The sequence below is a fragment of the Clavelina lepadiformis genome, chromosome 7 (genome assembly GCF_947623445.1).
Source record: "Clavelina lepadiformis chromosome 7, kaClaLepa1.1, whole genome shotgun sequence".
Taxonomy (NCBI): Eukaryota; Metazoa; Chordata; class Ascidiacea; order Aplousobranchia; family Clavelinidae; genus Clavelina; species Clavelina lepadiformis.
In genome coordinates this window covers 18,139,877-18,281,557 of record NC_135246.1, presented here as the reverse complement: position 1 = coordinate 18,281,557, position 141,681 = coordinate 18,139,877, and the positions used below count along the sequence as shown (strand labels likewise).

The 141,681-nt window shown below is 37.7% G+C and overlaps 13 protein-coding genes across 18 annotated transcripts in view; 9 read left to right on the top strand and 4 right to left on the bottom strand.

Annotated features, from left to right (window-relative positions):
* Positions 1-1,697, top strand: part of LOC143465961 (carbohydrate sulfotransferase 8-like) — a 4,115-nt gene extending 2,418 nt beyond the window's left edge. Inside the window, exon 4 of the mRNA XM_076964507.1 lies at positions 292-1,697. Coding sequence (XP_076820622.1) covers positions 292-798 — 507 coding nt within the window. The 3' untranslated portion in view covers positions 799-1,697. The remainder of the gene's footprint in view (positions 1-291) is intronic.
* Positions 1,698-6,003: 4,306 nt separating this feature from the next.
* Positions 6,004-20,780, top strand: LOC143464927 (uncharacterized). Of its 2 annotated transcripts, none has more exons than XM_076962985.1 (4): positions 6,004-6,194; positions 9,158-9,325; positions 16,543-16,931; positions 18,445-20,780. In XM_076962985.1, the coding sequence occupies exons 3-4, from the start codon at positions 16,638-16,640 to the stop codon at positions 19,384-19,386; spliced, it is 1,236 nt and encodes a 411-aa protein (XP_076819100.1). In that variant the 5' UTR covers positions 6,004-6,194; positions 9,158-9,325; positions 16,543-16,637; the 3' UTR covers positions 19,387-20,780. The 2 variants fall into 2 exon arrangements, with proteins under 2 accessions (XP_076819100.1, XP_076819099.1); XM_076962984.1 differs by having other exon boundaries at positions 6,004-6,257.
* Positions 20,781-32,521: 11,741 nt separating this feature from the next.
* On the bottom strand, positions 32,522-43,360 carry LOC143465830 (mannose-P-dolichol utilization defect 1 protein-like). The gene is made up of 7 exons (XM_076964327.1): positions 43,008-43,360; positions 41,400-41,465; positions 41,127-41,259; positions 40,892-40,952; positions 40,654-40,797; positions 33,253-33,435; positions 32,522-33,050 (listed from the first exon to the last, which is right to left on the bottom strand). The coding sequence occupies exons 1-7, from the start codon at positions 43,087-43,089 to the stop codon at positions 33,006-33,008; spliced, it is 714 nt and encodes a 237-aa protein (XP_076820442.1). The 5' UTR covers positions 43,090-43,360; the 3' UTR covers positions 32,522-33,005.
* Positions 43,361-50,081: 6,721 nt separating this feature from the next.
* LOC143465829 (zinc transporter ZIP6-like) lies at positions 50,082-62,291 on the top strand. 2 transcript variants are annotated; one of them, XM_076964324.1, is made up of 17 exons: positions 50,082-50,238; positions 53,972-54,017; positions 54,696-54,775; positions 54,927-55,069; positions 55,224-55,586; positions 57,176-57,320; positions 57,399-57,449; positions 57,608-57,780; positions 58,019-58,174; positions 58,354-58,438; positions 58,552-58,643; positions 59,106-59,172; positions 59,311-59,382; positions 59,476-59,661; positions 60,744-60,923; positions 61,066-61,157; positions 61,397-62,291. In XM_076964324.1, the coding sequence occupies exons 1-17, from the start codon at positions 50,232-50,234 to the stop codon at positions 61,541-61,543; spliced, it is 2,085 nt and encodes a 694-aa protein (XP_076820439.1). In that variant the 5' UTR covers positions 50,082-50,231; the 3' UTR covers positions 61,544-62,291. The 2 variants fall into 2 exon arrangements, with proteins under 2 accessions (XP_076820439.1, XP_076820440.1); XM_076964325.1 differs by lacking the exon at positions 50,082-50,238 and adding an exon at positions 50,281-50,337.
* A 2,288-nt stretch (positions 62,292-64,579) lies between these two features.
* On the top strand, positions 64,580-71,943 carry LOC143465828 (putative ATP-dependent RNA helicase DDX23). Its single transcript, XM_076964323.1, has 17 exons — positions 64,580-64,799; positions 65,463-65,568; positions 65,790-65,855; positions 66,055-66,193; positions 66,351-66,466; positions 66,730-66,851; positions 67,151-67,294; positions 67,432-67,542; positions 68,060-68,177; positions 68,470-68,615; positions 68,775-68,952; positions 69,369-69,510; positions 69,722-69,819; positions 70,010-70,161; positions 70,551-70,659; positions 70,821-70,995; positions 71,228-71,943. Exons 1-17 carry the CDS (start codon positions 64,651-64,653, stop codon positions 71,449-71,451), a joined length of 2,295 nt encoding a protein of 764 aa, XP_076820438.1. The 5' UTR covers positions 64,580-64,650; the 3' UTR covers positions 71,452-71,943.
* A 1,516-nt stretch (positions 71,944-73,459) lies between these two features.
* LOC143466211 (alkaline phosphatase, tissue-nonspecific isozyme-like) lies at positions 73,460-76,180 on the bottom strand. Its single transcript, XM_076964847.1, has 7 exons — positions 76,161-76,180; positions 75,269-75,419; positions 74,932-75,066; positions 74,590-74,698; positions 74,170-74,313; positions 73,695-73,856; positions 73,460-73,527 (listed from the first exon to the last, which is right to left on the bottom strand). The coding sequence occupies exons 1-7, from the start codon at positions 76,178-76,180 to the stop codon at positions 73,460-73,462; spliced, it is 789 nt and encodes a 262-aa protein (XP_076820962.1).
* Positions 76,181-79,111: 2,931 nt separating this feature from the next.
* On the top strand, positions 79,112-86,483 carry LOC143465814 (putative ATP-dependent RNA helicase DDX23). Its single transcript, XM_076964299.1, is given in 18 exon segments — positions 79,112-79,331; positions 79,995-80,040; positions 80,043-80,093; positions 80,315-80,380; positions 80,580-80,718; positions 80,884-80,999; positions 81,262-81,383; positions 81,683-81,826; positions 81,986-82,096; positions 82,614-82,731; positions 83,025-83,170; positions 83,330-83,507; positions 83,924-84,065; positions 84,277-84,374; positions 84,546-84,697; positions 85,089-85,197; positions 85,359-85,533; positions 85,766-86,483. Coding segments are annotated over 18 exon segments (2,286 nt in total). The 5' UTR covers positions 79,112-79,182; the 3' UTR covers positions 85,990-86,483.
* A 1,475-nt stretch (positions 86,484-87,958) lies between these two features.
* On the bottom strand, positions 87,959-92,617 carry LOC143466210 (alkaline phosphatase-like). The gene is made up of 12 exons (XM_076964846.1): positions 92,501-92,617; positions 92,051-92,308; positions 91,638-91,796; positions 91,376-91,415; positions 91,090-91,180; positions 90,738-90,877; positions 89,863-90,013; positions 89,523-89,657; positions 89,181-89,289; positions 88,761-88,904; positions 88,281-88,442; positions 87,959-88,065 (listed from the first exon to the last, which is right to left on the bottom strand). The coding sequence occupies exons 1-12, from the start codon at positions 92,556-92,558 to the stop codon at positions 87,959-87,961; spliced, it is 1,554 nt and encodes a 517-aa protein (XP_076820961.1). The 5' UTR covers positions 92,559-92,617.
* A 2,381-nt stretch (positions 92,618-94,998) lies between these two features.
* On the bottom strand, positions 94,999-100,362 carry LOC143466070 (uncharacterized). Of its 2 annotated transcripts, XM_076964672.1 has the most exons (11): positions 100,143-100,362; positions 99,743-99,945; positions 99,174-99,414; positions 98,622-99,009; positions 97,847-97,959; positions 97,386-97,702; positions 96,891-97,016; positions 96,374-96,577; positions 96,079-96,280; positions 95,773-95,950; positions 94,999-95,532 (listed from the first exon to the last, which is right to left on the bottom strand). In XM_076964672.1, the coding sequence occupies exons 1-11, from the start codon at positions 100,162-100,164 to the stop codon at positions 95,340-95,342; spliced, it is 2,187 nt and encodes a 728-aa protein (XP_076820787.1). In that variant the 5' UTR covers positions 100,165-100,362; the 3' UTR covers positions 94,999-95,339. The 2 variants fall into 2 exon arrangements, with proteins under 2 accessions (XP_076820787.1, XP_076820788.1); XM_076964673.1 differs by lacking the exon at positions 96,891-97,016.
* Positions 100,363-104,683: 4,321 nt separating this feature from the next.
* LOC143465505 (ceramide synthase 6-like) lies at positions 104,684-111,061 on the top strand. Of its 2 annotated transcripts, XM_076963836.1 has the most exons (9): positions 104,684-105,993; positions 106,286-106,484; positions 106,638-106,768; positions 107,012-107,117; positions 108,177-108,381; positions 108,638-108,766; positions 108,915-109,021; positions 109,203-109,362; positions 109,926-111,061. In XM_076963836.1, exons 2-9 carry the CDS (start codon positions 106,312-106,314, stop codon positions 110,055-110,057), a joined length of 1,143 nt encoding a protein of 380 aa, XP_076819951.1. In that variant the 5' UTR covers positions 104,684-105,993; positions 106,286-106,311; the 3' UTR covers positions 110,058-111,061. The 2 variants fall into 2 exon arrangements, with proteins under 2 accessions (XP_076819951.1, XP_076819950.1); XM_076963835.1 differs by lacking the exon at positions 104,684-105,993 and having other exon boundaries at positions 106,063-106,484.
* A 3,342-nt stretch (positions 111,062-114,403) lies between these two features.
* LOC143465574 (alkaline phosphatase-like) lies at positions 114,404-119,209 on the top strand. Its single transcript, XM_076963946.1, has 12 exons — positions 114,404-114,633; positions 114,853-115,110; positions 115,343-115,501; positions 115,678-115,756; positions 115,952-116,042; positions 116,180-116,316; positions 116,540-116,690; positions 117,026-117,160; positions 117,511-117,619; positions 117,754-117,897; positions 118,080-118,241; positions 118,458-119,209. The coding sequence occupies exons 1-12, from the start codon at positions 114,537-114,539 to the stop codon at positions 118,550-118,552; spliced, it is 1,617 nt and encodes a 538-aa protein (XP_076820061.1). The 5' UTR covers positions 114,404-114,536; the 3' UTR covers positions 118,553-119,209.
* Positions 119,210-123,823: 4,614 nt separating this feature from the next.
* Positions 123,824-136,911, top strand: LOC143465573 (alkaline phosphatase-like). 2 transcript variants are annotated; one of them, XM_076963945.1, is made up of 12 exons: positions 123,824-124,042; positions 131,455-131,712; positions 131,987-132,145; positions 132,330-132,408; positions 132,582-132,672; positions 132,851-132,987; positions 133,126-133,276; positions 133,457-133,591; positions 133,828-133,936; positions 134,296-134,439; positions 135,528-135,689; positions 135,876-136,911. In XM_076963945.1, exons 1-12 carry the CDS (start codon positions 123,985-123,987, stop codon positions 136,022-136,024), a joined length of 1,632 nt encoding a protein of 543 aa, XP_076820060.1. In that variant the 5' UTR covers positions 123,824-123,984; the 3' UTR covers positions 136,025-136,911. The 2 variants fall into 2 exon arrangements, with proteins under 2 accessions (XP_076820060.1, XP_076820059.1); XM_076963944.1 differs by lacking the exon at positions 123,824-124,042 and adding an exon at positions 131,103-131,287.
* A 940-nt stretch (positions 136,912-137,851) lies between these two features.
* On the top strand, positions 137,852-140,390 carry LOC143464856 (2-oxoisovalerate dehydrogenase subunit beta, mitochondrial-like). The gene is made up of 9 exons (XM_076962884.1): positions 137,852-138,198; positions 138,571-138,657; positions 138,756-138,949; positions 139,039-139,208; positions 139,285-139,379; positions 139,457-139,554; positions 139,662-139,772; positions 139,893-139,979; positions 140,085-140,390. The coding sequence occupies exons 1-9, from the start codon at positions 138,042-138,044 to the stop codon at positions 140,223-140,225; spliced, it is 1,140 nt and encodes a 379-aa protein (XP_076818999.1). The 5' UTR covers positions 137,852-138,041; the 3' UTR covers positions 140,226-140,390.
* Positions 140,391-141,681: the final 1,291 nt, after the last annotated feature.

Here is a 141,681-nt window from a genome sequence, read left to right as displayed (position 1 = left end):
GGTAGATTTAATAATAAACTTTCTAAACCAACACGACTACACCTCAATAAATCTGTTTCAAGGAGCCGCTTAATATATGTGACAGCTTGTATACGTTGCTACGTCAATCATAGTGTGACGTTACTAATATTTCTGACATCATGCAGGGCAGCTTAAACTTGTACCAAAAGTCGCTGACAACAAACATTTTTAACAAAGCAGGTCCGCAAAAGTCTATAAATTACGTACCTTGTTTCAGCAAAAGATATAAGAATATGTACAAAACATTAATTCTTTGCATTACAAACACAGGTGGTTCTTGTTCGCCATCCTTTTCACAGATTAGTTTCAGCCTACAACGACAAGATGCTGGGTCCTTCTGAATACTATGCTCCTCTGTCCAAGGAGATAAATCGACGATACCGGTCTCTACGTCATAAAGTATCCGAACGCACAGCGCCCGACAGCGGACGCGCGACATTTGAAGACTTTGTCAACTTTCTGGTAAATTCTTCGAACAAGGACATGCATTGGGAAAGGTTCGAAGTCATCTGCGGTCCTTGCTTTCACCATTATGACGTCATAGCGAAATTCGAGACGCTGGAGCAGGATGTGACGTACCTGGAAAATGTTCTGAAGATTTCCGATGAGCACAAGACAATATTTTTTCCATCACGGGAAAGACGAACAAACGATGAAAAGGTGGAGGGATATTTCAGTGACTTGTCAAAGGAATTGCAAATGAAAATATACGAAAAGTATAAACGCGATTTCGAAATCTTTGGATACGAAAAACCATCTTGGCTTTGTTCCGTTTAATTCATTTCAGGCAGTTTTGTGCAAGCATGTAACTTATTTATCGCATTTACTTGCCAACATTCTCTCTAAACGCAAAGAGCATCATAGAATATTAGCCTATCTAGGCTGGCAGATATAGGCTAGTTTCTGCGAGACGAATGCAGTCATACTTGTTTGTACAGTAGACAATGCAATGTGTAGTATACACTCACCATAAATCATCACCTCAAAGCATCTTTTTGCCACGTTTTTGTTAGATAAAATTTATCGTATTACTAACATTACTGTAACTTAGCCAATGTTTTATATACGTCAATCAGTTTGCGTTATTCTTAAATGTGGCTGATAAATAAAATAATTTACCATAAAAATAATTAGAGCTAATAAAAACAGCTCTTGCCTTTTAAGCAGCACCTTCAAACAAAAACAAACATTAATCACCGAAAATACATGCAAGCAACCATGCCATAAGTACAATATACTTTAAGTAAATGTTATTGTAAAAACAAAGTAAGATGGTAACGATGGGAAGAATAAGAGAGACATTAATATTTTACGCTTCTCTACTCTATGTATAATCTGGCGGTTTCTGTGATAAACGCAAAGTTGTTTTAAACATTGTTCATGAATCGTTTTGCTCAAGAAATATCACCAAAAGGCGTTTTCAGGCTTTTCGATCGTTTTTTTTTTAAAGCACCATATTTTTCGTATTGTATTGCAACAAAGGACATTTGTTGGTTGGGATTCGCGACAATGAAATCGTTTAAAATGCGCTATTTTCCCTTCATTGTGCGCCAACAAAAAGACAAGCGCAATTGCATTGTGAAGGACATATTGTTCAGGACAACGTTATTTCAGCAGATCCTTTTTGCTGAAACTGTGTCAGCAGGGTTACATAATAAAAGCGATTGTGAACGTCACACAGCTGCTGAAATCGCTAAAAATGTTCTGAAGCGATGAGAATGTCCTTTAAGACAAGTGCAAAAGGTTGTTACATGAGTATACGCCAGATGAAAGGCTGTTAAGCTATAAGATAATATATATAAGATATAAGCTTCGTGTGTACGGATGCATCTTGATCTTGAACCTTACCCATGATTCGTACAGCATCCACATTCTGTGTCGGCTGAAAGGTAATTGATGCAGAAGGCCATTTGCTAGTAAAAAGTTCGTAGCACAAAGGCTGATTATTCATGCAGTTCTATCGAACGTGATTTCTTTCAGTCACAAATTATTGAATATGTTGCAAACTCCAACTATTACTTTCATAAAAGTGTAAAAGGGCTGTACTTAACCAAACAGGTGCTTTGGTGTCTTTAAAATGAAAAACTTCATTAAAATGGCACATGGCGGTAGTCGATAGAAATACTGAAGGTGAGATCAGCAACTATAACATTTGTTTTACCTCACCAAGTAAAGGAAGAGCGAAGAAGAAAAACAATTCCAACATCACGACAACACAATGCTTGAGGCTACGTGCTGTCATGTGTATTCGATTCAACTTAGTCTACTTGGTGTAAGCGACTTGACTTGGATAATGCAGCATATACAAATGCATGTTGTGTGCGGCCAAGTAATTGACTGAAGTTAATGGCAATTTTTTAACGGTTAATAACGTTATTACTATTTGACTTACGGCATTGCCGATTTGGTAAAACAGAAAAACCTGACTTGCAAACAAAAAAACAAACATGAAAGTCAACAAGTATCTTCATTCACGAACCAGAGCATCGAACTCAGTGACTTAAAAATATCTCTGGCGAAATTTGCTAAAATGGTCAAGATTGCGACTTCACTGGTTCATCGACAGAGAAAAAGACTGAAGCATACAGACAGAATGAACTACCGCAATTAACTGCCGGTATATGGATTAGTAAAAATGTTGGATTACAAAAGATGACTGAAAAACAATCCTCCGAAGAAAACGGCAAATATATGCTGATGTATTTATTTTTAAGAGGAACAATGACTTGAGGTAACTTAGCAATTAGAGATTTCTTTAGTTTGGACAAAATTATTGCAGTAAAAGTTTCGCACAATGTTTTAAGTAACCATGATTTTCGTAGCTTTCAACCACTGCTTAGCATTAAAGGGCGTAAGTGAAGTGGCACTCTTTCTGGGGCAGGAATAACTTAAGTTTTCTGAAATCAAACTTTAAAACTTTATGGATGTCATATTTCAAATATAGTGTGCAAGAATCAATTGAAAATTGCCTTCTTAGTTATTATGGTAATTCTGATTACCATAATCCCCATTTACTCTATTATTTCGTCGTTATTCCATCCAAATTCCGTTCAGCGATACGCCGCGTAGTGGTAAGCTAGCGAATTCAATATTCCGCTAAATGTCGTACTAGAACAACTGGACAAGATGAAGTTATTTTTGTCAAAGTTTGGTTTCAGTTACAAAGAAGTGCAAAGTGCAACTAAAACGTATATTTGCAATAAACAGCTCCAGTTGCAGAAAATAAACTGATCCAGAAGTAGCTGTAGTTAAATTCAAAGAATTGTATTTCGTAAACGTGTTGCTATGCAAAAACTATCAGAGCATTGATTTAAAAACGCATGCAACCTTTTAACATGCACTTTTGCCAAATAACTAACTTTTGGAGGGGTTTAAAGATAGTTTGTTTGTATCATGATGTCAATATCAATTGATTTCGCTTGTTTTTTTCTTCAAACTTTCTTCTAATATCTTTCTTTACTTTTCTGTTTCAAGTTTTACTGCATTTTATTTTAAAACTCTGTTGATGCCACTACAATAGAATTTAAAGTTTTCGAAAAGAGCAACCAATTGTTTAAGTTGGGAAAAGTTGGAAAAAAATGTTTCAAATGTGAGCAAGTTTTGACGAGTACATGGGGTAAGATAATTTAGGGCCCAAGGCAAAAGATTAAAAAAGAACACCACAAGGTTAGATAAAAAGTTCACAACGACGACGTAGCAAACCTCTCCATGACGTAAAAAAAACTCGTTATAAAACCATCCAATTACGTTGGGGAGACCAGAGGAGTCTTCGGCGCCGAATTTATTGGCCACACGCTGTTTCTGGCTTAGACCCGAGCCATCAAAATCTGGCCTAGATGGTATCGACGATAAAAAACAAACATGAAAAGTTTCTGTTGTACAGAAAACAAGAAATTCGTCCTTTCAAAATGTTTAAGATTAAGTTTTAAGAGATAATGGATACTTGCAGGGTCTAATAAGTTCCTTCTTTTATGCTCAAATATTGAACAACGTGGATTGATAACGTTCAAATAAAACTATCGATTTCATGCTGTATGCAATCGAAATTACGTGATATCAAGCACAAAAGAAACAGAAACCGCCTGTTGCCTTAACACAGTGGAGCGTCTTAATTTAGCTCTGTATTTCTCGAAATACAACGAGAGCAGCTCTAAGTTCATTCCCAGCCAATATCATACCATCAGGAGTAATCAAAACAAGGGTGACGTAGTTATGAGGCAAAGTAACAGAATCCACATTGTCTCGGTAGGCCGCAAAAATAACACTCCAGGCTCCACGTTCACCGATGCAGACGTTTGGATTGGCATGGCGTGGACCTAATGACAATAAACTCGACGCCGTCAGGTCGTTTGAAGTTCGAATCATTTAAACTTTTATGATTTCAAACCAGGGAAATATACCTCAAGGCTTAAGTGAAACTAGAAGGGTTTTTACGGTATAGACAGTGCTTTAAAATTCAACATTTCCTGCTCTTCTTAAAATGCTTCCTGTATATTTTTCTGCTTTCAATTTCAACGGGTGTTCTCATTAGGCCAACGCAGAATTCAAGCATTGACCGAACATTTTAACAAAATATATTACTTGGTAAGTCGTAAAATGAGCTTTGGCAAAATAACTTTGGTTCAACACAGCGCATTACGAGTGTCTAAGATGCGCGGTAATGTATAAGTTTACATGGAAAAAACTTTGCACTTTCCCTTTTTGGGCAATGCTAGGGACCAAACGATATATCGGCAACTATGTCATAAAAATTTAAACATAATTGTACATTTTGGCATCTGTGGTAGCTTTAATATCTATATTCGGAAAAAAAACGAAGACCATTGCGCTGTTTAAACAAGAAATTAAAACATTTTTATGAAAAGACGACAGTTAGCTTTCGTACACGGATAAATATTATCATTAGTGCTCAACACAATGGCTTCTGTTCGACCTATCAACGGCATAATAGCAGTGGAGGGCTTTCTGACAGCGGTGCCGGGGATAGCAATTTATATTCTAACCAACACGCCTAATTCTATGTTTATTTAAAGCGCAGAGCCCCTATTAAACATTCGAATAATAAATGGGAACGCCCTAACCCAACCATTCGCAATGAAGCGTGACCGTTTCAACGTATATGAGCCTTTGTGGTCATGGCAACGGTGTCAAGCGAAATGAGGTGTAATCAAGGAGGTCGATAAAAGTAACCCTCGAAAACAGCAGCTAAATTTCAAGTGAAAAATGTGGAAAACCGTAGCTCACAGTTTTTCATAATCAAAGCCTTTTGAAGTAGATTTTTGTCAAAGACAAAGACATTACTTACGCAAAAATGGGGCCGTCATGTTACGTCACCCTTGGCTTCATGCCAGTTATAACATGGATCGCGGAAATGAATTGACCGAACTTAATTGAAGTTAAAAGGAACCGACCAAACCAAAATCAACCCTGTACGAAATGGGGTAAAGTTAGGTTGATGAAACGCGTTTGATAAACCGGAAACTCCACCTTCCCAATAAACATATAACTTACGCCGTGTATACGTGGCAATGCCTGTCTTGCGATGAAACGCATTTTATTGCAAATAAATTCTGTATACATCATAGACGTTTAGCTATTCTTTGTAGTTACGGTCTATCGTAAATAAAATTGTTTGAGGGAATTTTGACCCAAGATCCTAACCTTTGTGTAAATCTTTATACCCGGTCACACTTACCGTCTTTTTATCAGATACAAAGTGCTTTGTCGCGCACTTTATTCATCAGGGAGGGCGCATTGAAATTATGAATACCCTTTTAATAGCGCATGAATTGTGTGCGCTCTTTAAGGCAAGTATTGGCGATAAACAAAAATTTACAAGGTCCGAATAAAAAGGCAATTGTTTGACAAGAATAACGTTTGTTAAGACATAAAGGACCAACATCTTTTCATGTCTATACAACCACCTTAAAGAAGCAATTCGGAAAAACTACAAGGCATTATAGCTTCGACAAGACAGGCGTACACTTGTACCAGTTTTGGAAAAGCTTCATCGAGTCTGTGGATTAAAAATTTTCATAAAATGTTACACCAGTGCACTAAGGGCAAGTACCGGCGTCAATTTGATGCGAGCTTGGCTTGGATACTCCCGGGAATGTACGGCAGCAGAAAAAAAGGTGTTTACAGCCTATAAGGTGACCGAAAGTTTGACGAAGGTACGCGAAAATGAGCGTGTTATGCTGACACAGCGTTTCCCTATCATTCGATTCGTGATTCAAGTAAGTAAAGTTCGTCTGTTATTTTCGTTCAACATCTCGTGCAACTTAAATGTTAACTCTCCGGTTGAACTCGTACTTTGAGTGTCGTTTCATGGAGTAATTACTTTCTACGTGCTTTCCAATTAAGGACCTCGTGTAAAAATTTTCCAACCGATTCCCAACCACGTGATTCTTGAATTTTCCACGCTTGACTGCGCTTGTGAAAAAACTGACTCGTGGCTTGAAACATTAAAAGCAAAGCGGTCTGAATTAAAACAGGATGTGGACCCATAATAAACAGACGGGTTGACGTCGCCCATAACGCCGTGTTTGTTGTTTTAGGGGGCATGACGCCCGCGAGCGCGCGACCCTGATTGGATATTTCTGCGTGGGGTCGTCATGCCAGGGTGAAAGCGTAAACATGGAAATCTAAAATAAAACAAAACCGCTTCAAAAAATATTATCACAGCGAGAGTTCCACAAACACAATGATGGGCGAAAAGTATGCGGAGTATAATTCAAAATATTGTTGAATTCCAACGAGTCATAGCATCTTCCAGTCTTGTACGAACGCTTTAGAAATGTTCCCCTAGAAGAAAAAGATACTTTTACAACGTTTGTCTTATGCCGTTCAAGAGACATTTGAATTAAGGGTAAAATTAAATCTGTCCTGGAGCACACATTCGCTTCCTTTGTCTCATTAATTTACAAGTCGTCTCTATTTCACAAGCGCCTGGGACCTTTAATGTGGTAGGCGAGGTGTAATAGAGTATGTGAATAAAGAATATACCCGCTCTCGCTAACCAGTTAATGGATTGGTTGCCAGTTTTCCCACAAAACACGTTTTATTCATTAACCGAGCCACTAAGTTACCAACAGGTAGGAGCTCCTTGTTCCCGCATGACGTTATAAACATAAATACAACGGCTATCAGGTTGCTGGAAGAACTCCATGTAACGCGATCTATCTTTAGCCAGCTAGCCGCAACCGCCGCAAAATTCAGGCTCTCGATCAAACGCTTGGTTGAGATAGGTGAATATTGAGTTCCTGACCAATGCCACATGGCCATCTTCGGTTTAAATAGAAACCTATATATAGCCTATCCCAATATTTGTAAAATTGAAATTAAAGCAAGAGATATCAGTAACTTGACTTATGTTAAGAGCTGCAAATTAAATTGTTTGTATACGTCATGATAGCTATAATTTGGGATTGTAACTTTCGCTTGCTAAAATGCATTTTGTGAAGAAAGTGTTTATCTTTCTATCAAAATGAACTTTACAAACTCATGGCAGGGAGCGCTAAACGCAGGTTAGACGTCATGAATTATGACGCAAATTGCAAAAAGTCCACCAATAAAAGTATTCCAGCGGGCGAGGTAAAATCTGTAGCAATTCACGTGATCGCAACTCTACCCAGCTGTAGATTTCGTCGCAATTAATCTTCAGTAGCGGGGTCGGGGCCTTTGAGACAAAGCCTGGTCTGAAAGCGTCATTCTTATGTCGGTTAGGTAACCCGAGCACTGAAAAGTTACCTGGACGTTAATAAAGCCGGTAAGGCTAAACCGGGCGATCAAAAAGCGTTGGAAATTGGACCTGGCGTCTTGTTGTTGATTAGATCGGAAAACAAAGCAAATTGAAATGTGCTTTAATCAAAAGCCATGTACTCTCTTGTTTTCATCTCGATCTCACGACAAAATGTATGGGAAACGAAGTTTGAAACACGACCCGACATAGCACTAAATGTCGCGATCTTCGACAACAAAAGCGGCCGGCGCGTGAAACTTTCTCGGGATTTGGAATGAGATACCGCGGAGCTGTTTGTAAACTCGATCCTTAGTCATGGAAAAGTTTGCAAACACAGGAACGGTGGCAAAGAACGGACGTTCCGCGATCACGGTTTTAATTACACTTCGAATCTTTCCGAAACGATTTAAAAGTCGAGGAATCCCATTGACAGATCCGGCGAAAACATGGCTCTAAACCGCGCAACTAATGCTCTACAAATTGATGCGATTTAATCCCATTTAGGGATGGAGGCGAGAGTACACAACGACGTCCCGACTCCACGGCCCAAGCTTGACGCGAATTTTGCTTAAAAACGTCATTTCCAAAGCAACACCTGCACAATATAATTGCGAATTATTAAGACATGTGCATTGTGATGGCTTATATGACGGGTCAAGCGAAATGTAAATGAGCATGTTTAATTAAAACGTCGTTAGTAATGACAACTCTTGAATCTAAAACGTCCCGCCTTCAAAATTGACTTTTCCGATAAATTGTCTTAGATAACCGTGCGCATTCATGAAACAGCAAACATCACGTTGATCGCGTGCTCTGGCCCCACAATCGAGAAGGGTTCCCCTCTGCAAGGACAAGACCCAAGCGTGGGCACCTGGATACGCGCTTCACGACATGACGTCACTTTTATTGAAAATTGAAACGTCATTAAGAGGGATTAAGGTCAAAGGGACGTCAATAGAATTTATGTGCGTTTAGCTGCACAACAGTTAAATCCATTGCACAAGTCGACCAGATGAACATCAGACAGACTCCACGTGATATCAATTTATTATAAAAAGGAATTTAGGACAACCAACAAAGAAACATGTTTTATTCTTTAGCTTTCAGGCTTGATATGTTTCAAGTTTTCGTTTTTTTTTAAAGTTTAAATGATATTATTTAATAACGGAAGCTGGTATACGAACTGTTAAAATACTTAAAACAAAAAATGCGTTCAACAATTTTAAAACCTTTCACGAAAATAGTTTTACTTTTCAAAGCTTATTACACCACAGGTCAAACTTCCTAATAAGGTCATCGAACCGTTCTTGTTTCGTTGTGCTGGTGTAATCACATCGCCAGATATGACAGAAACTCAATGAAAATTCGAACATACGATCTTTATGTATTACATAGGTTCTGATTGCGAAATTGCTTGCTGTATCGAATCACGCTCGCCAACGGTCCAACAAACGTCGGCATCAACTGATCGACAAAGGCCTATCTTGTGACGTCAATAGTTGAAGTGACGGATCGGAGGAAGGGCTTGGGATGGCTTCGCGTCTGGAGAAGTGGTGCTGTGAGGTAGGTGGGTGCAAAAAGGATCTTGTTTCATGCAACCCGGCGCACGAACTAAACCGGGTCGTTTGATGAAGTTTCAAGACGTTAGCTCGAAATAAAGCAACGTAAACGCGATCACTGAATACTTTTATTTATCGATTGGGGAAATGCGGACACACAGCGACTCTTTTGAGGATTCCAATTAACAGAAACGGCAAACTTAACGCTTCATTAGAGGGGGTTTAATCCGCCATTTTTTGCGCCAGATCGACTGCCACCAGCTTATTTTGAAGAAGCGTTTTGTCCGCATTATGTCTTAATGACTGCATAACAGTCGCACGCGAAATACATGGGCACTTGCGCAATATTTTACGCAATCGATTGCGTAATTTTCCCACATTTAGAGGTAGCGGCGACGACAATGGAATTAGCCCGGCGAGATTTGGCTTCATTCTACGAGTCGGTAAATCGAATCCCGAGCGCGAATTCGGACGGAAAACGGAGACGTGACCCGAATTTGAACGAGGAGTTTTACTACAATCGCCACCATAAAACAGTGAACCTAACAGCAGGATATCGGGAACGGTTCTAACTCGCCGAACGCAAAGTTTCCAAACATTGGAAAAATTGAAATTACGTTCTTGTCTTTGGCGCCCTGCTGGTAGCGGCCTAAGCTACTTCGAAGAGGCCGGCTACAAATCTTCAAATAAATATTCTTTGAATGACTTGAGCAGAAGCATAAATGTCTTTAGGATCATGATCTTACACAGAACGCGCGGCGGAGATCTCGGCTTCATTGGAAGCAGTTATGATCAAAACGTAGTATCTTGAAGAGCGATTGAATCCCTTTCCTTTATTGAGAGAAGCCGTAAGTGCGCCGGTCGTTATATTGTTAGAACTTCCCTAACAATGAGCATATTGTTGTCTCTATTGTAATGCGCCACCCGTTCCATTATGACGAAATAATAAGTGCCGTCTTATGAACTTACGAACACGATTTTTATTTAAAAATCCTATTGACAGTGGCTAAGTACGCTCTTCAAAAGTTACAACACTTTTATGTAGAAAGTAAATAAACAAGGCTTTGTTACATATTTCAACGAGGGGATTCACCCGTCTTCTGCAAGAAACAATTGAAATTGTTTGCTTTCAAAACGTCATAAACAATCACAAACGAAAGACCTTTGATAACCAAAAGTTCTTCAGGGTTTTCTTAGTATTACTTCCATCGATAGGTAGCGCACTTTGTTAGTGTTAAAAGTAACGAAATTACCTGACATTGCTGTCAACATGAAAAAAGGTAAAGGTATTTGCGTGTTAACACATGCATACAATTTACATTCTTTCAACGTCCAATGAACAAGCACCCAAGTTAACAAAAAAAACCACCAAGAATGGTAGTTGCTGGTTTAGACCTTGGTAGCACTTGCACGGACAAATTATGGCATTCCAATTCGCGTCACATCCAACTTTCAAACAGGTTCAGAGCTACCAATTAGACGAGACAGTTTTCCAAGCTAATATCGCGTATGCCAATGGAGGAAAACATGACCGATATTAAAGAGTCGTCAAGTGTGGTTGTTATTCTAGAACAGCGTATCGCGTTATAATAACTCGATTCGTCATAACATTGCGTGCGACGAAGCGACCTGACAGGACTTGCCATCGAATCGGCTTAAAACTAAATTCCATGTTTCTCCAGCGCCTGTTGCGCTGGAAACACAACAAATTGCGACACGACGTGATCACTGCGGATATTTTCTTTCTTTGATGACGTAATATTTTTAAGATATACAAAGATTCTCAAAACGTATCTAGCGCTGCTATTTTTATTGCTTTTAACCAAACATGTCAAGTTTTTTTCAAAGTCTTTGCTTTTTAAGGAGATAAAGGTTTGTTTATTATGGAACGATAAGACCATTTAATGGTTTAATAGGATTACAACTCAATAGAGGAAGCAATTGTGATGTGCAAGATTGAAAGTAAACCCTGTCTTTGCGCGGGCATGTAGCGATTTTGTGGCGAATTGAAATAACATAGTGAAGGAATCAAAATGCCAAAGCGCATCAAATTTCCAAACTGTAAGTAGTATTGTTTCAGGCGCGCTAATCAAGTGATCAAATCAAGATGATAACGGGTTGTTTCGAAATTTAAAAGCTTACTATTGTCAAGGTTCGACAACTATGCGCGCCGAATTTCCATAACACCTCCGCGTATTTTAAGACATCAACCTGCAGCGAAGTTGTTACTGCAAAATCGCTTTCTTGCCCCCCTTTCATGCCTTGAAAAATGTCAACACTGGATTTGTTTTCTGAGAAGACAATGCCTGTCAAACTGTCAATGTAGAACAGTTGATAAGAGTTACAGGTTAAGACGGAAAGAAAGAAAAACAACAAATAAAATTGTGAACTATCAGCGACTTAAAACAAACTGGTAGTGATGACAATTCGCAAAAGACGTGCAAGGCAAATCACTTTGCTTGTGTGCTTAAAAGCTTTACAATCATCAGGAGACACTAACACGGTACAGAGGCTGTGGTACAAAGTAGTTTGCAAATTTACATTACCTCTTGCACTTGTCTTCATGCGATAAACTTTAAAACCTAGACACTAGCCATGGTTAAAAAAATTCTTTTTCCAATCGAGGAAAACGCACTTTTATTGCGAAACATACGTTTTCAAGTTACAGACTTTTATCAAGTGAAGAACGTACAATTTGATACCGGTTGTGTGATGCAAACCGTCGACAAATCCAGCATGGTTTGTCATAGAAGAAATAGTGTGTACACTACACAGGTTTAGCGAAGTCTATTAGAAAAAATAATTTAGACGATATAATTACAATGTCCAGTTGAAAGATTATACTGAAAAATTTCTTTCGGAAATTCGTAGCAAATTGCGACTCGTTAAAATCACACAAAGGTAGCTATGAAAACAGAACAAAGTCAGAATAAATAGCAACTGAAGGTTTCATGATAAACAGCACTTAGCAAGGCGCCGACATATTTGATACGTATTTTCATTCCTTTCTATCCAGGCTAATTTATGCAAGTACGAAAGAATTGCTTTCTAAATAATGAGCTTTTTATTACTACTGGTAATAATTATTAACTGGTTGTGTATGATTTTAATAAACTAATTTTTTATTGGTTCGGTGTCAGTTAATTTGTTATACACTTTAAAGTTTCAATAAGCACAACCGAGTTTTAGCCGAATCCGAACCTGAATCCAATTTAGCTTTATGTAACCCGCATAGATGTGGCCTATATAGTCATGTCATTATGAATGGATAGAGGTAGTAAATTATTAAATTAGTCGCTTCATTGTGACATCACAAAGCGACGTTACGCTTGGAAGAAACCGGGATTTTGTCTCGTTTAATTCGTCTGATACAAAACGTGGCCTAAACCTCATGTTTTATTTAAAATTATTCCATAATTTGATGTCCTTGAGACCGATTATTTTGTCCTAATCACCAGCATCAAGCAAGCTCTAGATACATAACTAGTCGATAGGCTTTAAGCCCGCCTAAAAATCCTTTGAAAGCGGGACAAAAAATGTTTAAAAAAGCATAAAACTACTTGCTACTGGCAACATTTTTTTCCAATTTGTGCATCATTCAAACCCTCAATGAAAACTGACAGTCGACCCACAACGTTCTTTATAGGAATATTCTCAATGAATATGTAGACGCGTGGGACATGTTACAATACTTTGCCGCACAATTGCCACCGAAAGTGAGTCAGATATTGAAATGCACAAAAACGTTTCTTTCAAGGATGTCCTGTTACCACATAAAACCTGTTTGTGATGTCACACATGCCTTGATATCGGAGTAGCGGTTAGGTAGCAATATACGACACTTCAAAAGCCCACGCACTTTGTAAAGCACCGAATTCTGTCCCATTCGGGACGTAGCATCTGACTTGATGATTTGTTTTTGGTACTTGAAAAAAATTGCTGCTACACGAGTTTGTGATCGCTTGATAAAATTTGACACCCTGCTACATGGAAGACCCCGTGGGTTTCGTTGGGATATTTAAATTACCCTGGGTTCCAGTTTCCTTTCATTTTTGAATCACGAAAGGGGTTCGCACGATACCGGGGTACGTAACACGTGCGGCGTGGGCCCGCGCGAACAAAGACGAAATGCCCTTTTTCGGAAAAGTAAGGCTTTAGGGAACTTCTCCAAAACGTTCAGACTGTTTTGGTAAATTGGCAAATAGTTACAAACCAAAATTTATTTATCTAATTTTGTAAGACGTCTAAAATTTAACTTCAACTTAGGAACTTTGTGTCATAACATTTTTGAAAATAACCAACACGGTATACAAGGCTGCACATGGTGGAGTGTTTAAACTTATGATAATGATACGCTTTGTTGAAAAATGTAGGTTTACAGCCCTCCGCTGTGTTGTTGAAGCGACCCAAAAACGCGCGATGTTAGTGGGGTATAACAAACGGCAGAGAATTTGTCCAAAACGCGGTGACGACACGAAATGGAATCGTATCATTCGTCGCCACGGATTTAATATCTTCAAAATTGACTTTGCTAGACGATCGGATCGGAAGTTGTTTTCGCCGGCCAGCCGATGACAGGTGGCCGGAGGTAGACGAAAAAACAAGCCGATGTGCGGTTGTAATGAAGCAATACAGCGGGGATTAATCAAATATTATCAGGTAAAAATTACCGCAAAACAAATGAAAAACTAATCCCCAGTAGTAAGGGAAGCATTAGTTTTGCCGAAACCTTCTTAGTTCTTCCCAAACAAATGACGACTTGAAATCCCCGACCCATCTACCGGACACAACACAGCGCCCAGTTTCATAAAAAAGACGCGATAAAATTAGTCTAATACTACCGAGGCGGAGTAGGCGGGGTGTGTGGCGTAACACAGGTGGAACGGATGACCTGCAAGCAAGTATTTTGCAATTCGTGACGACACGTCGATATTTTTAAAAGGCGGTTATGATACGCTTGGTCGAAAATTACAAAAAAAAACATTTTCTCCCGAAATACGACCGCAAATTATCAGCACTGGAAAACTTACAGAAGTGTTTTCGCCATGTTGGTCAAACCAAGCATCCATTTTTTCTTGTGCAGTGTTAGGATGAGATGTACCTCATGATAACGGCAACTACCCACATTAAGTGGACCATGCATCTAGATTTGACAAAGAATCGACAAATTTTTCTGTTGCAAAAACATCACCATTCATGCTATAAGGTTACGCTGACTTTGAGGTTTTACGAAAGCGTTCTTAAACTTAAGTCCGATGTTACGCCGTTTTATGTGAACCATAGAAGGAAAGCGTCAGCAAGAAGCACTCTTCTCGGGGGCTGCGGCCGCGTTAGTCGAGAAGAGAAGGTTTAATAAGTTTGCCTGATCGCGTGTTTAGCTGGAGGTGAAGTGGCCGTAAGAAGTTGTTAAGTAAAGTGCTATGTTCTGGGTTTCGAACCGTTGATGCTCAACAAACTTTGATTAACGTACAGGGAACGAGAAATTAAATCGAAAAATTTTGGCTTGGATTAAAACTTCAAGATATTGACAGATATCTGCAAGTCTGAAAATCGTAGGCTTTGTGACTACGTTTCTCTACTACTGCACAAGTCCTGTGCATTTATGTTTTAAAATGTTGCCAATACAATTGTAGTAGTTAAGTAAAATGAAGTCACAAATAAGATTAGGTACAACAAAGCGTATTCCATGGTTTCTGCTGTCGAATACGAAGGTGAATTACTTATAGTGAATGTTTTTCGTTTATTTTAGAATTACCATAATTTATCTCAACGATTTTGGATTTCTGCTAATGTGCAAACTCACGTGGTTGCGTTTTGGGGGATTCTACCGTGATATAACAATCGACAACAAATTTGAATGAACAATTATCAATTGTGTGGTCGACAAAAGTTGATTCTTTCGCCAATTGACTAGTGTATGCCCATTCATTTCGGGCATTCATTCTCCCCGCGAAGTGCTTGTAAATGGCTCCCATCAATGAAAGCCAAAGCGAAAGAGGCATTGTGGATCCTCATTGTGCATTTGTGATGTCATAATCTACATTGTTAGCGTAGTAAGCGTGCTGTAGTGATTATGATGGATATTCTGTTTTAGGTTTCCCAGCTTTAAATGCGCCAGAATCGAAGGCAGTTAAAATTTCTCTACACCGTTAATCTAAATGGAAAGTTTACTCTGTTTTACAATGTGGGCTTGAAACTCTCTATGAGCTTCGTTTCGCGAAACGCTGAAATCTCGTATAAAAATTTTATTGCAAGAGAAATGCGTCATCGTTTTGCACGTTGGAAGAAAAACTACTAAACGCGACAAAAATTGAAACGAATGTTATCAGTAGCGGCCAAACTAAAACTCCGACCGAAAATCGCAGTCGACTTGGAATGCTTTCCAGCGACTGCACACATGGTCGTCTGCGCTTGTACAGTTGACTGGATTGTAAATAAGACAAGGTGCGCTACTGTTTATCATAGCATTAGAAATCGCATTATGCATTTAAGTTATCTGTTGTTATTCCAAAATGAGTTTGGTTATCTGCGACATTTATCGTGGTGCGAGATTTTCTCATTTTAGAAGGTCTGGTTTGGTAGGCGAGCGGGCGGGCGAACGCACGAGAAAAACGCAGCAACAGCGCTCGAGCGTCGGTTAGATAAAGTTTTTTTTACAAATCGGCTATGGCCAGTCAAATAAAGCCAGCGCTGAGAGAGAGAGAGGCTCATTCAGTTTGCTCGTCATTGTTCGAATCTTTTGAGTGCAGCCAACATTATTGTTCTCGAATTATGAGTGCGCAAACGCTTCTAGATAATTGTTAATAGTGGACAATCAATTGACAATTGTTAAGGCACAATGTTACAGCTATTGTCAAGCAGAACATCTTTAAACGAACGAAAGTTGTCGTAGTAAATAGAGATATTTGCAGAGTCTTAACAAACGCTTTAACAATAATTTAGAGAGAACTTCCTGGTTTAAGTTAATAATTATTTTGTTTGGATAATTTCTTGTAAAATATCAAATAAAAAAAGTAAATGTTGCCTTGTGTGAGAAGTTCTGCGCCTAAATTTGTTACAGGTTGGCGATCAAGCGACCTAAGATAAATTAATGAACAAACGCTGTGTCGTTGAATGACCGAGGTTGTTAATTCTTAAACGGCCATATTGTGTTTAGGTTTATATAACACAGTAGCCTAATTTGACGTCGTTATATTTAACAAGACGTATTTTTCTCTTCAGGTTTCGATATTTCAAACGCTTAAGAAAAAAACTTAAATTGCTGTTCAACAAAATCCCGACGAGTTTTGTTAAACATTTCTACCACAGTTAAGAAGATGTTAGCTGTGGATTCCTCAAACTGGATGCAGATCCCTTACCCCTCTTCTGTCGTTCCGCCAAACTCGCATCTTCCACCCCCACCGACGATGGCAGCTCCATCCGCGACCACTGCTTCCATGCCTCGCGAAGATATGAAATCCTACATCGGGGACGTCTCTACTGGCGGCGGGCAAATGACGCACTTGAGTTCGTCGATGATGAATCACGGCTCGGGCCCTATCCAAAACAACGCGTCCGCCAACTCGAAAGCGGCCCAAGAGCGAGTGAAAAGACCAATGAATGCTTTCATGGTAAGAAGATAATTTTTACAGTTTCTATTCAGTACGAATATAAAGTTAAAACCTAAAACGTTTTAAATTTAAATTAATAGCTAAAGATGTTACACCACGTCCAACGATATAGGCTAATTTAACACAAGTGGCATCAGTATATGTTGCTAGCAAAACATTGATAAAAGTATTATAGTGTTTGGCGATGGCGTTTCATTGAAACGTATTAAAATCGACATTTAAACGCAATCGTCTGATAAAATGTTAAAGTGAGTCGAATATGCGACGAAGGCAACATGGCACAAACGTCATTAAAAATCACATAAAATGGTTTAACGGCGCTGGTGCTAACCCTAACCATGCGTCAATGCTTTAAACCGGTCAAAATAATTTGCCTGCGCACAGCATTCGTCGCTAACAATACATCAATATTATAATTACCGTATCAAGTTTATATTTATGCTGCTTTCTTTAAAGCACGCTCGATATCGTGAAAAAACGAACCGATAATTTTGCGAGAAGACTGCTTCGGTTTGAGATAATATTTTTTTATTAGAACTTACTGATGGCCGAACTTATCATATTTGAAGTGGAGTATAGCAAACTATATGTAATAGTAAAATGTTAAAAACGTGTGCTTTAAGTTCAATTGGCAAACAGATCTATCGCTCGAACACTCGTTCGCCACTACGAATTTACGTAAATCCTGTCGTAAAAGTTCTGTCAGCTAGAAATACTGCGTACATCAAAACTTGGCAATGTCAACATGTTTAACGGGTTCGAAAAACTTCGCAAAACGTTCCAGACAAGTATTTCGAAAACTTGCATCGTTTGTGACGTTTACCAAGCAACTTCATTAATCCAACTCCTTGTTTTAAGCGAAATTCTGTCGCTGGTAATCGGCGGACAGGTGCACGCGAAGACACGGTGTGTGAGCCCGTATTTTCACCTGGAACGTTGGCTTTTGTTTTATTTACGAGGGGCGAAGGAGCATGTTTAATCTAACACGGATGAAAGTGTATGCCGCGATTATTTTAACAAAGTGTTCCATAATAACACAGAATGCGCTTTCGAAAATCGGGCCAAAAAGCGAAAAAATGGAAGGCGCTCAAATAGTATGGTTTTATCGAAAACTTATTAAACATTTCTCAAGCATGTAGCGAAAGGTAGTTGTGTCGTTTGCCAAGTCCAGATTTGGATTTTTCCGTTGTACCGGCCATTTTGTTTGCATTGTGGCGATGGTAGTTCCTTGACTTGATTTTATCGCGAAGTAAACGACTCCATATGATCGTTAGCACCTTAAGAGAATTCTATGAATCGAGATGGTTAGTTGTCGATTAATCGGTGCCTTCAGCTGAACACTAGATCCTCATAGGGGAGTTGCACTAGCAGAAAGCTTCTTCCACTTAACGCCTAGAGACATTACAACGTCATTGTGGACAATTAATCCGTAACTATTTCAAAACAAACAAAGGGGAAATTTAACCGGTCATCATTAACATGGTAGGCTAATTTATGCTACGTTTGTCTTCAGGTTTGGTCTCGCGGTCAACGTCGCAAAATGGCCCAGGAAAACCCCAAGATGCATAACTCGGAAATCTCGAAGCGACTTGGGGCGGAATGGAAGACACTTTCTGACGCCGACAAACGCCCTTTCATAGACGAGGCAAAACGGCTACGCGCTCTCCACATGAAGGAACATCCGGACTACAAATACAGGCCAAGGCGAAAGAAGCCTGTCCCCATGAAGAAGGACAACAAATTCATGGGAGTCCACGCCCCTGGGCCGGTAAACATGATGCAAGGATCTCCTGTTGCCGGACTTCCTGGAGGATCAAGCCGCAGTCACATCGACTACTCACACATAAACAGCTACTACGGTCACCAAATGCCGGACCAGATAAATTCGTACGGTAGTGCTGCAGGATTTGCTCATCCCGGCATGGCGAACTCCGGCGCACCCCAGAGGTATGATGTACCCATGTATTATCCAGGATACACTGCCCCCACCACACTACCCAGTATGAGTCAACTGGGCGCGCAACACGCAAATGGATACGCGCAGGCACCGTACTCTGTTGGATCGAACCCGGCATACAGCCTAGCCCAGGCCCATACGCCAGCTAATTCCATACAGAACATGTCGGCTGGACCCGGCAGCGCTGGTGTCCATTCTCCAGGAAACACAAGTCCAGGTGCTTCTTCCGCCACCTCTGCGGTCGCGTCTTCAGGAGGGAGTCCGCTGCACCAGATCTCCTCCATGCTACCGATCCACAGCACGGCTCATCTCCACACCGCGTCCCAGATTCCGCTCAACCAGATGTACCTTCCTCTTGGTGAGCAGCAGTCGTCTGCGCAGGTGACCCATGAGCCAGCGCACAGTCCGAACCTCTCACGCTTAAACGGGATGCAAGCGTCGCCCAATTACGCATCGCCTAGCGTACAAACAATGTCGATGCAATTACCGCCAATGTAACTCTGTAACGTCGAGGCGTAATAATGACTTTCACCGGTTGCGCCGTGGCCCCAACCAAAGCTGCTGGGTAGAGGCGTGGCGTTGATAGGCTGCACGCCCAAGACAATACATGGTTGTGATGACGCAACCTAGATTTACTGAGGTGTCCACATACTGAGTCTGTCTTACGATATCTATCTTTATTAGGTCATAATCGTATGTTTTATATGAAACAATTGAAGGACGGAGAGATATGTTTTTTGGTTGATGTAATATATTTAACAGCATTTTACTAACAAATCGTTAGATGTTACTAATACTATTCGACTGTGATTGTACATACAGCAGATGAAATAAGCAAGCAAGTCTATATGAAACGGCTCAGCAGTGCTGGCCACGTTTAACGAATTTCTATGATTTTCTTCTCACCTCGTTCCCTAAACACGGTTCAGCAACAAGCAGGCTAATGTGATTGTAACCGTTTGATTGTTTTGTTTCATTTTGTGTCTTTACGAGCCCAATCGCTACGCAGTGAGCGAGCATTGCTTTATATTTTTGCAAGCGGCACGTTTTTCTGGTATTTATTTCGTGACCTTGTTTGTAGTGATTATTATTAGTTGTACTTGAACTTAATAACGCGTGTTCACAGCACCCAAATATTGCAGTTAGGATACTTGTTGTACATACGATGCACAATTGGCGGTGGCCCGGTTTACATTTGGACGCAGAATGATTTGACTACATTATGATAACGATTTAGAAAAGTTCCAAAAATCTGATGGGTAATTTCATTCAGCTGCACTGGATTTAATTATATCTAAACCAAATTTCTCGAAATCTTCCAGGTCAATTTCCAACTGTTAGTTAAATTGCACGCCTTAGTACACCATTGGTCTCGCGAGTCTGATGTTTTTTTTTTACGTTTTATGAGTTCTAGTGTAAATACTCTACCCCCATTTACTCTTCATATAGAGCCAATGGCCCACTGTAGTTGATATCGATAACTGCGTTTGATCATTAGGTATTAAACGCTCATTCCATTATGTTGCTTGAGTTTATCTATTGGCAAACTCTTTAACGAACGTTTTAATTTTTATCGAGCAACCGGATTTGAATATTTTAAACACCACTGCATAACGTTTACATTTACAATTCCAGCTCATATTGCAACCACTTTATAATATTTATTCATTTGTCACTGTATTTTCTCATGTTAAAACGTACTGTATATTATAATATCAAGCGCCGGCAGTCTTGTATGTATACTTACTGTTTTGCACTCACACTGTTTGGAGTTCAAGCTTTGGCGCGCCGCGAAAACACAGGCGCATCCGTGTGAATATTGCAAGCGTTTTATTTGCTGTTGAACGGCCATTTCTAGCAAAACGTAGCGAAATAAAACCAAAGTGAGGAAACATTATTGTCATATTTTATCGCTGAGTGGCAATCAAGTACTGTACTTTAATTAAGGCGAGCCTCTTTCAGACGATGACAAGCATCTACGTCGAAATGGACCGTAAGCTTTGTTACATAAATTATCCACTAACATAAAAAGACAAAGAGGCATGTCTGTGAATTTGTCCACATTCTTGGTCCAAATTTGTTTATTGTAAGTATAAGACAATCTATCTTGGTCAAAGCTATAGAAACAGCGATTATTGGCTCAAAAAGGATTGTGACGACACAAGTAGCACGTAATTGCAAGCAGCTAACAACATTGATCGGTGGTGAATGATTTCCCATCGCAAGCTCGCATTTCCACAAAACATCAACAGAGTTGTCTAAACGACGAGGTCTAGCGTAGGTCAGACGAAAGGTGTCAAACGTAAGCATGTCTATAACGTAAAGACTTAACTCCTACTACAGAGTGATTTTATTATAGTTTTGTAACTAATTTCCGAGAAATGCGCAGTTTTTCACGCCACAAACGTTTGTAACGCATGCAAAAACAAAACTGTAAAAAAGAAGATTTAAGATTTGGGCCGGTGAACTTTTCGGGTGGATATGCCGGTATTTTTATCGAACAATCCCGTCGAAGCACGAATAAAAAAGGCAACCCACGGAATGGACACCGAGCAGTCTATTGCCGACAACATTGCGTTTGTTCCTTCCTTTCTTATTCAGTTAGCCGTGAAATCAAATTTGGTTTTACAGAAGAAACTTCCTACATCGAATCGATAGAGCGGATAACCAATATTCAAAAAACAAAGACACGTAGAGTTACAAAACTTAATACGCTCAAAACTACAGACGTTTCGTCAGGTAAAGCACAGACAAGCATATGCATAAGCTGCTTGCTATTCCTTGGAGTAATAAGCTAAAACAATAAGTAACTTGTTAAAAACCAATGGTGTGTTGTAATTCAAATTTAATCCGAACAATACAAAAGTCTCGGTTACTCCCAAAGGGGCCAAAATACCTGAAAATCAATTTTGGTTTTTGTCCAGCATTTGTACATTTCTATTGTTCCGTTCAAATTCCATTTCGCGTTGAATTGGGTGAGCCGCACCCTTGTCGGTGCTCCTGTCAGGAAAAAAAAGATTTTGTTGCCATCTCATCAACAGAATGTCAACCTTGTAATGCTTTGTTATTACGTGGAAAGTTAGATGCAAATCATTCACCGATAAACTTGTATACGCAGAGGTATAAAAAATTAAAATATTGGTCACCCAAAGCTACCGAAAAAGCGAATCTTGTGAAGTAAAATATGTGGTAGCGCTGTGTGCGCATGCAGGACGTTATTAAGTCCTACATCACGAGCTTTAGAGTGTCTTCAAATACTCGAACACGCGAATTGCTCTACACGCCGTAGCTGCCCCTACTCTCATGACGATACAAGTGTTCTTGAATGAGAAACTACGGCAGTTTTTGCTTAAATCACGACTTTAAACCCTTGTATGTTCGTGTCGTTTAGGGTCCTTGTGGCGCTGTAAGCAGTAAACGCACTAATGTAAAAGTAGTGGGTTGCCTATGACTCTTAATAAGGAAGAGCCTTAAAATGTACGCAAAGTGTCACGTCCTAAACGGTTATAAATTAGAAGGAAAAACATTCCGCGCCAATCCACGTGTTTGTCCAGCTTTGCCGAACGCCGATACCGACCACTAAGACATGGGGTAAAAACGGGTCACGTGATCAGGCCAACCAGAAATAGGCGCAACAAAAATCTACTGTCAGCCTACACAATTTTCGTGTTGGTCGAGCGTCGGTGAACATAAAAGAAATTATGAAACAGGCTACTTTTGTAAACATCGCTCTTAAACATTTGACGTGCTTACCGCGTGTTTCGTGAGGTCAAGGCACAAAGCACGAGTCCGGCAGTGAAAAATGTGACGAGGTGAACCCAGTAAGCCTTCCCAGGAAGTTGATGTCTCCCAAATCACTTTGATAGCTCCGTTACAACAAAGACCTTTGCTAAGATCCGTGATGCATCCAGATAAATTATAGTCTTTTGTCTTTCTCCCAGGGCCTATTTCACGCTCATTAAATTTCCGGGCCGTGCGAAAGCGCTGGCCGCATAACCACTCAAGCGGAACAGCGGGATCGGCAATCATCAAAATTGCCCGCTATTCGCAAGACAAACAACATGACATCCGACGACAACAAAAGCAACAAAATTTTCGCTGTCATCTCTATGATAGACAGTGGACGTGAAGGCCAAGTTCCATGTCGTATCATAATACAAGCACAAAAAACGAACAACGAAGAATGTCGAAAGATACTTTTTCTACCAGTAAGCTGCTAGTGCTCCACAAACAAGACACATAATCTTCATCGCCTACGCATCATGGTACCTTAAGCCAATTGAGCATCGGGTTTAGCCCCATTGCTATTCCATATCGAAACGAGGTATTAAATTTTCCTTCTGCCATCCCAAAAAAGACGAACAAAGTTTTCCCAGGGCAAGAATTCATCAGCATAAGCTTTTTAAGTGTCGTCTAGAGCGCTCATTCCCACCACGTACAGTTTCGTTCAAACTTTATCAATGTCGTTTGGCAAAGCTGACTTTCACACGCCGCTGTACCGGCCTGCACTATCGCATAACCCTGACTTAGTCATACTGGGTACTTGTATGCGGTTTCTGCTTGGATATTCAATATCTCACAAGTTACAATCCCTTTGAAACAATTAGGACTAAGTGGCTTGCGGGTATAAATTTCTAGTTTTACTCAAGTTTTAAACCAAAGGTAAATAATAACACGCCCCCAGCCTTTAGGGGTTATCTATGTAATACCTAACATGGTAAAGTATACGAGAACAATACCAAACGACCATGCGAAATGGAAACAATAGTGATTTTAAGAAACAAAACTTTTCACAAATGTTAGGCGTCAAAGCTATCAAAATTATGAAGTGGCTAATGAAAATAAGCTTTTTGTCACAGTAACTGCATAAGTCAATAATAACTGTCACATCTAATCAGTAGGCTATGCTACCCAGCAAGTAATTTTACAACACAATTGGTTAGCCTATGGTGAAAGTTGGAATTAAGCTACTTACGACTACATACAATTTTCCAGCATATTTCACTAGTGTGGTAAGCTTCAACTTCGGGCAATGTGAAGACGTTTAGACTTCTGTAAGAGAGCTATCTTTTCAAATAGCTTATAGCAATATATACAAAAATGTTGCACCTATACTTGGAGACATCCATTAATTATATTATCAGTAAACCAGTCACCACTGAAGAAAGAAAAGCAAAAAATTCTGGAACATACAAGTTTGGATTATTACGTCACACGTAAGGTTTTGAAAAAAATTTTGTTCTAAAAGTTTAAGATTTTTGTTTGGGTAACCAAAATGACTGAAAACTTGTGTGTTGACCCGAAAAGAGAAAACGTAAAGGATTGGAGATACTGACATCTACGGAAATGGTGAGTGACCGTAGCATGGTTAGTCTATAAAACATTATATTTGTGTAGATCACTATGCAAGTAAACTTCAATGCATTACTGTGTACCGTACCGTAGCATATAACCTTAGCCATACGCCTTAGTTGTCTAGTTATTGCATGGTATTTCCAACTGTTGTTGTGAAAAATTGCACCATATTAGTTGTTAAATTGGTTTGTCATTGCGAATGCTCTTCTGTTGAATTAACCTGTGCAGTGTTATAACGTCGTACCCCAATGGACCGTTGTAGTCAGGTAACTTAATGTTTAGGCTTTCTATGCTTGAAATGTATTTGTATGGTGCCTGGTGTCTCAGATGGAAATGATTCTTCGCATATTAGTCAGAATCAGCCGAAGTCTAGTTAAACAAGGGTTATGATGTGTTTGCTGTCACAAGTGGTGTAGATGCTATCTGATGACTGATGGATCGGGCATTGCACTTTGGATGACCTATATGATATCCAATCACGGCGATATCCGTCTTGCCCAAACGATTTAATCAAATACGTCTTTTAACTCAGAACACAGTTTTTTAAAATATTTTTGCATCAAATGACTTTGCTAAACCGATTGAACCAAAATCCAAAATTGTTTTCTTTTATTTATTTTAGTTGGTATCTGGTGTACAAAAACTACCGTTTTTTGAATAGTAGAGACCCAAAAATGCTTGTAGCAAGTAGTGGGATTAAATTTTCGGAATGCTGCCACATTTTAATGCTGAATAATATTGTTCCCTTCCATCACAAACGTTCGTCAAGGTCTTCACGCAATTCGTCATAAAATATCGCAGCAGTTCCCCGGTTCCCGTATGCGTTTAGTAAGCATGCGAATGACAACTTAACTGTAAAACTTGACTTCGTTCCACAGCGATAGCACAGCATTGGGAAGTTGACTTTGCGCGCCCCGTGAATGACGGAAACGGGATCAACTCATCCGTATGACATGCCCCAAAGCAAACATAGCTGAGCCCCATGCGGGTTAAAATAATGGACAGGCTAAGCCAGGTATTACTTCTAGTGAAAGCTTATTCCTCCGTAAAAAAGTAGAAGGATCTTTTGAGCCGGAGTGTGACGGCTTGCCAACAAGCCATGTATTTGTTGTGTTACGCAGTTCTGCTGTTCAGAAATAACATACAGTGCGTGGTAGATTCCATGCATTTCTTTTCGAACAGTTTATGCCCATGGCAAATGGCATATACAGTAGTCCTATAATATACAGCGTTACATGGTCATGTGGTTGTACTTCAGCATGTTGCTGAAACACTAGCATCCTAGGCTACAATTTAATCTTTTAAAACTCTTAGCCAATAAATGACAAACATTTTGCTACAAGTCCAGCACGAGCATGATTAGTTGTAAGAACGAGAATGAAAGCTTACTTGGAGAAAATATAAAATTGTTTAAATAATATTTGCTTCAGTATACAACCTGTTTGAGGGCTGGGAAGCGAGTAGTTTGCAACTTAAAAACTAAACAGGACGTACGTCACAGAATGTTTAAGTTCCAATATTAGTAATATTTGAAAAGCTCTTACGCGGGTGACTTTCTCCTAACCAGGACTCCTCCGGCCTGTGTGCGGCGGCACGGGCTGTGAGTGAGCGGGTCGTCACGGACCCTTGCAACTTTGAGTTATTTTGAGTTGAGCGAGATACCATCATACACCGCCTGGCTATATATTTTTGGGAAGCCTCGTTCATCCTGCTGTAGCCCGTTTTTGTGATAGTTTATTTAAAGGAGATTTTATGCTGAGTGAACAATGATGCAGTTGTTCCTAAAAAGGAACGGATGTAGACTTCTGGTGGTTGCTTTCATTCCGTAACTAAACAACGCTCCATGGAGGAGAAATAACTTTCAAAAACGTAACAAAAAATTCACCTAATATTATGGCAACAATTTAGCAAATTATGCATTGCCATTGGACTCAAAAATCCCGCATGTCTGAGCTCGGGCTTTAGGTTTTGTGGGATGATATCATATGCGTTGCGTTGTTGAATGTGCAAGAGGCATGCATAGCAAGTGATAAGGTGCGAAAACCGTTATAGGCTTGAACCCAGGGTATCATGTTAAGGCATACCACCCGGGGTTATCCCAAGCATGTTAGTGGGTCGAGTTAGGTCGAAAAACACACAACAATCATAAAGTTAATCACCCGCGAAAACGTTCGTAGAAAAAATTCCCACGCAAATCATCGACGTCATCATAAGCTATACTCACGGGACACTGCAAGGTATAGTGACGTAAATTAGTGAGCTCGGAAACTGATAGATTTTAGTGTAAAACAATAATACTTATATAGCGACAAGTGCTTTGAGTCAACACTATCTTATTTAATGAATGTCACGCTGTATGTACAAAAATGTGTATGAGTTGGTGCAGCTGTCGAAATCTGTTTGCTCGTAAAAAGTTACTTCATCCGTTTGTGCGGAGGAAATCTCTTTTATCTTTCAACTCGTAAAAGTTTAATGCGTTTAAATTACACGTTGTATCATTTGCATCGAAATATTATGATCATGCTTAATAGACGAATTAACGTTTACAGCCGATGCACATTTGTGTAAGTATGTTACGCTACTGGTAGAGAAATTCGTATAAAACTACTCCAATTGAAAGACTGGAATGCCTGAAATGCCGTTAATGTTTTGTAATAGTTTGATATAAACTATTTATTACAAAAATATTTCTTTTACATTGCTAAAACAAAATATCCATATAAATGTTACCCCTAATGCATCACAATAAAACATCAAAGCACGCTGCATCGACGAACATCTCATAAAAAGCAGCGTTTTTGATATTAAAAAAAAAAGATAAAATAAAGAAAAAATTAAATGTTATTTACTTTATTATCTAATGTGTTTGAGGTGTCACGTGATGCGTCACATGAAGCCAGAAGTAAAAGATTGTTGCAAAAGTTACGCAATAGTTTATAACTAATATCAACAAAGGATTCACAAAAATTGACCCAATTTGGATAAAACTTCAATAAAACAGGAAAACTTGGCAGCAAATACTGGAAAATAAGAATAACTTATTTCAATAATTTATACGAAAAAATAGTATTAGTGAAGTTAAGTTTTTGACCTCTGTAAATAACTTACAACTACAGCTACAGTAACAAATAAACTGTTTTCTTAAAACGCTGGTTAGTAGCGACATCATCAATAATACGGTAATTCTGCCGAAGACCCATGCAAAGGCTGGTTGTTGTTGGTGGAAATCTCATTAAAGTTTAATTCAATTAGTGAATAAATTTGTCATTTATACAGTTGCTAGGAATTTGAGGTTACAAAAAGACCAGGCCAGCCTGTTGATGCTTCTAGGCCCAAAGGATCTAACCTTGTTGTTTCACTAATGTTGAGAATTAAAAAGTCTATTTTGTTGGGAAAATAATAATGTATCATTTTAATTATTATCAAAACAAGTATTTTTTCTCAGCCAATTTAGCGTTTATGTTTGTCGTTTAGGCCGTATTTATTGCTTTCGTGACCTGATTCTTTTGTCTTTCTTGTAAAAACAGCTTTCAGTCCGTCGTTTTATTTTCATTGCTTATGTACTGGCCAAAACGTACAGCAAGAAATTAAGAGAAAGAACGCCGAACATTTATCGTTCAAACAACCGGACATTTGGAAAACACGTTGAAGAGAAATTTCCAAAGCGACACTCGGATGACAGATGTTAAACTTCAATCAAAGTGAACAGTGCATTAATCTGATCAAACAAAACGCACATTTTAAGTGGTGATTAAACGGCCCGTTCGTCGGTCTATCAAAACCTAATAACTAATCATAAATATCACGACGTCAAGGCGTCGGGTACACAAAGACCGCGCACACGGAAAACCATCAGAACGATGGAGATTAAACCGAAAGGTATTTGTTTTATGTACAGGTGCTTTGTTCATATTAATGGTTTTCAATTCAAATTGGCTTATGTAGTATATAGCAAAGGCCTCAAGATATTGACACTATAGCACTTGTAAATTTTCCATTGAATTTGTTTTAGTAATTTTTGTGCGTTCGGATGGAATTTCAACAAAATTGATGATAAATGGTTTTTCGTTTGGGATAGCTTCAATCTGCCTCTCGGACATCGCGCATGTCAGAACAGTTGTTGCCGGGCTGACAGCGAACCTAAACCTGCTATTCCAGCTGCACTTCTTCCTCGACTGCATAATTGCGCCACTCCTTAGCACCGAGAGCTGTTAGATTTCATTGTCCTGACCCTCGGGCCGAACAAAGCCCTCTGTTGACAATTGAGTTGTATAATCCTGGTAAAACAAAGTCGGGACCACGTAACGTTCGCTCAAGGTTGTCGGAGCAAATAATCCCGACAAATGGAATTCGATTTATGTCGGAATAGCGTAGTAAAACCTGTTGAAATCGCCAGTTAACCAGACTATTAATGTTGTTCGACGTTTTGCTTGGAAAAATCGTTGCATGTTTAGTGTGACGCAGACCAACATAACGCCCTGACCGTATAGGGCAGGCAATGAGGATATTCGTTGGCCATTTGGGGCCGCTTTATTGTTTTTAAACATTTGTACAAGACGGGTCCAGGCGTCGGAAAACAATGGCTGCATGACTCAATAATAGAGGAAATTCGGGAATAACTACCTGGATGCGGGCATGACGTTTAGCTAATATTTTCCTAATCAGATCAAATAACATCAATCAAATCGCGCCTGTGGCGAAATCGATGACCTTAACCTGACCCGAGTGCAGTTTGTTAGAAAATTGAAGAAAAGGGGCGGCGATAATTTTCTCGTGAAATGGCAAATTTTAATTCGTCGAACGAAAACCTTTCCATGATGTCGATCATGAGAATTACAATTTCATCCTGCGCACATTGACTGCAAATTCTCCGTCACATTATGTGCCTTACTGTGTCTCTACACTATTTTTGGCGATGCACTTTACTGAAGTGTACAAAAAGATTTAAATTTGATTTGTAAATTAGTTAGCTGCCGCAGCAACGTTTGCGTAAAAGTGTTAAAATGCAATCTTTTTGAAAATATTGTCACCCAAGATATATCTAAAGTAGGTGATGTATCTAAGCATGGGCAAACAAGTACAGACAGTACAGCTCACCACACGAATCCATAATTATAGCGAACTCCCGAAATCTGGGCGTTCCATGGTGATGGGCTGGTATTTTGGTAAGCAAGTAATGCCGCGAATGTGTACTTATTCTATATCACACGTAACACAATTCTTAATGTCGCTCCTATTTCGATATTATTTGTACGTTAGCGCGAAATGCAAAGCAAACACGGCACGTTGCCAGTCTTTGATCTTCAATCCATCTTACGATAGATCCTCGCCCGCCAGTGCAAACACACAAGCCTTAATTTCCGGCACCCCCCGTCATATTCTACATCGTTGCGCACACAATGCGGGGCCCGAAATGCAATCACATACATTTTTCCTGCTTAAATTTTGCCATGTTTCAGAGAGATTAGCATCATAAGACAACAGAATTATTAATCCATTCTGCCGTTCAAATTTGAACAAACATCACCCGCGAGATTTTGTCGTGTCGGCGAATGTCTATGATGATATTTGCAGTGAAGTTTTTCACAGACAAAACAGCTCTAAATTAACTGGTAACTTTCAAGATTTCTGTTGACCCCTTGTCCTGTTGCCAGATTTGCTTTTAATTAGGATTACGATTTTTGGACAAATTTCTTCTTGAATCGAGCTAAATATTTCGTGTTTACCTACCTCAGCACCAGGTGCGTTGTGCTGATTTTATTTGCTGTTCCGTTCCCTACCTTAGCTGATCGTTCTGTGACGTCACGAAAGCACATACGGCCGCCACTCGATCATAACTATGACGACACAAGGCAAACGACAAATGAAGGAATGATGAGGCTTAAAACGATTAATTAAGAAGAAAACTGTAAGGAACCGACATCAATCATCACCTATAGTTTATATACCCACCCGGGAGCAAGTCTGTCTTGGGTTAAAACCTTCGCAGTATATATTCAGGTATACCGTTGCCACCTTGGCCGTTTTACTTTAATATTTACGCGCATCTACATTTGTTTTTATGTACGCCAGAATTCAAAATAACTTCGTACCGAAAACACATCGCTCTTTTCCGAACAAAATATATGAGGTTTTGTTGTTCTTTACGGCCAGAAATTGATTATCGAAAAACCACTGTTCGATTTTTGTGATGTCACAATAGACGATTTGTCACCTGCGCGACTCGACAAGGATGGAGGTCAACTGAGATGGGTGGATATTATGACGCTTCCTCACACTGCAGTATCAGCCATGCACCTGCCTTCAGCAAGCTTACAATTCATCTTCCTGTTACAACAATTTCAAATAGAAATGTTCTCCAAAAGGCATTTCGAACACAATCTTCCGTCGTTTTGGGTTGGGTATAGATTTTAATCCAAGTCAAAATCTTTTCGATGTTTGCAAAGGTAAAAGTGTGCTTTTTTAAACAAGGTCTACCTACATAAACGAGAATATATATGTAGTCAAATACATAGAAAAGGTATAGCATTAAGAAATATAGTCATGGTGTGGGCTCTTACAGTTTGGTTTAAAATAAGCAAAATACCATTTAAAACCAAGGGCTTTAGTTTATAACATGTTAAAACGGTAAAATCTTCAAAAATACAGTATTTAGCAAAATAGCATTTGGTTTTGTGAGTGTTATCTGGCGCGTAGTTCAAGTAAGCACAGTTTTTGTGGGATGGAGTTTAGACCACGAAAAGACACCCGCTGTTTCAGACACTTTAATTTGTCTTGAAACTTCTTGGCAAAGAGCGCGACCCGTAGAACAAAAGGACACCCGCCGAGACGTGATCCTTCCAAAAACTGTCTTGCTATTTGACCAAGCATTCTGCTGACGAACCGCACACGGTCGCCTAGCAACAGACACGTGATAGTAATTCGTCAGGATTCCAATGTTAATGTAAATTTGCCGTGAGATCAGAATTTTGAAATCGATTCAATCTGAGACAATTTAATCTTAAGAATACCGAAATGTGACTTATGACCGAATGGTATAAAACACGGACCATTGGCAGAAACGGCCTTGAAGAAAGTTAAAAGCTTTTTTCATTTTTATGTTTATCCAGTCACTACTGTATGCAGAAAGCGTTGCTTCGTTGGTTATTTACGATTTTTTACAGAGCATAGCTGAAAACCGCAATTCGCAAGTAAGATAGCTCAAAACTCGTACACAAAATCAGCTAGAAATGTGAAAATGACTACAGTGAACACATGGCCAGCGCACAAACCACCATTCCTTCTAAAAAATCGTTCAAGGCCGATAGATCTTCGTTTTAATAAACACCCTGTGTCAGAAATGTCTTTCACAGCCTGGAAGGAATGATTGCAGGTCTTGGTATGGCTGCTTGCGCTTATGCGGGCCAATGCTAGCAGGCACGCAGCAATAAATAGTGCCTAGCCTGGCAAGTGACGAATTTTTCAGCAGATTTTTTATTCTTCCATCAAACTTGTTTTGACAGCCTGGGAAGGAACGAAAAGGGGGGTACAATTCCCATTGACGGCACCAGTATAATGGGACCTTATACAATGCACGGGAGACATTACGAGCGTTTAGGACAAAAGGACCGGGGTTACACGAGTTAGACTTGAATCGTTCTCAGATCTAAAGAAGCTGAATGGACAATTGTCTCTAAAGTGGCATCGAACGTGAAATCAAATCATACTTCTTTTATCTAGTCACAATTTGGCTTTTATGTCGTCACAATTCATCCTTTATTTAGTTACAAACGGCTCTTTATGTTAGCACAATGGGACTCGGATATATCTCCTTTGTGTTGCACTTTTACTACGTTTTCACCACCCGGCGTTTCGAAGGTCAGATGCAAACCACTTTCAATTGTTCGATAACGATGGCCACGTGCACAAGGCAATTGAATAAAAGAATCCAGCCGATGAATGACAGCAGTTAATAACGACGGCTCTGACAGCTGCTCTTACACAGCAGTTTTGCCTCAACCCTATCTTAACAACGCAAATTTACTGGATTGTCAAAAGCGTAAGTTTTGTGTTTTAACCAAATTATTAATACTTCAGCCAATTAATCGTTTTTCTTTGCAATTTTAGTTTTTATGTAAAGAAGCATCAAAAATCAGTATGTTATTATTTTGTAATAAAGCAGCATCGGAATGAATCTTTCGAGCGCGTCGACAGCCATTTTGTCTTTTTAGTGAAAATTTCTGCGGCGACTCGCGAGCGCTGTCGCGGTAATTTGCTCGCATTTTTCCTTGCAAAAGTATTTTGCAAAACCAAGGTCAAATTTATTTCGGATCAAACGTAAACAACGATTACTTGCTAAAAGTACTGAATAAACAAAATTGATCTGGTCTACTAGATTCCACATTGCAAAACATTAGCTAGACCGCTAGAGTTTAAAAAACAACGGTAGCAGTGCTTCGTGGAAAAAAATTCAAATTGCTCATGTTAAAATCAACGAAATTAAATAAAACAATCAAAAAGTGCAGCGGCTAAAGCGACGGACTTATCCCTCAAAGCCTCATCATCAGTTGGTGTCAGAGACAGTGAGGGTATTTGTTGATGGCAGCCGTTCATTCGAAGAAACATTTACTTTTATCACAAGCGAATCACAAAAACTAGTCATGTACGCGCTATACTGTATATTTCAGTAAAAATCATTCCATGAATAACCCAATTGTATATTTTGTTCCTAAAATTTCGGCAATTGCATTTCAGAGAAACAGTTGTTTAAAATTGTTTCGGGTTTATTCTGCCTTCTCTTTCGGTGTGGCATTCCAATACCAGAGAATCTAAAAAATTTCAACGTTAAAACAAATCGAGAAAGTTTTGACTCCTGCGTAAAAACTTTGTCCACGTTATCACATATCTGATCATTGCCTTCCGAGCATCTTGTCGCGAAATTTCGGCGACTAAGTGAGCAACAAAGCAACGGCGTCGAGACAGGAGATAATTTATGACATAACAGAAACGATTGTGACGTAACATACAAACCTGCAAGCCTATTATGCCGTTGCAAATTGACGACACTACGTAGTTGAGAATGATCAAATTATCGCCGGTTTCTTGGATCGATGTAAAGATACGAGCTAGAGAACCGTTAAATAGAAGGAAAACCGTTATGACTGAAAGTTGTCCGGTATGGCCATTTTTGTAGTTGTCGAATGCTTGAACAAGCTAAAAAAGAAACAAACGTTATGCTTTTAACTATTAAGACACAAGTTATACAACAATTACGTAGCTCCCTAGCTTAATGAAAATGTTTTCCAGAAGTCACAATGTACTCGTGACGTCTTTGTTTTCGATGTCCCTCTTTTAAAAGTCAACTTTACACAAGCGCAGTGGGCTGTTTTCAATAAATCCATCAAAAGAAATGGAGCAGAACGACAATTTTAATTGAAAATGGCGACAGAAGGTTTCTTTTTTCCTTCTCCGCGTATTTATAGACCGGGGACAGGCTTGCCAGCCATGCCATGATTCGCATCTGGCCAGAACCAATACATTCTTTCGTCACATTTCATATTATGACATCATAAAAGGTCATATCATTACAAAATGAATTCAGACGCCACAAAACACCAACAATATTTCGTAATACGGAAAGTTTCAGTTTCAACGTACGCAGATTTGTTTCGTAAAAACTTGGTATCAGTGTCTGTTAAAAGTCACCAAACTTGCAAAACAGCGCGTCACTATCAATGTAACTACACCCCAGGAACAAATGACTCCCGTCTAGATGTGACATTATGTCAGTGATGTAATTGTTTTGAGACTATGATTTGTTCGCAGCGTAAATGGCCATGGAACAATAGAAAAGGTAGGAGTTTTTCAAGCCAAATTTTGGTTGCTTCTAGAACGCGACCACGAATAATTACGAAAGTAATATTTTCTCTGACGTAACTGACCACGTGTTTGATATCGGGTTACGTCATGGCCAACTTGGTGTGCAGTGAGGCATGAAGTGTCGCATTAGGCTTTCGTGCGTAGTCTTGATCCAGACTGAAACGAATGTTAGATCGTAACCATTTTTCTAATTGACTGTGTTGGGTCTGAGTAGATATCGACTCTTAAACAAGGAAATGGTCACTTTAAAGTCTTGGAGAAATTGCTTTTGACATTTCATTAAGGTTGAGACAATGGACACAAGCTTCAATATAAACGAATCAACAAGACAAGTTTAATCAATTTTTGTCCGGGGTAGTAAATGTTCTAAAGTCGACGAATAAAGTTTAAGTATTTGGCTAAATTGACTTTTTTAAGCTCTAAGTAATTTCCGACGCGATAAATAATTCTTTGGGACAATTTTAATGGACTCTGCGCACCTTTTTCAATCCGGAATGGCACTTAAGTTTTCGGGGCCACCCACACCTTAGCAAAGGAGCTCGTGGCGCCAAGATCATTTAATCGCATTATTTTATCGACGCCGCACGGAAGGCCCAGGTAGTTTGTGATGTAACAATGCCTTGTGTTACGACGGTAGTCCATGAGAAAAATTTAAATCATGGTAAACATTCAGTTCCAAGTAACGGAAAATTTGTGCAATAAAAACATTTCAATGAGTGTGGATTCCACCAATAAAAATGCGTCCAAATGCTCCTTAAAACAAAACACCGTACGGTTACACATCAATTGAATTATAGTATTAAGTTTGGGTGAACTCACTTTCAAAATTAATTCACTTATTAATTACAAATTTTATGATTTCAAGGCGTCAAGATTTCGCGACTGTTATTCGCCTTAAGATGTTCGGCACAACCCAGCGTAAGATCTTTCCAACCGGGCAGGTTAAGTTAGTTTTGGTCAGGTCACTGACAATCCTACATAATACACTTTGCCAGATTGTTTATCAACCTTAATACCAAAATTTTGGAAATATGAAAGTTCGAAGGCTTACGGCGCAAGAACTCGACGCGAAACGCGGCTGTATCAACAGTCAGTACAAGATGAACGTGCTGAATGGACGATCTGGGCGCTAAGGAAGGAAGCTTGAGGGCATTGGGCCAAAACCGGATTTGATCGGCGCGAACTGGATTTCAGAATCCTCTGTCCGAAGCGGTAGGCGCGCTCAGCAGGCTTTAGGATTCGCAGCAGCCAAAAAAACAGACACTTGAGTTGTGTTTAAATAATAAACTACCCCTTGACGAGATTGGATCTTTAAGTTAGGAAGCCATATAAGGGAGAATAATGTAAAATGTCGCTACTACGAAAAGGCTAAAACTTTGTATAAACTTGTTTTTTGTACAAAGTCAAATAAGAGTTTATGACGTTGAGAAATAAACAACGAATTATACATAGTGCGCAGTAAAACGAGGCGAAGTTTTTCGTTATTATACTGAAAAAATATCAATGGTCCCATAATTTACTGGCTAGAAACACGGTAGGAAAATAGAGAAACTTTTAATTTAATGGCTCATTTGTCGAAAAAAGTAAACACAAGAAACCTGGCATCATCACCAGCTAGATGGACCACACCAAACCCCGTGACCTGGAGTCCTATTATGAATCATGGTGACGAAATAATAGACTTCCGTCACAAGACAAGATAAGCTTTAGTTTAAAGTAACCGTGGAATGCAAGAAAGGAACGCACTTCATGCAACGTGAACGTGTAATAAATAAAAATAACAAATTCACCGTTTTGGAGGCTGATAAAAATGAAAAAACCTAATAATCTCGGCTCTGACAAGCGTGGGAACTTTCACAATGCAATGTACGGTTTTATTGACATTTTTTTAAAACAGCACAATTCTATCAAATTTTACATTTTTTATCTACTTTTTTTTATTGACACAAAACTACGCTCGCAGACTGTCCATATTGGGGTCAGAAGGCCTTCGTATGAAATTCGCCCAGGAGAAAATTTAGCTGCTCTTAAGTAATAATCGTTCGTCGAGTTTTACAAACGGTTATCTTGACTTTCATCAGGCTTTATAAACATCATCAACATGTGAATGGACAAGTTTAAAAAAGGGTCAACACTTGCCGTCTAGGACGAGGTTTGGAGATAAAAAAAGTACTTAAGTGTTCCATATCCGAATTGACGGGCACGGCGTACAGTTTGCCCCAATAACTTATGTAATGTCGCCGATCGCCTAATGTAAATTTCCAATCCAAACACAAGAATTCGTGTTGTTTTTGAAAGGCGGCGCTGTTGTTTTAATCTGGGATGATCAAAAGCAGAGATTAAACGAAACACAACTGAACTGGGGTAAGGCTACGTCACACAGCGGGGTTTTAACCCACAGGTAAGCCATCAAATACCAAACGGCGAAATATTATAAAAACATAGTCACCTATAATGCGATTTGGAGAAAATTTCAAAGCATTTTGAAATCAAAGAACCCAAAATGCTAGACCCAGGTCACGAATTGAAATTAGCGAAATTGAGTGACGTGGGCACACACTTTTCGGACAATTAAAACTTTTAAACCACTGACGCATTGGCAATGACAATCACATTTAATTTTACTTTGGGATAGGATTTTCTCCTCAACCAAAATAAAACATCGCGCGAAATATCGTGAGACAGGGTTGCGAACCACGCCACCCCGCGTACGGTGCAATTTTCCTGATTATAAGAAAATTGCAAGGGGCAAATTTAGCTCCGGGATCGACCGCTAATGAGCACCTGACGGGAAAAAATTGCGCGAACTCGGGCGAAATGTTATAATCGCGGTTTCGTATCTGGTTATTTGAGCTCGTGGAATCGTGAGAACTAGGATTGAGACAAAATAGTTGAGCTTAAGACTAGATCGCTACTTCCACAATCACGCAACGTGACGCAACGTTTTGTTTTGTGTGCATGTACGCGATTGTGTCAATTGTAACGAAAGCGCTATTTGTCGCGTGTTATTAAAGCAACGAATCAAAAGATGATTTTGTAAGGGCACACATAAATATGTGGGAATACATACAAGCACTTGTAATTATGAAACTAACTCAGGTACAACTTACATCACGTGACAAGGCGACGCAAGGGGTTATTATTACGTCATAATAAACATTATATCGAAGCGCGTGTGGTCCCAGATTCCAGCGGAAAAGAAAATAGCATGACGTCTCCTTGACATTAGGAAGTCTCTCATAGTCAGAACGTGGAAGATGAGCAAAATTTCGTAGAATGGAGTGAACTATAGGATACGGGCCATTGACGCTATGACTATTGCAATTGGGTCCAATTTGTAGGAAATATAACACAGCAAACACGACATGGTTTTTCGAAGGGATTAAGCTCCTCGTTATGCAGCAATAACAAGGCGTTTATATGTCATTACTTAAAACCCTTGTTTGAATTTTAAGCGCGGGATTGTGAAAAGTGTTTCGCGGCTGCGATGCGACTGTGCTCATTGATGCGGAACGCCCGCTCACAACCAATTACCGACCTTACTCATAAAATATGAGCCCGTTTCATGACGTCATACATACCCCGCTATTACACGCGACTGGGGGTTGAAAATTGCCAGGGTATGCCCTCACCTGGCTGTTCCCAGTCAATCATTGAAATTAGGTCTTACCGTGGGTCCCCATTTGCAATGGTTTGTTTCTAAATCGGGATAATAGCAGGTCCAGCGATTACTACATCACCTGACATATTGATACCTCTACGGTAAACGGGGCCATTTCGTAGCGCCTACGCAACACTTTTCTAATCAGTATCTACGGTAAAGGTGAATTGTATATAAATGCATCAACATGTACGGTACGCGATTTTTACAAAAACTCAAAAATCGTCAGAAAATTCATTATTCGGAGATAATCGTAAAGTCAATGACGCGTTTGTTGGTAAAACTTCGCTCGGAAGTGCCAAGAATGCAGGGCCCCAGTGCAGGGGCGTTTACTCGCTGGCATCATCTATACGCGTCTCGGCCCTTTTTGTTTCCCACGTGAGGCAAAACATCTCAGGTAGCTACTTGCATATGCTTTCATGCGTGAAGGAAAACCGAGTTGGGTTACGAACAGCGGGGAAAATTTCCGCGGATCTTCAGTTCATTCACGGAGACGTCGTAAACGTCATCACTGAATGAGGAGGGACTGAATAAATATCTTGGCGTTTTCGTCAAAGATAGCGCGGGTACACATTAACATTATAAGATTGCGACTCAGGTAAAAATCAGAGGAGAAACCAAACATATTTGTGTCCATAACTACAGCTGGCGTTGTGCAACACACCAAGTAACAAATCGCGCAGTTCAAGTGGAGCATTACGACAAAGTAATACGCCATAATGGAAGCAGCCATGCTGTTTTGAAAAAAGCGATCGGAAACTTGCTCAAGCACTGACAGCAAACGGGTGAACGGGGTAATGTTACACTGGAACAAAGGCCAGGGCAAAAGCCGGGGCAATTTGGAGTGGGTAGCGCGCCATACATTCGTGCTAAAAGGGCGGGTGGGGACGTGCTTTTCCTAGGGCACGCGCGCTCAATTCCTGTGACGTGATGTGACAAGCAAGCAGCGAAGAACAAAGGCTGAGGATCTGCGCTAGAATGCAGATGAAAGAGGGGGCACATGGACCACGACAAGGGCAATAAAAGCTCAAAGATGTCACCCTTGCATCTTGCTTGACAGAGTACGACACGTCACGCACGGACGACAGAGCTTTCAAAGCGATGACGTAATACTAATATAATGTCCAACTTATAGTAACATTGGAATAGGGGTCCATTGAAACTCTTTATAGCGTAGTTTTCAACGCTTAAAAGTTCACAAAAAAAGACTGGCTTATGAATCTTTTCTACGGACCAACTTGGGAATCTTGAATAGAAATCTGAGAAATTTCACCCAAAATTTTCATGTCCTTATGCGCATAAATCGTACAACACGTCGTATCTGCCAGCAACTGCATACAGAGCATCTTGCATTGCCGTTAATGGAAGTGGATAGCAGATTTTGTGGGCAACAATGGAATAGCGGGCTGTACTTCGGAAGGTGCGATTAAATTGCAAAAACTTGCACGCCTGCAATTTATTTTATCGGCCAGTGAAGGGCCGGTTGACGTAGTTATCAGCTAAAATTCGAAATGGATTGGACAAGACAAAAGGAAGGAATTTCCACTTAACCGAAGTCAGATATTCTATTCAAAGTCACTCGTCTTTGCTTCTACTGAAACGCAACGAGAGAACAACGATGGATTGAAATTAGGAAAATCCTAGCGGTAAACACGCACGAATACCATGTTCAATTAAGCCTTATCTCTGTTTCAAGCAGGGTCTAAATTATAGGGGTCCGTATCTGAGGTTTGGGTTAAAGGGGTCGGGTGAATTAAACCCAGCCAAGAACAAAAGATGCTGACCCTGGGAAAATTTTCATCTGCTACGTTCACATGGGGCTTGCAGTGTGGGCGCTCTAAACAAGACCATTGTAGTCGTGTTATTACTTGCCACTATATTTGATACGATTTAAACGTGCCGTGCTTTACAATTTTAGCATCAACTGGCATTGTGCTTCATCATGTTATCCAGATGTTTGATCACATTTGCACAATGAACGCGCGGTCGGAAGTTGATGCGATTTGTGATGAAAATTAACGATTTCGAGCTCGACTTACGTTGAAAATAATCGAGTTTTGTCTTTAAGGGGTTGTTCGGTGTAAAATGCTTCCTAAATATTTATTAATGTAGGGATTATTAGGTAAGAATTGTGACTACCACGTTGTTGTTTTGATAACATTCATATTCTGCGGCGTCGAATACACAACCGTCGTTTTAGTTACGTTTTAACGAGTCTTTGCTATTACGTATTAAGCAATACGAAAGTTCGTCACAAGCAAAAGAATCCTTAGTATACATAAAACCACAGTAATCAAAACTAAGCTTTCATGCCATCTAGCGGACTTCAAGCAAAGATATAGCGTACTTACATTAAGGCAAGGTTTCGCGTTGTTAGTGGTCTAGTAAACTTACATGAAAATTCACAATGAATACCGCGCTTACATGTCTTCCACAACGCTAATTATTCCTCTTTGAAAAAGACTACAACAACCAAAGAACTGCTTACGAAAAGAGCCTTTTCACGTCTTATGGAAAATGAAACCATAACGCTGCAAACGAATACCTCTCTGTCATCATCTAGCGGTTACAATATTTTGACATATATATTTTGCGATCGGAGTTTGCTGACAGGAGACATCACATCACACTGCAATTTTTACGAAGTACAGTGGTTGTAAATAAATGACAAATGCAACAAATTTGCCGCTGAAAAACGCATTAAAGGCTGTTGTGTCATAGAGCAATAGAAGCTACCGTGTGTTATGCAGAGTACATAATTATTTATACAAAATGTTATGTATGGTGTTTCAGAATGCTTCTACTTCCTTAATGGCACCGGAACCATTGCTGCCGTTATGCATAAAAACAAAATGCTCCGCAAGCAAGAAATAATACTGATTAGTAATTACCTTTGAGACCACGACTGCTGGCATATTAGCTGCTTGCAATGTTGCAAGGTATCTGAGAGGAGTTAGACCACTAGCCAAGACGTATACGATAATGGCAAGCATTCCTATGAACACGGCTCCTGTTGCAGTTTTGCCATTGTAATACTGCAATTAAGGGAATCAGATGAAACTCATGTCTTGCAATATCACCAAAAAAATCGGATAAGATTGTTATTGTATTGATGTCAATTTGACACACCTGAATCAGAAATCCTATGATAACATTCTGGATCAACAAGAAGAACGAATCCCCCCATGTACTGCAAAAACAATACGGCACCAAATCAATCAATCAGTTTGAATTTCAAGCACATAAGTTGCTTTTCAATGTAACACACAAAAAAAAGTACATATTTTCCAAAATATAAAGAAATACTTCAACTTGATGTTCATATGAAATGAAAACAAAATGTTTATATCACATAATTGCAAACCTGAAAGGAAATTCTCTTGCCAGGCTATAAGAAAACATTGAAGTCACCGCGTAGAGTTCCAACAATAATGCAAAGAAACTCACTCCAAGTGCACTGCCGGCACTCACAATTTTTTGAATTTGTGGCACTTTGACTAAAGAAGTGTCACAAAAAATACTAAAACATTTTCAACAGTAATAATTATTTTCTATAACTATTAATGATTTGCATTTGGGGATGGTAAAATTAAAAGGCTTCTTAATGCAATTATCATTAATACAAAATTGAACAAACCTAAAACAGCTCCAAGTACAATTGCATATCCAAGAAGTTTGCTAAGCACTGCAGAGAAACAAGGACCTGAAATAGAATAAATAAAGTTTCAGAAAAATTTATGCCCATAGTACTGACTATTGGTTTAATGCCGTTAATCATAGATGAAAGACATAGTGGCAACTTTTGATGAGAATTCCAGTAGGCAAAAGCTAAAATCAACAATTTATAAAATTTTATATAATATGTTTAGATGGAAATATTGGGTCTAGGACAGAAGTGTACATAGTTTTCGATGAAAAATCGTTTGTTCAAATCAGGGCTTTGGAGCCGGAGCCAGGTATTTTCAACGGAGCTGGAGCCGGAGATCTACGTGAAATTCAAATGGAGCTGGAGCCAGTTGTTTGAAAAATAGCTCCGGCTCCGATGTATTTCATAAGATGCTATGCTACCAGCCTACTACTATTGGCTGAATTCACATAATTTAACAGCAACCCTTCACAAAATTAAGAATTGCTGGGGATTTGGGGAAGAATTGCTGGGGAACATGTGACTGCTCTACTGTCAAAGCAGAGCAGTCACATGTTCATAGCTGCAACCGATGGTACTGACTACTGACTGACCCATTGAGCTGGATATTCCAAATTGAACGTTAATCCTTAAACCTCAGTTTTTGACGAAAAGGAGCCGGAGCAGTGGTATCAATGAGCTCCGGAGATGGAGCTAATTTATGATAAAAGAGAGCTCCGGAACTGGAGCAACTTAACATTTACGCCTGCTCCAAAGCCCTGGTTCAAATACACACGTTTTGGACTGTGGCATGCATTATAGCCTTAATCTTTGGTTTGTTTATTATAAATCGACATTCAAGCAGTCGACTTTGCCTGGTTTGCATATATCAAATGGCATGTATGTAGATGAGTTTCATGCGTGCATGTGCCTCACTTTGGATGGTGGGTCAGACTGGAAAGCATGGCACTTTTTGACAAGATTTCAGCGGTGCAGGACAGCCATAATCGGGATGACTGGGTGATCGAGATGCAAATGGGTGTACCAGGTGCATTTTGCGGTCTGGTAGGTAAAACGCTGAGTCTGTGGGTTTTGTATTCCAGAGGTACTTGTAAAACATTCGAGTGCAGTTGATTCTTTTCACTATAGGTGGTGGGAGTCTAGTATACATATGCATCGTCTCATGATGGTTGTGGACTTCTGCACTAGACCGAAACATTTAGGTGTGCACAGTGCACACACCTAAACCAAAATTAACTTGTGTATATGTGTCGCGATTGCCATTGCAGCATTTTGGCATGACAGAGTGAAAAATAACTCATTTGTTAAGAAATGGTGAACCAATCAGGATTTTTTACCTGGCTTTGTCAATATCTGAGGTATGTTGGAGCTGAAAAAGATTTATTTGCATAAGCATTAGGAGCCTGCATATTATATTTATAAGAATCATATAACATAAAGTACACAAGTAAGCCTACTATTTTGACTTTATTATTAAGCTGTTTCAGTATTTATTTTGTTCACGCTTATAAGTTTATAATTTTATCTATTTGTTTAGGTACAATTTGAAATAACACTTGCTAAAACAAAAAAAGTATAGTTTGTTGTGTTAAAACTTACCATCAAAAAAATTGAAATCAACAAAGTACAAGTGGTAACATTCATCAGACATAAACACGTTCATAATTTGCTTAAACAACATTGTCTGACTGTAATGGCTAAAGACTTGGTTGCCCAGTCTATCTGCTTATATCTACAGTACTTCCTTCAAAGCACAGCAAAGCAGGGTTAGTTAGCCTACGTTGTTAAGCAAAAAATATAAGACCCACAAACCGGGACGTTAGAATGTTTCAAAACTTGTCTGAATACTTGACATCTTTTTGAAGTCCAAAAAATTGATCTTATTTGAAAGAATACTATTAACTGAACATTCTGATGAAATATTTCTGAATAATAATTCGTAGTTATGTAATTATCAGTTAAAGCAGTGATTCCCAATATTTATAGCGTTAGGTCAAAATTGTTTACAAACTTTTCATTTTACACCTTGTAGCCTACTTTATTATGTTGTGAATGGCTCATTGTCTACTTATTGTGAATCATAATACGTCTCCTGAATCCTAAACCGCAATTGCGCCTCGCTTTGACAAATTTCTCAAAGCCAATGCCAAGTTGGACATTAAATTGATTTCTGTTAATTTTGTTGTTAGTGTTGCTATTCGTTGGTAAATGCTTTCATGCTCTAAAATTTTCATTATAATTACTTGAGGGGTTTCATGCGGCTCCATAAGCATTCTGAACTTTGAAATTCGGCCGCGACACCAAAAAAGGTTGGGAACCACTGCTTTAAATATTCTTAAAGTGTTTCTGGCAAGGAAGCAATAGCCAAAATGAGCAAAGGGATTTGTCCAATGCTTTATATTGACAGCATCGTCGTATGATTGTCGTTCAAGGGAGTTTCTTAGGAAATTAAGCCCTTTCATGCTGTGATGTGTATCTACCAGTAAAAGAAAATTACGAAATGAACTCGAAAAATTTTTGCAGTGATGAACATTGTTGTGTTTTGGAGAAAGTTGCAAAAAGCATTCCACTGTTTTATGTAGTTAGCGGCTGTATATATCTCTGAAACAGTTCCAGATCTTGCAAGAATTCTCTGTACCAGCAAAAAAGCACAAAAAATTGTGGGAATGCATGTGAAGTGATCGTTAGGTGGCAGCAGAAGCACGTAAAGTTTATTTTTTCATTCATTTTTCATTTTTCAACCTCTATTAAATACACTGCGACGTTTAAAATGTTGCTTTATAAATGATAAGCTCTTTTAAATGTTGTTAATAGCTAATTGCATAAAATCGCTTTGGAGGTGTCCCACGATTTTTCCAGTACAAGTTTGTTTGGTAAAACGGCGACAGTTTACTTTAAATATTGTAACATCTTTCGAATAAACGCGTTAATTAAGTCTCAATTAGATGCCTATAATGCATTTATAATGCCCTTTGATTGCATTTGACGTTTTTGTCATGGCTGGTTACCAATTAACGAAAATCCCATTTAGCGCAATTAAAACATTCCTCCTACAAGCTATGGCCCTGTCGCTAACTGAAAACATGTTTGATGATGTCACTTACAAGTACAGTATTCAGAAAATGTTGTTCGCTCTTGTGTCTGTACATCTCATAGCGAGAGTGCGTAAATAAATGCCTTAGGGAAGGCCAGAATAAACTCACTTTGGAAACGATGCTCCGCGAAAAACTGTTCGAATTTCGGAAGCGTTACGATAAACTCGAGAATTTGACCAAATGTCAGGAAATAATGTTCATAAACTGCAAGATTTTCCTGGATGCGATACTTTCGTTGTGGTTAGATTCATTCATCATCATCTATAGGGATTAATGTAAGGGATCGGCTTTTCAGAAAAGAAGTCAATTAAAGTTTCATGCGATTTGTCATAAACTTGCAAGGTCCTATTATAATATTATAGTTTCTAATATTATAATATTATTTCTAATATTATAATATTAGTATTATAGTTCCTATTATTATAGTTATTAATATATTATATAATTATAGTTTCAAGCACGGCATTCGCTCATCTCTCAGAAACCAGGTTAACCTTTAAGCTGAACAAGTTTAAAAGCTTTTATGTCAGTTGTGTATGTATAGAGCCAACACTTTGTAAGGTGGTAATCGTAAATTTTCGCGGCAAGTTCTAGAATAAATTGTTGGCTGTGCTTACGTATGTCGGAGGTAAACCACATAAAAATCTTCGATGCTTTTTTTTAGTTTTAATGAGGCTTCGTTGACGCCAAATCTGACTTTGCACGGTGACAACCACATGAACTGACTTTTAAGCAGATTTTATTGTAGCCGGAACGTCTTTTCTTCTAGACCCCACTGCAGTTAAGGTGTAATTAGAGCGTTCCCAAGCAAGGTAGTGGTCGTTATAGACGTGTATTGTGTTCTTATTAATACCGCGGTTTCTGCTAATGTACAGCCATTAGGTAGATAAATTATTCAAAGTTACAGATGTCCGATTACACTGGACAACAGCAAAATTATTCCTCAAATGAAAATAAACTGCCTAGACTAACTTTGGGACGCTGATTCCAAATCTGAAATCAGAATTGGTCTATCACGTCAGGTTTTCAAGATATGAAAATTCACGAAATTCGGATTTTGCATTGATTGGCACTATATTATAAGGTTCTACAGTACAAGGTATTGTGCAATTTTCTTTCCCAGCGAACTGTTGGTCATATTATGTCACAATGCATCTTATGTAAGATTAATATTGACATTATTTTGTAAATGCAATGTTCTATCTTTTCACAATTAATGCATTCTTGAATGTTCTTGGCCATGACTATAGAGGGGGGTAGGGGTAGGGGGGGAACATATGTGGAGACCTTAAAGTTGTGTCACTTTTGCTCGGATTGCAGTTGGGTTACACCAAGCATATGTGCTTTCTCTGTTTGTGGGACAGTCGAGACGATGCAAACCACTATGACACAACTGAATGGCCAATGAGAACGGACTACATTGTTGGAAGATATAATGTTAAGTGCCAACCCCTAATTGATCCGAGCAAAGTGTACTTGCCACCACTTCACATTAAACTGGGCCTGATCAAACAATTTGTGAAGGCAATGGATTTCAATGGAGATGGATTCCTGCATATAAAAGAAAAATTTGGTGCAATACTAAGTGATGCTAAACTGAGAGCTGGAATATTTGTTGGCCCCCAAATACGTGATTTGATCCGTGACCCAGTATTTCCATTCAAGCTTAATTCAATTGAATTAAAAGCCTGGAATGCATTTGTACAGATTGTACAAAATTTTCTTGGGAAGTACAGGGCAGAAAATTACTCGGAACTAGTGGACAATTTGCTGGAATCATACCGCGAAATGGGCTGCAGAATGTCGGTTAAACTGCATTTTCTTCATTCACACTTGGAATTTTTCCCGCCAAACCTGGGTGATGTGAGCGACGAGCATAGGGGAAAGATTTCACCAAGACATCTCTGTGATGGAATCGCGGTATAGAGGTCGATTTAACCCAAACATGATGGGGGACTACTGCTGGTTTCTTCAGCGTGAAACTGACACTGAACATACTCGAAAGAGCAAGTGTATAAAGCACTTTTGAGGGAATATAATGTTATTTTTGTCTGATTTAATTATCCTGGGTTGTGTTAAATTGTGCAGTATGATAATGCTGTTATTTTCAATAGAAATTACTGGGTTGATTACATGTAATGTTTTGTTCCGCTCAGCCAAAATTAGCCAAAATCACAGTTATGGGTTGTCGTGAGCATATATCATATCTCAAAAACGTGACGTGTTAGAAAAAATCTAAGACCAGATTTGGATTCAGCATTGCAAAATTAGTTTAGGTAAACTTGAAATGAGCGAGGAATAAAAAATAAGTTGTAAATTGTTGTCCAGTGTTATTTATTATCAAAACTAATACTGCTAATAGTCAAAAATATGGAGTCATATGGAACAAATTGCTAATTTGCGACAAACATACCCGATTTTGTTCTAATTGTACAGCTAATGCCATGTAAAAATTAAATGATAACAAACGCCCAGGTATTTACGATTTTTATGTTTGCTTTTAAAAATTAAACACTTTCGCCTTAAAATGTTTGCTGTGTTCGGGCTGACGATGACGTATGCACTAAATCCCAATCTACCTTTATTTAATGCGGCATGCACGGATGCGCAAGATTGAAAAGCATTCGGCACTTTTATGGTATGTCATTAAGATAACGTCACAATCCATCCAGACCAGTGATTCTAAACCGCGACTCTTAGCTGTACATTTTGCGGCTCTCACAAACTTAGTGAAAAATTAATTAGCTGTACTAGAATTGCAACAAAGGAAGTAAAAGAAATCAAGAATTAGTCAATGTACAAAGTGCTAATGTTACCAGGTTACTACCGTCCTGCTGTGTAAAATCATTTTGGTTTGTGACGTCATAATAACTTATATTTAGTCCTGATCTTTAAGCTATGGCAACAAATGGCAATGGCCATGGCGGCTCTTTGCAAACCTAAGGTTTGAAATTTGGCTCTGACTCTAAAAAGGTTGAGAATCACTAATCTAGACTCTTTTCAACATTCGCAGGCTGTAGAATCTGTTCTTCTAATTCGTAATCAAGTTACTACACCCGAAAGCGCGATCGGTAGAAAACAGCGATATGTTTAGAACAGTGGTTTTCAACCTGGGGGTCGCGACCCCCAGGTGGGTCGTTTGCCTTTTCTCTGGGGGTCGCGAAGACGACAATTAAACACCAATCGCTATTACGAGAATGCCAATTCAATAAATGAGTATATTTTATAAAAGATATATGATGTAATACTTTGACGAGAAGGCCTATAATATTGATAGTAATACTCAGTAAAACAATCTAAAATACAGAAAAAGTTTTCAAATTTTTCGTGTTATTCTATATTCATCATTCCTGTAATAATATTTCACATGTACATTAAGTCCTTTTGTTATCGTATAGGCTAGTCATGAAAACTATTTGTACAAACGATCTTATTTCGTGGCAAAGTCCTTCGTATTTTGTTGATGCGCCATTACACGAGGGTTTTCTGCTGGCCATAAACTTTAACTTCAGAAAACGTAAGTTATCTTCAGCCAACAACCGAATAACCTCACCACACACTAGAGATAGCCTATCGCAGAGAAAACAGTAAAACTTTTCAATAATTCCGACAAATCTAACATTTTGGATAATTCTGAGAGTTTGGGTTATGATTTGGGCATTTACATTGAATAAAGACGAAGAAATGGTCCAAAGTTTTTAGCTCGGTTTCTTATTATAAATATACTATGAATTATTCTGTCGTTGTAGGATTAGGATAAGACGTAGGCAGCCTACCTCCAGTCTGAGTTTCATTTGACCAGAAAAATTAAATTCGCAGTGATAGCAAACGCGGTTAATTGTACCCATTGTCTTGAAAGGTTTAGTTCGGTACTTGGTTGCTGGAATGTTTGTCGCCTCCCTAATAGCACCCCATTCGTCAAGGATTAGCCCAGGGATGCCCAGCCTGCGGCCCGCCTGAGATTTCTGTGCGGCCCTCTAGTCATTTTCACTCCAAAAGTATGTACTTCATGTACCCATTTTTCTTGAAATTTAATAGGTTTTGCGGCCCATTCAGTTATTTCAAGTGCGAGACAATGCGGCCCACTATAATAAAAGGTTGGACATCCCTAGATTAGCCCATAAGAATGGGAAAAAAGAACGCACGGATTAGCCATTCGTATGAGCTGAAGGTAGTAATTATATCTTTTAAAGTAATAGTTGTAAGGCTAATCGTGTTCGATTTGAACGTTTTGAATTAGGATTTAAAATTTGTGACTTCTTTAATAGGATTATGTAGCGTATTAAAGCGCTATCTTTATTGTATTGTCTTATGATGTCTATGTTGGATCGCTACCTCATGGTTTTATGACGCTTTGGTTGGTTGCCTAGTCGTATTTGACGTAATTATGATGTCACTATGATTTATTACGACTTAAGCAATGTCCACCAATCGCTACAATTGATAGCTATCTTTGATTTGGCTATCTTCTTTGTCGGCTGATGAGTCTCTCTCTTCTAACCGTGAAGTTTGGTTGTTCCGCTTACATCAATATGTAAATGCAATTTAGCGCACACTTACTTATTGATTTGATTGCCTGCAAATAAATGAACACCACAGCAGCAAACAGAATACACTTTTATTTACAGCTTCCAGTCGCCCAATATTATAATCGTGGTAATCACGTTTGCTTTGAATGCGCTCGTTTCACTGTATAAAAAATTAACTTTTCATTACTCCTCTCTCTCTCTAACCGTGAAAATGGTCACTTATTTATATGATGACGTAATTTCTTTGTAATTCATAAATCTTTCTTCTGTTCATTTCGTTGTTGACTTTGAAAAGTTTGAAAAACCATCTTGGCTAATTTTGGCCTCTCAATTCTGACGTATGTGTTTTCCAAGTTGTTGTACCAGTTCAATGGAGGTAAGGTCTTTTCTCTTTGTTTCTGATCACGCGGTCTTCACATGATCATTTCCGATGCAGATGTTTTCCACACGTAGGTTGATGACGTAACATAGAGTCACGTGGTTGTGGTTCGGTTGTCACAGTTTTGACATCCGGGTTATTTCAGTGTTTATAGAATCGTTTTTGTTACCAGCGTGCTTATGATCAATACAATTTAAAATTCATACAAAACACGACAGATTTCGAGTCAAACATCACGATGTTGAAAATTATACTTAATTCTTTAATGAGTATTGGCGTAGTAGAGCAGAATTGTCTGAAAGGATTCTTACTAAATACAACCACTCTGACGCAGCTGAAGGAAGTAAAAGCATTAAAGTGAGGGAAAAGTTGAAAAACGACACGCTACCCTTCAATCTGCGTTGTTAAAAAAACTCAATCATCAAATTTAGCTCTAAAGTACAAAAAAAGTCAAAAGTGTAAAACTTTTTAATTTGCATTATTTTCACTTTTATCATTTTTTTCGCTTTTAAAGTAAAAATAAAATAATTCTCGGGAGTTTATCTCGTAAATTTCTTTTTTTGATATTGAATTTTTCAGAGTAATACTGTATTTATTTTTTAAGCAACCTATTCAAGAATTATATGAAAAATTTATCGTCATTCTCCCAAAATACTCCTTTGTGTTCTAGAAAAATCGATGTGAAAAATAGCACGTGGCACTGCTAGTGGTCAATATATAAGCCCTCAAAGCCCTGCCTCAATCCACTTTTGCACACGGCACGTCGGTCGATGAGAAACATTTTGCAAGCGGCACTAAGCAGGATTTGTACTGAGTGAAAATGTTCGGTAAGTCTTGTTTTTAGTTTTATGTGTTCATATGAGTTGGAGTTTCGTTTACACGATCTACTTATTTACGCTTGGTTTGTTTAATTTTGGGATATTTAGGTTCGTAATATTAAACTTTTTATGAGTGTATAGCCTTAAAATAATGGGCACCGGGTAAAAGCTGGACACGACGTAATCCGCGGATCGTCCATGGACGGTTGAAAATGGACGATTTTTGCGTAAGCGTCTGTAATGAAAAGTGGTATATGTTACCTTAACCTGTAAGGTTTACCCACTTACACTACAAAGTCTGTTTCCTTGTGTATTAATTGACAGTGAACTTTGATAGACTTCAGCAATAATGACACAGGAATGACTGCTGTATAATCTGATTATATTTGAAGCTTCTTTGAACGAATACATCAAGATAGAACATTATGACAGCAACATCACAGATACATGTTGCGGCGTTGAACGTACGACTGAAAAGGGACTGAATGAATCAAAAAGCACGCACAAGGGAACAATCGATTACGTCACGCAGTGTTATGCTTCGCTGATTCGATAGACGAGAATTCTATGTCGTACACAATTTTATATTATATTAAGTGATATATTTATCACATAACCTTCCGCAAGAAAATTTCGTAAGTTTTGAAAAAATTCACGATATTTTCTGAACATGATAAAAACAATTCTCGGTGAACAATAATTAAAACAATAGTGTTGATAACAAAAGTCAATATAACACGTAAAATGTAGATTACATAACAATAAACGTTGAAACATAGTTACAATACAATTCATATTGGCAAGAGATTCGCAAAAAGGTGGGTACATGTTGTCCTTAAGTCAGAAAGCAAAATTAGTGTACAAAACAAAACAATGTCACGACTTTAAATAGAAAACAGAACACAGGATGTCATTTGACACACAACGCATTAGCTTGTTTGAGCAGATTCGCAAAATTAGGAAATCGTCAGCAAATTTTTCATCTCACGTTTCTTGATGCTGATTTCCGTAAACAAAACTCTATACATTATTTCTTCTGTATAGTTTAATCTCGTCTTATCATCACAAGACCATTTAATAATATTTCAGCATCTGGTTTTACCAGTATAGCTGTGTGAATATTTCACTTGGAAATACGCGTATTGCAAAATATATATAAAAATTAGTCAAATACGTTTTGTAATTGACATTCAACATAGTGTATCGGTGTTAGCCTTGGGCATTTGTTTAACCTTCGAAAACAACCGCTATGTTTTAAAGCATAACAAAATAACACAAAGAAATATTTCTCTCCGGTATGGTTGAACCGTTAGAGAGTATGGCAACTAAGCCACCATCAATTAAGGTAAACTACACAATAACGCTATAATATATACTACATAGAGAAAAAAACAAACAAAAAATCATTACTGAATGTCCAAATACCGACAAAGTGTTTTCACTGGAGTGCTTTGTTCGTCGGTCATTGTTGCATTCGAAGTTGGTTGAACAAGTCCAGGCAATTCTTCGTCACCGTCGTTGTAGTTGATTTGTTCGAATATCATATTGTCGAGATGTCCGTTGGCTGGATCCAATGAGTGTTGCATGGGTTTTAGACGATACATATCTTCGAAACTTCTAGTCTGAGATCACTAGACTTCTCTCAACCTCAAATTTAATTGTTCATAGGTTGTTCCCCAAAGAAAAGCGTAGTTCTCAGCGATTTCGGCTCTACCACACTTGTAATGGAAATGTCTTCTTTTATCGTCAATTCTTCCTCACTCGGCTGCATCAGTTTGTAATGAAAAGTGGGTATATGGTCCCTTAGCCTGTAAGGTTTACCCACTTACACTACAAAGTCTGTTTCCTTGTGTATTACTTAACAGTGAACTTTGATAGACTTCAGCAATAATGACGCAGGAATGACTACTGTATAATCTGACTATATTTGAAGCTTCTTTGAACGAATACATTAAGATAGAACACTGTGACAGCAACAGCACAAAGACATGTTGCGGCGTTGAACGTAGAAACCAAAAGAGAGAGAATGAATCAAAAAGCACGCACAAGGGAACAATCGATTACGTCACGCAGTGTTATGCTTCGCTGATTCGATAGACGAGAATTCTATGTCGTACACAATTTTATATTATATTAAGTGATATATTTATCACACGTCCATGGACGCTTTTACGCAAAACCGATGTTTTCGCTTAATCGTCCATAGACGGTTGTTGAAAACTTGAAATAAGCTTAAATCAGTATGGACACTTAAAAACGGAAGATTTTTGCATAAGCGTCCATGGACGATTTTAGGATAAGCTTAAATAGCGGATATGTGGAAAGCGTCCATGGACTGTTTTAGGATAGGCTTAACTAGTGGATATGATAAAAGTGTCCATGGACCGTTTTGGAATAGGCCTGAATAGTAGATATTGGAAAAATGTCCATGGACAGTTTTGAGATAGGCTTAAATAGTGGATATTGGAAAAATTTCCAAATTTCCAATTTTTGTAGGTAGGCTATTATAAGTTGAAAGTTTGTTTTCAGTTTTACTCTGGTCTTGGCCAAATTCTGCACTTTTCACTTTTAGCGTGATACTTCAACATGACCATGATAATCTCTATCGTAGGACTAAGGAAAGTCTTCACACGACTTAAACCTGGCACTGATTCCTTATCATTCGATCCCCTGGTTACCAAGCTAGCCTTTGTGCAATTTTGATTGTCACATATTTTTATTTGTTTTTACATCATATTGCTATATGTTTCTACATTCAGATAATTGTCTACGAGTACACAGGTCCAGCAGTGTATAGTTTTGTTTTTGTATAATACATGTTAGGCTATATAACCAAAAATTGTGTAAAAACTATAGATAAAAATTACCTAACTGAAACAAAACTAGAAAACTAAAAAACATCGCTAGAAGACTAGTTTGAGCTACCACTTTTACACTCGCTGATTAATTGAATAAGCAGGAATAACAAAACTAATGATGAACGATTTCATTTGCGTAAATACTGAGACAGATAAGGTCCGGATTCAACACTGAAAAGGTCCGCATTCAGACCGCGGTCCGCCAGTTGAGTAGCCCTGACCTATACCATGCTTAAGCATAGAAGGGCAGTACCGCGGTACTATAGTACCGAATCTCTGTACCGAAATTTCGGTCAGTCCCAGTACTCGTTACTTCTTTGCGTGATTAGTTAAAATTTCAACAAGTATGTGTTCAAAAACACATGTTAATTAATCCTTAATACAAATTGTAGCATCTGTTGATCTTTTTTAATCTAGAAGTGTCAAGCAAAATTACAAACGAGTAACCTTTACCGCAGCAAATATTACATTTGCTGCAGTATCTTTTACCCTTCATTAATCCTAAAACAGTCCATGGATGCTTTCCTCATATCCACTATTTAAGCCTATCCTAAAAACGTCCATGGACGCTTAACGCAAATATCGTCCATTTTCAACCGTCGATTGGATTGCGTCGTGTCCAGCTTTTACCCGGTGCCAAAATAATGTACTAAGCTAGGCTGCGCCAATAAAATCAATTGAGTTTTGCCGTGGATTCTAGTTCTGATTTAGAATTTTAAAGTTAGACTCATAATTTGAAATACCTACGTTCGTAGTTATGATTAGTAGCCTATCCTGTTGTTTTATTATAAACGTTGCTGTATTTCATACTTATTGGCTTACAGTTTATTTCTACAGTGTTATGCTGCTCATGTTTGACTGTTTAATATAATTATTTTATTCAGCTGGATCTACTTTTGTTCACAGTATTGGAACAAAATTATCTCACAGGTATGAATTTGAACATAATTTGCTATGATCAATTTGTCAGTTCTAGTACACAAGTGCACAATCACAGGATGCCTTTGTATTCTAGACCCCAACTACTCAATTTGTGAGGTCGTCTCGTTGTGCATTTGTGTACTGGACCCAATTTGTGTTAGGGATAGTTGGTATATACTTGGTGTGCTTCGCAGTTAATTCAGGCCTGCTGAATTTTTGGCTGTTTGTTTGTTATTTTTGGCATTCTTTTTTACAATTGGTAAACTATTTTTCAATTAATAAATTTATTTGTTTTGGGCTAAATTGGAAAGTTTACAAAATCTGCTGAGGAAATAAAATCTGTAAATGGTTTTTTTGTGCTCGTAGAACGAAATACTTTCAGATAAAAACAGCACATTTTCCAATCAAGTTGTGATTTGTATTTAATTTTACGTTCATTAATGATATATCTCATTATTAATTGTTTCCCTTTCTTGAAATATATTTGTGAACTAGCAGTTCGTAGCAGTGGTTGTTTAGTTCGATTACTTAATTAAAATATGCAAGAACTTTTTTCAGTTTAATAGATTTTAACAGATTCAATAACATAGGCTTAGACTCTGTAGTCACTGCGTGTCCACCTACTACTATAATGCTCATCAGTTACTGTTTGCTTGTCACCTTATAACAGTTTGATATTACAACCAGGTTAAATGGAAATCAAGTTTCGAAATGGTTCTTTTTTGTTTTGTCTGTTCAACTTTTGCTATCGACGGTTTCTGCTCAAGGTATAGAAATGTAATATTGTTCTGAGTTATGCCTGTTACTACTTATGTAGTGTAACAATGTGTGATGCATACGGTAACAAAATTGTTATCTTCTGTAATGGTTCAATATTATCAGTGAACAAATTGGAATGCCTTATGTTTCATTAAATAGATACCACGGTGGGGCCGGTTGGTGAAAGGAGTACAAGCACACCCACAACTGAGCCTGTGAAAGTAAATACAGATAACAATGATGAACTCAGTGTAAAATGTGAAAGTGGGTCTTGTTTTATACGAACGAAGTCTTCAGAAGAGGTTTGTATATGTACATATTTACATGTATAGATATTTACGTAAGTTAGATGGTTTATTTTTTATAGCATGTTGGGATATTACTTATTCAGAAGATTATTGTTTGTATTGCCATAAAATTAGGTAAGTTTTAGTTTAATTTAAGTTTAATTTCCAGAATATTTTGGTTGGTGTCGATTACACAAAGAAGATTTTTGAACAATATCTTGATGAAGATGGAAACTTTACTGTGTCCAGCCTTAAAAACTTCATGGAAAACATTGGATCTCTTAAAGTGAATGGTCATGAAGATCATGATCATGGTGAACATGAAGATCATGATCATGGTGAACATGAAGATCACGATCATGGTGAACATGAAGATCACGATGAACCTCATGACCATGAAGAAGCTCATAGTCATGCTTATAAATCAGATGATCATAAAAAAGAACTTGACTTCAGTTACTTCGATTGGCTCTTCATGGACTACGAAGATGAAGATAAAAAGATGGACTACCCAGATGAAGATAAAAAGATGGTAAGCTACTACTAGCTTGTGTCTTGTAATTCAGTGTGATACTTTTTGCATAACTAAAATTTTCACAAGCCTGTGCATCTACTGTATTTATATTTGCCATTTACAGTGTGGCTCATTGTTTTGGGTTTGTACTAATTAGATGTCTTATCCCTTGCCATGAAAATAATCAGGCTACAAGAAAAATCTTTCGTTGATGAACTCTACATAACCGATAATTTTTTTTCATTCATAGTTGTTGCTATTAGTGTTAGCAGCAGTTGAAAAATCTTGTTAATCATATGACATGTTTCTTTTTTCTTGAAATCAAGCTTAGTTTTGTGTGTCAGTTATAGCTATTCTAGTGGGTTTTGTGAAAAATAGATGGATAGCAATAAAATATACACCAAAAACATTTAACATTTAATAAATATACTATAACACTGGAACTTTAAAACACATTCATTCATTGACAATGTTTAGTTAATAAATGGTCTCTTATCTAAACCATATTAAACATTAGAATTTCATATCATCACCAACCAGGAAAGGTATAACTGATTGTGGCGTTAGGATAATCAGATAACTTACTATCATGCTTCCTATGTTGATAATTCATATCTATGGTATAGCATCTACCCTGTAGCATGATAAGCATTGGATGCAGTGCATGTTTAAATAAGCACTTTCATAATAAGAACTTACAAGGTCAAACCTACTTCAGACAGCACATAAAATATTTTTTGTTTGCTAACGCCATAACGTGTACCAGAAAATGTACAACTGGAGAATATATGTTTGCAACAATATTTGTGTAGTAGCGCCGATGGTGAACAGTTGGTATCGTTGCATGTTTAATCTTGTTTAATAAGCAGTTCGTCCTACTGTACATTCCTATATGCTCGAAATGTTTTTCTTAGAAGTGATGCTTTATTTGCTTTCGTTGTTTGAATTCATGAAGTATGCACTCTTGTCGTTGGTGATGTCTAACAAAGCAAGATCTAGTTGGTTGATAGATCAGAAAAGTTTCTATTGTCTTGTACTTTTTGATTTGTATTAATGTTACAAAGCTGCAGTGATCTATTATTTATTCTTTTTAACCTCCTGGGATTTTTAATGCCCGCAAAATTATCAATAATTATGGCTTGTGCATTAATAAGTTGGCTTCGATACATTTCGAATGAGGAATATTGATTAGGTTAGCTTAGTGGTTCTCTTAACATATAAGAAGAAACAACAGTTCTCGCATTGAAATTATGTCTGCACTGATTAATGATTCATGACATGTTGGCAGTTTTAAATAAAGCCCTGAGATAGAGCCAAATATAACATAAAAACAACACACTTTTCAATCCATAGAAAATCAACCAGGTAGAGATTCCCAAAGCAGTTAATAAATTTGAAATCTTTCGCAACTGCATCTGGTGTGAAACTAGAACACTGGCCATGTTGCATTGAATTTATTTTGTTATTTAATCTTTGAACTTGCACTGGATCGTAACATTTAAGTTTGATCTTAGACTTTGAACTCTTAGACAGGTGTTTTGATTTTGTTTCAATTTTATTTTTCAAGTTAACCACAATTATGCATTGAAATAGTTTAAATGTTTCAGTGCCTTCAAACACCTGAAGATGTCTTGTACGAGTTTTATCCGAAGACTAATGCAGACGAGGTCAGAATAACTCTGTCGGACTTTTCTGCAATATTACCGCGCATCATCTTCGACTTACAATCTCCAGAATGCACCTCTGGATCAGGTAACCTAAACTGCTTGGTTGTTTTTATAGTTGTATGTACTGTAATTCAATATGGAATAAAATTTTTATGATTTGCAGATGAAGAAGAACATCATGAGAGTGAAGCTCCCAAGAACAATCGTGGAGAAGGTTAGTTTTGTTGCGTAATAATGAGCATTGTTCCCTCAAAAGTTTACCTTGTTTGGGTAAATCATAACTAATTCGCTCATAGCAGCATCACACAAGGCCGATGGTTGTATTCAGTTATTAATGCGCGCATACATTGACGCATTGACTTGTTGTGACAGTGTGGGCCATTACTTTGGGATCGGTGGCAATTATCAGCGCGCTCAGCGTGATCGGAATCATCATCGTCCCACTGATGAGCAAATCGAAGTTCTTCAACCGTTTCCTGTCTCTCCTCGTCTCTCTTGCTGTCGGGACCCTGGTGGGAGATGCTTTGCTTCACTTGCTTCCTCACGTACGTCACGACCTTGTCAATAGCTCACTCTGTGACTCATTTCCTGCCTAGTTTCAATGTTTTACTTTTTGTAGACGAACTACAAAGCCGTGTGAAAGTTCTTATTCTGGCATAATTTTGTTGATTTTCCAAACTTGAGCACAGTGCTAGTGAATACTACTTTCGATATCTTAGCAGTGTATTTACAATCATGATGCATCGAGATAAGTGATTAATGGACGCTGTTGCTTCCACGCAGGCGATGGGTGGACACGACCACGGCGCTCATGACCATGGCAGCGAATCAGACGAGAAAGACAAAATCATGAAGAATCTTGTGGCAGTCCTGGGAATATATATATTCTTCGTGTTCGAAAGTGGAATGGGTCTGCTGAGGAAATACCGACGAAATAAGGTAGGGTTGTGTTCATGGTGACGAAGCCTTACATCTGCCAAAGTAGCTGTCGTGTGTATCCTCTTACGCAGGTCACAAGCTAATGCGTCAAATGTCTCTTTTTGGCAGCTACAGTGTTTTTGCATGTTTGTTATACCCAGAGAGAATAGCAACACAAGTACGTTTTGTTTCGTTTTTAGCGCAAAGAACAAGAGTCAAAAGAAAAAAATTTTCCTTCTCCCAGAAGCGACGATTGCTTGATAGTGCACGAGCATGAGTCAGTCGGTAAGATGAGAAGAAAATATGATTGTTTTGGAGCAATCAACCCGACATAAAAGTCATGAAATTGCGATTTTAGTTCAATTCTGAAGGAATTCTTAACTATTTCTTTTTGTCAGATCCTTTGCTGGTAGATTCGAAGATAAAGTCACCAAACCAAGTCGACACATTCGTGGTGGAGTCGCCACACGACAGCGGACTATCACTATCGGTTGGTTAAACGTTGCGAATATTTGTTTATTGGTTCCAACTGTATTGATCTTATCATGTTAGAAGTAGCCGAAGAATGTTGTGTTGTGAGAATAGCGCCAAGTATTCACGGTATTTTCTGTATTAATGTATTCACGTTTCAAGTATTCACGGTTTCTGCAAAGCTCTTCAATAAAAATTTATACTTATCACTGATTGTCCGCTTTGAGGCACTTCACAGACTAAATCTGTTGTAAAACAAATAAAACAAACCACGATTCCAAGTATTACGTACGTCAGTGGCAAGAGAAACAACTTGCGGAATCATAATACTGACTCATTCGTTGGCATTCATTAGAAAATGTTGATGAATCATACCTCACGTATCTGTGTTACTGCTGGGTCGATATTTCTTTGAAAAATTTGTACAAAATTTACTCCTGCTACATTTCCTTTCACTTTTAAAATTGATTTTTTTTTGCAGAACGGCGCTGTGTTAAAATTTCCCAACGCAAGTGAACAGATAGAAGTCAAACTACAGTCAAGCAATGGTGAGTATAAATGAAAACTTTGTGAATGAAATAATCCGATGAAACACGTCCCGTTACTCTAATATTTACCGTCATTAGTTTATTGTGGTTTATACTGGCTGAGTTGGAAAAGCTCAAAATTCGTTCTATTTGTTCCAGGGACCCGCACACCGCCATTTCCGCTTGATTTGGACGTTTGTGAGAACGGACGCGCAAGCGAAGCCTCTACAGGTGATTGGTTGCTTCAGTCGTTTGTTGCAGAAGTAATAAATAGAAGCCAGAAACGTTGCGTGCTGTGTAACACCATTTTTATGTCTCCGGTAGATTCGCCGTCGTCATGCCAACAGCATCACGCAATTGAGACAGCCCACGTGTTGGTGCGTCATCATCATCATCAAGATCACCACCACCACCATCCCGACCTCTCTAAAGCTCAAGGAGTCAAGGACCTGGCTTGGATGATAATTATGGGAGATGGACTTCACAACTTCAGCGATGGACTCGCCATAGGTCAGTCCTCCAGTAAAACTGATGCAAATTCTGGTTGTCTTCGATTGTACCTTACTCTAAAATCGCCAAAAAAGGGGGTTGTCACACCGTCGTTCATTTACTTAAGCTTAGGTTTGCTACTTAGTGCGTAATCACAACGCGCAATCGTCGAAAATTAAATTGAAATTGACGTTGAAGAACAAACAAACACTCCTGGTACGCCACCAAACTTATCATACCGAGTTAACTGGTTGACAGTTGGACTGAGTTTAATTGTGTATCCGATATACGCAGCGGTTAGAGTTGAAGTAATAAACATAGCAAGAACTAATTGATTGACCCGACATATCTGAACCGAAATTACTCTATGGATTAACAGTGAAGCTAAGTTGAACTGGTTAAGCAATAAGTAGGTAGCAAACAACTCCCATCCCACATTCACACGTCTGAAAGCCGTGATTGTGGTCGAATAGTTTGTGGCTTGTGTACTTGTCCTTGTTTGACCCAGTCAGAATGGGAGCAAAATATTTTTCAACGAAATTAAAATTTTCGATAACAATTCACCGGAACTCATTTGAAAAACATACCTTGTAAAACAAAGAGTCAATATTGTCTTAATCGTATTAGAACAACGAATAACAATTTACATAGCGTTCTATGCAAAACAAGAGAAGACAATTACAGCAACTCTTTTCCAACGGTGGGATTTGAAACACTTCAAACTCTTCATCGATCAAAACTTGCGCATAACTGTTCGACGAGGTGGCACAACGGTCACGATAAATCCCGCTTAAACATGAACCGAACATTCCCCGAAATAGCACGGGCGGCCGCAAATCAAATCCCAGATAAGCTGCCAAATATTTTTAGCTTGCCAGCTGGCGAACGACATAACTTCATGATTTCCTGTTTTGCGGTCACATACTGAATATCAGTCCAGTCTGCACGAATTCCCATGCCTTGTGCTAAAACGTTTTGCAAAAACAACAATTATATTCAGTTCAAAACTACTGTAGAAGCAAGTGTCTTACAAAGATATTCACACCAGCTACGCAATGCCCTTCCCAAGAGAAATTAGTCTAAAAAGCCAACGTTGATCACAGGAGCCGCCTTCAGTAGCAGCATCGCAGCCGGACTGAGCACGTCACTGGCAATATTTTGTCATGAACTTCCTCATGAACTTGGGGATTTTGCCATCCTCATTGATGCCGGTATGTCAATCAAGAAAGCTCTCCTTTATAACGGAATGTGCGCTTGTCTCGCTTTTGTCGGAGCCATCATTGGTAAGCCTTCTAAATAGATTCCAATGATCGACTACTAGTGATTATTTACGCTGTAACCAAACTTCAATAAACATTTGTTGCGTTTAGTCCAAATCCTGCTTTTCGGTTTTACAACACAAACCACTGTGCTTTTGATTGACAGGTCTTGTCATCGGAGAATACTCGGTGACAGTGAAGCTCTGGATTCTTGCCATAACCGCTGGCGGCTTCCTGTACGTGGGCCTGGTCGACATGGTAGGTCACATCGAATGATTGTCGATTTTAGTTATTATTTGCTCAATGCCGCGTTAAACTTAAACAAAGTCTCCCTTGTAATGACAAAAATAGCAGCTTTATAGTAAATAGCAACAAATGACTGACAGGTTTGTGAAATATAATAATTAGTATTAGAACCTGTTTAAAGATTTACTTAACCACAATTTGAACACAACAAGCCAGTGCGACACTCATCGACATTTCTTCACGTGTTTCAGTTATCTCAGATGCTCCAGCATTGTGCTGAGGAGGACGGTTTGAGCCGTTTTATCTTCCAGAACGTCGGATTTCTCGGCGGAGTTGCCATCATGCTCCTCATCGCTCTCTACGAGGATTCCTTCGTGAGCATATTCGCCGGCGTCTGACTCATGCCAGTTATGTGGCTTGGCGCCATGCTTATTTTATCTTCTGTATTTCAACGTAGTGGTTCGCGCCGTTGATGCGAGTATGAGTAGATGTTGTCGTGTTTATGGATCAATCATATTCTCAATCTTTTGCGTTTAGATTGATGGAGCTCCCTCCCTGTCTGAAATGCCGTGTCTTTTTTTCTGGGCCGTTTTGGTTTCCTGCCTCGTATAAGCGTGGTCAGATTCAGAGAATTATTTATATCTGGGTTTTCAAAGTTGATTTCCCAAAACTGTTTCAATCGAAGTTTAATAATTTTCGGTGCTACACTGTTTGTGTTTGATTTCCAGTTATCGTTTCATCCTATTTATTGTTTGATTTCACAAGTACGACACACGGTAGCAAACTGTCATGACGTTTATGATGCAATAATACTGTGCTGCTCCTGCATTTCACAAATTCACTAGATTGCGTCATCTTGTGATTGTTTTGGTTTTGTCCTTGTTCGAATGTAGAGTTCATTTGCATTTTGTAAAATTCTTCCACTTCGTATTTGCTTATCAAGCAAATTTTGTGTGCGGGTAGATTTTGCTGTGATATTTGTTACGTTTAGTTAGATGATGTCTTTTTTGTTGGCATCTAGTTCCAATGCCGCTGCTCTCACTGTCGCATTTTCAGCTTTCTGGTTGACGGCTTGCCAGCCATGTTATATTGCTGTATGCGGCCCTTACAATAAAACATATTTGTGGATCTTTTCTTCACACAGTTTTTGTCGTGTTATCTCAGCCCATAGAAAGCCCATATTACAAACAAAAGTACATTCCACAGAGATAGGTAATAGGATGGAGTAGGATAGGATAAAGATAAACGTCTCAGTATTGTCGAGTAGGCCTCTTCTCCGTTTACAGATTCTTAAGTAGTTTCATGTCATGATTTGTACAACTTCGCTTTACCAAAATCCTGTTAGATATTTCTCTTTGTACAACTCTAAACATATTTTCTGCGTTTGTAATATTCATTGAAATACTTCAGTATATTGTCGAGTTTATTTTCGTCTGCTTGCAACATCTCTAGCAGGAGCTTATAAAACAGAGGGTATTTTCTATATTTTCTTTCTGTTAAGGTGGCGAATTGGTGAAAAATTAAGCTCTTCATGAAAATTTTAAATTCTTGCTGATGCCTTTAATGATAATTTTTCTAGACCAATCAGTGGGTGATATGGTCATTTTAACTTGTAAACTACCCTCGCAGATGGCATGGTTGAATGTCCCAAGTCGCACCTATTACTTAAAATTTGGCACAAGCAGGACGAAAAGTGCATTTTCATAGCAAAAATTTTAGCTTTGACATTAACCCTCTGTTACAAGAGCTCGAGTTATGAGATTTTGTCCATGTTCCAATATGAGCTGCCCAATGATACTCATACACTCCGACGAGTTTGTGAAGACGTCATTCGTTCCAATGCAATCGTATTCACAGTCAATGACAAAAATAAACTTTACAATACAATATGTTAGACATATGCATTTTTGATTTGATTTTATGTCTTTTTCCCCAAATTTGAAACTGTTCACCAAAACCCCTGAACAGGAGCAATGGTGGTTAATGGTATGGCATGATAATTTTTATCCTCAGACTGAGAAAGGTTTTTGCACGATTTAAATCCGGCAATGATTCTTCATAGCCAAGGCCCCAGTTACCAATCTAGCCTTTGTGCAAGTTTCGAGGGTCACACTTTGTTTATTTGGTTTTGTTTATAATCTTGCCCATATTTAGAACCGTCCACAAGGCGCAATTAAAAGTAAATGTGGTTAGGGACTTGTCCATGGGTAATACAACGGTATAAAGCCAATGGGTATCGAACACGACACAATAGCAACATATATTGCGAGTCCAGCCCTCGAACCACTCGGCTACCAAGCCACCGTGAAACGTGGCCACCGAGTCCTAGAATCGTGTGGTATTGACGCCAACCGCCATAAAGGTGCCACCACACCGATCGGCATGACAGAGAGCTGTAGCTTCTACAACAAAAAGACCAGAACGTTTGCAGTCGTATGCAACTGAGGTTGTAGGCTAGTCAGCGACGGAGGAACCGTTTCGAAAATGGGTGCGATCAGTGTGCTGGCATGCAAAGTCTCTCACAATGGCACTCAAGCTATGTTGTAGGTCTACCGATTTTTAACACGTTCTGACGTTTGGTTTTTGACAGTGCAGGCGGTCGTATGCATGCTCCCAGTTAAAAAACTAGAGGGACCTACGCCAACCCTGTTGTTGTCTTAACCATTTCATGGTTGTAGTTTTTCACCCCTGAGCCATGGTTTTGCGCGTCAAACACATTTTGGTTGCTTCAACTTATGTTTTGTGGATTTTACTGATTGTATGGGTTTAGCCTAGTGGCCGTGCTAGTTATTACCTGCAATTATTACCTCAGTAATTTTTTAGCATGTTTTAAGCCTTTTGGCTTTGTGAATCTATAAATGAATCTTTTCCTATTTGTTGGTGCGTGCAAGTAGCAACAGGCTTGATTTTTTCCCCATCCCACCTTTGACGAAAAATAAAATGATTGATCGGTCGTTTGAATGCCAATTTATAACAAGTAAAGAAAGAATTGAGATTTCAGTGTGTGCCATCATGCCAAAATTTGCATCCTTGCGCTCACGATTTCTCATCGAAAAGTGCTTTACTTTCAAGTCGGGTTGATTTTGGGCCAGATTGCATTCTGTGAGATGCGTACACCGAAGGTCAGTTTAGCGTGTATTACAAATAGACTAAAGGCGTTATGCAAACTGCGAGTTTTAAAAAAGAAGATACTATGCTCTTTTTTGTTTAAACAGGAAAAAAAACCGAAGTTCAAGCCAAGCTATGGCGCCCCTTCTTATGTTGGATTTGTTTCTTAGCCTTAAATGGCAAATAACTTGGTATAAGTGAAAACAACAATACCCACAGCTTCAATTTTATTGTCTGAAAGTTTCACTCATTTGTTGCTTGTGCAACATTTTTCTTACAAGTCACACGAGCATATGCGCTTCTTAATTGCTTCTTTTTTCAGAACACTCTAAGTAGAATAATTTTAACATTCTAAAGCTGACTATCATTTGCTGCTTGGCTATACCTTTTGTACAAGATGGGAAGATCAAGGTCTCGTTCCCGGGATAGGGACCAAAAGAAGTCAAGGTCCAAAAGGTCGAGGTCACGTGAAAGAAAAAGATCAAGATCGAGAGAGAGAGAGAAGAAGCGAGATCGTCGACGATCCCGGTCAAGAGAGAGAAAGAGGTTTGTTATTTCTTTGTTGCTTATGAAAAAATGTGATTGCAGATATTTAAAAAAATCTTCAGAAATTGGTTGGATGCGGCCGTAGCTATGTCCAACTAAAACGCATTACTGGCCCAAAAATGACATCATTTGTCAATGAGGGTTGCATTAAATAACTTAAAAATATATAACAATTGGGTAAGTTTTAAAACAAAGTATAAGTAAAAAAATATTCACTTTTAATTAAAGCCAAGTGTTATATTTAAGCACATTTTTGAAGCAATCCGCTTGCAGCTACATCTCCCACAAACACAAAATCTATAGTATTACTAATACTATACACAAATGTATAGTATTTTGACACCTTTTTGAGGTATCCAAAAAACCAAATACTATTCATCTCTGCGTGCTATTAGTAAGTGGCAGCAATCGTTACTTTGTTCTCTGGGTGAAAATGATTTGTTTCGGTCAATTTCCACTGACCAGAGTGTTCTCGACAACTTTCTGCTGCTTATTAAATCAAATCAAAGGACTTAATAATCAAGCAAGCAAAGTGTGTTCGTTTTAACAACAAAAACCTCTGACTATGCCTCATGCAGTGTGGACAGCAGGTTGGAGATAGCTGACCAAGTGTGTGCAAATATTTCACTACTTTGTACACTTGTAAGTGGCTTGATATTTCAGATCCCGTCGTTCAAAATCACCCGAATCGAGAAAGAAGAATGACGAATTAAAGTCAGAAGTTAAAGTTGAAGAAGAGGAAGTAGAGGAAGAAGTTTCTAAAAAGAAAGTGAGAAAAGACAAAAATTTTTCCAGTATCGTGAGCTGTTTTTCATTTCTTATCTTACGACCTTGTGTATCGTTGCTTGTGTTTTTGATTTATTTTTTGTCTGAAAAGTTCTTTTAACTTTAGTTGTAGCTCTCTACTTCCTATCTTATTCGACGTCGTATATGTATATTACAAATTTACAATTTATGATTTTGGGCTTCATTGTGCATTGAAACTTTCAGACTCAACCACTGAGTTTGGAAGAAATGCTCTTTAAGAAGAAAGCTGAAGAAGAGGCGGCAGCAAAGGTTCATTTTGGTTTGCTTTTTTTGTACATCCACAAGGTTTTATTTCTCAAATTTAAGATTTGCTGATAACTTGTACCTGAGTTGCTACATTGCTTCAATCATGTCAGATAGACATCTGTTTGAAACATCTCGTTGATGCTGAAACGTAGATATGTTTGGTTGACACATTATTAATATTTTAACTTTTGCTTAAATTTAGCCAAAATTTCTCACCAAAGAAGAAAGAGCAGCGGCTGCCCTGGCGCGACGTCAAGAACAGGTCAACCAGCAGCGTAAGCAATTTGACGAACTTCGAAAGAAACAACGCGATATATTTGAAGAAGGCAAAAAGCAATTAGGTAAATTTATCGTGACGATTAGTTTCTTAACAACGTTTAGTTTTTTTGATTCTGAAATATGTTCCGATATTTGAAGAAAATGTTTGCTAGTTCAATCAGGTTTTCAGTAATCAAGTGATTTGTTTGTTGCTCTTTACCTTTCAAAATTTGTGTCCAGAGGACCCAAGAGATCGTGATCGACGAGAGAGAGAGGAAAGGAGAAGGCAGCGTGCAGCCGGAGAACTTGATGAAACTGAGAAAAGAACAGATAAAGACGCTGGCAAGGAACTGGAGGTAAGGTGCATTGATTTATAACTTTTTTCTCATTTTATAATATTAAGAACGAGATGGTTGACTACTAGGATTACGGTAGCTTCTGTGTTTCATACAGTTTTTTTTTTGAAACGGCGTGTGGTAATTTTATGGATATTGATTCTATGTCCGATAGATTCATCCAGGTTTTTTCTTTTTATTTTTCCTCATAAAGAAAATAATACCAAGTACCAGAGAGAACAATTTGTAAAAACAGGTAATAAATGGAACTAATATTGTTACAGGCAATAAAAGATAAATACTTGGGCGTGGTCAAAAGGAAGAAGAGGGTCCGACGTTTGAATGATCGCAAATTTGTCTTTGACTGGGACGCAGGCGATGACACATCGGTTGACTATAATCCAATGTAAGTGGAAATCTTCCTTGCAAATTTCTGATGGTTCAAACCCTGCTGATGACTATGACTATGACTACTGTTTGTATAGTCGAGGATTGTAAATATGTTAACGACTTTGCACTAAACATTTTACTTTGTAATTCTAACATGTTAAGTTTGGTCTTTGAACTTACAAAATTTGATGATATAACTGTATTGTTTATAAATGCAAGTTATCATTCAAACCATCCACTCTCATTGTAATGCTTTTACTAAAGTATTTTTATTCTATCGTAAAAGTAAAAACTTACCAAGAGATTTGTTTTTAGCTACAAAGATAAGCATCAGGTGCACTTGTACGGTCGTGGTTTCATTGCCGGCATCGATGTCAAATCACAGAAGAAACAACAATCGGAGTTTTACACGGAGCTCATCGAGAATCGAAGAACTGTTCAAGAGAAGGAGCAAGAAAAGTGAGTTTTCTGTTTGTCTACCTCCCTTATACACTCTACTGCAACCTACTCTACATTCTTAGCCGCATTATAGAAGTGAAATGAGCTTTTGATAAACGTGATGACATTTTTCTTCAAATTTTAACTTTCATTTGTAGAAAACGTCAGCGTGGGTTGTTAAAGAAAGAAAGGAAGCGATTATGGGACGATCGACATTGGACTAAAAAAGATCTCAGTGAAATGCAGGAAAGAGACTGGAGAATTTTCAGGTTTGTTTCAAATGCGATGTGCCAGCCAGCTGTCTTAAACTTGGATTAAATTCTCAAAAAGAACCATTTTGAAGATGGCAATAATTTAGTGTGCGCCGTATCCACCTAACTTCCAAAGCAACTTAATTAGCTGGTAGCTTACTAGTCTTCTGGTGGCTATTAAATATCAAGACTCTATGCTGCCAGGTGCACTAGTTGAAAAGACAACGTGTTTTTACATCATGAACAGAATAACATCATCAACTGAATGAGTTTAAAATGGCCTGAGTAGTCCCATCAAATCAACCTCATATTTCTTTCTTTCACACTTAATTAAATATGGTCTTGGTCTTACTCCAACAGTTTTGATTTAGTTTTCTTGATAATCTTGTTTCTTTGATGAAATTAATATGGGCACAGGTCGATGAACAGTAGCATGATTTAACAAGTTCCGCTATTGGATAAAGCGCATACTATTTAGACGATATAAACTTCTATGGCAAAAACCTGCATGTTTGAATTTTATCCAACACCACAGGGAGGATTACAACATCACCACGAAGGGAGGGAATATTCCGGAACCTGTTCGAAAGTGGAAAGAATGTCCTGACTTGCCGTCAGAAATACTTCAGACTATAGAAAGAGTCGGATACAAGGTAAAAAAAACTTCTTTCTCCAGGGACTTCTTTTTTTATGAACAACAGAATAATATGACCAACGGAACAAATTCAAACTGACCTGATAATTTCATCAAAGTTCCCAAAAATTTTCCAATACTAAACTAAATACAATCTCAGTCATATTCCACCCGGCGATGGTCGCACTCCAATACTTTTTAGTGTATTTCCATGTTGGTCTAATCTTTTTGATAAAATTGTTGTTGGCGCCTCTTCCATCTACTTTGTACTGATTTCTTCATAAACTACTCGTCTGTTTTTTCGCTGGTAGGAACCCACACCCATACAGCGTCAAGCAATCCCAATTGGCTTTCTTAATCGTGACATCATAGGTGTTGCAGAAACCGGTTCCGGCAAAACCGCCGCTTTTCTAATTCCGCTGCTGTCGTGGATTACGTCACTTCCGAAAATTGAAAGGTAAACTATGACATCACAGTCGTGTAAATTGGTGAATTACTACATGTAAGTTTCATTATCTCAATCCATCCTCATAGTGGCCAACTGTCGCTTTATTTTCAAATAAAGTATGAGTGATTGAAATTAATGCATTATCTCAGTTTACTTCTTTCCTCCTAGACTGGAAGACGCGGACAAAGGTCCATATGCGATCATCCTCGCTCCCACTCGTGAACTCGCCCAACAGATCGAAGAAGAGACGATAAAATTTGGCAAAGAGCTCGGAGTCAGGACAGTGGCTGTCATTGGAGGACTCTCCAGGGAGGACCAAGGATTTAAACTGAGGATGGGTTGTGAGGTGGGAGCTACGTCATGTTGTTATGAATTATTTTGAACTTGTTGGTTATCTTTCACTTACGTTGTCTTTAGAATCTAATTTCTATACGTTGTTGCGTGTTAATTTTCATCTTTTGAAATGTCTTGGTTTAATGTAAGAAACTTTTGATAAATCACTTTGCTTCGCTCCGTATCCTTCATGGCAATCATCACCACGTTTTCTTTCCTGTTGGGTTTTACCCTTCTTTCGCATTATCCAAATTTTTGCCACCAGTTCATTGTGAATTGGCTTTATCTTACGTTATCTTTCTCTTACGCTGTCTGTGGCATTTAATTTCTATACGTTGTTGCGTATTAATTTTTATATTTTGGAATATCTTGGTTTAATGTTAGAAATTATCTTTATCTTAAGTTTTTGTCAAACTTCTCTCCTTCCAGATCGTAATTGCGACTCCAGGACGATTGATTGACGTTTTAGAGAACCGTTACATCGTCTTAAGTCAGTGCACATACGTCGTGCTGGATGAAGCGGATCGTATGATTGACATGGGATTCGAACCCGATGTCCAAAAGATTCTAGGTAAAAATCATAGCATTCGATGTGGCCACTGACTGATCAGTCAGTTGACTTTGTCTCTCGCGGAGAGTTATCAATAACTGGTAATATTAAAATATTTGATAGCCAGAATTTGGTTGTTGTGATGACGTCGAATGATGTGTTGTTGAATTATTGCCGCATAATTATGTTTGCGAATTCGCAAGTATGTTAGGTTTATTTTTATCGTCCACAGAACACATGCCAGTGACCAATCAGAAGCCAGATAGCGATTCGATTGAAGACAAAAATATCATGAAGTCCAACTTTCTCTCAAAACATAAATTTCGGCAGGTTGGTTCAAGAATTTTTAAACGAATTTAAAGTCAGTTAACTTCGTGCCGGTTAAGCCTACATTAGCTGTAGCAGGTAGTACACGCTATGTCTCGTATCAGATCTCTGACGGTACAGTACAATATCTCGACAAAAACTCAATCACGTTTCGTAAAGTCTTGTTTCAATTCCTTGAAATTCTCCGCCACAGACCGTCATGTTCACCGCCACCATGCCGGTGGCCGTTGAAAGACTGGCGCGCACATATCTTCGACGACCTGCCATCGTGTACATAGGGTCGGCCGGAAAACCGATTGAACGCGTTGTACAGATCGTGAACATCGTCAAAGAGAATGAAAAAAGGTAAAGAACAACAACAATCTCTCGTTTTATTCATTTCGTGTTCCCATATACACAATTTGTACGATCACAGCACGGTGCAAGGCGGTAGTTTAACCAGCAAGTGCTTGTGGGTCTTTTTGCTCTTTGCAAAATGACGTGCACGTTTGACGCGAATGTAATGTGCGTGAGGAAAATTGCTCAGTGTCTTTTCGTTCGGTGAAACAATGTTTTGTGCCTGTACGAAGAGCATTGTGCAGTCTTTGCCGATAATTTTGATTTATTTTTGACTACAGAACCACAGTGGTCTTAATATCAACAGTTAATATCACAAAAACATTTACGTTGTAGTCAAATGTTGTTATCATCGTTTGAGATATATACATTGACAACTTATATCATTTTAATTCCAGGAAAAAACTTTTGGAGATTCTTGAAAGGGGGATTACCCCGCCTGTCATCGTATTTGTCAACCAGAAGAAAGGTTGCGACGTGCTGGCCAAGTCTTTGGAGAAGATGGGGGTAAGTTTCATTTTTTGCTCCGATAGTAATGCATTTTTTGTTTCTAAAAAGTTTTACAAGCGCCAGTAACACTCTATCTAACGTTAATCTTAAATAGTAAAGTTAAATCAGCCTCTTGGCGTGTCCAGGTACTCAATTAAACAACTCTATTTTTTTTCTAGTACAACTCCACCACGCTGCACGGTGGGAAGGGTCAGGAGCACCGCGAGGTGGCGCTAAGTGGGCTGAAGAGCGGGAATAAAGACATACTTGTGGCAACTGATGTCGCTGGTCGTGGTATCGACATTCAGGATGTCTCCATGGTGATCAACTTTGACATGGCCAAATCTATTGAAGGTTTGTTTTTTGTCGTCTCACAATCAGTCTTCTGTTTCTTACGTATCGATGTGCTCTGTGTATTGTTATAGTGAGTTAATGTCTTTACGTAGCAAAATTCAGAAAAACGTGGTTCAGTAGTTCATCTTTATTGTTTGTTTTCATGTGTAAATAATCCTGTTGAACGCAGAGCTTCGACTTAACATCACTATTGTGTCTCGCCTCAATACCTGTCCCCGTAAACTTTTCGCAGATTACACACATCGCATCGGACGTACCGGTCGTGCCGGTAAGACCGGTACCGCCATTACATTCTTGACACAGAGCGACGCAACCGTATTCTACGATTTGAAGCAAGCTTTGATTGAAAGCCCGGTCTCGAGTTGTCCTCCGGAACTTGACCGTCACCCGGAAGCCCAGCACAAGCCTGGAACCATCTTGACGAAGAAACGGAGAGAGGAGACCATCTTCGCCTGAGAGGAGCTTTTTATCACTTTGATGTTTAAGAACATTTTGTAAATCTCGGGAGTCGGCTTATGAAGGATTTTTGTTTCAGTTGCTTCCCATCATACCAAAAATCGATTTTTGTTTATAACTTAGAAGTACGTCACTATAAGGAGTTTTTCTATGATGCATCAAAGCACCTGTCAAAGTGCGCCATTTCGCAGCAAATTGAAATTAACAGCAACCAAACAGATTTTGCAAGTCGTTCATATCTGATGACTTCATTGTGTTAGTCAAGCATGTGGAAATCTTCTCCCAGCACACAACACTCTGAAAACAACAAGATGTCGACGCACAAGCGTCTTTGGCTTGTCACTGCCACCATAGCCCGTGAAGATAATAAAGAATTCGGGCAGTGTGTTTTATGCAATGTAGGCTAATACAATATTAAACGTATTTTAAGATATGGTCGACTAGCTAGCAGTGGTGGCTATTCAAAGAAATATACCAAATAACTTGCATAGATATTGTAAGGTTTGTTGTTTCCCAGCCAGCCTACTACATGTAAAGGTTATTTAAAATTTGTGGTTGGTTTTTGGGCGGCTGTAACCGGTTTTGTTGTTGATTAATAACCCAGGCACTGGAAAAATATTCATAACGTATTAAATTTAAGTTTATATGTTGCTCGGCACAAATTAATAAAAACTTCTTGACTCAAATAAAGCACTTAAGAAGGCGACGAACATCAAAAAATGCCATAAAATCTTTGTTTGTTTTATTATACAGTGAGTTTACTAAAAGACTGATTACTCGAAAAATCCTCCATGGGGCTCTCTGAAACTTTTTATGTCAATTTAGTATGCTTTGGACTACCATTCCATAAAATGCCATCAAAAAACATGATTCAAACTTTTTTAATAGAGGTGCAAAATAAACACTAGAATTTTTAGCTTAAAACACCCAATTTTAGCTACTTTCATGCCAGTTTTGAGCCTAATTCTGCACGCGACCTGGGACATTGAAGCACGCCAACTGCTATGGTAATTCCCAGGCTAGAAGACAACACCAACCATGCTGCCTTCTGATGGGTCTAAACAGGTTTTTAAATACGTCCAACAAAATCATAGAGATCTTAGTTTTAAGTGTTTGACGCCTCCTTAAGGAGCCAGTCAGAACTAGAATAATGCGATTTCCATGAAAACACTGGACGTTCTACATCATGCTTTAAAAACTAGCTTAGACCAATCAGAGGCCAGTGCTGCTTTTCATTTCGAGAATTAACCTGGAAAATGACGTGTTACAAGCTTCCAGGTCGCATGCATAAGTTAGGCTAAAATGTGCTTAAAAGTTGATGGAATTTGCCTTTTTAGCCCGAAGTTTTAACTTTTAATTTTCCGAGCCATTGTGGGTACCTAATACTATTGGGGTCCGTTGAAATAATTGCCTAAGGCGTGGATTTTTTGGGGTAATTGTATTTTTATTAATTTCAATCTATAATAAAAAAAAAAGACAACAAGAAGTTAGCTCTTTTATCAAGGTTGGACGAGCCTTATCCAACGTTCAATCTATTGACAGGAGTATTTCTACTGCGATTAGAATGTAACTGATGTTCTGTTATCGGCAGCTTACCATAAGATGTCAACTTTCAAAAGATGTCTAATACATGACTTTGAAACCAAGATAATGTTATGAGAGACACATTTTGTTGAATTTTATTTGGCATAAAACGAATACCACTTCGACTTAAAATCATAAAATGAAACTTTTGCACATGGAAATGATAAAGAATTAATACGATTAACCAATGCAAACAACATTGCAAACTATGTGAATGCGCTACACAAAACGCCCACTGTATATAACTTTAACATGAAAAGACAGTCTTAGATAAGAATAACAGGGAACAAAAAGCTGAAGTCTATCGCAAGTGCTTCCAGTATGATAATTTCTTAATGCATGAAAAAATGGTCTAACACTTACGCACATCGTAATGGTGTTTTAATAAGATTAATATTTAATTAAAGGAAGACCCTTTCCTCTTTTAGTGATTTGAATGACGTTTGCTCTGTTTATTCTCTCTGCAGTGAAGTTCGTTTACGTAATCGGGTCCTGTACAAAATTAGAATTTCGAAAAATTAGGTACAGATATGTGAGAAGCGTTTGTTTTACCTTAACAAACAGCTGCTAATTCAACACATATGTAACACTTTAACATACACAGGCGAAACATTCTGTAAAACACAGTCATCGCCTAATTGCAATGTAGTCTAATTTACCCAGGCAAGCGGCGTACTGTACAACCCGTGCGATATGGGTCTGCTCGTGGACCCCGGTTAAAAGGTGGGACATGGGGCCGGACCCATAAACGATGACGTCTTCAGCGCTGTGGGTTTCAGCTTTCAGAGGGACCGCGCTCTGGGGTCTGTACCACTTTGAATCTGGGTAATAAAAGAATACGTCAACATGTTTTTTTCTGTAGGTTATTTAGCAGCACAGAAGGTCAACGATCCGGCTTCACATATAGGCTACAATTCGTTTGCAAGTTATTATTGACCTACTGTTAAACCGATTTCAAGTTGGCGCATAAACATTCGGTGATAACAACAGTTCGCGATTTTACATTTAGAGTCAAGAAGTTTTTAAATGAATTGTATTAAAATTCTCTTGTTTCCTCAGCTGTGATTCACGTTAATCCGATTAAGTAAATCTCGTGCAAAAACACAAGTTATCAAATAAATTAATTCCCTTCACCTGCAACCCATGTTTCTACCGTCTGTCTGCTGGCTCTGATGTTATTGCCACTAGCAGCGTGCCCTGGTCCGTTTCCGTAAACTATTGTCGTGTAAAATTTGCCGTCCAAGGCCTCGTTCGGTCGTTCTTGTCCTGGAGCAAGACCTGTGAACGGAAAATGGGTCAGATTATTGTGTAACTGTGCGTTCGAGATAGGGCCGAAAGGGATATGTGTTTGTTTCGTTTAAAAGTGAAAAAGTTTGGGTTCTTTTCAAGAAACGAAATATATTTTATTACAATAATCCGGTTAGTAAAACGCTGGGTATAATACTGCATTGTCGATACCCTTTAACTGACAAAAATATACCGGATTTTTGTACAGAGTGTGTTAAAAAATTGATGGTGCCTTTACACAGTGAAGATTATAAATAAAAATCTTACCAAAAATATTGCTCCCTCTGAAGCCGTTCGCGCCAAACATGAACATGTGACCGTGGTCAGCTGACACAATGATGATTGTTTCGTCAGAGTCTGTCAAATTTCGGGCGACCTTTGATTGAAGAAAAATAAAGCGTTGTCAAAGTCACTTGTACAGTGACCTACTGGAAATAACGAATACTGCAAAGAATACGCGTAATAATTTAGATTAAAAAACATATTTTCTTCAAGAATTAAGGAAAAATAAACTCAGTTTGAGCAAACTCAGGTTGGTTGGATAATAACCCTTATACGCAACGCAGAGTAAAATGATTTGCTAACTGCCGCCAGTGATATAACATTTACCGCCAATGCTTTATCCAATTCGTGAAACTCTTCTAGAGCGAACTTTGCTCTTCCTTCGTGATGAGCTTTGTCCAACATCCCGCTCTCAATCAGGAGGAAGAATCCTTTGTCGTTTTTCCTCAGGATTTTTATCGCCTAAAATTTAAACGCGTTTGTTTTAAGATCTACAGAAAATATCTGATAAATAATATAATTAACGCTGTTCAATTAAAATGAATGATTTTCAAGTACTGTACAAATATTTCATACTCTTATCTTTTAGACGCCTTTGTGTAGATGATGTTTACCAAAAACTTATTCAAATGGCCGGTAAAAGAGAGTTAACTCTATAACGAACCTTTTCAGTCATCTCGGCCAAGGATGGTTCCCCGCCCTTATCCTTGTCCCTGTTCAGTGAATATTGCATCTCGTATGGACTGAAGAGCCCCATCAGGTGGTCTGTGGTTTGTGGGTCGACCGCATCAAACTGAGCTTTGTTCCAAACGTAACTGCATTGGAAAAGATATTTTGAAACAATCTGAAGTATAAGACTTGAAGTAAGAACAACTTAAAGAAAACATGTGTATAAATACATAACTGAAAGGGCATTTTCTTTTTTAAATTTAGCGCCATTTTTCATTTAGCGACTTCAGTTCAAGCCAATGTCCCTCCAGAGCGAAAACTAAAAGAAAATTTCAGAGAAGAAGAAAAGGAACAAGAGCAAGAGCAAGAAGAGGAGGTTTTCCACCACCAGGAGGAAACACTCACCTCGTTCGAATGTGTGTGCGGCGAACCTCTTGCTAGACCGGACAGACTCTCTCCAACTTTCTGCCCTCAATGCCCGATCGTGTTACACAAATGCGATTGTGAATCGGACAACGTCAAAAGGACGCACAAACACAGACAAGGTCACTGCTCAATATGCTCGTTTAAGTACGTGTCGGACGCATTGATGATGAATCGCACTGCACCAAACTAAGGACAGAGGTAAATTGTATATATTTTGTTCCTTATCTTTACGTTCTTTTTTTTCGTTTGCTTATGGATTTTTTTATCTCTAATCACCTTGAATTGACAAGGCCTGAACGACGCCACGAAACGCACAGCGCTTTTTGCAGAACTGCGGAAGTCGAAATCTCACGTAATTTGTCTCCAAGAGACACGCTCACGGGCGAATAACGAAATCAATTGGCAAAAAGAATGGGGTAATACCCAATCGATTTTTAACTCGGCGCCTCAAAAAAGGTTACCCATCAAAAGGTGTAGCCATACTAATCAACCACCCGGCAATAACAGTAGAAAACCAAGAATCGGATTTGGAAGGGCGCTTATTAGCAGTCAACTTTAAAATTGGCAACGAAAAAATTAAAGTTATAAAAGTTTACGCACCAAACGTAACAAGCTCGAATTTCAAAGATAACAACAACTTTTTCGATTCGCTCCCGCAGTGTCTAAACGAAAATATCCCGTGCATATTAACAGGTGATTTTAATACTGTGGACGACCCCGCACTCGACAGAGAACCGCCACAGCATGGTCATTGGAGAAAAACAACTTTAAGTAGCGTATGCCAGACCTACATTCTCCAAGACCATTTCCGATCTCTGTACGGCAACATTAGAAGTTTTACAAGACAAGACGAAAAATGAAAATCGCGCCTAGATAGATTTTATTTATCGACGGAATTGATACCATCCGAAATCTGTCAAGAAAACAGCGTTTTTTCCAACCACTCAAAAGTAACGATAAGTTTAAATGTCTCCCCCCCCCCAAAGGAAAGGGTTTTTGGAAAAATAATATCGAAATTTTTCAAGACAGTGAATTTAAGAGTGAGTTGCAAACGCGCTGGAACTTGTGATGCTCCTTACAGCCAATAATTTATGAAAACCCAAATCTATAGCGGAAAAACATAAAGAACCGTTTGAAAACCTTAATCAAAAAGCACGCTAAAATTCGTTCCACCGCCTTAAACCGCGACGAAAAACAGCTCTCCGAGGAATTTGAAAATGCAAAACTAGCAACAACTCCACAGCAACCAAGGTACTTATAAACAGTATATAGAAACCAAACGCACATTGAAAAAGCACAAAAGAGAAAAAGCGCTAACTCGAATTGCCAAAAACGCTCCAAAAAAAGATCGGGTCGCGCGAATTTTACGCCCACTTCCGGAAATGTAAAACGCAAACTTTTATCAGCGAACTATACAATGAAAACTTTTTACCAGTCAATACAACCAAGGAAATGTTAGCGGCCGCACAAGATTACTACTCAAACTTATACGCAAAGGAAGAACCTCACGAAGAGATGCAAATCGATTTTTTAGAATTTATTTCCCACAGAATCACTGACGACGAAGCTCAAACGCCAGACGCCAAACACCACAAAAATTTTGATTAATGGACACCTAACAAGAGAAATCGCCATACGAAAAAGTGTAAAACAAGGAGACCCTTTGAGCGTATATCTTTTTTAATCGCAACCGAGCCCCTGGTTGCTAAAATAAAGTAAAAAAACGAAATTAAAGGATTGCAATTAAGCGGAAGGCGAGAAATAAAAAACGTCTGCTATGCCGACGACATCACGCTGACACTTAAAGACCACCTCTCAGTCGATGGGGCCCAGGTTTGGTCTCTAGGTTTGGTGACCCTTATAACCTTCCATCGTTGTAGCACTAATGCAATTTATACCTTGCACGCTTTAAGCCCTCAGGGTTTTGCCGCTTTTTCCCGTTTGTTGATTGTTTGTGAGCGTATTTCTTGTTTGACCAGTCTATATCGAGGTTAGCGCTACACTTTTCGCTTTCCACAGTCAATGACAAAAATAAACTTTACAATACAATACGTTAGACACATGCATTTTTGATTTGTTCTTATGTCTTTTTCCCCAAATTTGAAACTGTTCACAAAAACCCCTGAACAAGAGCAAGGGTGGTTAATGGTATGGCATGATAATTTTTATCCTCAGACTGAGAAAGGTTTTTGCACGATTTAAATCCGGCAATGATTCTTTATAGCCAAGGCCCCAGTTACCTTTCTAGCCTTTGTGCAAGTTTCGAAGGTCACACATTGTTTATTTGGTTTTGTTTATAATCTTGCCCATTATTTAGAACTGTCCACAAGGCCCAAGGAAAAGTAAATGTGGTTAGGGACTTGTCCATGGGTAATACAACGGTATAGAGCCGATGGTTATCGAACACGACACAATAGCAGCATATATTGCGAGTCCAGCCCTCGAACTACTCGGCTACCAAGCTACCTTGAAACGCGGCCACCTAGAATCGTGTGGTATTGACGCCAACCGCCATAAAGGTGCCACCACACCGATTGGCAGGACAGAGTGCTGTAGGCTGTAGCTTCTACAACAAGAAGACCAGAACGTTTGCAGTCGTATGCAACTGAGGTTGTAGGCTAGTCAGCGACGGAGGAACCGTTTCGAAAATGGATGAGATCAGTGTGCTGGCATGCAAAATCTTTCACAATGGCACTCAAGCTATGTTGTAGGTCTGCCGATTTTTAACACGTGATGTTTGGTTTTTGAAAGTACAGGCGGTCCTATGCATGCTTCCCGTTAAAAAAGTAGTGGGACCTACGCCAACGCTGTTGTTGTCTTAACTATTTCATGGCTGTAGTTTTTGACCCCCGAGCCATGTTTTTGAGTGTCAAACGCATTTACACAAACGTACAATACACAAGTACACAGTTACACAAGTACACACATTTACACAAACGTACAACGGGGAGTAAGTGTAATTCCTAAAAGTGTCACTCAAGATCATATTGTCAGCTATTTTAAAACGTTCGATTTTGAATTATCACAAGATGAGATGTCACGAATATTTGCTCTGAATAGAAACTGGAGAGCCTTAGATATTTCCCTGGATTGAAGGGAATAAATACTTCCTATTTTCAGATAATTATAATGAGAAGTAAGTGATAAAATTTGTTAATTGCTTTAATTACTAAAAATTGCTTTCTCCACTTCATTCATTATATAAGAGTTTAAGTCAAGCTGTGGTGCCACTTCTTATGTTGGATTTGTTTCTTAGCCTTAAATGGCAAATAACTTGGTATAAATCAAAACAACAATACCCACAGCTTCAATTTTATTGTCTGAAAATTTCACTCATTTGTTGCTTGTGCAACATTTTTGTTACAAGTCACACGAACATATGTGCTTCTTAATTGCTTCTTTTTTCAGAACACTCTAAGTAGAATAATTTTAACATTCTAAAGCTGACTATCATTTGCTGCTTGGCTATACCTTTTGTACAAGATGGGAAGATCAAGGTCTCGTTCCCGGGATAGGGACCAAAAGAAGTCAAGGTCCAAAAGGTCGAGGTCACGTGAAAGAAAAAGATCAAGATCGAGAGAGAGAGAGAAGAAGCGAGATCGTCGACGATCCCGGTCAAGAGAGAGAAAGAGGTATGTTATTTCTTTGTTGCTTATGAAAAAATGTGATTGCAGATATTTAAAAAAATCTTCAGAAATTGGTTGGATGCGGCCGTAGCTATGTCCAACTAAAACGCATTACTGGCCCAAAAATGACATCATTTGTCAATGAGGGTTGCATTAAATAACTTAAAAATATATAACAATTGGGTAAGTTTTAAAACAAAGTATAAGTAAAAAAATATTCACTTTTAATTAAAGCCAAGTGTTATATTTAAGCACATTTTTGAAGCAATCCGCTTGCAGCTACATCTCCCACAAACACAAAATCTATAGTATTACTAATACTATACACAAATGTATAGTATTTGGACACCTTTTTGAGGTATCCAAAAAACCAAATACTATTCATCTCTGCGTGCTATTAGTAAGTGGCAGCAATCGTTACTTTGTTCTCTGGGTGAAAATGATTTGTTTCGGTCAATTTCCACTGACCAGAGTGTTCTCGACAACTTTCTGCTGCTTATTAAATCAAATCAAAGGACTTAATAATCAAGCAAGCAAAGTGTGTTCGTTTTAACAACAAAAACCTCTGACTATGCCACATGCAGTGTGGACAGCAGGTTGGAGATAGCTGACCAAGTGTGTGCAAATATTTCACTACTTTGTACACTTGTAAGTGGCTTGATATTTCAGATCCCGTCGTTCAAAATCACCCGAATCGAGAAAGAAGAATGACGAATTAAAGTTAAAGTTGAAGAAGAGGAAGTAGAGGAAGAAGTTTCTAAAAAGAAAGTGAGAAAAGACAAAAATTTTTCCAGTATCGTGAGCTGTTTTTCATTTCTTATCTTACGACCTTGTGTATCGTTGCTTGTGTTTTTGATTTATTTTTTGTCTGAAAAGTTCTTTTAACTTTAGTTGTAGCTCTCTACTTCCTATCTTATTCGACGTCGTATATGTATATTACAAATTTACAATTTATGATTTTGGGCTTCATTGTGCATTGAAACTTTCAGACTCAACCACTGAGTTTGGAAGAAATGCTCTTTAAGAAGAAAGCTGAAGAAGAGGCGGCAGCAAAGGTTCATTTTGGTTTGCTTTTTTTGTACATCCACAAGGTTTTATTTCTCAAATTTAAGATTTGCTGATAACTTGTACCTGAGTTGCTAGATTGCTTCAATCATGTCAGATAGACATCTGTTTGAAACATCTCGTCGATGCTGAAACGTAGATATGTTTGGTTGACACATTATTAATGTTTTAACTTTTGCTTAAATTTAGCCAAAATTTCTCACCAAAGAAGAAAGAGCTGCGGCTGCTCTGGCACGACGTCAAGAACAGGTCAACCAGCAGCGTAAGCAATTTGACGAACTTCGAAAGAAACAACGCGATATATTTGAAGAAGGCAAAAAGCAATTAGGTAAATTTATCGTGACGAGTAGCTTCTTAACAACGTTTAGTTTTTTTGATTCTAAAATATGTTCCGATATGTAAAGAAAATGCTTGCTACTTCAATCAGGTTTTCAGTAATCAAGTGAGTAGTGATTTTTTTTGTTGCTCTTTAACTTTCAAAATTTGTGTCCAGAGGACCCAAGAGATCGTGATCGACGAGAGAGAGAGGAAAGGAGAAGACAGCGTGCAGCCGGAGAACTTGATGAAACTGAGAAAAGAACAGATAAAGACGCTGGCAAGGAACTCGAGGTAAGGTGCATTGATTTATAACTTTTTTCTCATTTTATAATATTAAGAACGAGGTGGTTGATAACTAGGATTACGGTAGCTTCTGTGTTTCATACAGTTTTTCTTTGAAACGGCGTGTGGTAATTTTATGGATATTGATTCTATGTCCGATAGATTCATCCAGGTTTTTTCTTTTTATTTTTCCTCATAAAGAAAATAATACCAAGTACCAGAGAGAACAATTTGTAAAAACAGGTAATAAATGGAACTAATATTGTTACAGGCAATAAAAGATAAATACTTGGGCGTGGTCAAAAGGAAGAAGAGGGTCCGACGTTTGAATGATCGCAAATTTGTCTTTGACTGGGACGCAGGCGATGACACATCGGTTGACTATAATCCAATGTAAGTGGAAATCTTCCTTGCAAATTTCTGATGGTTCAAACCCTGCTGATGACTATGACTATGACTACTGTTTGTATAGTCGAGGATTGTAAATATGTTAACGACTTTGCACTAAACATTTTACTTTGTAATTCTAACATGTTAAGTTTGGTCTTTGAACTTACAAAATTTGATGATATAACTGTATTGTTTATAAATGCAAGTTATCATTCAAACCATCCACTCTCATTGTAATGCTTTTACTAAAGTATTTTTATTCTATCGTAAAAGTAAAAACTTACCAAGAGATTTGTTTTTAGCTACAAAGATAAGCATCAGGTGCACTTGTACGGTCGTGGTTTCATTGCCGGCATCGATGTCAAATCACAGAAGAAACAACAATCCGAGTTTTACACGGAGCTCATCGAGAATCGAAGAACTGTTCAAGAGAAGGAGCAAGAAAAGTGAGTTTTCTGTTTGTCTACCTCCCTTATACACTCTACTGCAACCTACTCTACATTCTTAGCCGCATTATAGAAGTGAAATGAGCTTTATTGATCCAACTACTAAAGTTTTGATAAACGTAATGACATTTTTCTTCAAATTTTAACTTTCATTTGTAGAAAACGTCAGCGTGGGTTGTTAAAGAAAGAAAGGAAGCGATTATGGGACGATCGACATTGGACTAAAAAAGATCTCAGTGAAATGCAGGAAAGAGACTGGAGAATTTTCAGGTTTGTTTCAAATGCGATGTGCCAGCCAGCTGTCTTAAACTTGGATTAAATTCTCAAAAAGAACCATTTTGAAGATGGCAATAATTTAGTGTGCGCCGTATCCACCTAACTTCCAAAGCAACTTAATTAGCTGGTAGCTTACTAGTCTTCTGGTGGCTATTAAATATCAAGACTCTATGCTGCCAGGTGCACTAGTTGAAAAGACAACGTGTTTTTACATCATGAACAGAATAACATCATCAACTGAATGAGTTTAAAATGGCCTGAGTAGTCCCATCAAATCAACCTCATATTTCTTTCTTTCACACTTAATTAAATATGGTCTTGGTCTTACTCCAACAGTTTTGATTTAGTTTTCTTGATAATCTTGTTTCTTTGATGAAATTAATATGGGCTCAGGCCGATGAACAGTAGCATGATTTAACAAGTTCCGTTATTGGATAAAGCGCATACTATTTAGATGATATAAACTTCTATGGCAAAAACCTGCAACTTTAAATTTTATCCAACACCACAGGGAGGATTACAACATCACCACGAAGGGAGGGAATATTCCGGAACCTGTTCGAAAGTGGAAAGAATGCCCTGACTTGCCGTCAGAAATACTTCAGACAATAGAAAGAGTCGGATACAAGGTAAAAAAACTTCTTTCTCCAGGGACTTCTTGTTTTATGAACAACAGAATAATGCGACCAACGGAACAAATTCAAACTGACCTGATAATATCTTCAAAGTTCCCAAAAATTTTCCAATACTAAACTAAATACAATCTCAGTCATATTCCACCCGGCGATGGTCGCACTCCAATACTTTTTAGTTTATTTCCATGTTGGTCTAATCTTTTTGATAAAGTTGTTATCGGCGCCTCTTTTCCATCTACTTTATACTGATTTCTTCATAAACTACTCGTCTGTTTTTTCGCTGGTAGGAGCCCACACCCATACAGCGTCAAGCAATCCCAATAGGCTTTCTTAATCGTGACATCATAGGTGTTGCAGAAACCGGTTCCGGCAAAACCGCCGCTTTTCTAATTCCGCTGCTGTCGTGGATTACGTCACTTCCGAAAATTGAAAGGTAACCTATGACATCACAGTCGTGTAAATTGGCGAATTACTATATGTAAGTTTTATTATCTCAACCCATCTTCATAATGGCCAACTGTCGCTTTATTTTCAAATAAAGTATGAGTGATTGAAAGTAATGCATTATCTCAATTTACTTCTTCCCTCCTAGACTGGAAGACGCGGACAAAGGTCCATATGCGATCATCCTCGCTCCCACTCGTGAACTCGCCCAACAGATCGAAGAAGAGACGATAAAATTTGGCAAAGAGCTCGGAGTCAGGACAGTGGCTGTCATTGGAGGACTCTCCAGGGAGGACCAAGGATTTAAACTGAGGATGGGTTGTGAGGTGGATGCTACGTCATGTTGTTATGAATTATTTTGAACTTGTTGGTTATCTTTCACTTACGTTGTCTTTAGAATCTAATTTCTCAACGTTGTTGCGTGTTAATTTTCATCTTTTGAAATGTCTTGGTTTAATGTAAGAAACTTTTGATAAATCACTTTGCTTCGCTCCGTATCCTTCATGGCAATCATCACCACGTTTTCTTTCCTGTTGGGTTTTACCCTTCTTTCGCATTATCCAAATTTTTGCCACCAATTCATTGTGAATTGGCTTTATCTTACGTTATCTTTCTCTTACGCTGTCTGTGGCATTTAATTTCTATACGTTGTTGCGTATTAATTTTTATTTTTCGGAATATCTTGGTTTAATGTAAGAAATTATCTTTATCTTAAGTTTTTGTCAAATTTCTCTCCTTCCAGATCGTAATTGCGACTCCAGGACGATTGATTGACGTTTTAGAGAACCGTTACATCGTCTTAAGTCAGTGCACCTACGTCGTGCTGGATGAAGCAGATCGTATGATTGACATGGGATTCGAACCCGATGTCCAAAAGATTCTAGGTAAAAATCATAGCATTCGATGTGGCCACTGACTGATCAGTCAGTTGACTTTGTCTCTCGCCGAGAGTTATCAATAACTGGTAATATTAAAATATTTCATGGCCAGAATTTGGTTGTTGTTATGACGTCGAATGATGTGTTGTTGAATTATTGCCGAATAATTATGTTTGCGAATTCGCAAGTATGTTAGGTTTATTTTTATCGTCCACAGAACACATGCCAGTGACCAATCAGAAGCCAGATAGCGATTCGATTGAAGACAAATATATCATGAAGTCTAACTTTCTCTCAAAACATAAATTTCGGCAGGTTGGTTCAAGAATTTTTAAACGAATTTAAAGTCAGTTAACTTCGTGCCGGTTAAGCCTACATTAGCTGTAGCTTGTATCAGATCTGTGACGGTACAGTACAATATCTCGACAAAAACTCAATCACGTTTCGTAAAGTCTTGTTTCAATTCCTTAAAATTCTCCGCCACAGACCGTCATGTTCACCGCTACCATGCCGGTCGCCGTTGAAAGACTGGCGCGCACATATCTTCGACGACCTGCCATCGTGTATATAGGGTCGGCTGGAAAACCGATTGAACGCGTTGTACAGATCGTGAACATCGTCAAAGAGAATGAAAAAAGGTGAAGAACAACAACAATCTCTCGTTTTATTCATTTCGTGTTCCCATATACACAATTTGTACGATCACAGCACGGTGCTAGGCGGTAGTTTAACCAGCAAGTGCTTGTGGGTCTTTTTGCTCTGTGCAAAATGACGTGTACGTTTGACGCGAACGTAACCTGCGTGAGGAAAATTGTTCAGTGTCTTTTCGTTCGGTGAAACAATGTTTTGTGCCTGTACGAAGAGCATTGTGCAGTCTTTGCCAATAATTTTGATTTATTTTTTTGACTACAGAACCACCGTCGTCTTAATATCAACAGTTAATATCACAAAAACATTTACGTTGTAGTCAAATGTTGTTATCATCGTTTGAGATATATACATTGACAACTTATATCATTTTAATTCCAGGAAAAAACTTTTGGAGATTCTTGAAAGGGGGATTACCCCGCCTGTCATCGTATTTGTCAACCAGAAGAAAGGTTGCGACGTGCTGGCCAAGTCTTTGGAGAAGATGGGAGTAAGTTTTATTTTTTGCTCCGATAGTAATGCATTTTTTGTTTCTAAAAAGTTTTACAAGCGCCAGTAACACTCTATCTAACGTCAATCTTAAATAGTAAAGTTAAATCAGCCTCTTGGCGTGTCCAGGTACTCAATTAAGCAACTCTATTTTTTTTCTAGTACAACTCCACCACGCTGCACGGTGGGAAGGGTCAGGAGCACCGCGAGGTGGCGCTAAGTGGGCTGAAGAGCGGGAATAAAGACATACTTGTGGCAACTGATGTCGCTGGTCGTGGTATCGACATTCAGGATGTCTCCATGGTGATCAACTTTGACATGGCCAAATCTATTGAAGGTTTGTTTTTTGTCGTCTCACAATCAGTCTTCTGTTTCTTACGTATCGATGTGCTCTGTGTATTGTTATAGTAAGTTAATGTCTTTACGTAGCAAAATTCAGAAAAACGTGGTTCAGTAGTTCATCTTTATTGTTTGTTTTCATGTGTAAATAATCCTGTTGAACGCAGAGCTTCGACTTAACATCACTATTGTGTCTCGCCTCAATACCTGTCCCCGTAAACTTTTCGCAGATTACACACATCGCATCGGACGTACCGGTCGTGCCGGTAAGACCGGTACCGCCATTACATTCTTGACACAGAGCGACGCAACCGTATTCTACGATTTGAAGCAAGCTTTGATTGAAAGCCCGGTCTCGAGTTGTCCTCCGGAACTTGACCGTCACCCGGAAGCCCAGCACAAGCCTGGAACCATCTTGACGAAGAAACGGAGAGAGGAGACCATCTTCGCCTGAGAGGAGCTTTTTATCACTTTGATGTTTAAGAACATTTTGTAAATCTCGGGAGTCGGCTTATGAAGGATTTTTGTTTCAGTTGCTTCCCATCATACCAAAAATCGATTTTTGTTTATAACTTAGAAGTAGGCCTACGTCACTATAAGGAGTTTTTCTATGATGCATCAAAGCACCTGTCAAAGTGCGCCATTTCGCAGCAAATTGAAATTAACGGCAACCAAACAGATTTTGCAAGTCGTTCATATCTGATGACTTCATTGTGTTAGTCAAGCATGTGGAAATCTTCTCCCAGCACACAACACTCTGAAAACAACAAGATGTCGACGCACAAGCGTCTTTGGCTTGTCACTGCCACCATAGCCCGTGAAGATAATAAAGAATTCGGGCAGTGTGTTTTATACAATGTAGGCTAATACAATATTAAACGTATTTTAAGATATGGTCGACTAGCTAGCAGTGGTGGCTGTTCAAAGAAATATACCAAATAACTTGCATAGATATTGTAAGGTTTGTTGTTTCCCAGCCAGCCTACTACATGTAAAGGTTATTTAAAATTTGTTGTTGGTTTTTGGGCGGCTGTAACCGGTTTTGTTGTTGATTAATAACCCAGGCACTGGAAAAATATTCATAACGTATTAAATTTAAGTTTATATGTTGCTCCGCACAAATTAATAAAGCACTTAAGAAGGCGACGAACATCAAAAAATGCCATAAAATCTTTGTTTGTTTTATTATACAGTGAGTTTACTAAAAGACTGATTACTCGAAAAATCCTCCATGGGGCTCTCTGAAATTTTGCATGTCAATTTAGTATGCTTTGGACTACCATTCCATAAAATGCCATCAAAAAACATGATTCAAACTTTTTTAACAGAGGTGCAAAATAAACACTAGAATTTTTAGCTTAAAACACACAATTTTAGCTACTTTCATGCCAGTTTTGAGCCTAATTCTGCACGCGACCTGGAACATTGAAGCACGCCAACTGCTATGGTAATTCCCAGGCTAGAAGACAACAACAACCATGCTGAATTCTGATGGGTCTAAACAGGTTTTTAAAGACGTCCAACAAAATCATAGAGATCTTAGTTTTAAGTGTTTGACGCCTCCTTAAGGAACCAGTCAGATCTAGAATAATGCGATTTCCATGAAAACACTGGACGTTCTACATCATGCTTTAAAAACTAGTTTAGACCAATCAGAGGCCAGTGCTGCTTTTCAGTTCGAGAATTAACCTGGAAAATGACGTGTTACAAGCTTCCAGGTCGCATGCATAAGTTAGGCTAAAATGTGCTTAAAAGTTGATGGAATTTGCCTTTTTAGCCCGAAGTTTTAACTTTTAATTTTCCGAGCCATTGTGGGTACCTAATACTATTGGGGTTCCTTGAAGTAATTGCCTAAGGCATGGATTTTTTTGGGTAATTGTGTTTTTATTAATTTCAATCTATAATAAAAAAAAGACAACAAGAAGTTAGCTCTTTTATCAAGGTTGGACGAGCCTTATCCAACGTGCAATCTGTTGACAGGAGTATTTCTACTGCGATTAGAATGTAACTGATGTTCTGTTATCGGCAGCTTACCATAAGATGTCAACTTTCAAAAGATGTCTAATATATGACTTTGAAACCAAGATAATGTTATGAGAGACACATTTTGTTGAATTTTATTTGGCATAAAACGAAAACCACTTCGACTTAAAATCATAAAATGAAACTTTTTTACATGGAAATGATAAAGAATTAATACGATTAACCAATGCAAACAACATTGCAAACTATGTGAATGCGCTACACAAAACGCCCACTGTATATAACTTTAACATGAAAAGTCATTCTTAGATCAAAATAACAGGGAACAAAAAGTTGAAATCTACCGCAAGTGCTTCCAGTATGATAATTTCTTAATGCCTGCAAAAATGGCCTAACACTAACGCACGTCGTAATTGTGTTTTAATAAGATTAATATTTAATTAAGGGAAGGCCCTTTCCTCTTTTAGTGATTTGAATGACTTTTGTTCTGTCACAAAATCGGAAGGTTTATTCTCTCTGCAGTGAGGTTCGTCTACGTAATCGGGACCTGTACAAAATTAGAATTTTTGAAAAATTAAGTACAGAAATGTGAGAAGCGTTTGTCTTCACCTCAAGCTAATATGCAACAATCAAGCAGTTCTATGTTCAAAACTCTTGAAGAAAAGAGCTGCTAATTCAACACATATGTAACACTTTAACATACACAGGCGTAACATTCTGTAAAACACCGTCATCGCCTAATTGCAATGTAGTCTAATTTACCCAGGCAAGCGGCGTACTGTACAACCCGTGCGATATGGGTCTGCTCGTGGACCCCAGTTAAAAGATGAGACATGGGGCCGGACCCATAAACGATGACGTCTTCAGCGCTGTGGGTTTCAGCTTTCAGAGGGACAGCGCTCTGGGGTCTGTACCACTTTGAATCTGGGTAATAAAAGAATACGTCAACATGTTTTTTTCTGTATGTTATTTAGCAGCAAAGAAGGTCAACGATCCGGCTTCACATATAGGCTACAATTCGTACGCAAGTTATTTGTTATTTGACCTACTGTTAAACCGATTTCAAGTTGGCGCATAAACATTCAGTGATAACAACAGTTCGCGATTTTACATTTAGAGTCAAGAAGTTTTTAAATGAATTGTATTAAAATTCTCTTGTTTCCTCAGCTGTGATTCACGTTAATCCGATTAAGTAAATCTCGTGCAAAAACACAAGTTATCAAATAAATTAATTCCCTTCACCTGCAACCCATGTTTCTACCGTCTGTCTGCTGGCTCTGATGTTATTGCCACTAGCAGCGTGCCCTGGTCCGTTTCCGTAAACTATTGTCGTGTAAAATTTGCCGTCCAAGGCCTCGTTCGGTCGTTCTTGTCCTGGAGCAAGACCTGTGAACGGAAAATGGGTCAGATTATTGTGTAACTGTGCGTTCGAGATAGGGCCGAAAGGGATATGTGTTTGTTTCGTTTAAAAGTGAAAAAGTTTGGGTTCTTTTCAAGAAACGAAATATATTTTATTACAATAATCCGGTTAGTAAAACGCTGGGTATAATACTGCATTGTCGATACCCTTTAACTGACAAAAATATACCGGATTTTTGTACAAAGTGTGTTAAAAAATTGATGGTGCCTTTACACAGTGAAGATTATAAATAAAAATCTTACCAAAAATATTGCTCCCTCTGAAGCCGTTCGCGCCAAACATGAACATGTGACCGTGGTCAGCTGACACAATGATGATTGTTTCGTCAGAGTCTGTCAAATTTCGGGCGACCTTTGATTGAAGAAAAATAAAGCGTTGTCAAAGTCATTTGTACAGTGACCTACTGGAAATAACGAATACTGCAAAGAATACGCGTAATAATTTAGATTAAAAAACATATTTTCTTCAAGAATTAAGGAAAAATAAACTCAGTTTGAGCAAACTCAGGTTGGTTGGAAAATAACCCTTATACGCAACGCAGAGTAAAATGATTTGCTAACTGCCGCCAGTGATATAAAATTTACCGCCAATGCTTTATCCAATTCGTGAAACTCTTCTAGAGCGAACTTTGCTCTTCCCTGGTGATGAGCTTTGTCCAACATCCCGCTCTCAATCAGGAGGAAGAAACCTTTGTCGTTTTTACTCAGGATTTTTATCGCCTAAAATTTAAACGCGTTTGTTTTAAGATCTACAGAAAATATCTGATAAATAATATAATTAACGTTGTTCAATTAAAATGAATGATTTTCAAGTACTGTACAAATATTTTATACTCTTATCTTTTAGACGCTTTTGTGGAGAAAACGTTTGAAAAAAACTTAGCCGACAAATGGCCGGTAAAAGAGAGTTAACTCTATAACGAACCTTTTCAGTCATCTCGGCCAAGGATGGTTCCCCGCCCTTATCCTTGTCCCTGTTCAGTGAATATTGCATCTCGTATGGACTGAAGAGCCCCATCAGGTGGTCTGTGGTTTGTGGATCGACCGCATCAAACTGGGCTTTGTTCCAAACGTAACTGCATTGGAAAAGATATTTTGAAACAATCTGAAGCATAAGACTTCAAGTAAGAACAACTTAAAGAACACATGTGTATACATACATAACTGAAAGGGCATTTTCTTTTTTAAATTTAGCGCCATTTTTCCAGTAAGCAATTTCAAATATTAACCGTTCTCTATGTAGAGAATAAAGCATCTACACTTTGATCATAGTTTGTTTGATTGTAGATAGTCTTCAAAGCTGCAGGTAAATATGTATAGTTTTATTTAAGCAGTTGTGTTACCGGCCTTTTTCTAGTGCTGGTTCGAAGGGACCTGCAGTTAACTATAGGATTTTATTTCAAAACGGTAAAAGCTAGGCACGTCTACACAGCAGTACAGGCACCGGTAGAATGTCACTCGTTCGACAACGGGCAAGGCGCGATCACAATTATCAGTGCTTCTGGCCGAAGGCAGAAAATACAAAGGCACCGTCAAACCAAGCAGAAAACAAGGTAACAGTTGTATTGCTGTTAGCTAGCTCATGGTACTTGAAAACCATTTCAACACAACCTACATTCTATTATAATCTTTGAGATAGCTTAACTACTACTGTATCCGTTATTACTTAATTTCTAACTGAAATCGATAGCATGCAACCCGAGTTTTAAATTTTCTATAGTCCAAATCCTGTAAGTTGTTCTTAATCACCTGCCACAAGTGAACCAGTTCAAAACTTAAGGGAAAATGTTTCAGTCTCACCTGGCATTGTACTCTTTCAAGCTTCTTCTCCATTCCCGGATCAGATTTCTTCCATCCCTCCTCTCTCCGTAGCTCCGCCTGAATTCCTCGTCCCTCTTGCTGACCGGGGTCATGTGAGCCCTTCCGCCTCCGAGGATGACCTTTAAACCATGGAATAGACATCTTAAAATTCCCATACCATCTATATTCTCAAATTGTCTGCCACGTTCCAACACATAAAAATCGATGTAAGATTTGTTGAAAGTTTTTATGCTAAATCAGAAGAATCCGGTAAAATGGAAAAATTAAAAAAATGGAACACGATCGTTCCAAATTTCATGGTAACACGACAAGCAATTCGATTCCTCCTCACCTGAATATCTCGTCGCTTTTTGAAAAGCTGTACGGCGATATCGTCACAATTTCGATCTTTTCTCGACTTTTTATTGTCAGAATAAAGATATCTAGAAAGTACCATGATAAAAACGCAGAAGTTCAGAAGTGAAATAACCGGCTTGATGTCAGGTTTAATTTGTTCGGAAAACTCATTTTCACATTTTCACATTTTCACATTTTCACATTTTCACATTTTCACATTTTCACATTTTCACATTTTCACATTTTCACATTTTCACATTTTCACATTTTCACATTTTCACATTTGCACTCGAGTCGTGGTTACTATCCCCGAAGATTTACCTTTAGTGAAAGTTAGTGATGATATTTACTTGTGATAAAAAGGGTTACAAGGAAAAGCAGAGACCTTGCAGTGAATAACAGTGTTGAATTAAGTGGAATAAGTAGCCCACATCTAACCAGAAGAATAAAACCAATGTAAATAAGTTAAATTAACTTAACCATAGTTATTATAACTTATAACTAATTTTACCATGGATTCACTTGTAAGCACAAACAACCAACCTGCTGCTACAGCGTATTCCAAATTTGTCGTCACTTTATTCGCTTCTACGTCACTGCAAGAGGTCGCGGCCGCGTTGACTCCAAGTCTCATGTTTCCGGTTTTGACCCCAGTCATAAAGGCCGTCGCGGTTGACGCGCTGTCCGGTGTCTGTCGGTCCACTGCGTGTTCACCACAAAGCGTAAGTTAAGTTTTGTAGTTAATTAGAAAATCGAGAGTTCACTGATTCATAAGTTCTACGCAAGCAAGCCTATAATCACAAAAACAAATTGAAATGACCTTAACTTAATCCTATCTTAAGTACAACTAGCCTAATAAATAAAAAATAAAATTGGATTAATCTAAGTTTGCTTTTTAAAAACATTAAACATTGCAAAGCTGATAACTTCAACTTTATAGTCATGGCGTCACTTACCGCTATATGTTTTCAAAATTCCTGAATGGGGCATGGAATCCAATGACGTCACGTATTCTTCACCGCTGTGACCGAGTTTCTGACCAATCAGAATTCTTCCCGCCGTACTTGTGCCCAAGCTCATTCCATCTCCGATAAGCATTATGACGTTTTTCGCTTTTCCGGTTTTCAGATTATTGAAGATATTTTTGCTGCTTTCAAGTTCGAGTCGACTCTGCCTCTCCCAGTAGTCGGTCGTCATTTCTCCCGGATCCGCATCTACAAATTGAAAAAGAAGAATTTAAGACACAGTGTCAAGCCGAAATGTATTTAATTCAGGTCATACATTTAGGATAACAACATAAAGTTGACCAAAGGAACGTTAAAAACCACAACCATGCAAGATGATTAAAAATTATTACAATTATGTTTGTGTTATAAATTGTTATTTCTACTGATATTGTTACTTACCTGAAAATGCAGTTTGATAAAGGCAATTCACAATTAGCAAAATACAAAGCAATTGCATTGTTATTAATGTGCTAATGAAGGCTTAAATAAGACTAACAACTTTAAAGCAGCCTGAGATGTTTATTAACAACAAGTCGTTAATTACACACTGCGCTTAACCGTAAATATTAAGATATGCACTTGCTTAAATTTGCTGTAGTTTCTGTGCTAAAGTTGTTGTCTTTCATTATGCAGAATGCTTGAAGAACCTCAGAAGGACTTTCGATAAAACAAATTTCAACCTAACCTACATTACATTCAGAGTTACTATACTGTTTGTGACTATATGCCTTGAACTTAACCTGCCATTGTATAAAACAAGAGTACATTGACTCACTGAAAACTGACAAACACGCTCGCTGGAATTGCTTTCTACGAAGTAACCCGTTTGCGGGTTCAGTTTATAAATGATTAATATCGCTTGAAGTAGATTTGACGGGAATTTGACGCTTTTACCATTCAGACATCAACCAACGCATTTTATACAAACAGCAGGACCGTACTTTAACTTTGAGAAAAACTCCAGCCGTTTAAAATCCGCTTTTTCGCTAAAACAAATGAAACTTAATAAACCAACCTACTCCGTTTGTTGATGCTGTTAAGTTTGAAAACGGGGATTTCCCTTTACACCCACGATTCTATGTAAAAACCAAAAATATTTTTGTGATATTTTGTGATGTTTTTGCTTGAAACAGTAAAAGCAATTCGCGTGCAAAATATCATCATTTGTTATTTATTAATATGTAGAAATCGTTTCCTGTCTGTTAGACGAAAGACGAACGTCACTGACGTAACAATCGCACCTACCCCACCGTAACGAACGTACAAAAAACAACTGGCCTCGCGCAACTACGCTAGACGTCGGTATGTCTACCGTAAACGTAGGACCAGTCGCGCAGCGATAGAACACCGGGATTTTCTGTTGCAGTTAATGTAACGCTTGTTTTTGTATTTACCCGACTCCGATTGAATTTACTCAGCGGGGTTAATGCTCTTTCAACAATGAAAATATGTCGCCGTTTATAAGATTCACAGTTGAATTTCCAAATCCAATTGCGTCACTGTGCAGTCTAATTTCTGAGCACGAAATATTTTTCCGTTTAGTTCCTTTCACCTTTATCTTAGTGCTTTGCCCCATGGCCATATACCCTTCAGTACATCAGCATCAGTCATTTTTCATACTTATGTCACTACAAAAAGAATTCAACAAATATTTTCTTACAATGGCGCTTTGGAAATATTGCAAACGTTTCAAAATATTCCAAAAGTTAAAAAATTACCTTTATAATATATATTATATGTTAAAATTACCTTTACCACATTTGAACGCAATTAAAACTTCAAATGGTTTTGAAATCTTTGTCTTTAACTTTAACATAAAAACAACAATTGTTTTCATGATGTTTAATTACAGATAACAGACGCTTTATGACTTTCCTTCGTATCCAACTCGCCTAAAATAGCCTTGGACAAACGCAAGACCAAACCGCAAACTGTCAGCGATAGATTATTAACAAATGTCTGCTTTTGGGCTAATAACAACCTTGAAAGATAACTTTAAACAGACTAAATCACTCAGATTTCTGTACAGTGTTTCGTTTGGCCACGATCAATCCGATGCACCTTGTCATTCACAGTTTAGTTAATAAACTTGGTTAAGAATTTGCTCTGCACGAAGCAAAATCATCAATATCGCTTTACGTATAACGCGGTCCATTGTTATGTCACAATCGGATTATAGCACTCGATGTTCGAAATATTTATGGTTGTTATAAATAAACGGTCTGGTTTGAGGACAAATTGCCAATGAAATAAAATTATGTCGTATTTTATTTCGAAAATTAACTATTATTAACTATTACTAATCATTAATTAATTAACTACAATAAGAACTTACTGATACATACCAATTTAAAACTTATTTTTTAGTTGAGAGAAATTAAATTTCGGTTTCGGCAAAATCTTGAAAAACTATTTTTTTGTGGAAGTACATATTGAAAGAAGAATTTGTTTCCCAGGATAAAGTCTTAATAATTATAACATATTTCGCAGTAAGTTGGAATATTAACAATGCTATTTCATAACCACTCCCCAAAATGTTCTTGGCCGCTCCATAATGCGACTTCATGGCGCCTTTAATTACCCTATATTATCAATTTGACTATTGTAGTTGCTTGTGTTAATAAAACCTATATTGTAATATTTGCTTGCACCAGATTTTCAAAGATTTCTTTCTTCTCCAATGTGTAGCCGGCAGTAGGACCGATAATTACCCGTGCAATTTAGATGGGCGTTTGCGATTTACCCCAAACAATGATGTTAAATTAAGCGTCCAATATTTTGCCGCAAAAGAATGTTTTAATTTGTAACAAGTTTTGGTTTGTTCCGAAAGATTTATAGAAGATGTCATCTTAGCAAGAAAATTAAATGCCATATTAGGCTTTTTACTGGAATTAAGCGCAAAAGATTCCTTTTATTTGGCTGAAACAAAAAACATCCGCGACACTTAGTGGTACGAAATACTTCGCTGCGGCTTAGATCAAGATAACACAATAAATAATTTGACCTATAATTCTAATCACTGGCCTGTAGCCCTTTGCGCTTTGGCTTCAGCGGATTCGTGCAAACAAACTAAGTATAGTTTCTCAGTAACTTGATCATCTGGTATAATGAGGAATAGTACAACAAGGAACAAAAACGTGAAGAAAACAACTTTCAAAACCATTAAGATAAACAACAATTGAAAAAAATCGTCGAAACTTTTGGATGATCTGACTGAGCAGGGCAATAAACGTCCCAGTCATCGAACCCAGCCACGACGTTTATTCACTTCCCTATTCTTCGTTTTCAACTCCTCTGAGGACTTTGCAATGGTTTTCATTGTCGCAGAACTCTCGCCGTTGGTGAAGTTACTGCTGGTGAGGTCGGAGCTGGCCAGGCTCGACCCGCTGCTGTAAGTGGGATGGGCGAGGCTTTGTTGTTGTCTGAGAAACCTGCAAGAAATGAACAGATGTGTGGGAGCAATTGTTATAACAGCATTTGCACAGACAACTGTTCTACTATGGGTCATGGTTAGAATCGATTTATACAGTTTTGTTTTAAATACATGCCGTTGGTTTTAAAATCATCCTTTATTGAAGTATCCTAAAAAAATAACTTAAAATGAAATATATTCAGCGACAAAAGATTTCCTAACTTGTAACTTTCAAATGGTTGTACGTGCAAAAGTCTACCTCGGGTCAAAGGTTACGTTTTCCATTTTTGGCTTAATCGCCGTCGTCACCAGGTTCACGTGATCAGGGTCGTTGTCTATATACCGGATGTGACGTAGTGTGGAGGAACCGAGCTTTAGAAAGGCGATTAAAGCTTGATATAAGATTTCAGTGGCAACGTGGAAAGGAAAAGATTCGTCTGTGACGTAACGTGAAAGATTATTGAGCAATACAGTGTTAAATTTATAAATGAAGTTAAGCTAAGTTCAAAGTGAAACGTATTGGAAGGTACAGCAAAGTGTAAAATTTTTTTTTTGTCAATTTCACCTGATTTGGACATCGTTTCTAACCCAATAACAGGCAAAGCGATGCTGCTAGCTTTTAATTCCATCGTTGCAACGTTGAAAATATTTTTATAAGTGTTGTACAACATTTTGCGGCTTCGTTTGGAATCATTGTTCCTCCACTTTGGCGTCACCACGTGAATGATACTTCTACAAGCCAGGCCGACACTAGGCGTCACCATAACCTGTATTTGAAAACAAAAATATGCTGCTCTTTCACCCGAGAATAATAAGTTCAATTCTTTCCTCAGTAGAGTTATAAGAAGTATCAAATTCACCTTTGACTCCGGCACCGGTCCATGCATAGCGACATGAAGTTTAGTCAATTTTGGGAGCTCGAATGACCCGTGTTTTGCCACCGCCCAAGCAAGCTCCCCTGTGACGTGCAGGTTGCTGTTTGTTTCGTTTACTATGACGTCACAATCAGTATCCGTGATGTCGCCTTCGAAAATTTCGATGTCAATTCCAGTGGGGGTGGTTATCTGCGAAGAATTTGGTGTGTTTTGTCGGAACCATTATTATGCAATAGAGTATATTTATTTACGTTTGACGTCACGCTATGTAAAACAACAAGAATCAGAATGTGTTGAAAAAACAGTGGTTTGCAATAAAAAAGAAATTGGTTACTGGAATAAGTTATCAGATTGCAAGTAACGAAAACAGATTAAAGTGTATAACTATTAACTATAGTCCTAATATTTGGGTGCCGTTAGCTGCAATGCTTTGCGACCCTTTCTTCTTAATCGAGTTTGCGGCTTGTGGATGCAACAGATCCGGTAAAGCGTGAAAATTCACCTCGAAGTGCTTTTTATGATTCTGTTTAAACTTAAATGGACTTTTCAACTTCGGAATGAAAGATTTTTTACCAGGGATAGTCCGATGAATTTTAACTCGAGTGTCAACTTTACACGGCTGTAGTTTCTGGAAAAGAAACAGCATGATAAGGCGGCGGGCAAGGCGCATCTGTGTATAATAGAAAAATTAGAAGCAGATTCGACAAAAGAGAAGTATTCAGCCTAAAGCAGTGAGAATGATTTTAGTGCGAAAAGAACCGTCTGCTGTTATGATTTATACCGCACTACTGACGAGTCTATTTATTTTAATTCTTTTTGTTCTTTTCCGCGCTCAAAAAGGATCACTTTGCAACATCTGTGCTGGGGTTCTCTACTTTCATAAATAAAAGTCGTAACTTGCAAAATAAAATGTTTACAAAGTTTCCAATAAACGCCAAAAATATCACTGCTTTTTATAGTTAACAAAATTTCAAACATTCCGCTTTCTTTATGTCACCTGTTTCGAATATTCACGGTGAAGAGACTTTGTTTGCTGGTATTGCGTCATTGCTACGTCACAATTCACCCCTTCATCAGCGTTGCTTCTCGTGTAATCCCTTTTTTGATGTCTATGTAACGTTGACGCACTTCGAAGTCTATTGTTTTCTTTTATGTCGTCATAAACGTAATTGTCGTACAGAGGATCTGATTGAATAATATCTTGATGACGTGGATGACGTCTGTGGATAACATGACGTTGATGGGGGTGGTGGTGGTGGTATCCTCGAGTAAGGTTTTGAGAAATAGGAGGCAGCCTGGTTGTAAAGTAACCGTCTGAAAACAACGCAAATTTAATTTCCAAAATCTTAAACTACAAAGTTTGAGTCCGAGTACGAACAGTTCGTTAACTCGAAAGGTCAAAGGCGGTATATCAATAATATTTTACAAAATCTAGTACATGTTACGTCACGTGATAACCTGAATGAGTTCGATGCTTGGCGACGTCATGAGCAACGTAACGACGCGGGATGGTTCCATTGTTGCTGACGTAACCAGATGAAGCGTTCGACGAGACGGCGTCCTCAGAATTTCTGCCGGAAAAAGCATGAATGACGTCATCAGCACAATCTATACTATCGGAAGCGCAACGACAATAAAATATTGTCTGAAGACACTGTAATCTATAGAAGTATTATAAAGATTGTGCTTCGGCTATGCTGAATTTATTTTTGTTAGAAACTCTCTGTAAAAAGCCGCAGAGGTCTTTTCATAACGGTTCGTGCATCGATGCAAACTCTTAAGTCATTTTGCTCTTTAGCACTGCCATCGCATGAGGCTTGAAACTTTAACTATGGCACTTGGCGAGGAAAAAGTAGTGAAATGGTTTCACTACTAGCGTTAAGCATTTTCCGATTCAAACAGCTCAAAACCCTCCCACCGTAGCAAATAAGACTTGTCGTTTGTAGCAGTTTCTCTTGTACGGCTTATGAGCAGTGGGCCTATGCTTAGCGTTGCATAGCTCCGTTTGAAACTTTACTGTGAGCTTCGCTTTTGTCATTCAAGTTAAAGTTTGTTTGGCAAAAATTTTGGAAAGTTAAGAAGTTCTGCAGGAAACTTTCACTTCTTTATAACAAGTTAGTTGTGAATAAAGTTTAAAAAGACTGAATTACTAGAAGCTTCATCAGAAAAGTCCTTACAAATATGCAACTACTGCGGTTGGAGGAAACTATTACAACTGTCTTTCGCGCGTTACCTTTTATGGATTTCCATGTTTTCAATCTCGTACGGTATTGTCATTGTTTTGTCATAATACCCAGGTTCATGTTGTATTATTCCATCACTGTAACCTTTATAGTAAGGCTGAGCAAAGGGGGACGCCGCTTTGTGGTAGTTAAAACTGGGATAAAAGTCAACGTCAGAGGCGCTAATGAACCCGGACTGCGCCCGCCGTCTTCTTTCCAACAGAGCTCCGTCGTTCATCAGTGTCCTTCCGTTTGTGAGGTAACCGTAGGTTTTATTCGAGCCCGGTGAAGTCAGCTCCGGTGATGGCGTGGCGTTTAATGCTGACAGAAAGGTACGAGTAGCAGCGGCCACCAGTTCAGCAGGAGAGTAAAGTGCGATTTTACTGTTTTCCTTAATATCTGGAAATTTTTCATTAAATAATCGCTAAAATTTAACCATGTAGTAATTTTAATATCTATCCACTAGTTTCAGTAGAACGTTTGCACTTAGTTTGTCTTAGTTTTAGCCACAACGCTTACTGTCCATACTGCAAAGTAATTTCTGTGCTTGAAAATTAACAAACCTTTGATCATGGCTCTTTTATGTCGCCGCTTCACCTCAAAAGTTGCTTTGTGGTATTGCTGGAGCGTTATGTTACCGGTGTGACTGCTCAAATAAGCGACGACTAAAGTGGATGATACATGATGATAAAAAGCAAGAAATCTTGTTGCCGCTAGCTGGAGCTGAACAGCATCGGCTTGTGTCGTGGCACAAAAAATTATCGTGTTGTCCAACTTTGACCAGGAAATAGCGACACTGTAAGCCTGTCAAACAAGTGCTGGTGATATATACTGAATAAACAGGAGAAAATGTAATCAAGTTTAGATGTTACTGGAATGGCACTCTACTTGCGCTCTGACAAAGACCAAAGAATCCTATAAATGTGTTCATGCTCCATATCATGAAACTACTATAGAAGCGTAGCAGGCCACGCGCCAACACGTTCACAATAGCTGCTAGAACTAGCAATCAACCCATAAAATATAACTCTTGTCAAACGCTTAGCGTTATGTTTCCTTCAACATTCCTTTCCGACCCAATTTCTCATAATTTTTAGTGTTTAATAACCAGTTGACCATTACAACTACATACCTGTTGTATTCTGGCAAACTCGTCATAGTGGCAGTAGAGTATATAAGCCATGATATCTGGTTCGACCTTGACTCTCAGCAAGCCTTCTTTGGAAGTTTCCAGCACTATAATAGCTGGTCCTTGGTTGACGTCATAGGCAAGCGGTGTGACGTCAGAGGCAGGCGACGTCAGCAAGTAAGATCGTTCGGTTTGTAGAGCGGAATCTATACAATTTTATAATTTTGTTAAAGCAACACGATCTCGATTCATGTAATTTTTATAGCTCCGATTTTCAGTTACAGTTGAATTGGCTTACTATTTTAAAGGTATTTTCTGCATTCAATCTTTGGCATGAAACATCTTAATGCTATTAAGATTACTGCGTAAAACTGATTAAATGGGTGATTACAGTTTCACCTACCAGTCATAGCCAGTCCATACATAGCAGGGGTTTATGGAAGAAAACATGGTTTGTGTTGCGAGCAAATTTCTTCGAATCAACTGAATTGTTGAAGAAGCGAATGTAGCTGATCAACTGCAATATTCCTTTAATCCATATGTTTAATTACATTAGCGTTATTTTTTTGCGGTTTCAACTTCATTAAACTAAGAACAATCACACTTCTATACGACGTGTCATTTCTGCTGAAAAAAGATTTTTGAAGCTTTTACTGTGTGGTTGCCAGAAATACGCTTTCTGAAAGCGTTTTAGTGAAATAATATATCACGAGCATATCTAATCTCTCGAGTTACACTCGTTCGTTGAATCTCATGTGCAAGTCCATTTCTAAGATGTACATCGAACCGATATATCTACAAGCAAGATAAAAAAAAACTCTGATGCAACGATTATCCAATTATTACGTCACTCCGACGTCCAGTGACTTGCTTCACTCTTCTGTACTTTCAGCAATTCTTTATAATAACACAAGCCTGTAGTTATCAGCGCAAAATCTAAAGCGCTGCTTTAATTACCAGCACAAAATTGATCTACGAAAAAGTAGCACCCTAATTCAATCGACAGAGTGAACACAGCCAACATTTAGTGCCTATGAATTATTGAACGACTGTATTTTACACCATTGTTTCCGCTGGTTGCTGCTAACATTGATGTCTAAACAAACACCAGGCAGACGTGTTATTTGCCCGGCTACAGTCTAACATCGATTTGTCTGGCCTGTTACATTTCCTGAAATACTCCAACACTAAAAATGCCATATCGGAAATTTACATGGCCACTTATGCGCAATTACAACATTATCCGAATGAGGTTTTCTACGTGATTTATAAATTCAATGTCTGCCAGCTTTCGATAGTTTACGGCCTTCTTCCAGACCCAGTACAATTTCTGGAGAATTCAGTTCAAATCTACTGTAGCGCATAGGTTCTTCTCACATACTGACTTCTAAATCAAACATTAAATCGTTCAAAAAAGTACAGATGACGACGGCCGTAATTACTATACGGTTCTTCGAGCGGACAACTCAAGAACAGTTTCCAAACAGATTCGTCGTATTTACCTCGTTTCTAGCAGCATCAACCATGGCCGTCGTACCACCATAAAATAATAAGGTTAGTTGACAACGGGCATTGTTCTGTGGCTCTTTAACAATGGTTATGTTTATCCACGCTCGCTCAAGCCTCTTTGTACGGTTCTAAAATAAATATTTCTGCTATTGGGTTGGTTATTAATCGCATAATATACCGCCTTCTTTCAAATGTGTCTTAATGGCAACGTGTACCTCATACTACTGGTACCGTTGGCAACGTGTTTTTGTAAAGTCGCTGTTGTCGTTAACTGGTACCTTGGCGTATTTCAATTTTATTTGTATCTGAACAATTCAATAACAATTGACGTGCTTTAATAAAACAGATATAGCGCTAAACTACTATTTCTTGATTTACTTTAAACTGACCCTTCGAAAGTATAGGCTAACAAAACAGAGCGTTTGTTTTAGGTATAGGTTGAGAATCTAGAAACATTAATTGTCAGAATTTTCACGATTTTAACTTAAATAGAAACAATCTGTATAAAAGTATAACATCAGTGTGAATAGCTTTTAACCCCGGAAGCCTAATCCCACGAGAGAGTTTCTGCACTTGGCTGACAGACATTCTCGTCAAACTTCGTTAAATCGGACAATCTGTGACGTTTCACAAAGTTTTTACAAATTCTTCGTCAATTTCAATTTCGTTTTGACGGTCACTTACCCTCGAAAGCGATTAGACCAGAGAATCGCAAAAAAAAGGAAGGTGTGCGAACCAGGAACGATCAGGTTTCGCTCCTAGGTACGAAATGTGATTCTTATAAGCGTTTAGATCAAATGCAAATCACTAATGTTTTCAACATTAATGGGTTGAATGACATTTTCCACGGGGAGCAATAATGTGAAAGTCTGTATACCGTAATATGCATTCAATAAGGCAATAACATAAAGAAATTGAAGCGTTTACTGAATCTCAGCTTTTGTTGCAATGCTTTGTCATCAACAAATGAAATATACATTTGAATTTATAAGTATTGGTAAAGAAAGTTTTATAAGCTTGCTATACTGCATCATGCTTGCAGTTAGTAATAAAATTTTTAGGCCATTTTCTTTCCAACACGACCCAAATAAAAATCTCTGCTGGTAGCAACCTGTCATTTAATGAAAGCGCCTTACACCACAACACAGATGTCCGTTTGGAAAGTCTTTCAACGTTTTTCTCTGCTTTAGATAACTTTTTAAATCCACTTCGACAAAAAGCATACCGGTTTCAGGTAGGCTGCAGCATACATATCAAGCAGCTACCGTATAACACACCGTAAAAAAGCCGACGTGTTGTAAGCCTACTGTACATTTCGCTAATAGCTTACGACAAAAATTTTAATTTCGCTATAAGCACGGTTGCCGTCGGTCTGAACTCAAAAATAAGGACGACTAGGAAGCGAAGAATACTGCCTTAAACAGTGCGCAACTGGAGAAGGCAATCAATGTTCCTAAAAAAAAACGAGACACTATTTGCATGTTCTTATTTTTGGTATCTCTTTGGTGCTAAATGGTATACTAAAAGGATCGAAATAGCCAAAGTAGGTGGGCATTGCCTTCTGCCCTCTGCTCTAAAAATAAGAAAAAAATAAGCACGTTTCTTAGATATAAGCACATTAGTATTTTCTAAGACATTTTACTCGAAAATAAGCAAAAATCTTAGAAATAAGCACGGAATGGTAACCCTGGCTATAAGTCAGCAAAGTTTTTGTTCAATTTATGAGTCTAACAATCGGCTGCAATACCGCAAAAAATCACAAAAGGAAAAAGATACAAATTTTATTAGGAGATATCACTTGCACAACCAGTCATGTGTAGCCTATTTGCATGCTGAAGTATGAGGATGGATATCAAATACACAGTTTGAGAGCTTTATAGCAAGAATTTTTCGGCCATGCAGTTTCAAAAGGTGATTATTGCGCTGTCAATTTTAACAGGAACCCAATATTGATGATTTTGCCCGAAAAGCTTGCAGGGAAAATTTGACATTCTGCAGATAAAAATTAAAACGTTTAACCGTTTAAAATGTCAAGTTTTCAGTGAAAAACAGGCAAACAAATACAATATTAATATGTAATATATCTAAAACTAAGTGTTTATCAGAAAACTAAATGCACAAATTTCTGTCATATGTTAAGGAAAACATTATAAATCGTGTTGGTGTTTTAACAGTGATACACGAGTTATTTGAAAGTTAAAAAAACAACCCAAATTTCGCATAGATCTACCTTTCGCTCAATACATTTAAACAAGGGGTCAGGAACCTTTTTGGCTAAGGGAGCCATGAAATCTACATATTTTTAATTGTATTTCTGTGAGAGCCATATAGCCTAATATTTTTCAACACTTAATTCAACTAACGTGTGCATTTTTAAGCAAAACCAACAATTTTAGACAATGATAAATGTCTGTTTTATTTGTAACAACTGTGCTAAGAAATGCCAGCTTAGATTTGTCTTCGAGCCAGATGCCGGCAGCAAAAGAGCCACATCTGTCTCGCGAGCGATAGGTTCCGACCGCTGATTTAAACTGAAGGCGGAAAACCTAGTGACGTTTTTCGTGCGCACAGCGCATTGCCCGCAGTGTGCAGCCACGTTAGTGTTTAAAGCCAGATATGATTCACCCAGATTTCCTACTAATCAAGCATATAGGCTAGCTGCATATGAATTATATAACAAAATATGAATATAGGCCTAGCCACTTCATTTGGTCGTGCGGGTTAGACAAAGCAGGTTAAACTCCTGGTTTTCCGCGTTTCTTATGAGAGCGAAAGGTCACGTTGCCCAACCTTTCTTCCAGTCGTACATCCAAAATAACAATATTTTCAAGCTCAACTAAAAAGTATTTGTTGCCATAATGAAGAATAACTGCAAATAAAGCTGTATCAAGGACGGTTCTGTGAATTAAAGGACAGTCAGCAAGGCTAGTTTTACATTTATATAAAGCATAGGCTAATGATATGGTTTATTCATGTTTTTTAACATGACGTCATCGTATCACATGCTACCTGTGCCAAATAGCCGGCGCCGGGCAGACGCGCCTAGTTTTGCGCAGAGTAGGTACAGTAGGCTATTTGTTTAAGACAGTTGCTGCAGGAAAGTGTGATGTAATGCACTAACGTTTACGTAGTAACTAACTAACGTTTACGTAACCTACGTAGTCCTTACAAGGTCGAGCTAACGTACTTTGGTAGGCTAGGATAAACTTGTAGCTTTTACCCACCAATATGGAAAGAAAGTGACGTGCTCCAGACGTACTCTATAGCTAAAGCTTTAGGCTAGCCTATCTTCAAAAATTATTTTAAAAATTTCAAAAATATTGGCTTTTTGGTACACAGTCAAATATTATCGAACAATCCAAAAAAGTGTTAGCTGCATGTGGGCTAGCAGCATCTTTGCTTTTAAAAATCTTCTTCTAAACGACTTTGATAAATTCTGCAGATTGTATAGCCTAGCCTAACACTTTCATAAAGCATGGAGTTTCGTATCTGTGTAAAGTGGGTGGTGTAACTGGAGGCCGAACTACAGACTGGCAGAGCAAGGCCGTTTTTAGAAAGATTTTGGGTGCACCAAACAACCCAAAATGACAAATGTGGACGTGCAAAAATATCTGGACGCACTGGAAGAGCACAATTGCACAGTTTGACAAATCCAGTCTCTTAACCAATTGAAAACTGAGTGCACAGAAATTCTGTCCAAGCTAATAAGTGCAAAATTAATCATCTATTTAGTGCACCACTGTACTGCTGTGGCTTATGTCCTGATTGGCAAGTATAGCAGTTTTCGACGAGACATCGTGTGTGCGACAACGCAAATTTTGGTGTTGAATCGAAATTAGTCAACCTAATTGCGTAATTAGAACAGTTAAGATTGTTTTGACCTAAAAATTAATAGAAATCTGTTAAAACTTGTGGCTAAACCAGATTTTTCTGATCTTTTTGGATCACAGGCTGAAACAAATAAAGCAGCTCCCTTACGGTGTTTTTATTTCATAATAAGCCACACTTTTAAAATCAGGCTCGGAAAGTGACACAAACTTCAGTTTAAATATTTGCCACAAAAAAAACAGTTGTCTATCAACATGGGTTTGTACTGATATGCATATACCCTAGTCAATAGCACAGTTCGATTAATTATGGACTGCATGGTGCAAAAGACAATATTAAAATAATGCAATTTCTCCTGTTTTGACATTGTATAAATTAGTGTTCGCAGAAAGCGTTCATGTGAAAAAACATGGCTGAAGCAGTCGGGAGATTTGTTTACTTCATTCTGGTATGGATAACTTACCGTTTTTTTTAACAATATTTCTTCGAAACGAACAAAGTAAATAGTATGCGCATTTAATTTGCTCTACCCAGTTTATCCTCTGGTCTGGTTCCTAATGCTATTGTTATGAACGATCTCATCAAAATATGCTATGTTTTTCATTTTGTCACTCATTTTGTCAATGTGAAAATTCATTTCATGCTTTACCGGTATAAAATCACTTTGTTTGGCAAATACCTATATTTTACTGAAACAGTTGATTTCAACTTATTGCTTGTAGTCAGTTGGGAGAAAAACTGCCACCTGTCAATGCAATCTTAAAGTTAAAATTTAATACCTTTTGTCAAAAAAATCTTTTTATTTTGCTGAAGGTTTTTAAGTCTGAACACAGAAAGTTAATGGTCTCATTAAAGATTATGGCAAAGTCTCAACTGTCAACTGGATGTCAATAGTCCTGTCTTTTGTTGCATTTTGCGTATGTTTTAATTTTTGATCATAAATCTTTTTTAGTTTGGCAAATACTGTGTGCGTTGTTTTAATTAAAAGCGTGATATTCAAATTAGTGGAAAATAGACCGTCTTCAGCTTTTATTTACCATGTTTAAATTGAAGTAACAAAGGCTCTCTTGCCTATCTTTTATAATAGAATGTGAAAGAATGTCAGGAAACTTGGCAATACTCCATTGTTCAGGATAGACAATAGAGCCTGTATTGTTTTTATATATAGATGAGGAAACAGAACTTGATTATTTGGTGTTTATTTTATAGCGTTGCGTTCTAAGTCATGTGTAGCAATGGCTTCTTCATTTTTAACATGGTTTTGGAATGAAAGATTTTGGCTCCCACACAACACTACATGGGCTGATTTACGAAATACAGAAGATGCAGTGTTTGCCCAAGCTACTGATCTTTGGATTATGTTCCCGTATTCAATAGTTTTGTACGGAATTCGTATTTTGATAGAAAGGTATTTTAAAATTATTTCAAATCTTTAACCATCTCTTAAACTTGAATGTGTACCTATATTTTGTTCTACTCCGATACTAAAAACCTGGCCATATTTATTGAGCATATTCGTTTGTGTGATCTTCATAAAAAGCTTTGCATTTCCAACTTACAGATTAATTGCGCGACCCATTGGAAGAAAACTACAAATCTCTGATGTACCTAACAGACCACCAGCACCCAATGCTGTTCTTGAAAAAGTCTTCTATTCAATCACTAAATATCCAGATGGAGAAAGGCTAGAGGGTAAGTCAAATTTAACTGACCATTGGTTAAATGCTATTTGCATTTCTGAGTCTGTTTCACATACTAGTATATAATCTATCTGTCGGTGTATTTATATATGTGTGAGTGTTTATTAAAGTTTGGAGAATTGATTTACTGGTACACAAAATTTTTTTTTTTTAATTACCAATAACATAAAAATTTTACTTTCAGTATAATTTCTACTCATATAAATGTCTATGTGTTGTTTTTTTCATGTGTTAGGTCTTTGTAAGCAACTCGATTGGAGAGAGCACCGGGTTATGAGGTGGTTTCGGCGAAAACGTGAAATAGATCGCCCATCAAAATTGATGAAGTTTTCTGAAACCGTGTATGTGGATTTAATGTTTTTTGAAGAAGTTTTGCCTAGTTTTTGAACATTGTTTACTGGAATTTTACATTAAGGTCCCTTCCTCATTCAAAGAATATCTTTCCAAGTCTTAGCTAATATTTAACAGCTAATATCATCCATTGAACACACTGCGCTGTAAATTATTACTGTCTTGCCTTGGAGGGAAAATGATCTTGCGTGACTTAGTTTTGTTCAAATCTCTTTTTGTCCTTAAAGCATATCATATACCAGGGGTGGGCAAATTTGTTCAATGAAAGAGTCACTTGCGGAAAAATATAAACACCAGCGAGCCGCAAAATCAGTAATGATTGTCAATTTGGTTATTATACTATTAGTAGTCATTTTGGGATATTACTTTTTAACTAAAAGACCCATAAAAACATATTGGTGAGGTGCATTTTGACAACCTTTGCCATAGAGTATAGAATCTATACCTGAAAACAATGTCGGAATCGATGTCTAGTGTTACGTCATAAACGAAATCCTGGCCTAAATAAAGAAAAACTACACAGAAACTTTCATAAACGGTACTCTTGGTAGCCTTTACATTTTTTGGAATTTTACGATTCGACTAGAAGAGCCACAAAAAACATGCCGGAGAGCCGCATGCGGCTCGCGAGCCGCAGTTTGCCCACGTCTGTCATATACCAATGTGATGTTGCCGAAATCAAGCTTACGCCTTGCTTTTTTGGCCTAGTTACTCAATCAAATGTGAAAGTAAACAGTGCTTCAAGTGACCTACATATTGAGCCTCCTTGTAAACCGGACTTTGCTCTTCTGGTGTCAGCACTTTTGTATTGATCAATGTGGTTGTAAATGATTTGCCGTTAATATAGCACCATTAGTCGCAATGCAAAAGTTAATGCCTGCTAATTCTTTTCCTTTTTGTGTTTCTGCCTTGCTATTGATTTTTGCAACTTCATTCTCCTGACAAGTCATTTTCATGTGCAAAGTGTTCAAAGTACAAAATGCAAATGATAAGCAAGGTCATATCGGTTGTGAAATGCACTTGTGTTTATTTTCTAAATTTTTGTTTAGATGGAGATTCATGTTTTATGTAACAGTCTTTATTTATGGACTGTACACAACATTCCAGACTGATTGTCCCACCAATACACGATCTTGCTGGGAAGGATATCCTGACAGACAGCATCTGAAACCTCTTAACTACTGGTACTATCAGACGGAACTTGCCTTCTATACATCATGCACTATATCCCAGTTTTTTGACATAAAACGAAAGGTTTGTGGCGCCAGAGCTTAGTTGATATTGCTTATATGTTATTTAAAATTTCTACTCGCGCGGTGATATTGATACTTTTATCTATCAATTGCCTATTATTTGATATTTCTGATGTATGTAACTGTACAACTTTCACGAAATAGCCCTTTACCACAAGTTATTTGAAGGGAAGAATTTATAGGAAGATGTGTTTAATGCAATGAGCAACTCATGAATTCACGGATACGACAGATTTGCTGTAACTATTTTATTACAGGATTTCTGGATAATGTTTGCCCATCACATCGCCACCATCTTCCTCATTATGTTTTCATATTCAATCAATATGTTGAACGTCGGGATGCTCATCATGCTCTTACATGACTTTTCCGATGTATTTTTAGAGGTAACTTTGATTTTCGTTGTGAGGTTTCGACATTAAAATTGATGTTGTAAAATTGATGAAATATGGTGGCTCCCGGATTGTATTTTTATGTAGTTAGATGTAAAATCTTTGAATATTTATGTTAAATTTTCCATAAATTGTCTCGCAGACTTCGAAAATTGCAAAATACACGAAGCAGGAGACGTTTGCAACAATTGGTCTCATTTCTTTTGCCACATCTTTTGTATTGGCCAGAATCGTTTACTTTCCGTTCTGGTGAGTGATCCATCATTTTTGACAGCATCATAGCTGTCAGCATATTTTCGTATTAATTACTGAATGTTGAGAAAATTGGAAATTGATGTTTCTTTTCAAATTAATCTTTCCTGCGAAGTTTTCTTAGACATTGCGGTTGTTAATTTTCGAAATACAGTATGACCTGTTTTCTGTGTGATAGGATTTTGTATTCGATATGGTTTGATGCCTTCGATGTGGTCGGGCCTTTCCCCTCCTGGTACATCTTCTGTGTGTGGTTGGCAATACTTCAATTTCTTCACATATATTGGTGCACTTTCATCGTAAAAGGATTTATAAGATTATTCAAGAAAGGTGGTCAGGTAGGTAAAATAAATAAAACTAGTGAAATATAGATTTTTGTCGATATGTTTTTGCAAAGTATCGTTTGTTCTGTCCAGAGCTGCCATTTTGTGCCTATTTTTAGCGATAATGTCCCAAAAATATTTTGCCCTTAATGCAGATGAATAGGTTTGTTTTACAACATATTTAGCAAATGTGTCTTACGTTCACATACCGGTACTTTTGGATGTTTATGAAGGAAACCAGACATTTTAGAAAATTGCAAAATATAGGTTTAACATTTAACTTGACAGAATCTCCAAAATAACATTTTTTATGCCAAACCTGGTTGGTCACACATACCACAATATTTACATAGAATGAGATACATATGGCAGTGGCATTGATAGAACGCAATTGCCTTGCTTGAGTTAAAAAATAAGCAGCTATGTCTTTAAATATGCCTATATCTTGAGCCAGAACAATGAAAACTCTGGCTATATTCAAAAATGATAAACTATGCAAATCCATCGAAAAAACTAAATTTCAAAAATTTCTGGAACCCGTCTCATAAACCATCATCAACAACTAATTTTATTATTAGGCCGACGACGAACGGAGTGAAAGCGAGGTCTCTGACTCGGAAGAAGATGTTGACGTCACGAGAGCCAGAACAGAGAGCCAAGGAGACGGACCCGGAATAAATGGAGTCACTCTTCGAAAAGCGCATAAATAACAGAGTCTGGTTCGAAATTAACTTCGTAACCGGCCAGTACAGTACGACTGTTCTAACCTTAAACAATGTCTAATTAACTGCACGTACCGCATGAACGCCACCTAGTTTTAAATCGTCTTGTATTGTGATTGTGCATTTTGTTCGACTTTCGCCGCGAGTATTAGAGACTAATCATAGATTGTGGTCATGTAATAATTTCCACCTCTTCACTAGAGATGCTTCACTAACCACTTGTACACTGCCTTAGATGTTGCTACTGTTTACATCAAAGCAATAACGATCACATGACAGGCTTGTTCAACCGTACATCCCGCTTAGTGGGCCATTTCGCTGTGTAAATTTTCAAGCTTTTTATTTTTCTAGCTACGCAATGCTTCTCGTAAATTAATTGTGAGGATTTTGAAAATTATGTAAACTTGTGTATTATGTTATCGTATCAGTTTTTCACGAAGAAAATGATATTTCAAAATTACACCAATTTTTTCATGGATCCGTTTTGACCGGGTCATCCAAAAACTGGCCCCTGTCAATCAAATAACCCATTTTTTCCACCTTATCAGTGGTTTGATTTTTGTTCAAGTCTTTTTTTTTGCTTGATTTTGTTGGGATTTTCCAGTTAATAATTTGGCTGGTTATGCCCATGCAATTCACCAACTTGATTTGCAGAATGTTGACAATGAAATCGAGGAATTGTTTACGGCGCTTTTTGCTTGGTACGTCCTAGCAAACTTACCTTAAGGTTGCTCCATAGTGATACCACTGTGTTTGAACGTTATATGCGGTGCCATTTCCAAGTCATTCCGATCTTTGAATATTCACCGACCCAAGTGGTGTTACCGAGTTGAATTATAACTGTAAGAAACAAAAAAGCATGTCTGGGGATTTTTTGTGTATTTAAGCGTTTTTCGGTGTTTTCGTTTCAAGTTTAATTGCAAGTTGAATGTTTCAGTTTCGAATTATGGGTTTTAAATATATGCATAATAAAAGCTAACCTTTCTTTTGTACCATGCCGTTTTCTTTCTGGCGGCTCAACACTCAGGAAGCTTCTCGTCGTTGGCAGTTTCCTGTTGCGAGAACAGAGAAGCGTATGCTGGAGGGTTCGAAATTTTATCCAATTTACTGTCACTTAGCTACTCAGCTGCCAGTGGCTATCAATGCGTCCTATTCTGTATTAGCCGAAACTCACACGCACGGCAGAGTTTTGAGCGAGACCTTTGTATCATTTATCAAAATATGACAACGCATCGCGCTCTTAATGATTTTAATGCTTCAACATCGTTTTGAATTTTACCTCCGTGGTAAACGTTAAGGCGAACGTGATATGTTTGCTGCTGTAATACAACAAATTACGTCTAATGATGCTGAATATTGCGAAAAACAGCTGCTTTTGTCCGCAACTGATCATGTTGTTTGCGTATTGGTAACTATGGCAACTAACGTCAGCTTAACTTCTAAAAAACCAACGAGCCATGCAGTAAAAGCTATTCGGCACAAGTTCCTCTCATCATCGATCGACGTCTACCTTTCAATTCTTTTTCGTCGCAGCAGCAAGTGGCAAAACTTGCGCAACAACCATCGTCGGCAGAGGGCACTTGTCTTTTCGACGTTACTTGCAATATTACTTTTAACAGTCGCTAAATGACAAGTTATTGTATTGTTAATTGAAGGCCAAACTACTAAAGAATTTATTCTAAAGAAACGTGACGAAAAGTGTTGTATGAACAACAAAAAAAATAAAATATATTTTTTTGAACGCTCTTTACGCACAATTATTGCAACTTTTGACTACTCCTGTGGTTGAACAAAATACCGAAATACTCTAAAAAGTTATGCACAATGGAGAATTTTCATAAAACGGCGATTTTAACTACAAGCAACAGATTGCGAGAGATGGTAATTTTATTCCATACGACAAAGTGGCAAAAATCTCAACACGACAGCAAGTAATGGCAGCTTTATTTAAATATAGAAAACTAAAGTTGACTATCCAATCCGGAAGAACAAATTTCTCAACTGATTCAGGTTAAGTTCAATCCACCAGAAACCGACAAAACGTATTCAATTAACGCCACTACAAGTTCCTAGACTGCTTTTAAAAATATATGATTAATCCACCAAAAGGTTATTCCGATCTGAAAAAACATGAAATTAAGTGGGCTTAGCAAACAGACATGCACTTAACCAAAGACGAAAGCGTGAACTTAGCAATTTACCGATGTGCCATTGCAACCAAGCTCAGATCTTTTCAAATAGAACAAACTTGCGTGAACTTCAAATAGAACAATGCGTCTTTTGCAATCAGTCCACTGAAACTTTACCGCGTCTATTTCACTCACGTCATGTTACACGTGTTTACTGGAAATATGTTTCAAGGTGGATTTGCGGAAGTAATAACACTGATTTCTCAAAGTATAGTAAAAACGCTTTACCATTGACCGACGCAAAGCAGATGATACTAAACCGGACGGAAAAGATTTTGTGCACGATTAATTAATAAAGTCCTTATACCAGAAGCCAAAGTTGCAAAAAGGAACTAACAACCGTGTAGACACATTATTAAATGGTCATCAATGGAACTTGATATATACAGTACCTAATGAATTGGTTATTGAAGTTATTTGGTACCAACGGGGACCGAAAACCTTAACACGTTTACATTCATAAATCCTGAATGTGCGCCAGAGTTTGCGATGGGGTTACGCTGAGTAAGGTGTTTGCGTCAGAATACGACGAGAAACTTTCATTTGCTTAATCGCGGTTATAACTGTATATAGCCAATTCGTATAGATTTCGGAAAACATCAAGGCAAAGTTTTTAGTTCATCAGGAAATGAAAATGCGCTTATTCAACTATTTTACTTCTGCACTCAACTTTGGAATCTATGACATGACACGTACTTTGCTTATTCAATAATTCCGATTCCGATCTTTAAGGGCAAAAGGTCGTTTTTTCTGCAATTTACAAAGTTCTACGACAACGATGACAGTTGCAGCCGCCAGCTAATGGCAAGCGGCTGGAGATTAAAGTTACTGGTTAAATTTCCACTTCTAATTTAAATGTTGACATCTCGCGTAAGGTTAATAAGTACAGATCGGTCAATTAATCTCATAATGTTTCATCTGCCTTCTCATCAGACGATATTTATAGAATTAACAATTAAATTAATAGACACTTGAAAGATAATTTAGTTATGACAAGCTTCGTCTTTCGTGAGAAAATTAATACAAATTGGATATAACGACTAAATTATTACCTAAGACGGCAACTGGAACAACCACCTAAATGGAGACCAAGTCGAAGCCGTGCGTTGTAAAATTTGAACTCTTCCATAACTATTCGAGAGGTTTCAACAAAACTTCGTTTATAAATTTCGTTCCAACAGTTTATAGTTATGAAATGTCCATTGTTTATTTTAAAATACTGCAGTCATGCATTTTACATAATGCAGCGCTGTTTTTGGTGAATACGTTTGGCTCTCACACGTTATGTAGACTGGATGCGTTCAAAATTTTAATTAATATCAAAAGCAGTCCAGCTTGTATTCAAATACTTCATATTAAAATCCACAGATTTTGTTATACATCACTGGATATTGTTTTGTATTGATAATATTAACGATTGGTCGCCAATTACGTGATATTCCAAGCTCTCCTTTCAAAATCGCCCCGTCACTGCACTTACATGTAAACAAGTCGGTTTCAGTTGGTTGTGTGACCAACAAATGTCAGTCATCTGCGACAACAAATTGCAAAATAGTTTTAAAAAATGTTCATTTCATTGCCATTTTAATATTTTGTTAAGCTGTATCGTTTTGAAATAAACGGCAAGTTTTTAATTATATACTAACATGATTATATAACAACAAGCAAATTTTATGAAAATATTAGAATCGTGCACAAGTGGCTCCCAATATATATTAGGATATAAGTGGTAGCCGGTATAATTTAGCTTTTAATTAAATAATTATCGGCAAACTGCAATTAAAACCTTGATCGACTCAATCAAAAGGTCAACATATATTTTACTGATGAAACGTGCAAACTTTCAGAAAATAATTCTCAGTATAAAAACATCAGCCGACTCGAGCCAAGTCAGTTTGAAGGAAGTTGATATAAGAAGACTCAATAACCATCAAAATTTAAGGTGGTTGTTTTTTTTCTGAATTTCACAATTTGCAGGCACGTTTTTATAATTTTGTCGTCAATAAACGAGAAAGTTCGCCACTTTAATTGAATATTTGGGCATTGCTACTTGCTATATCTAAGATAAAAAAATGAAAACATTCGTAGCCAAAAAAGTAAGGTGATCAACTGAAGATATAAATTGCAGCAGTGGTTTTTGCATTCTGTTAATTGTCTGCAAAAGATAAGTTCAAAGCAGCAAAGTATTCCTTGTTTAAAAAAATTACGCTTACTTTTGTTTTGAAAACGTGAAATTAATAAGAAATTTCAGTGAAAAATTTTTCAAATCTGAAAGTTGATGTCATTTTATAATTCTCTAACGCAACCTACCACGAGAAGAAACATGAAGTTTTACAGCTTTTTTGCCATCCTACTACTAAATGAAATGAAATATAGTAAGTTACTTTTTGCATTGCCAAGTTTAGCAGAAATAATTGTCTATAACTACGCTTGTGAGCCCGTTGCTTAAGCTGATGTTTTTTATAGATGTATTTGCTATATTCGTTGTTTTAAGAATGTTCAATAAATACTGTGGAAATTACACCGGTTTTACACGTTACTAGTTACACGTATCTACGTGTTACGTAATTTTTTTCGTTATGCTTATATTGCAGCGGTTTGTGCTGACGAATTTACGACAGAATACTGGAAAAGTTTGAGTAGATCTGAACTTGAAAACAGCAAAAAAATCTTTTCAAATTTAAAAACTGGAAAAGCGAAAAACGTCATAATGCTTATCGGTGATGGAATGAGCTTGGGCACAAGTACGGCGGGAAGAATCCTGATTGGTCAGAAACTCGGTCATAGTGGTGAAGAATACGTGACGTCATTGGATTCAATGCCCCATTCAGGACTTGTGAAAACATATAGCGGTAAGTTCGAAAATTCCAGGTGTTATTTTCATAAAATTAATCCATTCTTACCCACAATTATAACTTTGAACCTGACTTTAGTTTATAATAACAAGAACAAATTTCGTTATATAACAAAAAAAAAACAAATCGTATAACAAAACAAATGTCATTGCATCTCTGTGCTCGAAAGCGTTTCAATGCAAAAAATCTTGATCAACGAAACAGGACGATTGGTTCTTTTCTTACCCAGTTAACAATCAAACACCGGATAGCGCGTCTACCGCCACCGCATTCTTGACTGGGGTAAAAACTCGCAGCAGAAAGCTGGGAGTGAACGCAAAAGGGACTTCCTGTCGTCGTGTGAAAGCAAATAAGGTCACGACCTTGTTAGAGCAAGCTGTGCAGGCTGGTACGTGACTTTTGCATTTCTTTTTTGGTATTATTGTAATAAATTCCTACACCTATCTTTGTTTAGAAAAATTTGTACTTATTTCTCCAAATTTTTATTGATGCATTTATCAGTTTTGTTGTTTTGAATTTGTTTGTTCTTGAACTTACATTCCATTAAAGTTATTTTTGGTCAAGGTAAATCTACTGGCGTTGTCACCACAGCCCAAGTGCAAGACGCCACGCCAGCAGCAAGCTACGCGCACTTGCACCGGAGGTAGGTTTTAGTTTCAGCTGATGAGCTCTAAGATTAAGCTATTGGTTTATCATATGATGACTATGGCCTTTAGTTTACTTTTTACTGCTGGCTTTCCCTATACTTAGGCATCATATGTTGGGTAAAGGTATTTTGCTTATGGAAATTTGTTGTAGCACTTTGAGATGTTACGAAAAACAAATTGTTTCTTCGTAGAAACATGTATTCAGATCGAACAAAAGTACGAGCAGAAAACAAATGTGATGATATTTCGTTGCAGCTTTTTAAAAAGAAACGCCACATTCAAGTAAAATTTTGGAGACTTTCTGTGACGTAAAGAATACAATTTAATCCGTACTAAACTTGAAAAATATTTGCCAACATTAGAGCTTAACCAATACTAAACAATACTGAATTAATAATTAGTTGTCTGTGTTCTCGAAGGTCATACTCGGAGGCGGGAGGTCTCACATGCGTCCGGTAGGTGTCGCCGACGAAGAGTTTAAGTCTATGGGCGTTCGAGTTGACGGTAGGGACCTGATCCAGGAATGGCAAGATGATTTGGCCAATAAGTCGGCCAGGTAGGTTTCAAAACGTTCAAGCGTAATTTTGTAAAGTTTAACTAACAGTAGGTATGATGTAATATTTAAACAAGCGTTAACAGCCTATCACGTTTTACAGTTTCAAAAAATAGGCCAAACTATTGATAGCTTGCCTCCACGTCAGTTGTTGCAATATAAAAAAGATTTAGTTTAATAGTATTGGCTGAAAATAATAAAAATACCCTGATTTTTTACTTTACAGTTATGTTTGGAACAAAGATCAGTTTGATGCGGTTGATCCACAAACCACTGACCACTTGATGGGGCTCTTCAGTCCAACCAACATGCAATATTCGCTTGATAGAGAATATGACGTCAGTGGAGAACCATCCCTGCCCGAGATGACAGAAAAAGTGTGTACAAACCTCATGTCTGGAGAACAATGTTTGAAGTATATTCAAGCGATCTAAAAAAATTCAAAAAATTGCCGCGTATGCTTTCGAAATTATAAGTTCGTTTAAGGCCAAAATCAATGCATATTAAAACCTTAAAACATTTCTTTTGCTTTGAATTAACGTAGGTAGTTAAAAAAATGGGGATATAAGCTGATCTAAATAATGAGATTCAAGTTCTTCACAGTTTGAAAGTGATATTTACATATAGTTGCACAAATACATGGAAAGTCAATGTTTTGGAATGAATGAATGTCATATAGCAAAGTCAAATTTAATGCAATTTTATTCTTCAGGCGATTAAAATCTTGAGAAAGAGCAATAAAGGATTCTTTCTTCTGGTTGAGAGCGGAATGTTGGATAAAGCTCATCACAGAGGAAAAGCAAAATATGCGTTGGAGGAATTTGAAGAGTTAGAAAGAGCTTTACGAGTAAGACTCCTGAAGCTAAAGTTTTGAATGAAGGCGTTTATAATTAAGTATTACAACGTAAGATGAAGAAAATATGGGTAACTATTAAGAAATTTTTGTATTTTCCTTTTTTTGAAATTTTCTTGTTTTGTTTCGGCGCGCATTATTTCCTGCTGATAGAGAGTAGACGTGTCTGAAACTTACTACTTTTTGGAAAACCATAACTTATAAAAGCTTAAGAATCATGAACCTCTTGGCCTAAGGTTTAACTGGACAACTTAACGTAACAGCTTAATATCATTTAGTTGGATTTAGAAGAAAGGGTCGAAATTTTCCATAAATTTTATAGGCTCATAAGTCTATTTCTCCAGGTTGCTCGTTCACTCACTGATGAGGAGGACACACTCATCATCACAACCGCTGATCACGGTCACATGTTCATGATCGGAGCAGGAGGCGTGAGAGGAAATGACGTGTTTGGTAAGGCTTATGGGAAACGGTCCTAAACCTGGCAACTTTAATAATAAATTTTTACTTTTTTGGAGTCTTGCTTTTCGTGATGCCATTATTGCTTAAAAATAATAAAAATGGATAAATTTTTTTTCTTTTTACAGGTTTGGCACCGTCTCACCAACACCCAAGGACTGCTTTGGATGGCAAGTATTTCACGACAATTGCTTATGGCAATGGGCCGGGCCATGCTGCAACAGCCAGAAATATAAATGCTGCAAGACAAAGAATTAAACCTAACCAAACCGGTAAGTTTAAACTTGATGCTGAAAACTTAAATAGAATTTGTTTTAAATTTTTTCGGTAACATGATGTCTATTAATGTTAACGTAACGGTTGAATGAAAACGGCTAACAGAAATGACAGTCCACATTATTTAATTGGAGGAAAAGGTGACAATGAAAGACATAATTGCTACACTCTTTTGCAGTGAAAAAATATTACCGACCCCAGAGCGCGGTCCCACTCGGTACCGAAACCCACAGCGCTGAAGACGTCATCGTTTATGGGTCTGGCCCCATGTCTCACCTTTTAACCGGGGTCCACGAACAGACCTACATCGCACGAGTTGTACAGTACGCCGCCTGCTTCGGTAAAAGATCTATATTTTTTGTGTTGTACAGTTATGTTAAGTAGCCAAAAAATAACAAGGAGTGAGACACCATATAGAGGTTATTGCTTAGTGAAAACTTTATTATTATTCTTTATTTCATCATCTTTATTTGGAAGTTGCTTAAATATGGACGTCTAGAGCATCTTTTCACATTAAATTTTGCAACTTATGACCTTAAATCTTTTGACTTGAAAGGTCCTGATCACGTGCAAGAACCGCATTGCCTGGATGACTCTACTATAGACATCTTAATAAACAGAAATATTTATGGAAAAGATTCGTTTTCATGAAAGCATCAAAGAAAACGATTTCAAAATTTCAAAGACGTCCACTGCCTTATCATTTCTTTCAATTTACGTTTCATGTGCGTGGAACCTCTTGTAGTTTAAAGTTGTGTAAACAAATGCAATGAGTGGCGATTTACTTTCAAACGTTTTTTCACAGTTGAGGATTTTTTGTTCACAGCATTCGGCTTCTATCTGTCACAAAAATTCGCACTTTAACTGAATGGTATCTTGATGTCTTATCTCATTTAAAAAGTTTCCCAAGGCAGTACGTTTTTATTTCTGTGTTTGGACCAGTCCTGTTGCGGACCGTATTATAAACAGCATCTGTAGTTTTGTCCAGCTTTACTATGTGGCGCTAGTTGGCGCCACCGCCTAGAAGTTTAACCACCTGTGTGGCGTCATTCATGTGTGAGTTATTGTTTGTTATTTACAAGCTTCAAATGTTTGCCTATACGCTTTGTTTTTGCAAGCTACTAAACAACTTTTTATGAATCTGCTTAAGATAATTAAAAGTGGAATTACAATACATACCGGCTATAGCTATATCGTGACCGCATGTATCAGGAATCAATCACTCACGTTTTCAACTTGTTTATGTGATATATTTGCTGCTATGCAATAAAATTGCACGACAGAAGTTGGCAAAGGCAAAAAAATTGGTCGATGTATTAGGTTTCCTTTGATTTTGTTGACATTTCAGTGACATTTGCGGGTCACGTTGTTAGTGGCTCAGCATGTTTGGGCAGGATTGCGACGGAGAAAATAATGGATATTTGGCGAATAATACTGTCATGACTATCAAAAAGTAACAACCAGCTGTTGTTTAACAAAAGTTGCGGTTATGATCCAAAATATTTAAGTGTACAGAGAATTGCTGTGGAATTTAATTACAATTTGGAAAATATCTAATTTACGTAAGGGAAGAGATCATTGGACCTAAAATCTTGTAATATAAAACAAATATAAATCTTTTGTCAAAAGATCTCATACAGATATAGGACAAAGTGCACGAATCAAAACTTCAGCATTACTTGGCTATCAACTGGACAGATGATGCTTTTATTTCTATAAAAAAACATCATTGTTACGTTCAATTTATTCAAATTTTCTTGTACTCGTTACAGCGTGACGTCATGAAAAGTGCGATTTCAATAGAAATCTGCTCTATAAATATCACCAAACGTTGTACATATTTACAAGTAGATATACTGACCGTTTTGATCGTCAAAATTGTGACGGTTACTTGCGTTTGCAGCAGACAGCCCACAACCTCATGATAAGATCTGCGGCATAGTCAGTACAAATCAAGGGCGAACGTTTCAAAATTTGCCGGCCCCGGTGATACAAGACTCCGTTAAATTACTGAACTCAACCCTGTAACGTCTCCGTCGGTTGAAGTGAGATGCTGATTACGGTGCAGGCACTTAGGAGTACACTGCTTGATTTTTAAAGGACCTGATTTTTGGTAGTGATTTTAAATAGTGATTAAATTTTTAGTTGTCGTTCTCAATTGCTGTTGTTTTTATTTAACCCTATTCTAACTAGGCTTGGCTTCTCCCGCACACTGTCATAGCAAAACGTGACGTACAGTTGCATTGTTTGCTGTAGAAACTTGAAATTTGGTGACTTTTCCTAAAAAATGTTCAGCTATCTGTCCATGTTTGTTTGATAAAGTTGGATTTTGTAATTTTTAAGATATTGCGATATTTTCATAATTTTCCTCTGCTTTGCTCTGCTCTCCGCATTGAAGCGTATTACTCATTTACGCACCAATAACTCGACTAACTATTCTCTTTCGTTCTCTTCTCGCGGTCAGCTGGTTTTCTGCACAGCGGGGGCGCGGCGTAACAAGAAGAATTTCTAGAAATGTGTGACTTTTAGAAATACTTAATTTACACTAAATTCACTTTCTTTAGTTTTACAATTATGATGTATACAGGAAGCCAGATGATTTTTCTACTAACCTGTCAAAATCCGATCAGTTTACGACGTATAGTTTTCTAGTAATTAACGATTGAAAATGTGTGTGCGGGGTCGGCCACACCTAGTTTTTTAGTAAACTCGCGAGCCTGGTTAGGATAGGGTTAACAAGAGAATTTCTTGCGCAGTAAATTCTGTACATTCGTATGAAAAACTTTTTGCAAATTTTGCGGATCCTACTGTGCGTGCAGCGGTAAAGTCAAATTTCAAAATTCACGGAGACAACAAATCGCAGTGTTAATTTCGGAAATTCCCCAGTTAACCTGTTGACCATAGCGTTGCGATTACTCTGGTTACTTTTTGTGAAAACAGTAATTTAACATATTATTAACGGGTTAAATAAACACTATTTGTATCGTACACTGAAAGCGTGTATGATGTCTCCAAGCTACTGCTGCGACGAATATATTCCATGATTTGATAAAAGATGATTTCGATAAAATATTCAATTCCAGCCAAAGAAATTACTTTCTTTTAATCGCTGTGTTTTTCTTTGGGCCAACTTACTTAAGATTTCATTACTACTATACCAGATGATATGGAACTAAATTGCCACCATGATGCTTTTGTGTGGACTAAATAAGAAGCTTTGTATCACGGCGCGAGTATTTGTACAAATTATGTATCTACACTTATTTTATATATTTAGTAAATTGCATAAACTACTGTGTGTGCGCATAAATTTTACCTCTTATATTTACACACATGTTTGAATACATAACAAAGTTTACCTATAACATACATATATGAACGTTCCAATTCACGCTTTCAATTCATTTTCGTTTTGTTAAAGAACAAATGTTGTTCGAAAAATATCTGCGTTTTAGTTATTAAAAAACTTATACCTTTTTTGTGGTGTCAATTAAAAGGACTTGATTTAATTACTTATTGCAAACACTTGGGCAATTAAATTTAGTTCAACCTTACCAAACCCTGACCTGGATTATCCAAACCATACTTGCAGATAAAGTTGAAGTGTTTGACTGATTACCAGCAAATGCTTTCGTAACTCAATTTTTTTAAACTCATTCGCGGTAAACGTTGTGGAATCTGAAGATGATGCGCAATTACAAATATTCTCAAGGTTAGGCGAACGTGTACTGAGCAAATATCATAGAAGACTCGTACAATGAACGTCATAACCGTTGGGAACAAACCAGAACTTATTCCAGTTTAAATCCATTATTTGCGGCGGATTATTGGTTGCTCAAGATTTACTTTAATTCTTTTCAACACCCATCTAAATAGCACGGGTGATTATTACCAGTGCTACTGCCGGCTACACATTGGACAAGAAAGAAATCTTTGAAAATCTGGTGCAAGCAAATATTAAAATATAGGTTTTATTAACACAAGAAACTACAATAGTCAAATTGCTGGTGTAGGATTGCAGGGTAATTGAAGGCGCCATAAAGTCGCGTTATGGAGCGGCCAAGAACATTTTGTGGAGTGGTCATAAAACAGCATTGCTAATATTCCAATTTACTGCGAAATAAACTGGAGTTATTAAGATTTCATTCTAGAAAACAAATGCTTCTTCCAGCAAGTATTTAGCAATTTTCCAAACGACAGGTTCTTCAACATTTCGCCGAAAATGGGAGTTATTAACTTCTCAATAAAAAGTGAAAACCTGACCTGGAATAAAAAATTGAACTGTCGTAGTAAGATGACAAGCAAAACTCGATTTAAAAACAAAGACTTTGAATTATGATTTACTATTTGGTCTGGTTGATGCTGCTTTACAGTGGTTTGGGCGAGAAGTGACAAGAACTTTCAACTGTTTTTGACCCCGGGTTGTTCGTGCGCAGTCATTATCTGCGCATGGTGGACTTCAATGTACGCAGTGAATGTTTCAAGCTTTCGATTTCGTAGGTGAACTTTCAAACAAGTCATTCTGAGGCAATTTCCGTTCAACTCTAGCGTGAATGACGTAAGACTTTAGCGTAATTGAAGAAACGCAAAGGCCTCCTCCCAGCACGTTTACGCACGTGTAGTTACGCATAACGGCATGCGCTGGACAACCAAATTTTATCCTTCTGCACCTTATTTATTTTCAAGTTTGAGGAAGTATTAATCAGCTGCATGATTCTCCGGTCACCTGCAGTGAGATATTTATAGAATTGCTTCGAGGGTGGGGAAAAAAGTTTTTAAAAGCTGCTTTTAAAGTTTCCCCTATAAAAAAAAGTCAAAAATGTGGAAAAAGTTTGTGGTTTTAAGTTTTCATGAGTAGGTTTTAGCAGATAAGTATTTGCACACAAGAAAATACGATCAACGAAAAACAATGAAGACGAAAAAATGCCTATTATTCGAAAAACTTGGCTTGGCCACGACCCTGGTCCAATGGCCATCGTCCCTAAATACGCCAGTGATCTCATGCATTTAGTTTCATTGCAATAAATGTCATTTGGACCGATATTTTGATGGTAAATTGGACCATGGCTGTCATTGTTTGGAACATTTACTTGTCTAATATAGTATTTCGCTGTACAATCAAAAAGCTTTGTGATTTTACAAAAAAAAATTATTCCTAAAGACTGTTGCGTTTTTTAAAAATGACGCCTAAGCAGAGGTTAATTTTTTGAAACGTGGTGAGCAAAAAAACAAACCCTGTTATTTCAAAAAGACAAATTTCATATATATTTATTATTTTTTCATAATACTCTGTATAAAATGCAACCGTACGCGGCAAAATAAAACAAGCCCGTTTACGAAGGAAAGATTTCTAGTGAGGAATACAATTCTGGGAGTTTTATTCACTGTTCTACTGAATTCGAGTTATTATCTGTTCGGAAATCAAATCATATAATAATTAATAATTTTTCCGATGTCCAAAATGTTGCTACGAAAAACAACAAAGTTAATTACGAGAAGCTATATCGACCACAAAACACGGGTTTACAATGAAATAGGCCACAAATGATAGATATCGCCCACTAAGTTTATCAAACATTGCACACGTCTCACAGATTGCAACAGTGAACTATTTTTAAGATTTTCCACGGTAATATAATAATTACCATATACCAGCAATTGTTTTTATAAGGTCTACTTATAGACAAGCAGCTTTCTATATAAAAGTGTTCAGTTTGAAGAGTCTCGTCGTTGAGAATCTTAATACGAGGATGTCGATCTGACATGAAACTTAGGAAGTGACTCAGCCGGAAAAGAAAATCATCCAACAGATAAAGACAACACAGCAAAGACCTGCCTATAGACCTGTCAGTTTAATCAGTTTAGCCAGTTCGGATAAAGGTAACAAAGTGAATATCTGCTTATAGGTCTGGCTGTTCAATTCATTCATGACTGGAGTTTTGCCGAGGTCGCTGTGGAGAACTTGTTCTTATTTAAAATTGTTTAAATGTTGTTTTAATTGCTTTTGATTACATCATATTAAATTAAAGTAATTAACTAGTTTAATAGACTTCAAAGTTTCTTGAAACTTGATTAAATGAAAAATGAAAGGCGCTTGTTTTACGTTGATGGCGGTCGCACTGATCGAATCAGTTCAATGTGGTGAGTGAAGCTTTGTACGACTTGATATTACGATTAAATGGGTTTAACTGACGTAGTAAGTGATGGTCTATGATGGTCACAAAAAAGTTTCCTGCTTATTTGTAAATTAATTTTACCTCAGTTCAGCTTTTTATTCAGAACCTTTAAAGCTTAATTACTCTTGTTATTTCAGCGATAAATCCTGCCGAATTTACAAAGGACTTTTGGGAAGATTTGAGTCGTCTCGAGTTGGAAAATGCCAAAAAAAATTTTAACAATCTGAAAACCGGAAAAGCGAAAAACGTCATCATGCTTATCGGGGATGGAATGAGCTTGGGCACAAGTACGGCGGGAAGAATTCGGATTGGTCAGAAACTTGGCCAAAACGGAGAAGAATACATGACGTCATTGGATTCAATGCCCCATTCAGGACTTGTGAAAACATATAGCCGTGAGTAGATGATTTACCAATGTTTAAAAAATTGTCTATTTTTGTTGCCTGTTGGTTGAATATGTAATGTTAACAGTTTGCTGCTGAAGTTTTAGTACAGTTTGTCAGGCAATAACAAGGCTATAAGGACGATAGGGAAACAAAAAAGATATAGGAATTCTAAGAATTTTTTGCGACACAGTAGATTAAGAAAATTAATCAGAATAAATCAAGACAACTGTAAATCCAACTCCTCCTTCTGCTTCTGTAGTCGATTACCAAACTCCCGACAGCGCCTCTACCGGAACCGCTCTTCTCACTGGAATCAAAACCCGGTTCAGGAAGTTGGGAGTCAACGGTGGAGGAACGTCTTGTTCTCGTGTGGAGGCAAACAAGGTGACAACGTCCATGGAGTTCGCTATCGCAGCAGGTGAGTTGCGATTTTTTGATTTCGTATAAATGAAATAATAGCATTGGTAATAAAAGTATTTAATTATAGTATTGGTCAATGAGGTAAAAAGATGTGAGACTTTAGTAGGTTGTGTTTGTGTTTTTACGCTTTTTTAAATCATATGTTATTTTTTTGATTCTCAGGCAAGTCTGCTGGCGTGGTCACCACCACAAGAGTTCAACACGCCACGCCAGCTTCTACTTACGCCCATATACACAGACGGTAAGTTTGATGTATAGGCTATCGGGACCTTGCTTAATATTCATCTTCACAATGCGTGTTTTGTCCCGAATGTTTAGAACTCTGTATTCAGACGATAAGAAAACTCCGGGAGAACGTCATTGTGACGACATAGCTATGCAACTTTTTAAGAAAAGACGAGACATCCAGGTTAGAATTTTTTCTGCGATTGCCTTTGTTAAATATATTCACCTTATTGGGAAACTTTTGTGTTAATACTTCTACAACTTCTAATACTTCTAATACCTGTACAACATATTATATATATATAATATTTATTACATATATATTCATCATGCAGTGTCCACAAAAATGTGGGCAACAAAACATTGAAGATTTAAAAAAATAAATATTTCAACTTATGCTTTGACTTGATTAAAAAGATACTAATGGTTTTATTTACCCAATCTGGAATTATTCATCTTGACAATCAACATCTTCAATTCGAAAGCAAAATAAATTTGACATTGAAATGTTTAAATTCTTGAAGGTCATACTCGGAGGTGGGAGGTCTCACATGCGTCCGGTAGGTGTCGCCGACGAAGAGTTTAAGTCTATGGGCGTTCGAGTCGATGGTAGAGACCTAATCCAGGAATGGCAAGATGATTTGGCCAATAAGTCGGCCAGGTAGGTTTTAAAGCGCTTAGTCGTTATTTCATAGATTATATTCAAATTGTGTTTTAATGTCACACTGTACACACAGTGTTGTCTGTATAAACACCTACGAGTTGGTTTAGAAAAGTGACGCAAACGTGAAAGGTCTTAAGCAAATCTTCTACATATTGAAGTTATTTAATTTAGAATTTGTCAATCGTTTTGTAGTTTGATAAATATCTTAATAATGGAATACCTCGACGTACATTTCAATATACTTTCGTTTTCAAAGGATGATTGTAATTGACAGCTTCTGTCGTAGCAACATCAGAAACTTCCTCTTGTACTTTATCATAAAGTTATGTTTAAAACAAAGCTCATTTTTTCATTCTCAGTTTATTAAATTCATAAAATGTCTTTGCAGTTACGTTTGGAACAAAGCCCAGTTTGATGCGGTCGACCCCCAAACCACAGACCACTTGATGGGGCTCTTCAGTCCATACGAGATGCAATATTCACTGAACAGAAAGAATGATAAGGGCGGGGAACCATCCTTGGCCGAGATGACTGAAAAGGTCTCAATTTAGACGATTGTAATGATAAAAATTATGACGTTTTTACAAATTCAAATAAGAATTATAATATATAAGAAGCTGCTTTTTTATGACAATTTAATGGCAACTGTGAACACAGAGTCATTTGAAATTGAAAATTTTTTTATATAAGAATATGCGTAGATATTATAACAATTGGTATGAGTTATTTGCGAAACAGTGATCAATTTTTAAAAGTTCTGCTTTTCAGGCGATAAAAATCCTGAGTAAAAACGACAAAGGGTTCTTCCTCCTGGTTGAGAGCGGGTTGCTGGATAAAGGTCATCACCAGGGAAGAGCAAACCTCGCACTGGAAGAGTTCCATGAGCTGGAGAAAGCTCTAAACGTAAGTGGGATTGTAGAGGCTATAGCGAAACGTCTTCAGCTTAAAACACGTTTTGAATCTACTCACAAATACATTCCAAAATAATCCTTAAGGAGTGATATCTTAATGGTATTGGATTCACAAATGTTCTTACGACTCTTGTTTCAAACAGTTGCTTGTATGTTAATGCCTGAAGGTCACTGGAGCATGGACTTAATAACTATTAAAATACCATTTTAGAGAAAAAAAGTCGGAAAAATCATTTAGTCCCCACAAAAATTTCCATCTTCCTTCTACTCCAGGTTGCTCGGTCACTCACTGATGCGGAGGACACACTCATCATCACCACCGCTGATCACGGTCACATGTTCATGATCGGAGCAGGAGGCGTTAGAGGAAATGACGTGTTTGGTAAGACTTATGGAAAATGAACAAAGTTTTCCAAAACTTCAGTTTTGTAACGAATTATTTTCATATAGTTTTGTTTGCACATTTTTACGCTGTATGAGACTTGTATATTATATACGAAACATAAGACTGCAGTACACACAAGAAAGCTTAGGACTTGGTTTCGTTTTTGATCAATGTCTAGTTATAAAAATATGTCTAAATTACTTATTTTTATAGGTTTGGCGTCATCTCATGGTAATCCACGCAAGGCAGTAGATGGCAAGTATTACACGACCATTGTCTATGGCAACGGGCCAGGCCACGCCGCTAAACCTCATAAGAAAAGCGCTCCAAGACAAAGCGTTCAACGTTGGCATACCAGTAATTAATCTTAATGAAGCATGCCTCCTACAAAGTATATTGTGATATAATGCGAAACTTTATTCAGATTTTAGGCATTGTGCTAAACAATTTCAATTTGAATATATTATACTTTTGTTACAAAACGTATAACTTACAAAACAAAATTGGAGACCTTTAACAAAGTTGATCTTAAGTCAATTATTCTGGAATTTCACACTTTTCCTTTCCATTTCTCTTTTCATTTCAAAATCAAACATATTAAACTTCTAAAATATAACACAAAAACCGTACATTTTTTCCAACAGCCAGCAAATATTACCAACAGCAGAGCGTCGTCCCACTCGGTACCGAAACCCACAGCGCTGAAGACGTCATCGTTTATGGGTCCGGCCCCATGTCCCACCTTTTAACCGGGGTCCACGAGCAGACCCATATCGCACGGGTTGTACAGTACGCCGCTTGCCTGGGTAAGATTTAGACTCCTTAAGCTTCATAACGTTATTTCTAAAATACGTCTTTTTTCTATAATACGTCCAACATAAGTTTAAACTAAATCGAACCGTTCGCGTGGTTTTAATTTTCATCCATGTTTTTACGATAGGTCCAGCAAATCAAAATCAGCCGCATTGTGTCAAAGGTAGCGGCTACGTCATCGGCAACTTGATCGAACAAACGTTGCCCCAAAAAGCGAAGGATCCGCGTCTCTTCGATGAATCGTATGGGGGAACCCCCGAAGACGATATATAATTAGCAATATATTTTGTTAAATCAGTAAACTTCTGAAAAACGTCTCTGAACTTTTGTCGCTTTTCTCTATAAAGCTATCGTATTTATCTTATACTGCTGGCCCTTATTAGGAATAGATTGGTGTTACTGTGTGCGTATTTGTTATCACAAATGTGTATAGTAAATTATGTTACATGTTAATATATTACATACATAATAAATTTATTTGTAATGACAGTTAAACAATTTGTTTTTTAATATTTAAAATGTAAAATTTTCAAACACAAATTTACAATTTCCCGACTAACTTATCCCATTTACATTTACATGCATTTACATGATTTGAAATGTTTAAATGTAGTGTTTGTTTTTTTACCAAAATCTTGTTCAAAACCTCACACATAACTTTAAGATTTGTGCTGATGCGTGCATGTGTATGGATGTCTGTGCAGTGTGTTTTCCGTTCGCTTAAAAGCCTGTTACCGCAGCCGATTACAGTGACGCTGAACTTACGGTAAGTGCGTTTTATTCTTGCAAACGTAAAGACCCGAGCTATGAGTTTTTGGTCATTTTGCATTTGATATGATACTGCAAACAAAATACGTTGTTGTAACGTTCCTGTTATCTGTGCTTTTTTAATACAAGAATGATATGCCATGACCTGTAAATACTTTATGAACTTGCAGCCTCATATGTAAAACATCATTGTGTCCATGCATCGTATTACGTGCCGAGACCTTTACAGGAGTTCTGGACAAACAACAACATTACCAAGATGTCTATTATCGGTTTTAAAAGTGAACCAGTCTAAAATATTAAGCCCGCGCTGATATATAAAACTCCTATTTCACATTTTATATAGTTTTCATTGGAAGTTTATAGTACAGAGTCTTGCAGCATCAGTTTAAATTTGACCTCAAAAATCTCGCCACTTCACTTTTGCGAGAATTACACGAAACGTAGGTGTTGTTTCTGCTGCATATCACTTCAAATTCGTTTATGCTACGTCATTGACTGCGAGCAGAAAAAAAGTATAATATATTATATATTCTTATTACATCTCAATAAAACGAAAGCATGTTCACCAACAATCAATGCTCAGTAGAAAAGCAACAAAGGTTTGAAAGGTTAACTACAGCATAATGCTGTATATACTCACAATAGCAAATGTCAACGTGGCCACCTCTAAACACAAACGCAAAATATTTGTTGACACTGGAAGCATTACTGTAAGATTGTAACGTCGATACAGAACCATTTGTAGCAACAGCGGTGGATATGCACCTTTAATTGTCGTTAACTTGGACATAGGAAAAGTAGATCCCCAATTCGTGATTGCGGCTTCAATTGAATCAAAAGCACATGTTAGGCAAAACGTCAACCTCGTAAAAGACGGACGGAAATGCGTTTTTCCACGTTGTCGCATCACGTATATGGTTACACAACGTCAGGCAACATTGATGGAATTTCGTCAAGTAAGAAGACTTGTCTTGATTGCTTGCATGCTTCTTCTGTAGCATGACGTATGATTGGTTTACCGAGATTGCTAAGTGACTCGAAACGTTTTAATGACGTTAACAGCTGCAGTATTCACTTCACATGCTTTTGACACAAGCATATATGACACTAATACCTAATCAAGCTAGACTAATTGGTTAAATTAGCATGCGGCTTTATCGTTATTGGAGGCACTTGCTTTACATACTTAAGACATTTTACGCGTTTTACGATTAGGACTGGTCTTACGATCGGATATTACAGTTGTATTACGTATTTAGTGTGATTTAAGTGTTTGTTTAAACGGAAGTTTAGTAAGGAGTTACTAGAATACTACGGAAGTATGTGACAAATACGTAACCTAATTTGCGTATGTTATACGCCACAACCAATATTCTGTAATTAAATTCATACGTAAGAGAGTGTAAAATCACTAAGAAATCGCTTCACGAGGCTGATGCGTAATTGTCTTCTTAATTTTCATAATCCTCGTGAAGTGATTATGAGCTTTGTTAGTTTTTAACAATTTATTCATCACCTCTCTTTAAGGGGCAAAATATCTCTAATTTTTTTCGTTAACAAGTTATTGGCAAAACACAATGCAGTTACAGATAGCATTTTTTTAATTGAAATGCCTCTTGCAATTGGTCAACCATCCATACCTGAAAAAAATATTAAAATAAAACTGTCTATCACGGCAACTAAATTCGCCGAAACGAGTCTTGCAACAGCAACTTTCCATTGATCTGATATTCGCACCATGCTCGAACACCAAAAATCCTGGTGACGTCACATTCGTTACCCCGCACATTTTTTTGAAAACGATTTTGCCAATAACTCGTTAATGAAAAAAGGATAAGAGAAATTTTGTTTATATTTTCGGAACCAGCATATTTTTATCATGTTTTAGAATATAGGTTGAAAATGACTTTAGTTCCTCTTTAAGCATCGACCTATCACGTATACAAACGTATTTAGTTGTTTAATAATTAATTAATAACCGTTTCCTGTTCGAAATGGTTTACGCAGAAACAACTACAGGCCTAACTAATTGTATTTTTCTATAAGATGGAAGGGATATTGCCGGACCCATTGCGTCAAGATTTGCAAAACTGTTCACAATTCGCAAACGTTTTTATGGACTTTCCAACACCTTATATGACGTTCTATAGATAATGTTTTTCGTTAAACGCGTGTAATTGTTTTTATAAGCACACTAACAATGACAGATCTCTATATAAAAGTGTTCAGTTTGAAGAGTCTCATCGTTGAGAATCTTAATACGAGGATGTCGATCTGACATGAAACTTAGGAAGTGACTCAGCCGGAAAAGAAAATCATCCAACAGATAAAGACAACACAGCTAAGACCTGCCTATAGGCCTGTCAGTCTAGCTGATGCGTTTCTGGAGCCTTTACTGAGTTCTTTTTGTAGAATTCTTCGTGTTAAATTTTAAAACTATTTTCAGATTATATTGTGACGTTAGTAAAGTAAAAACAAGTTAAACTAAGCACAAATTATTTGGAATTTTGTAAGTTTTTCAAAGAAAGGTGCGAGATTAAAAACCAAAACGTTTTTTGAAACTTGATTGAGTGAAGAATGAAGGGTGCGTGTTATACGTTGATGGTGGTCGCACTGGTCAAATCAGTCCAATGTGGTGAGAGAAGTTATATACAAGGCTTATTTATATATGTTTAACCGGCTTTAACTGCTGTAATTACAATGCTCTAATATTAGAACTAGGTTTTGGACTAAATACAGTGTATATATTTTTAATTTGTTCACCAGTTTCATAATCTTTGCCATATTTTATTGGTGTTTTAGCGATTGATCCTGCTGAATTTACAACGAACTTTTGGGAAGAGCTGAGTCTTTCCGAGTTAGAAGAGGCCACAAATACCTTTGAAAATCTGAAAACTGGAAAAGCGAAAAACGTCATCATGCTTATTGGGGATGGAATGAGCTTGGCCACAATTACGGCGGGAAGAATTCGGATTGGTCAAAAACTTGGCCAAAACGGAGAAGAATACATGACGTCACTGGATTCCATGCCCCATTCAGGAATCGTGAAAACGTACAGCGGTGAGTTGAGATGGTTGTCGAGCTCAATTAAATCTTTACTTTGGTATAGTTTTCATATATTGACGGTAAAGAATATTTTGTAGGTATAGGCTACGATCTGTCAATGTTTTAAAATATTCATCTGCTGGGAACAAGAATAAATGTTTCTATACGTATATTGTCTAAACTCTAAACAAATATCATTTGAAGACAATAGTAATTTGATTTTATAAGAATGATTTTCAAAATCTAAATCTTGAGCATTTTAAAGTTAAATTTGTTCCCGCAAACCTAGTTGACCATCAGACACCCGACAGCGCCTCAACCGGCACAGCGTTCCTCACCGGAGTTAAAACACGATCGGGGCTGCTAGGTGTGAATGGCGCAGCGACATCTTGTGACAAAGTGCATGCCAATAAAGTGACCACATCTATGGAGTATGCCATAGCCGCCGGTTAGTTCTTGAATAAGACAAAGTCGTTGGCGTTTGGTATGATTTTCTGCTTGGAAATCTGCACCATTGTTTTATTGGGTAACTTTAGGTTTTCAGTGCTAGGCCAACGCTTTGTTTGATGTTTCAAGCGAACTTTTTCGAAAACATTTGAGTTACAAAAGTGCTTTTAACTTCCCCATTACAGGAAAGGCTGCTGGCGTTGTCACCACCACAAGAATTCAACACGCCACGCCAGCTTCTACTTACGCCCATATACACAGACGGCAAGTTTCCATAGTTTGTCTATGACGTTTTAAAAATTAAACTGGTGATAATGTTGCGCTATACAGTATAACCAACCTATAGCACGTTTTATGATATCTTTAAGTTAAGTTTGTTTAAATAACTTTTTTAAATGTTTCATATTTAAATTTTTAAATCAGTTTTGTACCTACAGGAGCCTGTATTCCGACAATAAGAAAGGTCCATCAGAACGTAATTGTGACGACATTGCTTTGCAGCTTTTTAAGAAAAGACGTGACATCCAGGTCAGTGTGTGTATCAGGCATCTTGAAGTGTTTTTAATTAACTAAACATTTTAATTCGGAGACAGTAATAATTTGCTTGTCATTACATAGTAAGTTGATATAAAATGCTTTCGTTATAAGATCTACTATTTTTGATTTCAAAATAGTTCCTTAATTTAAACTCTACAAAATTGCGAAGGTCATTCTCGGGGGAGGGAGATCCCACATGCGTCCGATAGGCGCAATGGACGAAGAGTTTTCAAGCAGAGGAGAACGGTTCGATCGCAGAGACCTAATACAGGAGTGGCAAGATGATCTGGGAAACCAATCCGCCCGGTAATAATTTGCGGGGACGTTTTAAGACAATTCCGATTTTTTGTGAACTTGTTAAAACGAAATTGTTCAGCAAAATTATATTATTATATACTTTTAATGTTATTCTGGAAATATTTTATAAGTATCTTTTCTATCTAGGTACGTTTGGAACAAAGCCCAGTTTGATGCGGTCGATCCACAAACCACAGACCACCTGATGGGGCTCTTCAGTCCATACGAGATGCAATATTCACTGAACAGGGACAAGGATAAGGGCGGGGAACCATCCTTGGCCGAGATGACTGAAAAGGTTCGTTATAGAGTTAACTCTCTTTAACCGGCCATTTGTCGGCCAAGTTTTTGGCAAACGTCTTCTTCAAAAAGGCGTCTAAAAGATAAAAGTATGAAATATTTTTAATTGAACAACGTTAATTATATTATTTATCAGATATTTTCTGTACATTTTAAAACAAACGCGTTTAAATTTTAGGCGATAAAAATCCTGAGTAAAAACGACAAAGGATTCTTCCTCCTGATTGAGAGCGGGATGTTGGACAAAGCTCATCACCAGGGAAGAGCAATTTACGCTCTGGAAGAGTTTCATGAGCTGGAGAAAGCTCTGAACGTGAGTTAGAATCAATGGAAACATAAACATTTAAGAACTCAATTTCGCATTTGCAGAATATTAACCATTACAAGTCAAATTTGAAAAATTACGTATATTGGTGGAAGTTTAGATTTCGAGAGTTTAGACTTCGAGAAGTTTACACTTCTGTTATTAGCATTGTAAATATTCATCGCAATGATATTTTTTTAAGAATGATTGCAAATTCTACTTTGTTCATCTTCCTTCTACTCCAGGTTGCTCGTTCACTCACTGATGCAGAGGACACACTCATCATCACAACCGCTGATCACGGTCACATGTTCATGATCGGAGCAGGAGGCGTGAGAGGAAATGACGTGTTTGGTAAGAATTGTGGGAAATGAACAAAGGTTTCTAAAACTTTAGTTGTGTAACTTGATGATTTTTCATAATTATATTAATTAGATATTAAACGGTATTATGAAATGTACGAGACTTGTTTTTACATCTCTTTACTTTATTTTTTGAATTTTTCTTTTGTGTAAATTACATTTAGAAAGTTTTAGTTAAGTTTTGCTTTCACTTTATTATTTTTAGTGCTGAAATGTAATGTAATCACAGTATGATTTAACAAAATATTATGAAAATATTTTAAGTTTAATTAAATTTATTTTAATGTCATAAATATAAAAATATGCATTTTATCACAAAGATCTGTGTCAGTTAAATCCTTTCCTTTCTAGGACTTTCTTCGTCTTCAAACAACCCGCGAAAGGCCCTTGACGGCAAGTATTATACCACCATCGTGTATGGCAACGGGCCAGGCCACGCTGCTAAGTCCTACAACAAGAACGCACCCAGACAAAGTGTTCAAAGGTGGCAATCTGGTATGTCCAATACTGACAGAAATTTCCACTTTTCTTTATATTAAGGGTACCTGTACCGAATAAGGCCCGGTCCCTAACAAGGCCCATTGCTCATATTTCGCAAACCCGTGCAAATAAATGAAAGATTTTGTCCCTACATAAAAACTAATATAAATTCATGATGGTTTACCAGATTTCATCCTTGTCACGTGATCAACCGATTCGCTAGAGCACAACAAAAATTTGATATTTGCAGTTAAGGTGGTTTTGTTAATTTAGAAAACAAGTAAGTGAGAATTTGGCCAGTTAAATGAACTGTTGTCAGCCGGCTGAAGTTTTCATGTAACAACCGACTTAGTGTTGAAAAGGATAATGCACTTTTTTTGCTAAAATTTTTCTGATGATAAAAATGTGACATTTTTTTCGTGGATGCCACATGCCCCTAATAAGGCCCATACAAGATGCTTGGCTAATTGATGTCCATCAGACTTCAAGAGTGGTTCCAGTCATCAGTTGGCAAATTGTTGCAGTTACTTTGATGCGCCTAGTGGAATCTTTTTAAATGTTGGTACAACTTAAAATGTGAAATTTCTAATAATGTTATATGTTGTCTATTACTATGTTTTGAATCAAAATACTCACAAAATTGGTGGGCCTTATTAGGAGCCTATGCTCCTAATAAGGCCCATTTTTTGGAATTTTTAATTTCTTTATAAAATTTTTTTGGGGGTTGTCAGGTATAGTGGTTTTAATATGTTGTAGTCATATACCCTCACTAATAGAATACGATATTTCAGTCTATTCTCATTTATGGTTCTTGAGTTATTTTCATAAAAGTGTTAGGCGGGCCTTATTCGGTACAGGTACCTTATTATTGTTATTAAGTTTTTATTATTGACATTTAATATACAAATGTAGATAATCTTTAATTCTTCAATTAATATTATTATTTATTTCGTATTTATTAATATTATTTTATTTATACTATTTCGATTAAGTGTTTCTTTCATCTTATTATGGTTTACATTGCAGCAGAATGGAAGTCTTACAAATAAACATAATTATATTTCAAAGAAAGGAATTGAACTATTAAACATTTTTCCAAACAGCCAGCAAATACTACCAACAGCAGAGCGCCGTTCCACTTTCTAGCGAGACCCACAGCGCTGAAGACGTCATCGTTTATGGGTCCGGCCCCATGTCTCACCTTTTAACCGGGGTCCACGAACAGACGCATATCGCACGGGTTGTACAGTACGCCGCTTGCCTGGGTAAGATTTGAGTCACCTTGACCAATGGAAATTTAACATTGAAATAAACTTTGACTTGTCTTATGGAGACGTAGATATGTATATCTACATGTTACTCGTTATCTTTAAACCTTAAAGAATTATTTAGGCCTGTTAAACTTACTGTTTAACATGTATTGTAAGTTTAACTTTAACAATTTTTACCAGGCCCAGGTAATGAGAACGAGCCGCACTGCATCGAAAACAGCGGTTTTATTTCCGGAACTTTGATCGAGGAAAGTCTTCTTCAAAGAGAAGAAAAAGATCCGCGTCTCTTCGATGAGTCATATGGGGGAACCCCCGAAGACGATGTTTAGTTAAAAGATGAATCTTGTAAATGAAAAAGTCTTCCAGTTCGAACAGTTTGCATCCCGTTAGTTTTATATAATAGGAAACCGTCTTTATCGACACAAAATTACATGCGGGGACTGGCACTGAACATTTTTGGTAACTTCGGGCAGCATGGCATCCTGACAGGAATTTTTCGAAAGTTTCAATATACAATAATAACTTATTAATTAACTTAATAGTTTGTTGATAACTTTTCGTTGGACGAACACCAACTATTTCTATATATGTGGGCACCGATGCTATGTCAACCAGCTTTAGTTTTCCAACTTCAAATACTTCATCATGAAACTTGCCAATATCTTGCTGAATTACATTATTAAATTATATTAAATTATTAAATAAATTGTCCTTTTCAGACGCTAAAAATGTATAAATTTAACCCAAACTTTTATGTATATTTGTATGCATTTTACCTGTATTATTTTGCAAAAAAACAGGTAAAATGCAAAATTGTTTCTTTCTGTATTCTTTTTACTATGTAATCGGCTGCTTTATGCTTGAAATATATTACTATAAATACATTGCACAGTATACAAATATGGAACCGCGTGCAGTTTCGCACCACCCATCAATCGCCTTTTACATTCAAAAGTTAATAACATGAATTTTTTTCAAAATATCTCTACATACCTATTACTTTTGTGTTCATTGCTTCGGCATCACCACTAAATGAAAAAAGTTTCCGTGTTTTCGTTAATATTTTCTTCATTCCTGCCGTTTGTTATTTTGTGCCTTGTACCTTTCAGGCAGATTTAGTTTTGTTTGCTCAATTGTAAAATGTTTGCTCAATTTTTGTGCTGTGCTATTTACGAAAATTGTCATAAATGGGTGAAATATATAGCCTACTCTGTTTTTTCTTGTTGCGGCAACTGTTAATTTATCGTAAAAAGGTCGCTTTCGTGACTTCAAAGCATTTTTAATTTCATAAAAAGCGTCTTTTGGCAACCGTGAGTGGATGGCAAAAGTAAAATTTTACCTTAGAGCGTTTGAGTAGCGAACTTGTACGGAATAAAGTTACACAACGATTAATTGAGTTGACTATCAAGTAGAGAAAAAATGAAAACGAAAAATATAATTGAGCTTAGGTTTGATTTCCGTAGCAACTTGGAGGCTGATAGTCGGAGTCCATGCAAATATTTTACTTGCATGTGTTGTAAAATCTTTGCATGTAGAACTGATTTCAACAACGGTAATTCAACTACTTAATTTGCTGCTTTGAATAACCGACGTTTTACGCAGGAATAAGCGTGTTATCAGTTTTCAATTTTGTAAATACTTCATCGCATTGTACGATTTCAATAAAAAAGCTTGGGATCTCCCACACGTGGAGGGATCAACCCACTGGATCGCTATCTTTAGCCAAAGACCGTCCCAAAGATTGATCTATCTACTAATTTAATATTTTATTTTTAATTGGATGAAATATAAGACAATTTTTGAAGAAAAGTTTGCTGCATAAACAGTAAGGCATAAGTTGTCACAGAGTTAAACTGTGTCGATCCATTTTATCAGATGATAAAAGTATAGCTGTATGAATAAAATCTGTTTACATTCAAGCAATAAATATTTTCATGAAGCAGAGCCTATGTATTAATTTATTTTTTAGTCTATCTCTTATTTTAACATAGGTCTTGAACAGTTTTAAGCTAAAATCTTCTTAAATGCCGTCCTGCTTGGTCTACCTAGGTGCACGACAGGGAATTCCCTTATGAACATAGACATATAATTAACTATTATGTTCGTTCTTAAAAATATGATACAGTATCCACAATTTCTTACTAGCCTATAGGTTAGGGATTACAGAATTGTGCTGAGTATAGCTTACTGACTTGCTTTGGGTTTGTACACTTACACTACCGGTATAGCATACAATCGCAGGGGGCTATACAGGAAGGGGCTTGTTACTTAAATGCATACTATGGCGATATTACACTAGCCTACATTGCTTAACTTATTAATTTGCAAACAGTTTTTCATTCTGCCATGGCAACGCATAATTTGAATAGAATTGTGACTGGATTAGCAAAAAAGAATCTACCAACATGTTTACTGAAAAGGACATCCATCAACTCATTTGTTGTAACCAAACGACACGCGACACACTTCAAATTTTATCCAGATCCACCTCCGATTGATTGTGGTGAGCTTGCATTTTAGCATAAAACATGCAAAGTCATGAATTTGTTTTGTTTGTGATGCCATTGCCACAGTTAAGTAGGCTACGTCTTAATGCAACCGTAATAACATGCTTACATCCTATCGGTATTTCTTGGCAATAAAATTTTAATCCTGCAGTTTAAGCATAATGGTTTTAATAGAGGAATGCAAAGGAAAAGGAAGCTAAATGTTTAGGCTTTCATGTATGTTAAATGTCAACTCCGGGGCATCTGTTTTACTTGTGGCAATTAAACTTTGTCAATTAAATTTCAACTTAAATTATCATTATCACAAACTTGTACTAATCTACACTGCATTACCAACATACCAAAACTTACATATTTTTTGCCAACAGGACCCACTGAAAAAATGAACTTGTTTCAGTCATTGACAAGTGCAATGGATATAAGCCTGAGTTCAGACCCTACAACTTTAGTCTTTGGTGAGGATTTTCTACAGTTTACATATTAAGCTGGCCCCATGATTTACATGATGATAATAATTTTGTATGTATACCTACCTTGTAAATTTGTCTTGCAGGTGAGGACGTTGCGTTTGGAGGTGTTTTTCGTTGCACTGTTGATCTAAAAGAAAAGTATGGACAAGATCGTGTGTTCAACACTCCTTTGTGTGAACAGGGCATCGCAGGGTTTGCAATTGGGGCAGCTGTAGCTGGATCAACTGTAGTTGCCGAAATGCAATTTGCTGATTACATTTTTCCTGCATTTGACCAGGTCAATTTCCCTTTAACTGGCCTTTTACAGCACTTTTTATAGTCAGTTGACTATTAATTTACAAAATACTATTAAATTTATAAAAAAAGATTGTCAATGAAGCTGCAAAGTATCGGTATCGATCAGGGGGATTGTTCGAGTGTGGAAAGCTGACGATCCGATCACCATGTGGTGTTGTTGGGCATGGTGGACTTTACCACTCGCAAACGCCAGAAGCTCATTTTGCTCATGCCGCTGGTCTGAAGATTGTAATACCAAGGTTGTTTCTGTTGTAATTTGAAGCATTTTCTGCTTAAAATTAACAATTTCGGTTTAATTTTTATGTTTTTCTTTAGGAGTCCCATTCAAGCAAAGGGCTTACTTCTCGCTTGTGTGCGAGACGATAATCCTTGCCTCTTTTTTGAACCCAAGATTCTTTATCGTGCTGCCGGTAATTTATCTGTATATTTTACCACCTGTTTACATGTGAAATTTTCAGAGAAAAAGAAATCATATATTATTTTTCAGAGGAAGACGTCCCAGTGGGTGACTACACTCTTCCGTTGGGTAAAGCAGAAGTTGTGAGACTGGGTCATGACGTCACAATGATCGGATACGGTACACAGGTAATCGTTATTGCTTTTACAAAGTCATTCTACTTTGTCATCTGTCACAAGTTCAGTCTTGTTCTTTGTGTGATATATCTGCCCCAGAAATACATTTTTTCTACCAGGTCCATGTATTAAAAGAAGTTGCAGAAATGGCTCACGATGAACTCGGAATCTCATGTGAGGTCATTGACCTCGTTACAATCACCCCGTGGGACGAGGAAGCAGTTTGCAAAGTAAGAAACTCACTAATAAAATGTTTTTCTTTCTGCAATGCATCGGAAAAAAAATGTAATTTAATCATATTGTTCTAAGTTAGAACTTCTAACTTAACTGAATAATATTCTTATGTTCAGTCTGCCGCTAAGACTGGTCGTGTAATTGTCAGCCATGAATCAAGTTTGACAGGAGGATTTGCAGCCGAGATAGCAAGCACGATACAGGTTATTTAAACTAATTGCTGTTTGCCCTGGTGAAGTCAATATTGTAAGCTAATAAAATACAAAGTCACATGCAACAAACTTATTTGTAAATTATTCCCATTGCAGAAAGAATGTTTCTTAAACTTGGAAGCACCAGTAGAAAGAGTTTGTGGATATGACACGCCTTTTCCACACATCTTGGAACCATACTTTATACCAGACAAATGGAGATGCTTCGAGGCGGTGAAGAATGTCACAAATTATTGAGCTTAGCTTGTATCTAGCTAATATTTGCATTAGGTATATTTGTTCCATGCTCTGTAGTTTCTTGCTTCTTTATTATATGCGCCCTTTTGCTTTATACTTTCTATTTCTTGTTGGATCAAGGCCACAAAATGCTTTTCATGGTGGGGATGTTATGTTTTCTAGGATGTTTCATTTTTTCACCATTTTGGAATTTAAAAAAGCTTGGGGTCTCCCTAGGCCGTATTTTGGGCACAATGAAAGAATCTGAATTTTTTTTAAATTTATGACGTCATTTTGAGGTTGCACCCCCTTGTTGAAGTTTCAGTGGGGGTGCATTTTTCTAATTTGGCGATATCTTGGTAACCGATTGAGCTAGAGCCATAATCAAGGTGTCAAAAGATGCAGAATGGCTGGTTTCCTATAACCACTCAATACATTTTAATTGCATTTTCGCTCTAGAAAAAAAGTTATTTGAGAAAAACCAAAATTTTGACATATTTTGCCTACAAGTCAACATGTCAGATCAACTGTTTGAGTAAACTACTGATGAAAAAATTTCAAAAAAAGAATAAAAACGTTTGTGATGCAACAAGAATTGTTTACTAGTATGACAAAACAATACAATTATTTCAAATGTAATTTAAAAGTTTAATAATACTTAGTCATGATACTGGGATGCTCAAGTGGTAGTCATACTAGTCAACTTGGTGGTTAGTGCTTTAGCCTTACTGTTAGTTTGAAGATGGCGCTTACCAGATCAGCTTTATCCAGTGCATTTATTAAATATGAAAAGCTTGCTGGCAATGTTTTGCCTACCAACATGGATGTTTTGAATCACTATTATTTTGAAAGTAAGCGCTTAAGTGAAACAAATCCAAAGTTTATCCGGAAAACACCAGCTTTCAGTGATGTTAAAGAGAAAGTTGTTCAAGATGTTGCTGATCTTTGGAAGAAAGCAAGCCTCCCCACAGTAAGGTTGATAAGGATTGAGACCAAGCTAAAAGAACTGATTAGGAAGTTTAATCTTACACGAAAAAGAGCAAAAAAGATAAAAAAATGTGATATTTTTGATGAGGATTGGTTAACAAATTTATTTGACATTTGTAAGTGCAAGTGTAGTATTGAGGAAAACCCATCACTGAAAAACAAAAAGCTTGCTTGCAGTTGTGTTTTTGAAGACCGGATACCTTCAGAAGAGATAGAGTTTCTCAAAGATCAGCGAACCACAAGAAAAATGATCATGTCCTCAGTAGATCAGACTCATTTAACCAGTGTTTTAAAAAGTTACCGTCATAAGCGAAATTATTACCCTGAGCAATCTACTGAAAATTGTTCGTCTTCTAGCTTATCTTCAAAGTATGTTATTGCTGATAAAATAAGAAAAAAGTCTGGAATCCAAAATTTCAACGTCATGTCAGATTCGGAATCAGATTCAGGAGATCATAAATCAGACCCAGATTTTGAAATCAAGAAAGTA

Coding starts and splice junctions, on each gene's coding strand:
- LOC143464856 (XM_076962884.1), top strand. CDS start 138,042: ATGGCAACGCATAATTTGAATAGAATTGTGACTGGATTAGCAAAAAAG. Junction 138,658..138,755: donor CCCTACAACTTTAGTCTTTG/GTGAGGATTTTC, acceptor TTTGTCTTGCAG/GTGAGGACGTTGCGTTTGGA. Junction 139,980..140,084: donor AGATAGCAAGCACGATACAG/GTTATTTAAACT, acceptor TTCCCATTGCAG/AAAGAATGTTTCTTAAACTT.
- LOC143466210 (XM_076964846.1), bottom strand. CDS start 92,558: ATGCAATTGCTTTGTATTTTGCTAATTGTGAATTGCCTTTATCAAACT. Junction 89,290..89,522: donor AATTGGATAAAGCATTGGCG/GTAAATTTTATA, acceptor CTTCAATCAAAG/GTCGCCCGAAATTTGACAGA. Junction 88,905..89,180: donor CAGAGGGAGCAATATTTTTG/GTAAGATTTTTA, acceptor TTCCGTTCACAG/GTCTTGCTCCAGGACAAGAA.
- LOC143464927 (XM_076962985.1), top strand. CDS start 16,638: ATGTTAGCTGTGGATTCCTCAAACTGGATGCAGATCCCTTACCCCTCT. Junction 16,932..18,444: donor GACCAATGAATGCTTTCATG/GTAAGAAGATAA, acceptor GTTTGTCTTCAG/GTTTGGTCTCGCGGTCAACG.
- LOC143465573 (XM_076963945.1), top strand. CDS start 123,985: ATGAAAGGCGCTTGTTTTACGTTGATGGCGGTCGCACTGATCGAATCA. Junction 132,409..132,581: donor TACGCCCATATACACAGACG/GCAAGTTTCCAT, acceptor TTGTACCTACAG/GAGCCTGTATTCCGACAATA. Junction 133,937..134,295: donor GAGAGGAAATGACGTGTTTG/GTAAGAATTGTG, acceptor TTTCCTTTCTAG/GACTTTCTTCGTCTTCAAAC.
- LOC143466211 (XM_076964847.1), bottom strand. CDS start 76,180: ATGGCTACACCTTTTGATGG. Junction 75,420..76,160: donor ATGGCTACACCTTTTGATGG/GTAACCTTTTTT, acceptor TTTCCAATGCAG/TTACGTTTGGAACAAAGCTC. Junction 74,314..74,589: donor CAGAGGGAGCAATATTTTTG/GTAAGATTTTTA, acceptor TTCCGTTCACAG/GTCTTGCTCCAGGACAAGAA.
- LOC143465830 (XM_076964327.1), bottom strand. CDS start 43,089: ATGTTGTTTAAGCAAATTATGAACGTGTTTATGTCTGATGAATGTTAC. Junction 41,466..43,007: donor TGATTTCAATTTTTTTGATG/GTAAGTTTTAAC, acceptor ATTCTATTTCAG/GTCCTTGTTTCTCTGCAGTG. Junction 40,798..40,891: donor TCATAGGATTTCTGATTCAG/GTGTGTCAAATT, acceptor CCTTAATTGCAG/TATTACAATGGCAAAACTGC.
- LOC143465828 (XM_076964323.1), top strand. CDS start 64,651: ATGGGAAGATCAAGGTCTCGTTCCCGGGATAGGGACCAAAAGAAGTCA. Junction 65,569..65,789: donor AAGAAGTTTCTAAAAAGAAA/GTGAGAAAAGAC, acceptor TGAAACTTTCAG/ACTCAACCACTGAGTTTGGA. Junction 66,852..67,150: donor TCGGTTGACTATAATCCAAT/GTAAGTGGAAAT, acceptor ATTTGTTTTTAG/CTACAAAGATAAGCATCAGG.
- LOC143466070 (XM_076964672.1), bottom strand. CDS start 100,164: ATGTATGGACTGGCTATGACTG. Junction 97,703..97,846: donor CAAGCATCGAACTCATTCAG/GTTATCACGTGA, acceptor CGTTGTTTTCAG/ACGGTTACTTTACAACCAGG. Junction 96,578..96,890: donor ATCATAAAAAGCACTTCGAG/GTGAATTTTCAC, acceptor AATTCTTCGCAG/ATAACCACCCCCACTGGAAT.
- LOC143465574 (XM_076963946.1), top strand. CDS start 114,537: ATGTCATTTTATAATTCTCTAACGCAACCTACCACGAGAAGAAACATG. Junction 115,757..115,951: donor TACGCGCACTTGCACCGGAG/GTAGGTTTTAGT, acceptor GTTTCTTCGTAG/AAACATGTATTCAGATCGAA. Junction 118,242..118,457: donor ACAGTACGCCGCCTGCTTCG/GTAAAAGATCTA, acceptor TTGACTTGAAAG/GTCCTGATCACGTGCAAGAA.
- LOC143465829 (XM_076964324.1), top strand. Junction 58,439..58,551: donor GCACGAGCATGAGTCAGTCG/GTAAGATGAGAA, acceptor TCTTTTTGTCAG/ATCCTTTGCTGGTAGATTCG. Junction 59,173..59,310: donor CAAACTACAGTCAAGCAATG/GTGAGTATAAAT, acceptor TATTTGTTCCAG/GGACCCGCACACCGCCATTT.
- LOC143465505 (XM_076963836.1), top strand. CDS start 106,312: ATGGCTTCTTCATTTTTAACATGGTTTTGGAATGAAAGATTTTGGCTC. Junction 106,485..106,637: donor ATTCGTATTTTGATAGAAAG/GTATTTTAAAAT, acceptor TCCAACTTACAG/ATTAATTGCGCGACCCATTG. Junction 106,769..107,011: donor AGATGGAGAAAGGCTAGAGG/GTAAGTCAAATT, acceptor TTCATGTGTTAG/GTCTTTGTAAGCAACTCGAT.